Source organism: Chelonia mydas, chromosome 1 (genome assembly GCF_015237465.2).
Source record: "Chelonia mydas isolate rCheMyd1 chromosome 1, rCheMyd1.pri.v2, whole genome shotgun sequence".
Lineage (NCBI taxonomy): Eukaryota > Metazoa > Chordata > Testudines > Cheloniidae > Chelonia > Chelonia mydas.
Genome location: NC_057849.1, coordinates 150,822,175 through 150,966,353, shown reverse-complemented (window position 1 = coordinate 150,966,353; position 144,179 = coordinate 150,822,175). Strand labels below are relative to the sequence as shown.

Sequence of the window (144,179 nt, the reverse complement as noted above, 5' to 3'; positions counted from 1 at the left end):
TTACATAGAAAGAAATCCACCCCTTCCCCCAGTTTCAGAGCCCCAGCCCTAGTGGGAATGTCTACATGGCTATTTTTAGGGCTGTAGCATGAGCCCAAGTCTGTATACCTGGGGTCTGAGTCTCACTACCCTGTGTGGTTTTTTTTGCAGAGTAGACATACCCTTAGGGACTGTAGCCAGCCAACCTAACTTAAAGCAGACATTAGGCTGCTCTAAATTGTGTTGGGACTGACTCAGAAGTGGCCCTGGAATAAGAGAGTTGTACCAGTCTTTGGCTCCGAGTCTTTATCATTCTTTAAGTTGCTTGTGCACTGGGGCTCTTAGCATCAGAGAATTTATTAAGTAAATCTGATCCTTCCAGTATGCGGCATCTTCCATCTGCCTCTTGCCTGTGGAGTTAGAAATTGTAGGATTCTCTATTAAATGTTCTTTTAAAATGTTTCCATTTCCTTCATAAAAAGAGAACCCTTGTTGTTTTATGTTTCAGGGTGATAAGATTATAGAATTGTAACAGTAGCCAGTTAGGAAGTTGTGGCAACTATACACGTACAGCTTTTTAATAGCAGAAGGATGTCTCCTGCTCCCTTCCCTTCTAGATTTAATCCTTGGACATGGGGTGGGTCTTTTGGTCAAGAAAGATGCATTGCCATATTCTCTTAACTTCAGAGACAAGTAGCTACCTTGCACATTTAGCAGTATGTTTTAACCTAGGAGATTTAAAATATTTGCTCCATTTTAATGCTTCTCAGATATGTTTCGTCATTATTAAAAATGAAAGGTGTGTCCTCTAAATTTCACCTTAAATATGGCTACTAAAAATCACAATAGGAAAAATACTTACATATGCAGGCTGTAACTTATTATTTATTTTTCATTCTTTGCTCAATGAAAACTGAAAACCACCTTACTGGAAGCTGAATATTGGGAAAAGTTGCTGAACACAAAGTTGACCTTTCAAAATGTAGATAAAAATATCCAGTCCAAGCACTTTGTGGTCTTGCTCTACTCTACTAAGATTAAGCCTAGGTGCTCTTATTTAAGGCAGTTAAAACCTGGATCTAAGCCGTAACATGTTTGATATACAAGATTTTCTAGAGAACACAGGAAACCTACAAAACCTTTCTAATGAATTCTAGATGAATTAGAAGTAAAATATACTGCAACTCTGCTGCTTACAAAATATTTTCTTAGGTCCAGTCAAGCAGGTATAATGGGTCTGGTATGTGTGCGGTTCTGCAGCGTGGAGTCGGGAGTGGCTTAGCTAATGTGGGACTGCATGTGCGTGAGCCAGGATATGGGGACACATGCAGTGTAGACATACCCTGAGGGCTGCTTCACATAATAGCTCCCGGACACCAGGGTGGTGGGCGCATTAGATTAACTAAGGGAGAACAGTTTTTTTCCCAATATTATATAGAAATATTCCAAGCAGGTTACAAACATAATTCTTGACATTTTTTCTTCTGGCCTTCAATTAAGTACTATTAGTGCACCCGGCAACAATTTTTGCTTTCTGTTCTACTCCAATCCTTTGTAAGAGGGGTTAGAGTGCTGAGACAAGGAAAGAAGCTTTTGACTTCTGATGATCTAGCCTTGGTGTTAAAGGCTTTTCTAGCTCATTTCCCAAGCCTGTACATTACAGAGAATTTTAGTTCTTACTGTGGAAAGATGTTTCATTTAGCAGTAACCTCAGCCAGGCATGCTGGGGAGTTACCAGCATTAATCGCAAATAGCCTTTTTTAGTTTTATGAAATGTAGTTTTCTTAATCCTCTAGTTCTAGAAAGAAATAAGATTTTTTTTTTCCCATGCCATATCGATTACTGGCCACTGATATAGGGAAACCAATGCCATGGCAGTAAGTGTCTGTATTTCAGCAGTGCTGATGTAAGTGCTGGACACACCCCCTGGCTTGAAGTGGTTTCAGTCATATACAGGGTTTGCAGTTTGGTTCAATGGGTCTCAGCCCCCCCACTATACAAATTGTTCTAGGACCCCTGAGTGCTGAGCTGCCCCAATTCCAACTGCAGTCACTGGGAGCTGTGGGTGCTCAGCACCTCTGAATGGCTGGCCCCGAAATGTGATGTCCTCTTTCCTTAAAGTTGTCTGTTTCTTTTGGAGATGACAGAGAGAATGAAGAGATCCACCAGATATGCTAGGTGAGCCCAGAGGGTGTATTCATGTTGAACCAGCGGTTAGTATTGTTCAAGAGAATGATCTAGGTGCATCTTCTCATGGAACATTGTCATAATGGTTTGTGCTTGGTATTAGCAAAGTATGGCAGTTGCAAAGTTAACATGTCCCTGGCAAGTAACCATCACTAATTTTCTCACAAGTGCAGAGGAAATAAGCCAAAGGAAATGAAGGAGCTGGTTTGTGTTTAAGTGTAACTCACCTTTAACTTCAGACTGAAGGAGCCTTCACTTTTACTGCTTTTAATTAAATAGTCCAGGATAGTGAAGTGAGAGTCTCTTAAGCAGGAGGGGAAAACATGGTCTCTGTGCAGCAGGAGCTACGTTGGATATGTCTACACTAGGGGGAAAAAGTGTGTTCTTAAGTGAGCTAAACCATGTTAACTACCTCAGGTTAAAATAGTGGAGACGCGGCAACTCGGCTGTTAACTCTGGTTAGCAGGTACAAGGGAAACTGGGGTTGAACCTGAGCTGTTAAGCCAAGCTAAAAGCTGAGTTGCTGTGTCTTCACTGCTATTTTAATACATTAGCCACCACAGGTTAGCTAACCCAAGTTAAGAACACGCCTTTTTTTTGCAGTGTAGATGCACCCTTAGAGCCAGGGATGCCACCACAGGGAGTGCCCACCTTTTTAAAAAGATACACAATTTGAGGGATTTGTGGTTTAAATTATCTTCTGAAAGGTCACCTGTGACCAGGACAGCTGTGGATTGTTTTTTGGGTGTGGGAGGGAAAGGTTGACATGCTAAAGTAGCACAGTTACCTTGTACTAATACCAGGACATCCTGTTTGTTTAACTGTGGTGTGGAAACATCACAACTGCAAACCTGATTCTAGGATTTGTTTTTCATAAAATGTTCCCATCCCCCCTGTTACTGCCTTTTTATTTAAAAAAAAAAAAAAATCTTTTGGAAATATTGTCTCCATGATAAGAGGGAGACTTGGGGATATTGTAAATTGCACCATATCCAATTTAAGTAGTAGAGCAGTGTATTCATGTACAGTGACACTGGTGTTTGGAGGTTGTCCTTTACCACCAGAACTATGGAGGATTTTAAAAGCTTCACATTCTTCATACACCTCCGGCTTTCTCCTAAATGTGTATCTATGTATGTGCCTTTGGAACACCTGAGCTGGTGGCTGTTCCTCTGCCCGCTTGCCAGAATAAGTATAAAACTGATGTAATGACGAAGTGTCTGAAGCATAAGTAAATGAGTCAATGAAGCACTCTATGAAGTTATCCATTGCATGGAGGGGATTAGAGAAACTCCATATTATTTATAGACTGAACATAGGAGACTGAACATTGGAAACTTTAGAAATGGGCTTTTGTCATTTCAGAGTTGGAGAAAATAATCCATAAATACAATGTATAAAAGGCGGAAAGGACATTTGTCTAAGCAGCTGGCTCAAGATAATTCAGTTATGAGATGATCCCTAAAATAGTATGTAAATAAGTTTTTTGCTCTTTCCACTCCAGATGTAAGCCGGTGTCTAATTCAAGCACACTGGGGGTTTCCTAGGACTCACCTGGAGGAAGAGGGGAGAAATATCTTCCTCATTCTCTCTCCTGCTCCCAAAAAATAGTTCATTGTTGTTCATTAGAACAACACTGCTGTAGAAGAGTGTCTGTCACCCTGTTAGTGCTGAGTTCTGTTTCTGGAGGGTTTTAATATCTCTGCCAAATCATAACCTGATGTGACAATTTGGGGATTCCTCTGTTCTAGAGCAGTTAATTTTATTTTTACAGTATGTAAACTAATGTAGCCTTAATTATGCTGATTTCTGAAGGACAGCAGGAAAATGTTCCAACTCTCCTGTACATGATCGTATGCCACACAGTGAACTCAATGACTCTTTTTTTTTTTTTAATGTTGTTTTTGCAGACACCTAAGGCAGCCTGGTCTTAACCCACTGAAGCCAATGGAAAGATCAATAGGCTTTGGATCAGGCCCTTAATCCTGTGTTTGTACTGGTGCCTATTCACGTTTTTATTTACTTATTTTTCTGATTGCTCAGGCAGTTAGTTTGAAAAATGGCTTCTGCAGAAATGCAGTAATTCACTTTTCATAGTTGTTTGTTCCAGCTGTGCATTCCATTTTTGCCATGGTTTGAGTGCTGTACAAATCTTGACATTGTATGGAATTTGCATACTTCGCTTTACCTCAGTAGGGATCTTTCAGAATTGTCAAGTGGGTCAAATCCTTCTCGCCAGACACACACAAGCTGCAGTGCGACTCCAGATTTGAGTCCAGCCTGAAGGGTTTAGCGAAGGGCATCGCTACTTATTAGAGTTTTGCAGGGCAATAAATGATATTCCATGCATTCTATTCTAGCTGCTGAGAATCCCAGCAAATGAAGCCAAGTGCACCAGTTGTGATTTGTTATATGTCAAAATTGTGCTTAGCTCTGTTCCAGACACAGGAGAATTAAGTTCCTGCCCCAAGGAAATTATAATCTTATGGCCTACTTCTGAAAATCCAGGTTCATGTGAGCAATCCTACTGAAGGAACTAGTTGCATAAGTAAAGACTATTAAGGCAGGTAAGGATTTGCAGGATCTGGCCCTAAATATGTAATAATAGGTAGAATATGGTGTAATGGCCTGGCAAAAATGTGAAGCTCTAACTGCAACAAAAAAAAACTTGGTTAAAATAAAATTAAGCATCTGTCTAGGTAAGGCACAACCTCGGTGACTATAGCTGTGTTCTGTGACTCAGCCCAGAGAGCCAGGCAGTGTTTAGGCTGCAGCTTTAACTCTGAATTTCCTTGCCTTTAATGGTTTGACAGTCCCTGAACCTTACGTAAACAGTCTGCAGCGCGCGGTGGAGATGTCTGACGTTCACTCCCCGCCAGAGCTGGACTGATAGTGTGTCTGCAAAGTAGAGAGGATATACTGGTATTAATCCAACCAACAGAAAAGTGGGCTGCCTGTGGAGAACAGAAAGTATGCAATGGTCCTGCTGACAGGGCACTGGTCAGGAGACCTGGACTCTGTTCTTGGCGCTCCCATTGACCTGGTGTGGTGAACCTGGGTAAGTCACGTCACCCCTCTGTGCCCCTGTTTCCTCTCCCATCTATTGTCTGTCTTGTCTATTTAGATTTAAGCTATTTGGGTCAGGGTCTGTCCCTCACTGTGTGTTTGTGTGCCACCTAGCACAATGGGGCTCTGATCTCAGTTGGGACCATTGAGTGCTACTGGAATACAAATAATATTTCTGCTGCTTAAAATTGCCCACTAGGCTGAATGACCCTGAAAATGGGCCTCTGGGTGAAAGTCTGAAGGATGGGGAGGGTGATTTAGGGTTTATGATGTATTCTTTCTGTAACAGTAACATCTCAAGGCTCTGATCAGGATTGAATTAGGTGCTGCACAAACACAGAGGAAGACATGATCCCTGCCCGGAAGAGCTAAGTCTAAAGGAAGTGTGGAACATTACACCCGTTTGCTTGCAATAATTGGTTTGAAGAGTACCCAGAAGTTACCTACTACAGGACAGGCCCAACAAAGAAAATAACAGAACGCCACTAGCCATCACCTTCAGCCCCCAACTAAAACCTCTCCAACGCATCATCAAGGATCTACAACCTGTCCTGAAGGACGACCATTCACTCTCACAGATCTTGGAAGACAGGCCAGTCCTTGCTTACAGACAGCCCCCCAACCTGAAGCAAATACCAGCAACCACACACCACACAATAGAACCACTAATCCAGGAACCTATTCTTGCAACAAAGCCCGTTGCCACCTGTGTCCACATATCTATTCAGGGGACACCATCATAGGGCCTAATCACATCAGCCACACCATCAGAGGCTCGTTCACCTGCACATCCACCAATGTGATATATGCCATCATGTGCCAGCAATGCCCCTCTGCCATGTACATTGGCCAAACTGGACAGTCTCTACGTAAAAGAATAAATGGACACAAATCAGTTGTCAAGAATTATAACATTCAAAAACCAGTCTGAGAACACTTCAATCTCTTTGGTCACTTGATTACAGTTCTAAAAGTGGCAATTCTTCAACAAAAAAACTTCAGAAACAGACTCCAACGAGAGACTGCTGAATTGGAATTAATTTGCAAACTGGATACAATTAACTTAGGCTTGAATAAAGACTGGGAGTGGATGGGTCATTACACAAAGTAAAACTATTTCCCCATGTTTATTCCCCCCGCCCCCACTGTTCCTCAGACGTTCTGGTCAACTGCTGGAAATGGCCCACCTTGATTATCACTACAAAAGGTTCCCCCCCCCCACCCCACTGGTAATAGCTCACCTTACCTGACCCCTCTCGTTACAGTGTGTATGGTAACACCCATTGTTTCATGTTCTCTGTGTATATAAATCTCCTCACTATCTTTTCCACTGAATGCATCCGATGAAGTGAGCTGTAGCTCACGAAAGCTTATGCTCAAACAAATTTGTTAGTCTCTAAGGTGTCACAAGTCCTCCTTTTCTTTTTGCGAATACAGACTAACACAGTTGCTACTCTGAAACCAGTAATTGGTTTGTGTCTCAATTTGAATTGATGTAAATTTTGAGGTTTTTTAAAACAATTTTGCCTTCCTCATGTTGTAACAACGACTTCGGAGTTTTTCTTTCTAGTATTGCTAGTGTTCTCTTTTCATTCTTGTCTTCGTATTAAGTGCATATCCTCCTTCCAATACATAGGTTACTCAGGAGAGGTTTCTGACAAAGGCAAGGCCCCATTTTAGTGCCTGTGGAAATGATTTTTTCATCACAAAAAAGCAACGCTCTGCACATGCTGTCTTGAAAACAACCCCTTGGCTTTTGTTTGATTTTCACCCATGAATATCAAAATGCTTGCTGCTCTAACGTCACCCCTTGCAACGTTTGTTTTTCAAGCTTAGTGCGCTAGCGTTAGTGTGGCGTAAAAGCGTCTAAAGCCTTGTATCAGCTCCGCTGTTACTGCTGAAAACAGAAAAAATATGCACGGGGGGCATCTACTGAAATCATTTTGGTCACATCGTATCTGAACTGAGCGCTTAATTGCTATTTATTTAATGGTGCCCAGAGGTCACGATCCAGGATCAGGGCTATGTTGACCAGTTCAACCACAATGGTAGATGTGGTCTTTGTCCAAAAAAGTATATACCATGTAAGATTAATACCTAATTTCTGAAAGAGACTTTTTCAAAAGGCCAACCTATTAAACCCCCCAAATTGTGGTTTATATTGAAAATGTCAACTCATCTAGACTATAACATGGCAGTCAGTACCGGGCAGCATACTATTACGTGGACAAGTATCTGTGGTGTCCTACTGCATATTATCAGCAGTCTAGTGATCAATCAGATGTAAGCCAACAGGTCAGACATAATGGAGTGGTCGTTTTTAGGCTATTAAGGAGAAGTAGTAAAGTGTGTAAGGTAAAGCAGAAATGAATGAATAAAATACCAAAAGAAAAGAAACGCTGAGAATGGTAAGCATGGAGAATGCCCGTAAACCTGAAAGGTAAGGTAAAGCCTAGTAAAGAATGGTTTGGTCCTTACCCTGTGGGCTGGGTGTTTGGAGTGAAATTCTTCCCTCTGCCAGAGGACCTGCACAAGACATATGCATTAAGCATTCAAGATAAAGTTTCAGTGGGATTTAAGAGCTACGTGGAGGGAAAATTCAGTCCCCATTGAGAGGGCATGACAACAAATTACAGCCATCACCACGGACTGGTACAAAGCACTTGCTGAATTTTTCCTGAAACAGAATTTTTTAAGCAATTGAAGGGGTTTAAGTAATGCCCTCTGACATCTCCTCCTCTATATGACGTTGGGCTGTAAATACAAGTTTTGTCTCTCCCTCCTTTTAAGGCAAAGAGTTTCTCAAAGTGGGGCTTGGGAATTTGCATGTAAGTCTGATTTCATGATAATTTGTTTAAAACTTTTCTTTCTGTAAATGTTTCTGTTATTTCAGTATGTCTTTACAGCTGGTGTTGGAGCTTCGTGTCAACTCTTTAATAAGAGTCTATTTCATACAGTTACATGCACCAAATAAATATAATTGCTACAGACAAGAAGAAAACCATCGCTAGGAACAGGCATTGGTCTGCTGTGTTGTTTACCTCCTCAGTGAGAATTTGAATGACTTTAGCCATTTAAATTGGATCCAAATACTTCAGTACAGTTAGCTGATTAGATTTAGCTACATATTGCAGCACAGGTCCTCATTTATAAACGAGAGGTTCACCGCACAGCTTAGGAAGTGAAAAGCCAAGGTGGCTTTTGTGCTCCCCTGATCCTGGGGTTGACATGGGCCAAGTTGCTCCTCTAGTGTAAGTCTCCTGAAGGCTTCTGGAAGTTACAATGACATGGGCAGATGCCATAGAAATCTGGGGTCAAAGGTTGGTGTCCATAGTCAACACAGTTCCTCTTTTCTACCCTACTCAGCCCCTGCTCTCGCATAGTTTAATAGCTGTTACTATTAAAGACAAAGAGGAACATCAGCAAAGAAGTATATACTAGTATTTATTCACTTAATAAACTGAATTGCCACTTATGCTGCCAAAAATCTTGCAGGAGCTTGCATACCTCGCTGTGAGAGTCTGATGTTTTTCAGCTGACATCAGTGTAAACACCTCTTCTAGCCTACTTTAAGGACAGCAGTACACCTTGACTATGTGCAACAAGGAAGAGGAACATCTGGGCTCAGTGAAGGCCTTGAAAGGATCCCGTGGAAGAAGTTTTCTCCAGAAATGTGCAGAATAAAGGAGAGCTGGGCTTGATCCCAAGCCCAATATTGACGTTGGACGTATCTGAAATCCAGAGCTAGATTTTGCAAATGGCATCTATCATTATAATGGCCCAAGCCAACATCCCAGATCTCATCAACATCCAACTTTGGGGTCGTTTTCCATCTAGCCAGGGGCGCTGGAACAGCTTTGATAGTGGGGGCGCTGAGAGCCATTGAATTGAACTGCAAACCCTGTATATGATGGAAACCACTTCAAGCCGGGGGTGTGGCAGCCCCTATGCATCAAATTTTGCAGCTTGAGCCCATCCCTAGAACAAAGTCAAACTATTCGAACCAAAGATAAGACTCCATTTTAATTTGCCTCCTACTCAACAGAAGTTATTTAAAAACAGTTTTACTGTTACTAGATGCCTCAGTGTAATACTCTGTAAAGAACATAGGGTCTTAGAAAGAAGCTTGGTGAAAGGTAAACAAATAGACAGGACATGTATAGCCCAACACATGCTTTAAAATTCCCACGGTGCACTGAAATCTCCTTCCAGGCTTTCAGTTGCAACTATTGGTTAATGAAACATAACCCTTTGTTTTCCAGACTTCTTCTTTACTGGGGAGAAGTCACTGTTAGGATATAGATATTCAGGCCTGTCTGTAAAGGCCTGTACTCTAAGAATGTAAGTGTATTCTTATCACTTAGCTAGTTATAGAGGTATAAAAGAAAGAATCAAAATCACTGTCTGCCAGCATAAGGGCCTTCTCTTACTATGACAGTCTGAGGCCCTGTGCTTAGGCTAAGGCCTTTGGCTAAGCAGCAGAGGCAGCCATAAGCTGGGAAGCGACCGGTTACATCCTCACATTCCAAACTAGTCACATTGAAAGAAGGTGCTATTGGGCTGTTAGGAATACACTCCTGTCCTGATGATGCCTATCACCTCCAGAGAAACGGAAGTGCCTAGAAAATGTAAAAGGAAACTTAGTTTGATAGCATCCTGTCTGGCAAGAACTCACTTATCAATAGCTGGGATGTGAAATCCTCACTTCTGTATTGTTTTGTCATTATAGTTCCCACTTTGCTATTGTTTGTCTGTATAATCTCTGTCTGGTTCTGTGATTGTTCCTGTCTGCTGTATAATTAATTTTGCTGGGTGTAAACTAATTAAGGTGGTGGGATATAATTGGTTACATAATCCATGTTACAATATGTTAGGATTGGTTAGTTAAATTTCACGAAAATGATTGGTTAAGGTATAGCTAAGCAGAACTCAAATTTTACTATATAGTCTGCAATCAATCAGGAAGTGTATGGGTGGGGGAAATGGGAACAAGGAATGGGACTGGGAAATTGGAATCATGTTTTGCTAAGGAGGGGAATGGGAAAGGAATGGGAGTGGGGAAATTGGAATCATGTTTTGCTAAGAGGGGAAATGGGAACAGGGAATGGGGGTGGGGAAATTGGAATCATGTTTGGCTAAGGGCAGGAATGGGAACAGGGACACAAGTGTAAGTCTCTGTGGTGTCAGAGCTGGGAATGGGGACACTAAGGAAGGAAACTGGAATCATGCTTGCTGGAAGTTCACCCCAATAAATATTGAATTGTTTGCACCTTTGGACTTCTGGTATTGTTGCTCTCTGTTCATGCGAGAAGGACCAGGGTAGTAAGTGAGTGAAGGAATAAGCCCCCTAACAGTCACCAAGTCAGTCAGCCAGAGTTAAGGAAATGTATTAACAATGTCAGTCAAACTGTTTCATGTTAATGAATTTGCCTGTGTGTGTACATGCACATACTATGGCCTCTTCTCAACAGAAGTAGAACTGCTCAACTGTGTGTCATATGTTCTATACTGATAATAACATGCCGATTGCTTCTTAGCTCAGGTAGGCTTTTCAATTGGGAGAAGATGAGCTCTGGCCCCTGTGGTGCAGTGAAGTTGAGTGGCAACGCTGTATGGCATATTAACAGCTATAAAGTTCCTAGGCAGCCACAGATTTATTACAGAAAAAAGCTTTCTGGGAATGGTAAGACTATTTGGTTACATAATTTGTAAGGAACTAAGACCACTGCCCCAGCACTCTGAATTTCTAACTGTTGTTATCAAGCAGTAAAATGTCGTATGTGGTGGATTGTTTCTCATCCCACATTGTTTCTCAGATGTCACAGCTGAATCATAAACTTTGAGTTGATTCAGATTCAGAGCTTAACCTGCCTCTTCGGAATTAAAAAGAAAGACTTTTGAAGCAAGAGTTAACTTGAAATGTACATTCTGCTTCCCTGTAACAATTGCACAATAAGATGCCCTTCAGTTTTTGTGTATCTTGGAGCAGAAGATAAAAATATTCAGTTCATACAACAAATATCTATCTGTAGGAAATGAAAAATAACCCCTGTGCCCAGTGCACTAGCAACTTGTGTCAAATTTCTATTGATAAACCTTCAGTGACGGGGTGAAATAATGTTCCTCTAAAGAAATCTTCAATTTAGTCTACAGCATTTGGCTGGTACGGTTTTGAAAAACAACCATTTATAATCCACAGATGAATTTAGCATTTAAGAAGATTAATGCATTCATAAATAGCCTGGAAAGCCAAAGTCATTGAATTTAATGCACCAAACAGGTCAAACTGGCATTTATGAAACCATCTGGCATCCTCACTGGGAAAAAAATTGAATATAACTACAGACAGATCAGGAGTTTACCTCCACTAACATGATTTAATTTGGGAATATTTACCACTCCACCAGAAATTGCTGGCTGTTAATTGTCATGCAGTTGTTTTTCTTTGAAAAGGTGGGGTAGATAATACCAGAGCCCAATAGAGGTTATCATTAAGCCCCGAGAGACCCCTGTTTTGGCTGGTACACTTTACTGAGGAGGAGGATACTTCTGCTTTTAGAAACCAACTGGGCTGGAAGTTCATGAGCTGAACAGTCATTTTGCATGAGCTAAATGGCCATGATTTCTCCCATGAAACTTGCAAGAGGACTGGGTTTCCTCATGACCTTCTTGTGGGCATAGAATAGAATCATAGAATATCAGGGTTGGAAGGGACCTCAGGAGGTCATCTAGTCCAACCCCCTGCTCAAAGCAGGACCAATCCCCAATTTTTGCCCCACATCCCTAAATGGCCCCCTCAGGGATTGAACTTACAACCCAGGGTTTAGCAGGCCAATGCTCAAACCACTGAGCTATCCCTCCCCCCCAAATAATGCTAGTCCCGTTTTTTCACTGGGGGCTGGGCAGGAATCTTTCCCTCACTGCCAGTGTGGCCAAGGCAGGGTGGTTTTTTTCACCTTTCTCACAGAAGATCTGGGACCCAGTACAGTGGGGTAGGGGGGTTAAGTCATAATATCACCCTTTAGTAGGTAAAACTTGTGGCAGGTGTCCAGTGCGCATACGCATTATGGAAGGGTCCAGTCACCCACTAAAACAGACAGAAAAAAGATCTGAAAGAAAGCATCCCTTAAGGATTCTGAGGAAGGGGTTGGGGGGTTGGAGTTCCCTTTTCTGGTACAGCAGAGAACTGACTCCCCCCGTCCCCTTCCCCCCCCACACACACACTTTTTTCTAGCTCTCTTTAAGGGAACTGAGGAAGGACAGTACTGGGCTCCTGTGACTGGAACAGCAGGGAACCAACCCCACTTCTTTGAGTCCTCTTTTACCTTATACAAGGAGATGGCGGCAGGGTCCAGCACTGGGACTGGGTGGGAGATTATTTTGAAATGATTAAGGAAAGGATGGTGACCTGCACTGTACAATTTACTGCCAGATATTTTAAGTGAATAAAGTTGTGGCCTAATTACCACATCCATTGCTGCCTCTTTTCAGTTGTGAGGGGCTCGGCAGAAACGAGGAGTGGACCTGTTTAACTCGGAATGGTCACATTCCTTGAGGACACAACCACTAACGAGTTGTTAAATAATGGCCTAGTGGAAACTATTGTGGTTGGCCTGTGTGACTTACATGCAGAATCAGTCATATTTTTAAGCCCTTTTTAAAACTCTCTGTGTCCCCAATTCTTCCCGGCAATAGCCAGTCACAGATTTAAGCACAGGGAAACTGCTAAAATTAGTTTTTGTGTGGTGAAGTTCTGTATTACCCACCATCATTCAGCCATTTATTCCCCAAAGTCTCTTGTCTATTTTCCTTTTAGTTTTTTCCTCCCCAGAGAGTGGGGGGTTGGTTTGTGTTTGTATACCCACGTACAGGCCCCAAAGAAATTACCAGGTCTGGGAAGCCTGCTTTAGAGCCATATTTCTTCAGGTGCCCCCACTGTTGGTCTATCACCAGCACAGCTCCACTGGTATTAGGTGGGAGGGCTAATATAGACAGGCCACTGGTGGTTTTGCCACCGTGTCATCTAAATCTACTCTGAGGAGGGTTAAACGACAAGTTGGAAAAAGCATTGCTGCCCTCTCTACATGAGCGTGCTCACTCTTCCGAGCACCACTGAGGCTGTACAGGTGCTAGAGCAGTGTCTCTCAACCTTTTGGATACCAGGAACCGGCCTGCTGCCTTCCTAAACTGCGTCAGGGCGATCACAGGGACTGGCACCGGTCCACAGACCGGTCATGGAGAAACACTATGTTAGAGCAGCGGTGGGAGAATGAGAAAAATGTAGGCCCAGTCAAAATGGCTTGCTCTTCCCAAATGCAATTTCCAGTGTGACTGATAAGCCACAGACCTTAGCACAGGGCTACCGACCTGCTCACTTTCCCCCCTTCCTCTTGGCATTGTGCACACTGCGTAGTGCAGCAGGTGTGCATGTTGAATAGAATAGATCTGATTCTCCTCCCACCTTGGTGTAAATCAGAAGTAACTCCACTGAAGTCAATGGAGTTATATCAGCATAAAACACCATAAGCAGATGATCAGGTTCATTATGTGTCTCAGGATCTATGGGTGAGGCTCACAGTTTAGAGTTCAATCCCTGCACCCATGAAAATCAATGGGAGTTTTTCCAGAGACTTCCAGGGAATCAGGATTGGCCCTAAATGAATATATGCTGCAGTGCTGTCTTCAGTAAGGTGCCCTTTCAGTTCACATCTAGCGGAGGAAAGCTGCTGTCCTAGAGACAATAGTTAGCTCAAACTCATTATTATTGCTGCTGTCTCATAATGTTCTGTCAAAGTACATGGGGTTTTACAAACACAAAAAAGATAAAATCCCTGCCTCCAGGAGATTAGTTACTTCCAAAGATGGGCCCAAACCAAACTCCTGGACCCAAACACCCGCTGTATTGCTGGGAAATTTGGAGTCAGATCAGCATCTGAACTCTGCAGCATCAGCTCCTCTCTAATGACTACATTCTACAGAAACTCAGTTCTTAAATAGCAACGTGCTTGAGGCAGCCCTTGGGTTATTTACTCTGCAGAACCATCACTGCTTGAGCTGTAATGAGTGCCAGGAGGTGGAAAGAGCAGGAGATAGCATATTCCCCCACCCCTGAAGAAACCTCATCACCTAACCTGTCCAACAGGGTGGTGTTGGTTAATATTTCAGAGGTGTTTGCCATCCCCTCGGGAAGGCCCTCCTGGAGCAGAAGTTTGGAGATAAGGCTGCTGAACTTGCTCTCTGTGGTAGAGTGAGGCTCTTCAGTCGGGGTTGGGCTGTAGGACGTGACGTTTAACTCCACTGGGTCAAGACAGTAACCTTCAGGTGATCTGTCAAATAGCACGTCCGCCAAGTCAATACCAGCTACTGAGGAGGGGGAGACACAAGGAATATCCCTGACAAGTCTGTAATTCTCCATCCACTCCTTCAGCCATTCAAGCCTGCAGTCACACTCCCAGGGGTTCCGGAAAAGATAGAGCCTTCCCAGGAAATAGACTGGCTGGAAGACGGAAAAAGGCAGGGTAGTTAGGTTGTTACTGTTCAAATGCAAAGAGACCAGGCTGGTTAGGTTTTCAAAAGCCCCTTCTTCAATGTAGTTGACCCTATTTCGGTCCAAGTACAGAACCTCCAGTTGAACCAGGTCCCGGAACCAGGTGTTGGACACGTTCCTGAGAAAGTTCCCACCAAGATTGAGCATTTTCAGGTATCTCAGCCCATCAAAGGAGTTTTCTGGGAGATCACTAAGCAAGTTGTCATTCAGATAGAGATACTCCATTTTCTGACAATCTTGAAAGGCTTGGTCATGAATGACATTTATCCTGTTGTCTTGGAGGTTAAGATACTTCAGCCTGGTGAGGCCTTGCAGAGAATTATAGGCTACAGCTTCTATCTTGTTTCGCTCCAAGTAAACATGGGTCAAATTCTCCATGCCTCGTATGGCTCCAGGGATCCTTCGGAAATTGTTCTGGAAACAGAAGAGCTCCTGAAGGGCAGGGAGCTCTATGAAAATCCTGTCTGGGATGTTGAAAAGGTTGCAGTCAGCAAGGTCTAGTCTGACAAGCCTTTTGAGGGCAGTGAAAGTGCGAGTGTGCAGGTAGCGGATGTATTCGTTGTGAGCCATTTTAAGCTCAGTCAACCTGGGTAGCCCTTTGAAAGCCCCGGGAGTGATGAAGGAGATGTTGTTGTGCTGGAGTGAGAGAGATTTGAGGGAAGGCAGGGTCCCAAAGGCCCTCTCTGAGACAAATTTAATACTGTTTTTATCCAGGTTGATAGAGGAGGCTTCACAGGGGAAGTCGCTGGGGATCTGCAGAAGGCCGGCACGATCACACAGGACGGAACAGCTCCGCTCCTGGGTGCACACGCAGTTGGCAGGGCAGGAACGTACGCAGGCCCACGCAGCATGGATGTGAGGGATACACAGAATGACTGGTGGTGGGAGCAGTACAATTGCCACACAGATAACGGGGGGTTGGGGGGGAAGAGGAGAGAGAGAAACAGGAGCAGTTAGTAAATGTTAATTATGACCAAAAGACTAATTTATGCCTCAGATCTAGCCAGACCGCTAATAATGACCCATTAAAATACAGTTTCACTAAAGGAGAACCAGGAACTCTCATGGAAGAATCCTACAGAATTTACTCAAGAAGGGTTATTTTGCCCTAGGGCCTCCTGTGGAATTCTATAATGGATTTAATCTCTCTCAAATTCTGTCGGTTCCTATATAATCCTGTTGAATTTATCTCCTACTAAATTCTTTTAGGAATGTTTCCACCTTCTGTCACGTCTTTCTCGATATCACCATAATTAATGTCTAGGTACTCCCACTGGGACTGAGCCTGGGATGCTTTGGGGGTTGGCAGGTCTTTCAGCTGGGCGGGGGATTGGCTTGTTTGTTTGGGAGAACTGCAAGCAGGTTTGCCAGCTAGCAGGAGGAGTGGTTAGTTGTCTGAGGCATTGCAATGTCCATAGGTTTTGCCTCTTTTTCCTGGGATAAGTCCATTCATTTTGAAATTTATTCCACTAGTGACCTGGGTAGGTGCTTTAATATAAGGAGAACTATCAGCAGTTAAAAGTAAAGTGTAGTATTTAAAAAGCCATTCCTGCAATGGATTTGATGGAAAAACATGAGGGAAAGGCAGGTTCAGGAATATCTTTGAAACACATTTTTCCTCAGACTAGACATTCCATATTAAAGGTGATGCTCTGAGCCTCCGGTATTGTGCTTGCTTTGCTCTACCCATTGGTTACTATTTCCTAGCACCCTGGCTGCCTTGCAAGTGTGTGGCTGCCATGGCGTTCTGGCTGTGTAGTTAGGATCAAGCAAAAGGATGTACAGTGATGAGGAAGGTGAAAACTCCCTGGTTTCACTCAAACAAGAGGAGCAGGAACCGGAGGCAGTGTAAGCAGTGACAGATGAGGCTGTGTGTGAAGGGAAAGCCTACACAGCTGGAAGTCTGAGAAATACAGTCTTTCGGGAGAGAACTGAAAACAGATTTCATTTTGTACTTGCTCTCCCAAGGTGTGTCCCACCTCCTGTTCAACTGGAATGAAAAAGAACATCCGCAAGCTCTTGACATTGTCATTGGCAGGGTGTCACCTGCTGAGTGATTTTTCTGTTGCAGTTTATCAGCTCTCATATCACTGCTACTTTTTAAAAAAAAAAATAACCAGGTGTCCTCCTCATTGCTAGCCAACTCTCTCACAGGACTGCCAGCCTCACGAGTTTCACGCTGGGCCCTTGAGTAGCAGAAGGGGCATTCACTGGTGAGACTGCCCATTCCTCAAAGGCAAGCTGCAAGACTAAATGGTGCCTGGCCAGATTTGCTCTCCGCGGGGACTAATGGTGCAGTGATTGCTGCCTTTGCCTGCTCTTCTTGTGTGGTGGTTTGGAAGATCAACCACTTGTTTGTGGTGATTTTGCTATAAAAGATTAAGTTTCAGCAGCTCTCCATCTTCTATATGACTAGACTATTTGGCTTTCCTATACAAATCAAATTGTTGTTTGAAGCTTTTCTGGGTGTTCTGAGCATTTCTGTCCCTTTTCAAGGTGACCTGTGCAGAAATTTTTTAAAATTGGGTTTGTGCCTTTTTTAAATCCTTCTTCGGGCCCCAATCCTGCAAAGCAAACTGCCTGACAGAACGCTTTAAAGTCAGTGGGATTCCATGAAGGCATTGGGGTCTGACCATATGGGTCTCTGGAGGATTGGAGCCCTTATGTTGTATAAAGAAAGCCTGGACATGGGAGCAGGGTGCATCCCCACCAAAAAAAATTCTGATTGTTTTTTACTTTAGAAATTACCCTGGAGGCTGTGTGGGAATTGGAGAACTAGCAAAACGGTGACACTACAAGAATCAAGTCAATGAACATAGAATAATTGAAAGGGGGGAGGAATTTTATTCAGACTGTTTAAAATTCTTTTTTGTTTTGTTTTTCTTAACACGCATTTAACTGCAATAACTAATTAACATTTTTGATAAAGGAAGTCCTTTCCTAATTCAGCAATCAAATCCCTTCCATTACAGCTCCTCCGGCAAAACAAGAGATGACCTAATTTGACTTTCCTGATAATTCCAAAGTAAAAAATAAGCATAATATTGTTTAAAAAAAACACTTTTCAGACTCTTTGTAAATTATGAAGAGGAAAAAAAGCCCAAACCTAGTGAAAACTTTCCTTTGCAAGTCATCGTAAAGGCTGGTGGAGGATTTACAAATTTCAGTCACGGTTACACAACAGCCATTTTAAATTAATTATTTCCATTACAAAGATGTGTAAACTGAGACCGAGAGAGAATAAGTGACATGCCCAAAATCATGCAATGAGTCAGTGGCCAAGTTCAGTACAGACCCCGGCTCTCCTGACTCCCAGTTTGCTCTCTAATCCCTTGACTTTCTGAAGAAAACATCTGAGTTCAGGTCAAGCCAAGCCACTTCCTAGTCTGATGAGATTCTAGTAATAAGCAGTTTTTTTGTTGGTCTGCTGAATGTGGATCTACCGCTAGCAGATTTTCACAACACAAATAGGTTGTCTATTTACAAATAAATCTCCCTAATCTGCATAAAATATTGAATCCATTATTGGGGACAATCCAGCCTTAGAAGACAATGTCCTCCAAGCAACAACTCCCCCCCCCCCCCAAAAAAAAAAGCGCAGAACACCTCACTATCAGAAGATTTGCAGTATTTTTTCCCTTATTTTTTACAGTTAAGGGTCCTGCTAACATCCTTCATCTGAACACCACCAAATTCTGAGAGGGTGCAAAATCCAAACCTAGTTGCCAATCTGAATTTGCACCTTGATCCCATTTCTAGTCTCTTTTGACAGCAGATCTGTATTCAAAGCACTGACACATTTATGCTGTTATTATGCAAATCATTTTAAAAATGATGAATGTGTTTAAATCTCAGCTGGAAACAGGAAAACTCTGTTTGTTCAAAACTTTTTTTTTCCCCAAAAAAACACATTTGCTCCTTGGGCTACGTCTGGTACAGTTCAAGCAGCTATACTGGCTGGAACTTTTATCTCCTGTCAGCTCAGACAGAGAATCTGTGGTAATATTGGTTGAATTAAATATGTGTAATATAAAAGAATGAAAAAATATTGTCAGTTTCAGAATATCACCAAACTGGTTCTGTGATTGAGATTGAGAAGTGGGGGGTGGAGGAGGGGAGAATTTTTTTTCTCAATTCAATTTAACTGCAACATTATTTTAAATAACTTTAATATTTGCACAAATGAATGAGAAGACCTACAAGTTATCTGCATTGGGTTTTCAGCAGCACAAGCAGACAACGTTTGAAATGATATAGTTAGCCAAAAACATTCAAAGTGATTGGTCTAATCCTAGAAACTACTATTGGCTTTCACAAAATAAAAATACTGCTCACCATTTAAAATGATGACAAACATCACCTTGATTAGTCACTTGTGGCATTTCAGGTCTGGCAAGTAAACTTCTGGGATCTAAAAGTAGATGGAAGAAACGGAGATCATTTCAGTCCATTATCATTTACATATATCATCATCCCATTATAGTGTCTGTGTCTAGAAAGGAAGATTGAAATCCACAGGGAGAGGTTTTTCTAAACCAACTCTCTCCCCTAAGCTTCAGACCATCGTATTGATTTCTTCCTTTTATTTATTTTTGTCACTGACCTTTTCAGTGCACACTTCAGTTTTGTACTATTCTTCACAGGGCTTTTCAGCAAGGGCTTGCCCAAGTCTTTAACATGAGGTGAACCACTGAAATGTGCCTAGATGGATGGGAATAAGGAAAAATCATTAGGCTGCTAGAGACGGATCACGTAATCAGATCTACAGATGCTTTTACACAGCAGCGTTATTGAACCAGCAATGAACTGCCACAATGAACCCTTAATAAAATAACTCATTTATTCATGGTTACATCACTTACCTAACGGAGCAATGGCTGCATCCTCCATCCTTCTCTGGACCTGGCCATTAGTTCTACTGGTCCATCTCTGAAGAGTTGGCATTTTTTCCTCTCCAAAGCTATCATTTAATAGCAGGAAAATCCTCTGTATCAGAGGAGGATTAGCGGAGCTGGAAGAACGTTTCTGTCCTTTAAAACTCCAAAGCAAAACAGGGATTGCTGACAAACCAATCTGCTGCATTCTCTCCCCCCCCCCCCCCCACACTCCACAAAAAAATCAGCCTAGAACTGGCTCTCTGCCATCAACATAGCATTACTAGGAATCTAAAACAAAGCCATTACATAACGGGGGGGGGGGGGGGGGAATGTAATTATATTTTTGGGCAAGTACAGGCTTATGATTTCAGCTAATCGAAATAGCGATGGCTGAACTAACCAGACCAACACAGCACCCTCAGCTTAAAAACCTCCCAAACTCAGGGATATGCTCCAGTCCAAACCACAGGCCCAATTCTGATTTCCCATCACTTGTTCAAAGGTACAACTCTACTGACCTGAATGGAAGTTGCCTTTAAATTACATGGGCATGAATGAGAATCCGATTCAAGCCTCATGTATCTTTTGCACTGATACACAGGCTGCAATGAAACCTGGAGGAGAGGGAAAGAGGACCGGGGGAGATGCACAGTATATATTACTCTTGGGAGAAGACACCCGTTCTGTCTAAGAGTATGTTCTGCTTGCCAGGCTGATGGTTGTGTGTGGGGATTGTCAGGACAGGATCAGTACATGGCAATACTGTCGCATGCAGGACGTGAGGCAATATTTAAAGACTCTTTTGACAGAATAATAATGGTTTCTTTAGGGTGTGTTAGAATGAAATGAGAGAGGCTGGGATCACTCACTAACAATGCCTGGGGGGGGTGGAAAAACCCTTTGCCTTCTTTTCCGGTGAATTAATTTCACTCTTTCAGTAAATGAACTGCAGCTAGAGCCAGTTAATCTGAGTTTGGGAGCAAAGCCAGCATGTCCCCTGGTATCTTCAGTTGGCATCTCCTCAACCCTCCTCACACTGAGATCCTGGCCTACCTTCCCCACCTCTTTCTCCTTTGTGTGCCCACCCCTCCTGCCCCGCCCTATCTCCAATCTGTCTCAGGTCCTTGCACACTGCACTGTACTTCCTTCCTGTCTCTACACCAAGCCCTCCCTTTGTGTTTGCTCTCTCCTCCAGATACTATGACTTCCCTGCACCCGCCTCCTTTCGTAGCAGCCCTAGGCACTGACTTCTGCTGACGCCGGTGGGTGCTCGACCCCCCTCTGTCCCCAGCCCTGCTCTACCCATCCTGCCCCTGCCCCACCCTCATTCCAACCCCTTCCCCAAATCCCCCCCCCAGCCCTGCCTCTTCCCCACCTCCTCCCCTGAGTGTGCCATGTTCCCGCTCCTCCCCCCTCCTCTCCCTTCCTTCTGGAGCTTGTTATGCTGTGAAACAGCTGTTTTGCGGCCTCAAGCCTTGGGAGGTAGGCGGAGAAGCGGGGATGCGGTGCACTCGGGAGGAGGCAGAGGTGAGGTGGGGTGGGGGGGCGGAGAGGGGAGCTTGGCTGCCGGTGGGTGCAGAGCACCCACTAATTTTTCCCCGTGGGCGCTCCAGCCCCGGAGCCCATGGTGGCAGTGCCCACTGCTGTTGCTGGTGGGGCCTGCGGCCTCTCTCACTTGCTGCTGTTCCCTGTGTGCTGCAGGTGCTGCAAGGAGGTACAGGATAAGGGAACAGGGAGAGGGGCAGTGAGAGCTGGGAGGAGGAGGACAGGCAGGTTCTGTGTTCTGCAGAAAAGCTGAAAGAGCGGCTCCGGGTCCCCCAGACAAAGGCAACTCAGTGAGGCCTGTGACTCAGGACTAAAATTTGAGTGAAATAGGGAGTGCTGGTAATACACTTCTAGAGGAGGCACTCAGGTGACAAACAGTTTGGCCCCACTTCCTTTTTCCTCTAGAAGGGATAGGGTAGACAGCCACCAGTTTCTTTCCCCTCCCTGCACTTTCCTAGACAGGGGGGTGAGTAATTCAGTCAGCTCAGGCACTGAGCGTCAGGGGGAGAGAGGCTGGCACAGGAAGTACCAGTACTGACAACAATGGGTTATTCTTTAAACTGATAGGGTATATTCCCAATATCCACCCCAGGGTCCAACCACACTAGATAAGCATTGGAGCTTCATGTGCCTACCAAAATAATCAGCAGTGAAATAGTTAACAGTACTGACCTCTAATGGGGCATTAGGCTTCAGAGTAAACACATTGTTTAGATGGTTTAACTAAGCACAAAGTTGTTAGTTCCCACTGAGAAGCCCGTCTGACTCTATTACAACACATATGGCTTAGTACATTCCTTTGGAGTGCACTGGACTGACCGTAAGTGAGCAATTCCCAAATGACCAGGCCACAGTTCTCTGCCTGGAGCTAGCTGTGATGTTACTGGGTCAGCCTGCCTATTTGTGAGCATCAAGCTCTGTGGACAGACGAATTGCTGTAGTTTTGTGGTTCACATACCACGTTGCCAACTCTTGTGATATCTGGGGGTTTTCTGGTTGTCCCAGCTCCTGGAATCATGTGAATATGTGAGAATCTCAGATGTGTATTTTATATATATAGTGAAAGTGCCTAGCACTCATGGCTGCAAAGAACAGAAAAGCTGGAAAATGTGAACTCTAAAGGTTCAAAACCAGAAGGCAATTAAAAATTGTATTTTTATAAGCTCATGATTTTTAAGGCAATCCTGTGATTTGGCGGGGGAGGGGTCTGACTCATGATGTAGTAATGTTTGGGGTTGGCAATACTGCTAGAGTAGGTGTGGGAACGTCCATTGTGGCTGCTGTTGAGCTGAAACTGTGCTTAGTGTTACACAAATTATTGCTGTGCTGTGAGTGTATTTTTGGCCACCGGGGCCCTTTGCCAGGAATTATCCTACTGCCTTGTTTACCTCCTGAAACTCCACTGAAGTCTGATGCCTGGATGCAGCTGAGGTCAGAATTTGGCCTGGTTTCTCTATTGCACAAAAATCTGTTTACTTCAGTATTTGTGATCCTCCTGGAAAGAGTCTAGAGAATTCAGTAGGTTACTCAATCTGGTGAGGAATCAGTTTAACTCCTTCAGTGCTGCACTGGTGAGGTAACCATTGATATTGCTCAAAAGCTGGCGGAGGGGAAATGATACTTCCAGCAAAACCCCCACCAGTATCCACATCGAGATTGCTTCTAAATATGGCTCTTTCTTGTGTGGGTGTTTTGATTAGCAATGAGTCCCATGACAGTTATGGGTTTCTTTGCATATCATTACGTCTGTCAGTAGAGGCTGAATGGATTTTAAGTTGTCACTTGACAGCACTAATTACTGCAGTTAAAAACCTCTTTCAATTTCTTTTAAACCTACCTTTGAAAATAATGGAATTATTTTAATGGAACTTAATACCCTAAGACACCTCCAGCCAAATTCTGTTCTCTGTTAAAGCAGTGAAAATGCAGAGTAGCTCCACTGACTTGAGTCGGTTTAAATTTTACATTCAGGCTTCCGAGAACAGAATTTGGCCTGCTGCCTTTACAAGCATTGTATGCAGTGTAGCTGTAGCAGTGTAGAAGTTGGTCCAATAAAGCTATTACCTCACCCACCTTGTCTCTTTACAAGTAATAGATTCCTAAGGTTTGTGGTATATAGAGACCATGCAACTGTGCACTAAGATTATTTAACGGTCTGTCTATATTACAGCAGTACAGTTACTGCACTGGAACTGTGCCTATGTAGCACTGTAAGGTTTATGCTTCCTATGTTGACAGAAGGGTTTTTTCCCATAGATGTCGTTAATCTGCCTCTCCAAGAAGCAGTCACTATGTGGAGGGAAGAATTCTTCCATCAGCCTAGCCGCATCCACACCGGGGATAGGTCAACCTAACTACGGCACGCAAGGCTTGGAATTTTTTCACAGCCCTGAGCAACGTAGCTAGGTCGATCTAATTTTTAAGTGTAAATGAGGCCTAAGCCTCTTGCTGCCAACTTGCAACGTGTTTCATTTCATAGCCCTTCCTGTCAGCAGCTGGAGCTGATATATTTTGACTTAGCTCCTATTACACAGAGGTACCCGTAGAGGTATTTTTGTAAACTTCATCTGACTTGTCGCTGTGCAGCATGCATATAACCCCTGCGGTGTGCTGTTCAAAGGAAATATAACACAGCCATCTTGCTAACCCTCACCTGGGCTCCTGGATGTGGTTCAGTGCATCATGGCCTGGGTCCACACCTGAATTTATCTGGATAATAGAGCTGCTGTACAGAGGCTGGTATGCAATTTGGGTTGAGAGACACTTTTTGAGAGCTCTCGCTAGGAGACTGCAAAATTTCAAATGAGCAGAACAGATGGCGGCTGCAGCCTCAGGCAAATGTTTTTACAAACCTGAAGGGGATGTTTCAAAAATGCATGTGTGAAGTTTATTTGGCATGTTGGGCTATTAAACTATTTATTTAAACCTAGGAAATGACCTAGGCAGGGCATTATGTACTGCCACATGCACCACAAATACACTCCAAATTGCTCTGCATTCCAAACCCCAAGTTAGCACCTAACCCGGTCTCCCCCCCGAAAAATCTGGGAAAATAGGTGAGGCCTGCAGCTTTCTTTGAAGGTCACCAATTCTGTCAGATGAAGGGAGGCGGGGAGGAGATATGTCACACCAAGCCCTTCCCATTTAAAAGCCATTGGCTGTTAGCTTGGCATCTCAACTGATTACAGCTGACCTGGTATCACAAGGTTGTCAGGACCTAAATCATTTAGGCCAAACTCACCTTAAACTTCACCTGGAAATCAATTTGTAGCCAATGCAGGGCATGGCGCATAGGGGTAATAGGCTCCCAATTTGAAATGCCCCTTGGTACAAGAAGCAACTGCATTCAGTTGCAATTTCCAAATAGATTTCAGGTGTAGCCCTCTGCGGTGCACACAACTAATCTAACCTCCAGAGGAAAAGGCCTGGGTAGCCCCCAAAAGAAAATCACACGGATCAAACAGACTCTTAGCAGCTGCTGCTAACAGGACATGAAGAAGCAGCTGGAGAACACACCAGGCCTCATGTGAGTAACAAGTTACTCAGCCAACCCCAGTCAAGGAAACTGATCTCATCTCTGGCATTTCTTTGTGTCGTCTCCCCCAGCTTCAAAGCCCCACCTCAGTCTTATTCGGAACGAGTCTCCACGCGCTAGTTCTCACTCAAGCCTCAGCCCCTGCTGGATACTGGGCAAGCTTTAGTCTATTGTTTTTGTATCAATGTAAAATTGAAAGTAACTAGTCAGAGAACATTTCAACTGGCCATATTTCCTGCACTGGCCGTGTCAGATGAGCTAGAAATAGAGGGCCAGACCCTGAGCCCAGTTAAGGCAGCTGCAATGCTCTGGTGATGCAAAGCTGCCTAAAACCTGACTCATCTGGCCAGGGAATAATTCCTTCTATATAAGGAAATCATACAGGAGCACAGAATTACCATAGTGGCGCCCATGACACCCGCAGTGGCCTCAGCAAAGAAGTGTGTGTGGCTGGGGAAAGGGGATGTTGCCAAAGCATCTCTGCTTGAATGAACCTTGACTGCCAGCCTAGCCCTGGGGAACAGCGGGCAGCTGTTTTACTTTACGCCAGAGATCAGGGCTGGTGTAGCTTGGCTCAACATGGTTGAGGGAGGGTGTATAGGTGGCTTAAAGCTGCTATGATGCACTTGAAGATCTGGCCTATAGAGATGGGTTTATCTATATAATGAAAGCACTGCAACCCCCCACCCCAGCAGCTCTGTTATCCACAGTCATAGAAGGGAACCATGGTACACCCTACACATGAGTAATTAGCTGTTGCTGTCTTCTGGGATGTCTGAGAAATAAAGGAATGGGCTCACTCCATAACACCTCCATCTACTTCCCTAGGCTCTCCAAGTTGGCCAAAACCTCTTTATCCTCCATTGTGTCAAAGGCACCCGACAGATCTAAAAGAATCAGCATGGAAAGTCCATCTCTATCCATCCTCAGATCCACTTGATAGCCAGCCAATGTGGTCTTCGGGTTGCCAACTTTCTAATAGCACAAAACCAAACACCCCTGCCCTGCGGTCCTGCCCATGCCCTGCCCCTTCTCTGAGGCCCCACCCACTGCTTGCTCCATCCGCCCTCCCTCCATTGCTCACTCTCACCCACCCTCACGCACTTTCACTGGACTGGAGTTTGGGGTGCAGAAGGGGACTCTGGTCTAGGGCAGGGGGCTGGGGGGTGTGAGGGCTCTTGCTGGGGGTGTGGGCTCTGGGTCGGGCCAGGAATTAGGGGTTCAGAGTGCGGGAGAGGGCTCCAGGCTGGGGCAGGGGTTGGGTGCAGGTGCTCCGGCTGGGAGTGTGGGCTCTGGGGTGGGGGTGGGGATGAGGGGTTTGGGTGCAGGAGGGTGCTCTGGGCTGGGATCGAGGGGTTTGAAGGGCGGGAGGGAGATCAGGGCTGGGGCAAGGGTTTGGGACATGGGAGGGGGTCAGGAGTGCAGGCTCCGGGCCATGCTTACCTCAAGCAGCTCCTGGGAAGCAGCAGCATGTCCTCGCTCCAGTCCCTATGTGGAGGCACGGCCAGGTGGCTCTGCATGCTGCCCCATCCGCTGGAGCCCCCGGCTCCCACTGTCTGTGGTTCCTGGCCAATGGGAGCTGTGGGGGTGGAGCTTGGGGCAGGGGCAGCGTGTGGAGCCCCCTAACTGCCCCTGTGCATAGGAGCTAGATGGGGGGACATGCCGCTGCTTCCCAGGAGCCATGCAGTATGGAGGCTAGCAGGGAGCCTGGCAGCCCCGCTGCGAGGATTCCTTTTCAACCAGGTGTCCTGGTCGAAAACCGGACACCTGGTCACCCTATGTAGGCTCTATATGGCATACTTTTAAAATACCTGTTCCCTGGCTGAAATATTCTCTGTTGTCCTTTTGAGGAAAGCAGAGAGCACTCTGGGAAAGAAGCAACCCAGAATGCTCGCCGCTTGCACCACAGTGCTTCAGCACTACGGCTCCATCTTCAGGAGGGGGAAATGTTGCAGCCTTTCTGAGAAAGAGGCAACACTGGTGGACATGCATCCCTTTGGGATGCAGGCCCTGGCAGATGTACACAAGCTGAGGGCCCCAATTCCTGGAGCATTAAAGAAAGCTTTATTAGAAACAATACTCAACTTGCTGGGTAAAGTTACTCTGTCCAGGCCCCCTTTGGAGTCTTCAGGGACATTCTTAAATTCCTGTGTAATAGGCAGAGCTGCTTTTTGCCTAATTACTCACCATATTGCACATTCTGAGTCCTTCTGTTTGGGACAAAATGTTTGTTTAATTTATTATCTAGCAATATGCATACACATTCAGCAACCCTTCACAACGACTGGTAGTTTCCTAGCTTAGTTGGTACTGAGGCTATTAATCCTCGTAAAGCTGATGTAATAATTGTACACAGGCAATTTACAATGAAATCAGACAAATCACTGAGAAGCTCTTGTTGAAACATCCCTGCTATGTTAAATGTGTATGTTCCAAGGTATGATTCTGCTAGAGGTTGGCCTCAAGGGTGCTGGAACAGGAGGGGTCAGGGGGCCATGGCCTCACCACTTTTAAAAGTGCTGAGAGCCGGGGGGGAGGGGTTTGGGGGACCGGGCGGTGTGAGGGTGGGGGCTTGGGAAGTAGGTGTGGTATGGGGGTGGGGGCTTGGGGGAAAGGGCGGTGTGAGGGCAGGGGCTCAGGGAGAAGGGTTGATGTTGGGGCAGGGCCATGGTTCAAGCACTGGTGGCCCCCACACACTTTTAAGAAGGTTTCACTGCTCCTGGCTGGCCTGCACTGTATGTGTAAGCAGGAGACGTATGCTCTGTTCCCTTCACTGCCATTGTCTTGCTCCTTTGCTGTGGGCAAATACTAAAGGTATGTTTATGCTACAGTGGCACAGCTATGGTACTGTAGTGCCGGAGTATAGATATTTCCTACACAGATGGGGTCAGGGAGGGCGTTCTGTCGATTTAGTTAATCCTCCTCTCTAAAAGGTGGCAGCTAGGCTGATGGAAGAATTCTTATGTCAACCTGGCAGCATCTACATGGGGGTTAGTTCAACCTAACTACAGTGCTCAGGGTGCAAACTTTCACACAGCCCTGAGCAATGGAGCGAGGTAGATCTAAATTTGTAGACTAGACCTTAACCTCGGGGTGTCACCCTTTGTCCAGCCTGAAAATGGGGACCATACCATCCTTATCCCATTGGCCTCTGTGAAGCACTTTGAAAGCCAATTTGGGGCTGTGTGTTCACATATGTCTGTACAATGCCTAGTACATGGGGGCTCCAATCCTGATTGGCGCCTCTGTGTGCTATTGAACATGAAATAAGGAATAGTGTATTGGAAAAATGTCCTGGTATAAAACAGTGATCTTTAAGTAATAGCTGATGAAGAGCCACTTTTGTCATCTACCAGAGGTGCAGGGAGCAACAAAAGAAACCTATTCCCATATCAAATCATACCTAACAAATGCACAATCAACTAAATTAACACTCTAAGCTTAAGATTACAGCATTATGTATTTAAACTTATTTTGGGGATTTACAAAATGAGCTTCTCATGCTTCCTTGAGCACACGTACAAAACTGAAATGCCTTAGCTGACTAACAAAATGGCTATTAACAAATTGACACAAAGGCAGTTACGAGACTTGGCCAAAAACCCAGCAAAAGAACTTAATAAAATCCTCACCCTAAGGTGATATCCACCACACTAGGTACAAAGCTGTGTCTTTAAAATATGTTAACACCCCTGTGTGTAGACAAGGTAATTTGTTTTTTAACATATATTAGCTGTTACAGGTCCAACCTAGGTTCCCCGGTTCCCTTCTCCCCCCAGAGTTGGTCCCCTATCAGCTAAAAAGGTGTTTTAAAAAAAAATTACCTTGTCTACCCACAGGGGTGCTAACACATTTTAGACAAGGTAATTTTTCTTTTTTTAACACCGGTTAGCTGATAGGGGACCAACTCTGGGGGGGAGAGGGGAACCTAGGTTTGACCTGTAACAGCTAATATATGTTAAAAAACAAATGACCTTGTTTACACAGGAGTGTTAACACATTTTAAAAACTCACCTTTTTAACTGCATCACCACCCACGTAAATGCTTTGTACAAATAGCTGCGTCCGTGGCACGCCCTAAAGGTCAACAAACATATTTTTTGGACCAGTCGGAAGCGATTTATTGGTTTCTGTGGACAAATTAACTGGGGGGTGAGGGGAAGCAATGGTAGAGCCCAGCACGAAGCGTAAAAAAATGTGATTAAACTGGAATAGAGTTTTTCTTTGGTCACGCTAAGCTACACTGTGTTCGGCACCCCACACCCATTGCTGACATCAATTGTCAGCAATGGGTATTTTTCCTTACGTAGACAAAGATTGTGTGAGCAATGTGAGGGTATCTGCAGTAGGCCCTGTGCATGTTTACACTGCAGCTGGGACTGAGTCTCCCTGTCTGGATAGACTGACTTACACTAGCAGAGCTTGAGCTAGCGCGCTAAAAATAGCAGTGGGGATGGTCAAGCTCAAGCAGAAGCTTCAACTCCCAAGCTCACCTGACCCCCTAGGCTTCGGAGTCCAAGTTGGAACATCCGCAGCACTATTTTTCACACGCTAGCTCAAGACCTGCTAGTGTGAATCTGTCTATCTGGGCTGGGAGACTCACTCCCCGTTGTAATGCAGACATGCCCACAGAGGCTTCAAACAAAATAACAGGCCTAGGTGGGCATCTTAGGGCTGGTCTACATACGGTTTTTGTACCAGTATAAACAGAGGTTCCAAAAGTGTGAGGTGAGGCCCTATAGGGGGGCATGGTGGGTCTGGGCCAGGCCCCCCTCGGGGGAGGAGAGGAAGCACCACCCAGCCCCACCCCACCCACAGTTCTGCTCCAGCCCCACCCCTGGGTGTGTCCCCAGCCCCACACCTGGCCCCGTCCCAGACTCAGCGCAGCTTCGCACCTGCTGGGGGCCCAGCTGCCGACCCCCACCGCGGCCTGGCCACAGCTCTGTTCCCAGCCCACCCAGCAGTGGGCCTGGCAGCTGTCCCCCACTGTGGACTGGCTGCAGTTCCACTCACGCCCCCAGCCTCAGCCCCTGGGGGAGACACGGACAGGGGTACAGGGCTGGGGCAGGGCGGGGAATGCGCAACCCTGAAAAGTTTGGGGATCACTGCAGCATAACTATATCAGCTAGGGGGTGTGACCGTTTTAACTAAAATAGTTATATTGATACAACCCCCAGTGTGGGTGCAGTTATATTGCTCTAGCTTATTCCCTTCTTTATATGGGTATATAAGCTATACTGCCATAAGCCCATTTATACTGGTTAAACTGCTGCCATACTAAGGGGGGTGTACTGGTTTCATTATGTTAGTCCAGCTGAAGTGGTACAACTTTTGACAAGACCTTACTTTTCCTGCCACACGTGGGAGGCCATATTGGTCCAGGAGCAACAGTTGCTTGTGCCATTTTATTTAACAACCCCCAGAAGAAACAAGACCTCCACCTGATGACAGTTAAGGTGCATCCTCTTGCATAAGAGCTGGACTGGTTCCCAAGCCTAGCAGCAGTAAGGCCAATAAGGCCCTGGCCACCCAGATTAAAACCACATTATCAGCTGCATGGTTCTGGTCTGGTTCCTTGCAAACCATGCTATAACCATATTAATAAACTATGTTTTAGTCTAGGTGGCGGGAGTTGTCCCCTGTGTTCCCCCTCTGTGGTCCACTCCAGGAGTGCCCAGTCAGGTCTATCCTCATATTGACTGGGTGTATGTCACCTCAGGAAGGGATACACAGCTAAAATTTCTAGACACCATTAACTACTGCAGTCTTTATCTACCCCAAGTTCTTCGTCTTTTGGTCTCTGGAAAACCTAGTTTGAAAGAGTAGATGCAAACCACCAGGGGCGATGTATCGCTGGAGTTGTTTACAGTCTTAGTGACTCATCTTAATCACCTCTCCCCTACTGTTTTTAGTTCTTGGAGGAGCTATGGTAACCCTCTCCCATGGGGCAGAACAGTCTTATGTAAAACATTCATAAATTTAATACAATGGTCCCCAAAGATAGTGCATGTGGTTGCAATATCTGTTACAGGGTTTTCTATTGAACAGTTTGGTTAGCACGGTCTGGAGGGAAAAATCTCTCTCTACAGTAGTTAGGAAAACTACTAGCACCAGCTATGCTTTAGCAACAAGCGTGTTTAAACTTGTTTGATTTTAGCCCACTTTAAGCCATTGTGGAAAACTGGGACTGTCCCAGTGTGTGGTAAGTGGGGTGAGCTGACACTGCCCTCACTGGAGATTTCCCAACACACCGGACTAATTGCCCGCCATGCAATAGCAAACTGGAGTTGCAAGCTTTCAGATGGCAGTCACCACGCGTGAGGGCAATTCTCATCATGCTGGTGCCTGTGTGCTGCAGGGCTGGGTGGAGAGCTCAGCACAAGACTTGAGGAACGTGCCCTCCCACTGAGGGCTCTGAAGACACTGCTAGTCATCTCAGCTTTGCATCATGATCCAGCCCTACCACTTGGTGCTTGGTTGGGCACAGGCCCAAAACAACCATGTGCAACCAGTCAGTGAATACCTGCAGTAGCTGTCTGGTCAGTTTTATTCACTGCCCACTCATCCTCAGCAGTGGCAGATAAGCCAGTGGGCCAATGAGGCCTGTGCCCAGGGGCCCCGATCCACTCCACCTACCCAGCACTCCTGGCAGGTAGCGGGTGCGGGGGCTTCCCTGCTCCCTGGCAGGAGTGCCAGGCGGGCAGAGCGGGGCAAGCCCCCGCGCCCCAACCCCATTTCCCTAGCAGGAACAGGGGTGGGAAGAGACTGCAGGCGGAAGGAGTGGGGAGGGGCCCCAGTTGCTCTGGCCCAGGGCCCCACAAATCGGTAATCTGTCTCTGCTCCTCAGTACCCTGTGTCTGAATGCTAGGCTCATCAGTACAAAAGATTCACCTGCCCTGCCCTTCAAATGAACGAGAGCATTGCTGCTCTGTGCTGCTTCCATGTTTCTGGCAGTGAGCTCGAAAATGGCATGAAAAATAGGGAAGGAACCGAGGGATTTATGGGAATTTGACTCCAAACTCCCACCATTCCCTGAAGGGCGTGAGGGTACTGAGGTTACACAGGAAGTCTGTGACAGAACCAGGAACTAAACCCAGCTCTCCTGAATGCCACTCCGTGTCTTCACCACTCTATTCTGATCTTGGTGCATAAAGTGCAGCGTTAAACTCCCTGCTATCCATTCAAAAATAAATCCTCAGTCATGGCTGTATTGTTGGTTATTTTACATTTGTACAAAAGTGAGATAAGCCAATAAAGCTTAACCAGAGACTTAAAATGTGGTTATTGGTTATTACAAAATTGAAAATTGCGAGCAATTAGTCTCTAATGTGCACTAATTGCTTACAGTAATTAGAGGGGATAAATTAAACTGTCAAGAATTTGGAAAAGTGACCGACTCCAATGGGATTTGGTTCAATTAACTATCTGAGAATGATAGGCTTCTGTAGAGGCTGTTACTGAAATGGTGGTGCATGTGTTCTCAGTAAGAAAATCCCAGATATTTTCTTCTGCCTACACTGGCACACTGATTTATTTTCTCCTCCTTTGGAAACAAAAGAGGAAGAGCCAGTTAATGGTAGCTTATCATGGTGGTTTCTCTCCCATGAGGCTGTAGTCTAAGATCTGCATACGTCACTCTTCCCGCATGTTTGATGTTACCCCTGACCAAATAAATAAATAAATAATTAGAGCTGCAATAAAATGTAATTAAAAAAATCTGGGAGAGCAGGAAATATCAAGTTATATAAAGACGTTTCCTAAGCATGAATGGTGTCACAGCCTAATTAACAGGCCCTCCTTCTGTCCTTGTTTAGTAGCAGACAGGCGTTACCATACTTGCTCAGAACCAGGGTCTATTTAGTCCCGTATGCAGCCTCTGATAGTGGCTAGCACCAGATGGCCCCACAGTAGATAGATGTGGGATAATCTGCCCTCCACATTAGGCCTTCGGATTTAGTTTCTGGAACCAGACAACAGTCTTATTCAGCTTTGGATTCCAGTTACATTTAAGCCTGTTTGTCAGTTCCATTTGAGCTGAATGGGAGCCTGAGCTGACCTAATGCAATTCTGACACAGGTTTGTTTTCCTTTGCCATTACAAGTGCAAAGAACACCCAAAACAATATGCTTGAATGGAAAACCACAAACAAAAAGCATTTGCACTGCACGGCAGTGACTAATTTGTGCACCTGTACTGGGTGTGGCTCTGAAAGTGAACTAAAGTGCATCAGATTATAGGTGGGGCTGAATGGTGCGGTCACACCTGTACCCAGTTAATGAGCAAACTGCTTCTATTTAAACTGGGATGGGCGCTAAGGAAGCCAAACTAAAAGAACAGAGCTTTAATTTTTTCATAATTAATTAAACTCTCTGCTGCTCATTTGTAACCTATTTCAGAGCTTATCATTTTTCCTGGCAGGGCTCAGATAAGCTTTGTTATCAAAACCCAGTATCCACAAGGAACTCTGCACCTTATAGCTGAAAGTCAGTTTGACTTGCAGAGTTCCAGTTACAGATCAAGCTCTTCTCCCTTGGAACGCACTGGGTCGTGTGCAGATATAATTCTGCTAGTTGACACACATGCAGTAACAACAATGCTGAATCACAGAGAAAGATCAACTCTTAATTCTCTAAAGTCAAATAAGGCCACAGCTCAGCCCATGATGTTCCCTAATCCCAGTTCTTAACAATAATAATTCAGTTTATCATCCTTTCCAAACTATACCTCCAACCTCGCTGTAATTTTCAACCACTTTATTCCCCATCATTCAGTCCCATAATCTAGAAGGGGTCATTTCTGTAAACAGCCTGAGTCCGGTCCCAGAATGCACTGGGTTCAAAGTAAAAATTGGGATTTTTTTTTTAATTGTATCTTTTCTCTGGTTACTCGGGAAACTGGCAGGGATCTCCCCAGGCCGTACACATGGCTTTCTTTTACATTTGTTTTCACTGAGGTTTCACTGCCACCCCGGTACAGCAGAGATTGGCATCTTATAACTGCAACACATCATAGCCATCTCTGTGTTAAAACTGCCCAGTACACTTTTATTTTTAGTTTCATTGCACAGCCCTGATTCATTCTCTGAGTATCCTCCAGCTTGTGCACTTAACCAGGCAGAGGTTCTGTGGAAACAACAGTGTATGATCCTGTAATTAAAACATCTGCACCAGATCTTTGATGGATGTAAACTGGAGTGGTGCCATTTACATCAACAGCGCTATGGCAATTTATACCAGCTGAGCATCTGGCCCATCATCACAATGCATGCACATAATTTTTGAGTGCTTGACTTTGTAACCTTAATAATGTTCTTTTAATTAGATTGGGGTTTTGTTTTGTTTTTTTGGTATGTACTAAATAAGCTGCATCCACATTCTGCATGCAACAAAAGCATGAGCTTTCTATTGCAGCTACTTTGTTTCTTTTTTCTTTTTCCTGAGTGACAGAAACTAAGGCAGTTAGGAATGCACCAAGGATGAGTGAATATGCTGGAAATGAAGATTGTAGGTGCATGTTAATGTACCATATGCTTGATTTAGCTGCAAAGCAAGTAAGAGCTATTTGTGTCCTTGCTGATTAATAAGCCACGTATCCCTGTGGCCTTGTTTAGAAACTAGGTCCCTGTGAAATAGATCTGGCATTGGAAAGGAAAGCCCTGTCAGGTGAATCAGCAGTATGTACAGTGATTAACATGTTTACTGAACAAACAAACAAAAAGGAAATGTTGAAACTGCCTGATGAGTGTAAGGGTGCTGGAGCCACTAACATAACAAAAGAAAGACTTGTCCTACGCTGTGTTTGTGTGTGTGTGGATGAGAGAGGTGGGCTCTGGCCCATTCTTTTAATTCACACCTCTTTGTATTGCAGCTTCAGCTAACTCATGGATACCTTCAGAATATGCCTGTCAGACACGTTTACTGTTGCGCCTTCCCCTCACCATTTTGAGTCTTTGGGCAGGTCTACACTAGAAGCACTACTTCGGTGCATCTGCACCGCTACAGTACATCTGGTGAAGACTCTTTCTGCCGATGGGAAGGTGCTTGCCCATTGGCATAATTACTCCACTTCCATGAGAGGCAGAAGCTGCGTTGGCAGGAGAGCATCTCCTGATGACAAAGCACCAATGTGGACAGCACTTTCGTCGCAGTAGCTTGCGTTGCTCGTGGTTGGGGGCGGGGGAGTCTGTTTCACATCCCAGAGCAACATAAAGTAGCTCAACTTAAACTGTAGTGCAGACCTGCCCTTTGTTTTTATAAGCTTCCATTGTTGACTTGTACTGAATGTAATGTAAAGGTGATGCATAAAGAAAATAATTGGATGTGTGCTCTTTTCGCTTCTTTATGAAGTGAGACGGTGGCCAGAAAAATTTCTTTTTTCAAAGCATTTTTCCTGTTCATTTTTACCTGAGAAATTCAGGTCATCTTGACCCTGTTTTTCCTGAAATCATCTGTGGAGAACCACGAGGCTGCTGGCATCAAGGATATTGTGAGTGTGCAACCTGCTTAACGGAGAGAAATTATTTTTCTTCAGGCCATTTCAAACACTTTTGTTGTTGTTAAAACCTACTTAACACAAATGTCTAAGAAACACAGGAGAAAATATGTCTTTAAGAATCCAACACTCCTGTCTCTTTGATTAAGGTCAAGAAATTTCACACTCACATCTGCCTCCCATGCTAAATCTATTGTCTCCAAAGGCTACCCCAGCAAAGTCAGGGGAGATCAGATTCGACTTGCCTCATTTGAGGGTGGGGGTTAAAGAAAACTTTTTGAGCCTTCTGTATAAATCATAAACAAAGTAAAAAGGAGAGAACCAATTTTTCCCCCTTCCTTGTCATCTTTAATGTCTCAGCAAGCCTGGAATACTGTGTACTCTCATCTGGTGCACAGTTCCCATCTGATAGAAGAACTGAAAGTTACAACTAAAGATCTCAAAAGGAGAGTAGATGCAGCTTTAGGTCTCAACGGCCCTAGAATGAAGTCTATTTTGCTATAAATATTTAAATAGTTTAGCAAAGCTTTGACCTCAGCATCTCTTTATTTATAACTACCTGGAAGGTCTTAGAAACTGGAATCTGCTTTTTTAGCTTTCATTTCTCTTTTCAACATGAATAACCACTCATAGAATCATAGAATATGAGGGTTGGAAGGGACCTCAGGAGGTCATCTAGACCAACCCGCTGCTCAAAGCAGGACCAATCCCCAATTTTTGCCCCAGACCCTAAATGGCCCCCTCAAGGATTGAATTCACAATCCTGGGTTTAGCAGGCCAATGCTCAAACCACTGAGCTATGCCCCCCCACTCATTAGTTGTTGTAGGATTTATCATAAGTTCAGTTGGTCTGCTGGCACTGATTTTTATTAAGAGGAATGACTAAACATTTGTTTTGAGATACTTAGATGTTTTTTAACAGGTATAAAAAGGAGGTTATATTTGGGGCCTATCCTTGTTTGGCTCTTTTGCCTGAGAATTGAGCGTCCCACCCAATCTAAGATTTACAACCTAGAAATATCCCTGTGCTGTTTTATATAAACCCAGAATATTCCATTTTAGCCCTGCACATAGAGGGTGACATTTTTCAGTCATGCTGTCGTTTTATTTTATGGCCCTTCCTTTTCATCTGCAGAACACAGTTCTCCGAATAATGAAGGGCTGCACTTTCCTTGCTCTGATATAAATGTGCAAAGTGATGTATTTACAGTAGAGGTGACAGGACTTGAGTTTCTGGAGCCGCTTCCAATGTTGACTCCATCACCCTAGAAAGGGCAATCGTTGTGTATTCTTTCACTCAATCCCCAGATCTAAGTGCAATTTCGCAGTTGTCACTTGGAATATTTTAAAGAATTGCTTTCTCCAATTCCAAACACATTCAGAAACTAGAAGATCGGTCCAATGCGAAGTCCCCGTAGTGAACAATCTTGCAGCCTTACCTCTGGGCGCACATTGCAGCTGTAGGTAGGAGGGTAGAGAGCTAAGTCCAGTCCCAGCTGGAGCTCACAGAAATGATTCCATTTATTGGGAAGGATTAAAATGAAGATTTAATTAATCTCTGAATTTCCAGTGTGCAGGCTCCCTTAGGGATCTCAATACTGCAGTGCCAAGGCAAATCATGAAGCAACATTCATTTATTTTTCCCCACCCATGAAATTCAGCAATTGAATACTAGAGTGTCAGACTACAGCTTGTCAGCCAGGGTTATTTAGGGGAAGTTGGCATTGACTAAAAAGAAATAGCAGACTAACATAGCACTTCTTGAGGAGGATGCATAGAAGCCCATATTACAAGGGACGTTCCTCTCTCTGGACCTATATTTACCTGCATCCCACACAAATCTGGCATTATTTCCATTTGAGTGCTGTGAACTGTTTACATCTGAAATGCTGAATCATGAAAGTGAGGAGATAGAAAATGTCATTCGGCATCAGAAAAGGAAGTGGCAGTTGGCTGGCTCCATGGCAAGACAGGCAGCTACAAGGTGATTCGGGAAGGATTTAGAATGGTGGCCCATGGATGGCACAATGAACCAGCGCAGCTGTGAGCCAGATACAGAGCTGCAATGGCAACGTAGGTACAAGTTCTTTAGGGCAGGGACCGGCTTTTTATTTTGTGTCTGTACAGCGCCTAGCACAAAGGTCTATGATTTGTATTACCAAGAAGCTATGTCTCCTTGAAGCGTGAACTCCAGAACAGGACACAGTGTTCCAACAGCAGGCGCACCAGTGCCAAATACAGAGGTAACTTAATTTCCCTATTGCTACTTGAGATTCCCCTTTTCAGACAGCCAAGAATCTCATTAACCCTTTTGGCCACAGCATTGGACTGGGAGTTCATGTTCAGCTGACTGTCCACCATGACCCCCCCCCCTCCACTCCCCCCAAAAATCAGTCACTGCTTCCCAGGACAGAGTCTTCCATCCTGTAAGTATGGCCTACATGCTTTGTTCCTAGATGTATAGGTTTGCATTTAGTTATATTTAAATGCATCTTGTTGCCTTGGATCCGTCTTACCAAGCAGTTCAGATCAATCTGTATCAGCGACTTATCCTCTTCCTTATTTACCACTCCCTCATTATTTATGTCATCTGTAAACATTATGGGTAGTGGTTTTATGGTGTCTTCCAGGTCATTGATAAAAAAGTTAACATGCATAGGGCCAAGAACAGATCTCTGCTGGACTTCACTAGAAAAACACCTGGCTCGATTATGTTTCCTCATTTACAATTACATTTTGGACCCAGTCAGTTAGCCAGTTTTTAATCCATTTAATGTGTGCCATGTTAATTTTGTATCATTCCAGTTTTTTAATCAGAATGTCATGCGGCACCAAGACAAATACCATACAGAACTGCTAAGTATATTACATCAACACTATTACCCTTAGCAACCCAACTAGTAATCTCCAAAAAATATCAAGTTAGTCTGACAGACTCTATTTTCCATAAACCCATGTGGATTGGAATTAATGATATTTAGGCTTGGATGGATCAGATTTTTAGAGGTAAATGTTAGTAAACATTGATTTCACTGTACACACCCAAACAGATGAAAAATATTTCCATTGATGATAATCAAAATGTACAGATAGGCAATGAAGAAAAATGCTGCTTGAGAACATCTTAGAGTTTGATTTAAGGATTTTTACTTTGTATATTTTGACATGTGATGTGGACAATTTATATTTTACTTGTTATTCAGCTTTAACTTGTTGAATCTCAACGTCCACGGTCATTAAATAATTGTCTGGCCTCCCTCACTGTCTGACCCTGCCTCCTCGCATAATTTCCCACAACTGTGAACATTTAAATTGAAGGCTGGTTTTGTGGTTGGTTACGCTGGACTGGGATTCAAGATGTCCTGGATTCTATTCCTGACTCCTTGGGTGACCTTGCCCACTCATTGTATCTTGCTGTGCCTTGGTTTCCCCATGTGTAGGCTATTTGGCCTCTTCAGGGTCCTCCCCAGCCTACAGTGGCTTGCTTAGAATTCAGGAGACAATTCTGGCTGGTTTGGTGCTGAGGATCCTTCCAAGGCTTGAAGGATGGGGATCCCACACTCACAATCACCTCCTGTCTTGGGAGGACCACAGGAGAAAGCATGGGTTGGTGTATGGGGCAGCTGCAGGCCTAGCTGCCAGTGTTATGCTTGGCATAATGTATTTTTAGATCATGCCTGTGACCCTCCAAGGTGTCATGGTGTGGGAGAAAGGGCAGCTCCAGAGTCTTTTCTCATTAGGAACTTCCTGAAGTGAACACACAACACTGAGACCAGAGGGAACTGAGAATAAGACTGGCTTGGTGCATGTCATAGGCACTCAGTGCTGAGAATGGGGCACGTGGTAAATGCTACGGGCATAGAGCACTAGACAGTGTGGGGAACTGAGAACAGGCGAACTTGGGGCATGTCTCCAGGCTTCAGTTTCCCCATCCAAGGTTTTGTGCTGGGCGGATCTCTTCATTTAAGCAAAGGAAAATGCTCTGAAGCTGTGTGAAAGGGGAGCTATTATCCTTCTGTTCTAATCTGATTTGTCTCACCCCAGTCCTTGCCAGTGCTAACTAATCCAGGATATCTTCTCCACCCACAAGGCTGATCAAGCATATCCTCCAACCTCCTGCCAGCATGTGGGTGTCCTCAGCCGGCTACCTGAGGTGCAAAGGCATGCAGCTGCTAGCTCTGCCACCTCCCCATGAATTGTTACTGACTCCCTGCCTTTTCCCTCTACCAATCCCACCTCTTCTCTCTCTCTCTCTCTCTCACACACACACACACACACACACACACACACACACACACACACACACACACAAAGGACAGAGAACTAGCGAGATTTTTGCTTTTCTTCAGTCATGTGGGAAAAAGTAGAGTTAGTCCGTCAATATCCATTCAGAGCTTTGTTTGTGTTCCCATTGAAGTCAACTGAAGTTTTGCTATTGACTTCAACCAGCGCAGGATCAGGCCTCAGTCTGTAGTGACAAGACTGAATTGTCCCTCTTTGCATTAATAGAACTTACCATGCTTAGTGGAAGGGTCTGTCTAATAACCCAATAAATAGTAACCACTAAGAGTAATAATACTTGGCACTTGATGTCTTCAAGGCTTTATACAGACCTGTCTTAATGAAGCTGCATAATAGCCGTGTGAGGTGGGGAAGTATTACTATCCTTGTCTTACAGGTGGGGAAACTGAGGCATTTCTAAAGTCCAGTGTTAATCTAACTCGCCTCTCATTTAAGTCAATATTTAGCTCCCTTTCAGTTAAGTGGGAGCAGAGCTACGCCAGCACTGAGCACGTTGGAAAATCCAAAGAAAACAGATGGTTTTACAACCTCGTGTTAAAACCCTGGTTCAGACCTCAGCACGATCAGCTACAATACACAAAGGCAGACAAAGGTCTTGTTCAGATGGGCCCATAATATATGGAACTACTCCTGTTCCCATGAAGCCAAAGGTAAAACTGCCTTTGACATCACGGGGAGCAGACCATGTAAGCCAGACGATACACCAGCTGGTGAGATGAAGCTCCCTTTTCATCAAATGGTGCCGATTTTACAAAAGGAAAATATCAAATGATACAGAGCAGTATGTGTGAGTAACAAGACAGAAATTCCAACCAGCAGAGATGCACCTTCAGCTCTGTAGAGCGTTTTCCAAAACTGGAGCAAACGGAGCAACCCCGTCGTTTCTGTTGTTAGCGGTGACCCACTCACTAGCACAGAACTTCAAGTGCCCTGAATTGTAAACCAGTGACACAGCTTCACCCAAAGAATTTTCATGTTACAACACAGCGAAGAAAGTATCCGGTTACATTCTGAACGCACCACTTAATTCTAGTCAGAAAAATGAAGCAAGGACTGACGACTAAGTCAAGAACTCAGGAACTAGCTCTTCCTTCTCTTTAGAGATTGTCTGATATTTTTGCACTATTAAGAGTGTATAATGACTTATCTGGGCATGCAGATGATGTCTCCTGCAGAACTGCTTTGATTTGAGAAGTATTGATGGGGTAAATAGCTTATTATGAAGATTTGGGGGTTACTATATGTAAATTTGTCAATCTGCATCAAAAATATGTCCCTGCACAATTAGTGGAAAATAACTTAGCTATCCCACTAATCTACACAATTGAGGTCTGACAGGGCAGTTACATGTTCTTGTTTGTGGGTAATGATTTCTTGGTTGTATACCATCTACTGGCATTTAATTGTTTGGGGGTGTTCAGGTTTTTTGGTGTTCTACTTAAACAAATTCTTACAATTAAAGAAATGTAGGTGCTAGAAGAACACATCATGGGAAATATAAATCCCTAAAAGCCTGGAAAATACAAATGTATCTACACAGAAAAGTTTTAAAGTGAAAAATCTAGCTAGTGTCTATAACTTTTCCCCACCCACAACAGACACAATTTATTTTTCCTGCTCCCAGAATTTTGGCCAGGTTCCTTTAAAGTGGTTTATACCACTTACTACTGATGGTGTACAGGAAATTTGTTTTATTTGTGCCACTTTTTTTTCTTTTTAATTAAGACAAAAACAGCCCAAATCTGCCCTGATCCCAGCATGGACAGGGCTGACTCATTGACGTCCCGTGCTCGCATAGATGTGTTACTGATAAAGACCCCAGTTTAGGACAGCACTTAAGCACATGCTTAAAGTTAACTGTGTGTGTAAATCCTATAGCATATGCTGAAATGCTGTCCTGCTTAGGGACACTTTCCTGAATTGGGGCCTTGAAGATACCTGATGATACCAGGATTAACTCCAAGCTCCAGCAGGTTTGAATTAGTTGCTATCTTAAACAGCTCATTTGCATCAATCTGTTCCTCTCCTTTCAGAGGCTTATCTACCCCATGAGCTTCCCTCTCCACTCCTGCCTTTTGTTTTACTAAAATATGTAGGTCATCAGCAGACTTGCTTAATCTTTCCTCATAACTCAGATTCTCAGAATCCTGGCTCATTTCATTAGGTTTCCTTCTGCTACAGCTTTTCACCTGCCTTAATATCCTTGATTATAATATGGTGAGTGAACAATATACTCTGTGCACCCTAAACCCACACAACTGAATTCCTCTAGCCTATCCCCCCTCCATTCAGGGGTAATCTCACATGCTCAATAATTTTCAAACATCTAACCAGATTTCAGCTTTCTGCTGCTTTTTACTCCCTCGTACCCTGAGATGCTCATGTGAATTCCGTGCTTAGGAAGGCAGTAGATTAAGAGACCTGACACTTTCTGTTTACCCACAGAACGGGCAGTAACAGTGCCAGCTTCTCAACAACACTTTAAGGCAGAGGTCCCCAAACTGTGCGGCACGCCCCCCTCAGAGGAACGTTCGGGGGCGCTTGACGGAGTCCAGGCCAGCCCCCACAGGATGGGGAGGGAGCACCACCCAGCGCTGCTCAGACCCCCCCAGCCTAGCCACGGCCTCAGTTCGGAGCCAAAGGCTGCATGTCTTTCTTCTTATAATGTGCATCTTTTTCTCTAATCTTCCGATCCAGCAGGCTTGGATCCAACGTAATGGGATATGACATATCTAAGCAATGCTTTCTGGTCCCATGGTTGGTTCCTTAGTTTTTCGTTGAGCATACGTATCTGCTGAATGTCTGCCTTATGGATTGACTCTGAATACAGAGGCTGACACCTGTGCTCCTGTGTTTAGGATCTGCTGATTTTGGATCTTCCTTCAGAACTGGTGTTTTCTTGGAGTCCAGAACTATGGTTGACATGATTTTCAGAGATTATGTTGGCTTTTATTGCTAGGTGAATCAGAGGCAGAGGATAGTCTATGCAATCTTTTGGCTCCTCTAAGAGGCTCAGACCTTGCTGTCTTGGCTGCCTATGCTTCCCATAAAAAATATTGCTTGCAACCTATTCTGCCTTTTTTTGGGAGCCTTCGGCATGAAGGTTGAACTAATGAAGCATCTCGATGGACTGTGTCCTTCAACATGTCACCGCCTTGTAGGCCTGTTGGACTCCAAGAAGACCAAAAGGCAGGAGGCACAGTGATTAAAACCTGCTTGGTTTGAGGATGTCCCATCCCAGAACTGAAGATGATCTTATACCTAACTATTTACACTAAGACTTTAAAACCTATAAAGACGTATGTAATTCTATCTTAAAACTATTTAAAAAGGACTGAAAAGAAGGAGCAGGTCCTGAACCATCAGTCAGATGTGGTAAGAAGACTGATTGTCCTTCATGTGGGAACAAATTATACTGCTAGATTCTTGCTGGGATGCACCAAGGAAAACCATGCCAGGCTGGGAAAGATGCTTAATGAAATGGAGGCCCACATGCTCTTCACTGGGTTTCAACCTGTCCCTAGCAGAGGAGAACGAAGGTGAGACAAGAGACAAGATTATGGGGATCAACAGATGGCTCAGGCAGTAATGCTATAAGGAGGGTTTGGGGATGTTCGACCACTGGGAGGCATTCATGGACAGAGGACAGTTCTCATGGGATGGACTCTACCTGAGCAGGGAGGGAAATAAATTTCTGGGATGGAGATTGGCTCAACTGATTAAAAAGAGCTTTACACTAGGAATTTAGGGGAGATAGTTGGCAGATGTTCATGCAATCTCCATGCCTTATTCTAACATTGAGTGGGAGAAAAATCAAGTGAAAGAGGATACAGCAATGGAGAGAGAATCAACAGAGGATAGGAGAATGGACAACAAGAGGAAAGATTGTGCCAGTACCACGGATGGTAACAGCCAGGTAGGTGATACTGGCAGTAAAATGACCTTACCTAGTCTGGCAAGGAATCTGGGTGATGCCAAGCAGGAACAACTATGATGTCTATACATCAATGCAAGGACCTGGGTAACAACCTGGAGAAACTAGAACTACTGGTACAGGAAGTGAACCAGATATTATAGGGGTAACAGAAACATGGTAGAATAGTTGTGATAACTGAAATACAAGTAGTGAAGGGTATGTACTGTTCTGAAAAGAGAGAAATAATAGTGAAGGTGGTGGAGTAGCATTGTATATTAGTGATGAGGTAGATGGTAAAGAAATTTGAATGGATAAAATGGAACCTGTTTTGGGTCAAAATCACTTTGGGGAAGAATGATAGCAGAGGCTCCACTGGGATAATGCTGGGGGTCTGACACAGACCCCCAGGATCCATCGGGATATGGATAAAGATCTCTAATATTTTTCATGAAATAAATACTACTGGGAATTGTGTGATTAGGAGAGACTTTAATTTTCCAGATCTAGATTGGGGGACAAATGCTACTTATAATGGTAGGACCCAGCTATTCCTGGATGTGATAGCCAACAGATTTCTTCACCAAATAGCCACCAAAACAACAAGAGAGGATGCCATTTTAGATTTAGTATTTGTAAGTAGTGAGGACCTCATAGAAAAACTCTTTGTAGAGGACAACTCTTGGTTCAAGTGATCATGCATTAATTCAGTTGAAACTAAATGGAAGGATACACAAAAATAGATCTCAGAGTGGTAGCCGTGTTAGTCAGATCTGTAACTATCGAAATCTGCCTTGATTTCAAAAAGGCAAACTTTGAAAAATTAAGGGAATTAGTTAGAGAAATTGACTGGACTGAAGACCTCAAGGATCTGAATGTGGAGAAGGCTTGGAATTACTTTAAGTCAAAGTGGCAGACACTATCTGAAGCCTGCACCCCAAGCAAAGGGAAAAAAATTCATGGGGAAGGATTGCAGACCACACTGGGTGAACGAGCATTTCAAACAGGCTTTAGATAAAGCAGAAAGTCTATCAGGAATGGAATAAGGGGTGGATCAACAAGGAAAGTTCCCTCCCAGATGTCAGAAATTGTAGGGGAAAAGATAACTGCCAAAAGCCAAGCAGAGCTGGACCTTGCAAAGGGAATTAAAACCAATAGTAAAAGGTTCTTTAGACATATAAGGAACTGGCACATGAAATTGCAAGCCCGTTAGCAAGAATTTTTAATTCATCTGGAAACTCAGGGGTTGTACCGTATGACTGGAGAATTGCTAAAATAGTTCCTATTTTTAAGAATGGTAAAAAAAGCGATCCGGGTAACTACAGGCCTGTTAGTTTGACATCTGTAGTATGCAAGGTCTTGGAAAAAAATTTGAAGGAGAAAGTAGTTAAGGACATTGAGGTCAATGGTAATTGGGACAAAATACAACATGGCTTTACAAAAGGTAGATCGTGTCAAACCAACCTGATCTCCTTCTTTGAGAAGGTAACAGATTTTTTAGACAAAGGGATTAATAACAAGAATTTCTGTTATCAACCGGGGATGCATTACTTGGAAGTAACAGAGGAGGAGAAGAACCTCGGAGTGTTGGTTGATCACAGAATGACTAATGTTGGATCATATTAAAGAAGTTCTGTATTAAAATCACAAATGAGTTTGATTCCCCATAGTTTAAATTCCAGGGTATTACTAATTAAGAGGTCTCTTGGTTTTTGGTACTGTTTCTCTCCCTCTATGTGTGAAACTTGCAAGCTGCTAATTGTGTTAGTACATTCTAAGACAGAGTCTGTTCTCAAAGTAATTCACACAGAGAGACTCAAAGCAATACTCTGTAACAACAGAAACAGCACCCAGAGACTCCCTGCCCTTTTGTTGTATTCATCTCGCTTTGTTAACAATTGTGATTAAAATAGAGATAGAGTATGTATGTGGATGGATGCTTGGTGTGGATAATAACTGAATGATCAGGGAGGTGCCAGCCTAAGAATCCAGTGTCCATCGGCTGAAGAAGGCGTCAAGTGGAAATAACCAGAGGACCTCCGGAGGGCAGACGGGAATCCACCCAACAGCCTCAAGAATGGGAGAACCAAAGAACAAGATAACATCTAGCAGCACGGAGCCGTCAGGAATGTGCTATCTGCTGATTGATTCAGCAACAGCATGATGAAGCAATTCCCATAGACTGGCAAAGAAAGAAATTCCTATAAAAATCGACTCTAGAAAGTGAGAACTTTGGGGTCTGGATTCTACAAACCAACTTCCAGGAGCATCAGATGTGCATCTGACAAGGCCCTGCTCCCTCCTCATGTCTAGGCCACCTGGCCAGTGGCTTGGCATGAGCAACTCTAAGGCTGGTAACTATGATAACAACCTTGCAGAACCTGTGTATGTGTGTGTGTTTGTATGAATGAATGTGTGAATAAATATGAGATTGAATGGAATGTTGTAGCTATAACTAACTTACTATGATTCTTTCTGTATTCACAATAAATGTGGTATTTTGCCTTTTCCTCTTTAATAAGATCCTGCTGGTTTTTATTTTATTGGTATAACACTATGAGCCGCCAATGTGATATGGCCATGCATCAGGCGAGGTATTTCCAGTACAGATAAGGAGGTGTTAGTACCATTATACAAGGCACTGGTGAGACCTCATCTGGAATATTGTGTGCAGTTCTGGTCTCCCATGTTTAAGAAGAATGAATTCAAACTGGAACAGGTACAGAGAAGGGCTACTAGGATGAGCTGAGGAATGGAAAACCTGTCTTATGAAAGGAGACTCAATGAGCTTGGCTTGGTTAGCCTAACCAAAAGAAGGCTGAGAGGAGATATGGTTGCTATCTATAAATATATCAGAGGGATAAATACCATGGAGGGAGAAGAATTATTTAAGCTCAGTACCAATGTGGACACAAGAACAAATGGATATAAACTGGCCATCAGGAAGTTTAGACTTGAAATTAGACAAAGGTTTCTAACCATCAGAGGAGTGAAGTTCTGAAGTTCTGGAACAGCCTTCCAAGGGAAGCAGTGGGGGCAACAGACATATCTGGCTTCAAGACAAAGCTTGATAAGTTTATGGAGGAGATGATATGATGGGATAGCCTAATTTTGGCAATTAATTGATCTTTGTCTATTAGCGGTAGATATGCCCAATGGCCTGTGATGGGATGTTAGATGGGATGCGATCTGAGTTACTACAGAGAATTCTTTCCTGGGTGTCTGGCTGGTGAGTCTTGCCCACACGCCCAGGGTTTAGCTGATGGCCATATTTGGGGTTGGGAAGGAATTTTCCCCCAGGGCAGATTGGCAGAGGCCCTGGGGTTTTTTCACCTTCCTCTGCAGTGTGGGGCACGGGTCACTTGCTGGAGGATTCTCTGCACATTGAAGTCTATAAACCACGATTTGAGGACTTCAATAGCTCAGACATAAGTTAGGGGTCTGTTACAGGAGTTGGTGGGTGAGATTCCGTGGCCTGCGTTGTGCAGGAGGTCAGACTAGATAATCATAATGGTCCCTTCTGACCTTAAAGTCTATGATTCTATGATTCTGAGAAAACAAGGAAAGAAGAAGTGGGATTCCTAAGTACTGAGGACAGAGTGGCAATTAAAGACAATCTAGGTATGGCCCAACACCTAAATGAATACTTTGCCTCAGTTTTTAATAAGGGCACTGAAGAACTTGGGGGCACTGGCAGGGTGACAGAAACTGAGATGTGGAGGGTCATGCCTAGTGGTCAGAGCAGTGGAAGTCTGGCCTAGTGGTCAGTGCAGTGGCAGCCAGGCCAGGAACCAGAGCCAGAGACTAGGTTGGAACAAGGCAAGAGTAGAGTTGGGAGCTCTACTGGAGCAGGGCTGGAGCAGGCTAAGGCCTGTAGAGTTTGTCCACTATAAGTAGGGGAAAGCTCCAAGCCATGAAGTGACATTGAGCCACTATTTCTCCTGTTTCAGAGTAGCAGCCATGTTAGTCTGTATTTGCAAAAAGAACAGGAGGACTTGTGGCACCTTAGAGACTAACAAATTTATTTGAGCATAAGCTTTCGTGAGCTACAGCTCACTTCACTGGATGCATTCAGTGGAAAATACAGTGGGGAGATTTATATACACAGAGGACATGAAACAATGGGTGTTACCATACACACTGTAAGGAGAGTGATCACTTAAGATGAGCTAATACCAGCAGGAGAGCCGGGGGGGAGGAGAGAAAACCTTTTGTAGTGGTAATCAAGGTGGGCCATTTCCAGCAGTTGACCAGAACATCTGACGAACAGTGGGGCGGGGGGAGAAATAAACATGGGGAAATAGTTTACTTTGTGTAATGACCCATCCACTCCCAGTCTCTATTCAAGCCGAAGTTAATTGTATCCAGTTTGCAAATTAATTCCAATTCAGCAGTGTCTTGTTGGAGTCTGTTTTTGAAGTCTTTTTGTTGTAATATTGCAACTTTTAGGTCTGTAATCGAGTGACCAGAGATATTGAAGTGTTCTCTGACTGGTTTATGAATGTTATAATTTTTGACATCTGATTTGTGTCCATGTATTCTTTTACGTAGAGACTGTCCAGTTTGACCAATGTACATGGCAGAGGGGCATTGCTGGCACATGATGGCATATATCACATCGATAGATGTGCAGGTGAACGAGCCTCTGATAGCGTGGCTGATGTGATTAGGCCCTATGATGGTGTCCCCTGAATAGATATATGAACAAAGTTGGCAACGGGATTTGTCGTAAGGATAGATTCCTGGGTTAATGGTTCTGTTGTGTGGTATGTGGTTGCTGGTGAGTATTTGCTTCAGGTTGGGGGGCTGTCTGTAAGCAAGGACTGGCTTGTCTCCCAAGATCTGTGAGAGTGATGGGTTGTCCTTCAGGATAGGTTGTAGATCCTGGATGATACATTGGAGAGGTTTTAGTTGGGAGCTGAAGGTGATGGCTAATTGCGTTCTGTTATTTTCTTTGTTGGGCCTGACCTGTAGTAGGTGACTTCTGGTTACTCTTCTGGCTCTGTCAATCTGTTTCTTCACTTCAGCAGGTGGGTATTGTAGTTGTAAGAATGCTTGATAGAGATCTGGTAGGTGTTTGTCTCTGTCTGAGGGGTTGGAGCAAATGCGGTTGTTTCGTAGAGCTTGGCTGTAGACATTGGATCATGTGGTGTGATCTGGGTGAAAGCTGGAGGCATGTAGGTAGGAATAGCAGTCAGTAGGTTTCTGGTATAGGGTGGTGGTTATGTGACCATCGCTTATTAGCACTGTAGTGTCCAGGAAGTGGATCTCTTGTGTGGACTGGTCCAGGCTGAGGTTGATGGTGGGATGGAAATTGTTGAAATCATGGTGGAATTCCTCAAGGGTTTCTTTTCCATGGGTCCAGATGATGAAGATGTCATCAATATAGTGCAAGTAGAGTAGGGGCATTAGGGGACGAGAGCTGAGGAAGCGTTGTTCTAAGTCAGCCATAAAAATGTTGGCATACTGTGGGGCCATGCAGGTACCCATAGCAGTGCCACTGGTTTGAAGGTATACATTGTCCCCAAATGTGAAATAGTTATGTGTGAGGACAAAGTCACAAAGTTCAGCCACCAGGTTAGCCGTGACATTATCGGGGATACTGTTCCTGACAGCTTGTAGTCCATCTTTGTGTGGAATGTTGGTGTAGGGGGCTTCTACATCCATAGTGGCCAGGATGGTGTTTTCAGGAAGATCACAGATGGATTGTAGTTTCCTCAGGAAGTCAGTGGTGTCTTGAAGATAGCTGGGAGTGCTGGTAGCGTAGGGCCTGAGGAGGGAGTCTACATAGCCAGACAATCCTGCTGTCAGGGTGCCAATGCCTGAGATGATGGGGCATCCAGGATTTCCAGGTTTATGGATCTTGGGTAGCAGATAGAATACCCCAGGTCGGGGTTCCAGAGGTGTGTCTGTGTGGATTTGTTCTTGTGCTTTTTCAGGGAGTTTCTTGAGCAAATGGTGTAGTTTCTTTTGGTAACCCTCAGTGGGATCAGAGGGTAATGGCTTGTAGAAAGTGGTGTTGGAGAGCTGCCTAGCAGCCTCTTGTTCATATTCCGACCTATTCATGATGACGACAGCACCTCCTTTGTCAGCCTTTTTGACTATGATGTCAGAGTTGTTTCTGAGGCTGTGGATGGCATTGTGTTCTGCACGGCTGAGGTTGTTGGATCATATTAAAGAAGTTCTATATTAAAATCACAAATGAGTTTGATTCCCCATAGTTTAAATTCCAGGGTATTACTAATTAAGAGGTCTCTTGGTTTTTGGTACTGTTTCTCTCACTCTATGTGTGAAACTTGCAAGCTGCTAATTGTGTTAGTACATTCTAAGACAGAGTCTGTTCTCAAAGCAATTCTTTGTAACAACAACCACTCACACAGAGAGAGACTCAAAGCGATACTCTGTAACAACAGAAACAGCACCCAGAGACTCCCTACCCTTTTGTTGTATTCATCTCACTTTGTTAACAATTGTGATTAAAATAGAGATAGAGGATGTATGTGGATGGATGCTTGGTGTGGATAATAACTGAATGATCAGGGAGGTGCCAGCCTAAGAATCCAGTGTCCATCGGCTGAAGAAGGCGTCAAGTGGAAATAACCAGAGGACCCCCGGAGGGCAGACTGGAATCCACCCAACAGCCTCAAGAATGGGAGAACCAAAGAACAAGATAGCATCTGGCAGCACAGAACCATCAGGAATGTGCTATCTGCTGATTGATTCAGCAACAGCATGATGAAGCAATTCCCATAGAATGGCATAGGAAGAAACTCCTATAAAAATCGACTCTAGAAAGTGAGAACTTTGGAGTCTGATTCTGCAAACCAACTTCCAGGAGCATCAGATGTGCATCTGATGAGGCCCTGCTCCCTCCTCATGTCCAGGCCACCTGGCCAGTGGCTTGGCATGAGCAACTCTAAGGCTGGTAACTATGATAACAACCTTGCAGAACCTGTGTGTGTGTGTGTTTGTATGAATGAATGTGTGAATAAAGATGAGATTGAATGGAATTTTATAGCTATAACTAACTGCTTACTATGATTCTTTCTGTATCCACAATAAATGTGGTATTTTGCCTTTTCCCCTTTAATAAGATCCTGCTGGTTTTTATTTTATTGGTATAACATTTTGGTGGAGAATTGCGAAAGGGGGAATATTGGTAAAAAACCTCAGTTATTGTAAATATTGGTGTGCACACCGCCAGCTCTATTGAGCTAGGCATTTCTATTAGGTTAACCAGACCTGCTGGCCTCCAAGAAGGTAGCAGGGAAAAACAGGTTAACCAGACCTGCTGGCCTCCGGGAAGGTAGCAGGGAAAAGCAGGTTAACCAGACCTGCTGGCCTCCGAGAAGGTAGCAGGGAAAAACAGGTTAACCAGACCTGCTGGCCTCCGGGAAGGTAGCAGGAAAAAGTGTATAAATTAAGCTAAGGTTACTAAAAACGATGAGGTTTAACCAGACCTGCTCGCCTCCGAGAAGGTAGCAGGGAAGAACAAGTTAACCAGACCTGCTGGCCTCCGAGAAGGTAGCAGGGAAAAACAGGTTAACCAGACCTCCTGGCCTCCGAGAAGGTAGCAGGGGAAAAACGCATAGATTAAGCTATGATTTCAGAATCTAGGCTGTGTCACTTGCTAAGTAATACCAGGAGTGACAAAGAGATTAAAATATCCGTGTTAAAATGTTTAAAAGAAAACAGGGTAAGCTAGTACCAGAGGGAGGAATGGAGTCAGAAGGAACTCCAACCTTACCTTTTGTTTTAAAAAAAAAAAAAAAAATTACACCTTTTAAACAAATCCTTCAAAAATTTGGGCACAGTCCTTGGACTAAACAAGCCCTAGCTGATGTCTGCACTATTTTGGACCTAGAGGATAGATTGGCTCAGTATATCCTCATATACAAACCTTCTAGTGCTGCCAAAAGAGATGCAGCAGCAATTTGGTTGTTGTGGGAGGCATGTAAGGATTCTTACCTCAGCTTGTCTTCATGTAAAGAGGAAAAGGCACAAATGGAAAAGGGAGCAGACAATTGGAAGGTGCTGGCTACAAATACCCAAAGCCAGCTGAAAATAGTGAAAGAAGCACTCCAGGAATACAAAAAGAGTGAAAAAGTTAACTCTGCAGAGGCTGGAGGGACGCAGGTAAAGGGGGAGAAGGTCCTATGAATGGCACCCCCAGGCATAATTACAAAGAGAAAAGAGAGTAAAAAGGTTAACTCTGCAGAGGCTGGCGGGAATTAAGCAGCTAAACTTTGTGAAAATGTTAAAAAGGAAAAGTGTTAGAGAAAGAGCATTCTTGGTTTCTTTTCAGCCATTCTGAAGGAAAAATGGGCCCTTTTCCAAAGGAATGTCTGTAAATTAGCCAGGCAAAAATAAACTATCTGATTAAAATCATTTGACTGGACAATTTAGTCAAATTTGCTAAAAGAACATAAGGGGGTTCTATTGGAACTTAGCTGCCTCAAATGTATAAAGGGAATGTAAGATGTAAAAAAAAAAAAAAAAAAAGCAGCGTGGAAGGGATGTTAAGGAAAAGAAAATGTGTATGTATCTGTGTGTGTGTAAATATGTAAAGTTCTAAGGACCAATTGGTTTTGTTTTTGTTTTAAATAATGCCACTAAAAATCCATTTGACTCTTTAATTCAAAGTTGCAAAACTGACAGACCTTTTTGCTAGATACAGGTAATTAGTGTTGTTTGGCTTTGGGATTTGGTATTTAACCCTTAAAAGGTAACTCAATGCTTTACAAAATTTAAAATGTTTTTAAGTTGTGGCTGCAGCAGAGCAGTCAAAATCAGGAAAATAGAAAAAAAAATTCTGGATTCTTTTTGTTTGTTTGTTTGATTTTTGTTTGTTTGTTTTTGTAACAAAATAGCAGATGAGAGTTGTAGTAAAAAAAAAAAATTAAAAAAAGACAGTGCCCCTCTGAAGCAACAGCAGGGGTGAGGTGCACAAAACAAAAAGAAGCAATGTTAGAAACACTGAGTCTTAAAATGGCTCTGAGTAATCAGACTGTCACTTTGATAAAGGTATATGAAAACTCTGTAAGCAAAAAAAAGAAATAGTGACACCTTATGTAAAAATGGATCTGGATAATGTTATAGAAGTTAAACTATGGAAGGAATGTGCATTTGCCCCAGAACATGTACAGGGTATATTGTAGAAGGGGCAAAAGAAAAGCAAACATACCATGCTACTTAATTAAAGTGCTATTAGGGCTCCAAAGGGAGCCAGAATAGGTTGGGTTTTCTTTTTCAGATTGCTGTGTGTTTTGGAAGCAGAAGTTAAAAGTAATCAAAACTCTGGTGAAAGTTGGTTGTGTCCCTTTTAAGATGGAGTCTCTGGGCTGCTGATGGCTTTAAATCCAAAAGCAGGAAGTTTCAGAGTAACAGCCGTGTTAGTCTGTATTCGCAAAAAGAAAAGGAGTACTTGTGGCACCTTAGAGACTAACCAATTTATCTGAGCATGAGCTTTCGTGAGCTACAGCTCACTTCATACGAAAGCTCATGCTCAAATAAATTGGTTAGTCTCTAAGGTGCCACAAGTCCTCCTTTTCTTTTTGCGAATACAGACAAACACGGCTGTTACTCTGAAAACTGAGCAGGAAGTGTCTGTGAAAATGCAAATGACCTAAATGATAAAGGAAGGAAAGAACTAGCAGCACAAAGGAGCTGCAGATAAAGGACTCACCTGGTCAGCAAACAAATTGTCTAACTAAAAGGCATGGGATAACAAGATAATTTTAATAAATTTAATGATAATAAGTACCCCTGTAACAACGTATAGTGTGTATGATTTTTGGAAATATCCTTTAAGGTTGTATGGTAATGATGCTTCTCAGCTATTACCTGTAAATAAACTTAAAGCTTAACACAGCAGGAAAAACATTATAAACTTGGCCTGCTGTAAAAGAAGGAAAACTGAGGTACCCCACCTCATGGATTTAATGACTAAACAGTGGGATAATTTCCCCATAACCCTTAAAAGATAGAAGCCATTGAAACCTGGCCTGCCTATAGAACAAAAACAGGAAAATATGGGGGTAATTCCTCTGTTTTGCCTGCAATCAGCAAGGGTATTTGTAAAAGAAATATTTTAAGCAATAATCTGCCACCCCAAAAAGGGGTAGAAACATGTTTTTTTGTCTTTCAGATGTCAAAGTTTGACTCAGACTCACAATTTATCAGACCACTCTGTTTTATTAGCAAAGCTGCTCTGCTAATACATTTAGAAGTGAGCCCCCCCGCGAGTGGGGCTTTTGTCTCTTAATTTATACAGCTTGCTGGAGAACAAGTTACAGAGAAGTTACAGACAAAAGAAGAAAAGATTTTAGTCACCACCCTTCGAGATCCCTGAGACCAGTCACGTATCTTCAATTACCTGCCACCCTTAACAATCTCCTTTAACAGCTTCCAGTTAACTTAACGAATTGCCCTTCACACCTTCCATTCTGATGCCTGCTTCTTAGACGTGCTGGCTCTATCTTAATTGCTTCTCCATTCAAAAGCTAACTGTCCCTACGTGTGCTCCCTCAGATACTTTGTAACATGTTTTAGCATGCCCTCTCATATACAATGTATCCAGCATGTCCCCTTATACAACCTTATACTTAGACAATGTTATACTTCCACACAGAAAATCAGGAAAAGTTGATGCCAGCTGAAGAGCAACCCAATACCATGAATCTACTGTCACAATAGAAATTGTGTTTTCAGTTCTGTGTTTTGTCTTGTGTTTTGTCTTGTTGCTAGCGCTGTTGTGTGTTTAAAAAAAAAAAATACTGAAGACCTGCAGGTACTTAAAAATAAATTAAGCTCTCTGTCCCAGCTACAGGACAGCCTGATACAAAAACAAGTACATGCCAATGTAGACTTGGTCCAAATTGGTCTGGGTAACCTAAAAGCCTGATGGAATCTTTGGCAATGGCTTAATACTACCACATGGCTTATGCATTAAAAAAAAATTTAGAAATAGGAAACTACACAGCCATAGCTATGGGATGCACTGAAATGCAGATACTTGCCCTAGCTACTTTGGAACACAAAACGTTCTGGGTCATATTGGGAAATATTAAGGGTTTGATGCATTTGTTAAAAAAGAAAGCGATCATTGTTTGACACTTATCAATATGAATGGATGCAATACGTTTCCAGTATTGTAAAACCAGACTTGTTAATGGGAGAAATTGTTGTCAAAATTGCACACCAACAGTCCCTGGAGGCAAAGGTAATGAAGGTTAGCCCACTCCCCATATTACACATGGGATCCTTCTGGATACCCTGGACCTCGAGCCAGTGGGCTGGGGAAGGAGGGAAGCTATTGGACACTAGAGGTTGTACTGAATGGACTCCTCAAAAGTGGGTGTGCCTCACCTTGCCTGTTGCCCCAGAACTTTGTAGTAAAGATACATCACTAGGATCATGTATGTGGGATGAATTGGAATCACAAACTCAAATTGCCTCACAGTACCTTCTCTTGAATAGACTACATAGAAGGTGACACTGACGATTATAAATCTTAGTGTCAAAAGGGGGATTATGTTGGATCATATTAAAGAAGTTCTGTATTAAAATCACAAATGAGTTTGATTCCCCATAGTTTAAATTCCAGGGTATTACTAATTAAGAGGTCTCTTGGTTTTTGGTACTGTTTCTCTCCCTCTATGTGTGAAACTTGCAAGCTGCTAATTGTGTTAGTACATTCTAAGACAGAGTCTGTTCTCAAAGCAATTCTTTGTAACAACAACCACTCACACAGAGAGAGACTCAAAGCGAAACTCTGTAACAACAGAAACAGCACCCAGAGACTCCCCACCCTTTTGTTGAATTCATCTCGCTTTGTTAACAATTGTGATTAAAATAGAGATAGAGTATGTATGTGGATGGATGCTTGGTGTGGATAATAACTGACTGATCAGGGAGGTGCCAGCCTAAGAATCCAGTGTCCATCGGCTGAAGAAGGCGTCAAGTGGAAATAACCAGAGGACCCCCGGAGGGCAGACTGGAATCCACCCAACAGCCTCAAGAATGAGAGAACCAAAGAACAAAGATAACATCTGGCAGCACGGAGCCGTCAGGAATCTGACATCTGCTGATGGATTCAGCAACAGCATGATGAAGCAATTCCCATAGAATGGCAAAGGAAGAAATTCCTATAAAAATGGACTCTAGAAAGTGAGAACTTTGGAGTCTGATTCTGCAAACCAACTTCCAGGAGCATCAGATGTGCATCTGACAAGGCCCTGCTCCCTCCTCATGTCCAGGCCACCTGGCCAGTGGCTTGGCATGAGCAACTCTAAGGCTGGTAACTATGATAACAACCTTGCAGAACCTGTGTGTGTGTGTGTTTGTATGAATGAATGTGTGAATAAAGATGAGATTGAATGGAATGTTATAGCTATAACTAACTGCTTACTATGAGTCTTTCTGTATCCACAATAAATGTGGTATTTTGCCTTTTCCCCTTTAATAAGTTCCTGCTGGTTTTTATTTTATTGGTATAACAAGGTTATGGGGCAAGTGATGCTGCTTTTCCACAATTTCAGCCCATGCACGTCGGCGGAAGCATTCTATGTAGAAGTCCAGTCTGTTGTTTCGACCTTCAGGAGGAGTCCACCCAGAATCCTTCTTTTTGTAGTGTTGGTAGGAAGGTCTCTGTGGATTAGTATGTTGTTCAGAGGTGTGTTGGAAATATTCCTTGAGTCGGAGACGTCGAAAATAGGATTCTAGGTCACCACAGAACTGTATCATGTTCGTGGGGGTGGAGAGGCAGAAGGAGAGGCCCCGAGATAGGACAGATTCTTCTGCTGGGCTAAGAGTATAGTTGGATAGATTGACAATATTGCTGGGTGGGTTAAGGGAACCATTGCTGTGGCCCCTTGTGGCATGTAGTAGTTTAGATAGTTTAGTGTCCTTTTTCTTTTGTAGAGAAGCAAAGTGTGTGTTGTAAATGGCTTGTCTAGTTTTTGTAAAGTCCAGCCATGAGGAAGTTTGTGTGGAGGGTTGCAGAGTAACAGCCATGTTAGTCTGTATTCGCAAAAAGAAAAGGCGTACTTGTGGCACCTTAGAGACTAACCAACTTATATGAGCATAAGCTTTCGTGAGCTACAGCTCACTTCATCGGATGCATCCTGTGGAAAGTGTAGAAGATCTTTTATACACACAAAGCATGAAAAAATACCTCCCCTCACCCCACTCTCCTGCTGGCAATAGCTTATCTAAAGTGATCACTCTCCTTACAATGTGTATGATAATCAAGTTGGGCCATTTCCAGCACAAATCCAGGTTTTCTCACCCCCACCCCCCCCCCCAAACCCACTCTCCTGCTGGTAATAGCTTATCTAAAGTGACCACTCTCCTTACAATGTGTATGATAATCAAGGTGGGCCATTTCCAGCACAAATCCAGGGTTTAACAAGAACGTCGGGGGGGGGGGGGGGGCGGGTTAGGAAAAAACAAGGGGAAATAGGTTACCTTGCATAATGACTTAGCCACTCCCAGTCTCTATTCAAGCCTAAGTTAATTGTATCCAATTTGCAAATGAATTCCAATTCAACAGTTTCTCGCTGGAGTCTGGATTTGAAGTTTTTTTGTTGAAGAATTGCAACTTTCATGTCTGTAATCGCGTGACCAGAGAGATTGAAGCGTTCTCCAGCTGGTTTATGAATGTTATAATTCTTGACCAGAAGAGTTCCCAGAAGTCACCTACTACAGGACAGGCCTAACAAAGAAAATAACAGAACGCCACTAGCCGTCACCTTCAGCCCCCAACTAAAACCCCTCCAATGCATTATTAAGGATCTACAACCTATCCTGAAGGATGACCCAACACTCTCACAAATCCTGGGAGACAGGCCAGTCCTTGCCTACAGACAGCCCCCCAACCTGAAGCAAATACTCACCAGCAACCACATACCACACAACAGAACCACTAACCCAGGAATCTATCCTTACGACAAATCCCGTTGCCAACTTTGTTCACATATCTATTCAGGGGACACCATCATAGGGCCTAATCACATCAGCCACGCTATCAGAGGCTCGTTCACCTGCACATCTATTGATGTGATATATGCCATCATGTGCCAGCAATGCCCCTCTGCCATGTACATTGGTCAAACTGGACAGTCTCTACGTAAAAGAATAAATGGACACAAATCAGATGTCAAGAATTATAACATTCATAAACCAGTCGGAGAACACTTCAATCTCTCCGGTCACGCGATTACAGACATGAAAGTTGTAATTCTTCAACAAAAAAACTTCAAATCCAGACTCCAGCGAGAAACTGTTGAATTGGAATTCATTTGCAAATTGGATACAATTAACTTAGGTTACCTTGCATAATGACTTAGCCACTCCCAGTCTCTATTCAAGCCTATTTCCCCTTGTTTTTTCCTAACCCTCCCCCCCCCCCCCCGACGTTCTTGTTAAATCCTGGATTTGTGCTGGAAATGGCCCACCTTGATTATCATACACATTGTAAGGAGAGTGGTCACTTTGGATGGGCTATTACCAGCAGGAGAGTGGGTTTGTGTGGGGTGGGGGGGTGGGGGTGAGAAAACCTGGATTTGTGCTGGAAATGGCCCAACCTGATTAGCATACACATTGTAAGGAGAGTGATCACTTTAGATAAGCTATTGCCAGCAGGAGAGTGGGGTGGGGGAAGGTATTTTTTCATGCTTTGTGTGTATAAAAGATCTTCTACACTTTCCACAGTATGCATCCGATGAAGTGAGCTGTAGCTCACGAAAGCTTATGCTCAAATAAATTGGTTAGTCTCTAAGGTGCCACAAGTACTCCTTTTCTTTTTGTGGAGGGTTGGTTTTTTATGAGAGTATGCAGTTTTGAGAGCTCATTCTTAATCTTTCCCTGTTTGCTGTAGAGGATGTTGATCAGGTGGTTCCACAGTTTCTTTGAGAGCGTGTGGCACAAGCTGTCAGCATAGTCTGTGTGGTATGTAGATTGTAATGGATTTTTTACCTTCAGTCCTTTTGGTACGATGTCCATCTGTTTGCATTTGGAAAGGAAGATGATGTCTGTCTGTATCTGCACGAGTTTTTTCATGAAGTTGATAGATTTCCACTCCATACGGCTAAATGCAGTGCCTTGCATAATGACAGGTTTCAGAGTAGCAGCCGTGTTAGTCTGTATTCACAAAAAGAAAAGGAGTACTTTACATATTATTCTATTTCAGGTCACCATAAAACCCCTTTTGGGAAGTCTGTTATCGTCCATCCTGACAACATGACCTGTCCATCTAACCTGAGCTTTGATGATCATTGTCCCAATGCTGATTGATTTTGGTCTTTCAAGGATGTTAATGTCTGAGACTTTGTCTCCTCAGTGAACCTTCAGAATAGAGTGCAGACAGTGCAGATGACTTTTTTCAAGTTGCTTAATGTGTCTGTGGTAAACTGTCCATGTTTCGCACAGTTAGAAAAGGGATGCTCTCACTGCTGCACTGTATATCAGTTTTGTTGACTGTTTGATGGCGTGCTGACTGAGTATCCTATAGTAAACTCTTCCAAAGGCCTGCCTTTCATATTCTATTTACAGTAAAAGCTTTGTTATCCGGCATGTTGGAGCAATGGGAGGTGCCAGTTAGTTAAAAATTCCAGTTAACCAAGAGTTATACTTGCCAATGGAATACCAATTTTCAAAGAATTAGAAAACAATAAAATTAATAAAGTATAAAATAATATACAGGTACTCACTAATCCAGTATTAGTACTGCAATGCAGAGTGGTTGGTTTCTTGAAGCACTTAGGTGTATACAGGTAAAGTTTTCTATACAGTAGAAACAACGAGGAGTCCTTGTGGCATCTTATAGGCTAACAAATTTATTTGGGCATAAGCTTTCATGGGCTAAAACCCACTTCATCAGATGCATGGAATGAAAAATACAGCAGGCAGCTATAAATACACAGCACATGAAAAGATGGGAGTTGCCTTACCACTCGGTAGGCTCACATGGTAAGGCAACTCCCATCTTTTCATGTGCTGTAATATATGTACCTGCCTACTGTATTTTTCACTCCATGCATCTGATGAAGTGGGTTTTAGCCCACGAAAGCTTATGCCCGGATAAATGTATTAGTCTCTAAGGTGCCACAAGGACTCCTTTGTTGTTTTTGATGATACAGACTAACACGGCTACCCCCTCTGAAATCTACACAGTAGGTTATCTTATGACACTACATATCACTGTGGGCAGTGCATGGTGTACACCCAGATCACTAAAAATACACTTAACACTAAAACTATACTGAACATAATTTAAACTTTCTTTAATGATTCAGAAGGCACTTCAGGATCTTGCAGTGCCTGAGGGTCATCATTATCAACATCAATTATCGCTGTAGAAGTAGAAGGTGTAGGAGATTGGGCTGAATCTGTAATGATCCTATGACACACCCTGGAAGCTGCTTTTTTGAATAAATCCCTGATATCAGCTTGCTTACTTGTCTTCTGCTTCTTTTGCATAAAAGTAGAGTGCAGAATGTGCACTTGTATAACTTCCTGGGCAGTACACTCGTCCCAGTTACTAGATTGAAGATTTTATTGAGAGATATCAGAAATGCTGGCTAATAGAACTTTCTGGTTGATAAAGTGCTGGATAACACAGCTTTTACTGTAATATTTCTTGATCCAGGGAATCATTACTTGAGATGGGGCTGCCAAGGTATGAAAAGTGATTGACACTCTTTAGTTCTGTACCGTCAATGGTGATGTTTGGCTCAGTGGTAATGGATGATGGAGTGGGTTGGAAGAGGACTTCAGTTTTTTCCAGGCATCTGATGGTGAGTCCAAACTCTTAGTTGCCTCTTAGAAACTGTCAGGGATAAACTTAGGTCACTTTCATTATGACTAAGTTGAGCACAATCATCTGTAAAAAAGTCTTACAGGTTCCTAAGCCTTCAGAGACTGAAGAGTTTTCTATCAGTTCTGTGCCCCTTATGTAGATGCCATTTTGAAGATTGTCCAACTGCATAACTCAGAACATCTGCAAAGAGATCAAAAAAGTCTGGTGCCAGTACACAGCCTTGTTTCATCCCATTAGATATGGAAATGGTTTAAAAAGGCCACCACCTGAGTGTACTTGACCAGTCATGTATTTATATAATTGACATGGTGTTAATGAATTTGGTAGGACAGCCAGAGTTTTCTAGAATTTTTCAGAGCCACTTCTGCTCACAGTGTCAAACACTTTTTTTAGATTAATGAAGGATACTTGCCTACTTTGTAAAGTGCTTTGAGATCTACTGATGAAAAACACTAGAAAGAGCTAGGTATTACTAGCAACCAACTAATATATTGGCAAAACCACAGGTGCAATCTATTCTCAGTAGGTTTAATGAAAAAAGACTAGCTGAGTGGAAGCCTCAATAGACAGTATATATAGTATCTCTAATGAGTTTGCAAAATGTGTTTTCAGTGATTTTGTACATGAATGCACTCAAATAGCAAATGTTTTACAGGTTTGGCCTGTGTACTAATGAATCAGATCTACTCTGACCAGCCTCACTAAGGTCCATGCAGCTGTGAGGAGAATAGAATGGGAGAGCGTAGGTAAGGATTACTCATTTGGCAAGTGTAGAAACATTAAAGGAGATGTTATTCTACTGATTATTGTCCATGATGCCCAGGATATTCTGCGTTATACACCAATGAATACTAGCAAGGACGAATAACACTTTTTATGGGAGGAGTCACGTACTGTTGGAAGGCTACAGGTGCAACGTAAAGAATTCCCACTGGAAATCATTAGATAACTCTGACGTTTAATTCAGATTGCCAGCATCCCCTTCAGGGTGTAAACTCCTCGAGGCAACAGCTGTCTTTGTTTGTGCAGCACCAAGCACCCTGTCACTGCCCTATATATACTATATGCCCTGTATGCTATCAAGACATTGACCGCTGACTCTGCTCTGCCAACAATGCCATTTGTCAAATTTTCTAAGAGGTACTGTGCAGTGTTTTTTGGTATGCAGTGTTTGTGACTATTAGTCTATATAATTGTTTCCTACTTAAAGATTAACTATGAAAAATAAGTTATTTTTGATAATAAATGTTATAAACAAGTGCAAAAGAACCAATAAGTCTAAATTAGTCCATACCAAAAGGCCTACTAATATAGCTCAAGGACTATGTTAAGATTGGACTTAATAATTAAAAAATATAGGGCAACCACATTACTTATTGCCAAATTTGGCTTTATGGAAATGGATTTAATAAGTAAACAAAATAATGAGGGGATGAACTATGCTGCCCACTTTTCCCCACCTCTTTTTTAAAGGAGACTTTAAAAAAGCATCCTGGCTTCTCAGCTAATCTCATGTTCCTTGACCCCAAGACAGAAGGAGCAGACCAGAGTGAAGGAAGGCCATGACATTGAGTCATCAGACCAGTGGGGATACCTAATTGTCAGAACTGCAGTCTGCAGCGGAACGTAAGACCCTGTTCTGTCTCCCTTCCCTTTTGTGTTACTTTCCCCTGCCCCACTGTTTTTTTTACTTTTATGCTCTCTTAGCTTTTCAGTGGATCCCGACTTCAATTGCACTGGATGCGTTACCACAGTAAAATGAAAAAAAAAAAACATTCAGCCCTGCCCTTTTGAAGGAAAAAACAAACAAACAAACAAAAAACAACCAGACAATATCCCTGACCGAAATGTAAGCCCAAGTTCAAGCAAAAAGTGTCATGGCCGATGTATCTATCTAATGCCTTGCCTCCATCCGTGACTGGCCAGCCATCAGTGTTCCAAGAGCATCCAAAAAAGCCATATTTCCCCCACCCGTTGTAACCTGTCTCTCCTCTAACTTGTCTGGTTATTAAAAACAGAAATAAATACACTTCACACAAGACTGAGTAAAATGAACCCTTTCCTTTTCACAAAAAAAAGATGTGAGTAAAAATTAAAAAACTCTAATAATTTGCCTCCAAAAGGGGAGAAACTTTAATAATACTTTTTAATTGTTTGAAATGGAATAATTATGCCAACCAGTTTCAGTGTAAATGCTTGCTTTGATTTACTGTTTTTCCTTGTGTTTAATCAATACAGTTCCAACTTTAAAATGTGTGCTTTTGGGTGTTTGCCAAAAGAACCAGCATCTCTGTAGAAACCCCCCTCAACTTTTGTATCACTATTTTAATGTTGGACAATTTTAAAAAAGATTAACAGCAATGCAACAGGATTGCTCCTTATGCTCAGAAGTCCCCATAAAAATCCACATGGCAACACATTGTCCCTCAAATACTGCCTTAAAACTTCTCTCTGTCATAAAATCTATGAAGACCCAGCAGCGGTTAAGCAGCGGGTGTGTGGTGACCACAGCTTATCACGTTGGTCTTAATCCTTCCATTGTTACCTTGAACGCCTTCCATCTGTCTGTTATCCACCTGTTGTCACTCATCATATATTTGACTTGTAACCCCTGAGTTACAGGGAACTGTCTCTTTCTTGTATGTCTACATGGTGCCTAGGTCAATGGAGCTGGGACCTCCGAGAGCAGTGGTCCTCAAACTTTTTACCTTGTGCCCCCCACCCCTGGAACCAGGACCAGGAGCATGGCCATGCCTCTGGGAGGGGGAGGAGCGGATGGGGTAAGGGGGCCAAGGCTGGGGCCACACCTGGGGGCGGGGGCAAGACCAGGAGCAGAGCTGAGGCTGGGGGCGGAGGCTGGCAGCCGGGTCCAGGAGCGGAGCCACAGGTGCTGAGTCGGCAGTCAGGGCCTCAGGCGCGGGGCCAGAAGTGGAGCCTGGGGCTAGCAGCTGGCTGGCAGCAGCAAGAGTGAAGGGGGGCCAGGAGTGGAGCTGGGTGGCACTCCCTTCCCGCTTTCCCATGGGGGCTGGCCAGGGCCCCAGCCGCGCCTCCTCTGCGCACCCTGGGGGGGGGCATGCCCCACAGTTTGGGGACCTCTGCTTTAGACATTAGAGTATTACAAATAAGAAATAACACTGATAATTAGGAATCAACCTTTTAAAAAAATAATATACCTGCATGTTAGTGCTTGATTTAATTCAGTAAATGAAACCAGCTTTTCCTTAGCTTCCTTTTTGGGATGATTTCCCCCACACGCAAAAATCCTTTTCCCCGCTGCCATAATGAGGAGAAAAAAACAGTTACCTATCTCTCATAACTGTTGTTCTTTGAGATGTGATGCTCATGTCCACTCTATGTCCATGTCAGGTGTGTGTGCTTGCCACATGCACTGGTGCCAGACGTTTTTCCCCAGTGGTATCTGTAGGGCTGGCTCTAGTGCCTCTGGAGTCATGCGCATATGCGCTGGTATAAGGGACACCATTGCCCCCTCCTTCAGTTCCTTCTTGCCAGAACTCTGACAGAGGGGAAGGAGGATGGGCAATGGAATGGACGTGTGCAACACATCTCCAAGAACAACAGTTATGAGAGGTAGGTAACTGTTTTTTCTTCTTTGAGTGCTTGCTCATGGTCATTCCATGTCAGGTGATGATCCTGCATTTGTCACACACATAGGTCTCCCCAAGGCAATTCAAGCTTCTCTGATGGGGATCACTGACAGGATTGGGCTTCTTGCACAGCTCGCACGGCTTGAAGCCCCGGGATGGGGGCATGCCCCATCCCTGGGCTAAGTCCCTCAGGGGACTATCTAACAACGTATGCTAACTTAACTACACTAATTATATACAACTATATACACTAAAATCACTGCTGAAAACAGATAGGAAAGACCACTGGTATGAACCACTTGCTGAGGCAAGAGGACATTCCCATACCATCACTGGCAGTAAGAAGGAACTGAAGGGAGGCTGGCAGAGCATATGCATGTGACTCCAGAGGGCGCTAGAGCCGGCCCTGCGGATACCACTGGGGGAAAATCTTCTGGCACTGGTGCATGTGATGAGTGCACATACCTGACCTAGAATGGACATGAGCAAGCACTCGAAGAAGAACCAGGCTTATACAGTCCAGTGAGCTCTTGAATTCCTCACCTCTATCTCCATCCTAGATTCTCTGCCTCCAGGTTTCTTCCCACTAATGGCATTTACTTCCCTATGTCTGGCTAACTGGAAGGGCCTGTCCTCAGGGTGGTAGATATCAAAGGGCAGGGGAGGTTAAGCCTCCCCTAACCCAACCCATGGCTCTGCCCTGAGACCCTGCCCTCACTCTCCCTCTCCTGCAAAGCTGGTGCGGGGGCTCACCTCCAGCCAGTGGCCTGGAGCTCGGGGCTTGGGCCGGTAGTCAGGGGCACTGTTCCCTCTAAGCTGATCCTAAACCCCGCGCACATGGCGAAACACCACGTGCACAAAAATTTGCACAGAAGCACAATAATTGGCACAGAAGACATTTTTTTGCGCACTTGGCCAGTCAGAAATTAGAGGGAACATTGGTCAGGGGCGGCGATGGCTTGAGGTGCTGGCCATGGGTGGGGGAATGTTTGGGGCTCTAGCGGATGGGGGGAACGGGTCCTTGGATGGAAGGGCCAGGGGGCTAGCCTCCCCGAAGGAGGGGTTCACCCACCGTCCAGGCCTGTCCTTTTTACTCATCCTGTTTTGGTCTTTCTGCCATTCTCAACACTGCCAGACACTGCACTTTTGAGACACCGTGCTTTCTTGGTTTCACTACTTTGCTTGTTGCTTCTCCAGTAGCTCCATTAGTAACTCCTTTGCCTCCTCTTCTGCCCTGTGCATGTTGCTCAGGATTCTGTCCTCAGGCTGTGTCTAGACACCCACCATGGCTGGCTTACGTCAGCTGGCTCGGATTCACAGGGTTTGGGCTACGGGGCTGTTTCATTGCTGTGTAGACTTTTGAGCTCGGGCTGGGACCCGGGGTCGAGGACCCTGTGAAGTGGGAGTGTCTCAGAGCTCAGGCTCCAGCCCAAGCCCGGAAGTCTGCACAGCAATGAAAAAGTCCCACTGGCAGAGACCCGCAAGCCTGAGTCGACTGGCAGGAGCAAGCCGTGGGTGTCTAGTTGCTATGTTGACATACCCTGTGCCACTTCCCAGGGGATCCAGGGTTCTGCGGCACCTCACCACCACCTGCCCTTCGTGCGTGTTGATGAGAGTCTTGTCTGTGTCAGCTGTGGATCAGCTCCCTAAAAACCACCACCCTGTGGCAACAAAAGCACTGGCTTCCAGGACTCTGCAACCCTGTGCCTCTCTGACCAGGTTAGTTATATTACAGAGAGACAAGATGGGTGAGGTAATATTTTTTATTGGAAGGGCTTACTGTGGGGGGAATCCGGGTGTGGGGTGAGAGGATTCTGTGTGGGACAATCTGGGTACAGGCAGCCCCGGGGGGAGGGGGAATCTAGGTGTGGGGGGATAAGACAATTACCTTTTCCGTAACTAGTGTTCTTTGAGATGTGTTGCTCATGTCTATTCCACAATAGGTGTGCATGCTCGCCACATGCACCGGTGCTGGAAGTTTTTCCCCTAGAAGTACCCGTAGGGGGAAGCGCCCCCCCCACCACGCCCCCTGGAGCGGCGCCTTCCTAGCACGGTATAAGGGGCGCTGTGCTCCCCTCACCCTCATTTCCTTCTTTCCAGACAACTCCGACAGAGGGGAAGGAGGGCGGGATGTGAAATAGACATGAGCAACACATCTCGAAGAACACCAGTTACGGAAAAGGTAACTTTCTTTTCTTCTTTGAGTGATTGCTCCTGTGTATTCCACAATAGGTGAGTCCAAGCTATATCTGTTGGAGGTGGGTAGGAGTTCACAAGTTCTCGGGATGGAGGACAGCCCTGCCGAACTTGGCATCATCCCTGGCCTGGGAGACAATCGCACAGTGCAAGGTGAATGTGTGAACCGAAGACCACGTGGCGGCCCTACAAATGTCCTGGATGGGGACATGGGCCTTGAAGGCAGTCGAGGAGGCCTGCACCCGAGTTGAGTGTGCCCTCACAATGGGCGGCGGGGGAACCCCCACCAGCTCATAACAGGAACAGATGCATGAAGTGATCCACTTAGAAAGCTGCTGAGTTGAAATTGGCTGACCCTTCGTGCGCTCAGCCCAGGCAACGAACAGTTGCAAAGACTTTCTGAACGGCTTGGTCCACTTGAGGTAGAAAACCAGAGCTCGCCTTACGTCAAGTATGTGGAGACGGCGTTCCTCGTCGCATGAGGCTTGGGGTAGAGGACTGGCAGAAAAATGTCCTGACCCACGTGGTAGGCAGAGACAACCTTTGGGAGGAACGCGGGGTGTGGACAGAGATGGACCTTGTCCTTATGAAAAACCATATAGGCGGTTCGGAGATTAGGGCCCTGAGCTCCGAGACCCACCTGGCCGACGTGATAGCTACCAGGAAGGCTACCTTCCACGAAAGGTGAGACCAGGAACACGTGGCCAGTGGTTCAAACGGGGCCCCCGTGAGATGAGCCAGCACCAGGTTTAGGTCCCACTTCGGAACCAGGGGCTTGGAATATGGGTAGAGATGGTCCAAACCCTTAAGGAACCGGCCAGTCATAGCACGGGAAAACACCGAGTGCCCTTGCAATGGGGGATGAAAGGCCAATATGGCCACCAAGTGTACCCTGACTGATGAGGGCGCAAGTCCCTGGGCCCTCAGGTGGAGGAGGTAATCAAGGATAAGCTGGATCGGGGCGGCTGTCAGGGAAACACCCTGGCCTGCTACCCGCCTCGAAAACCGAGACCACTTCACCGCATAGGAGCGGCGAGTGGAGGACCATCTACTTTTGAGGAGGACGCGCTGAACCTGTTAGGAGCATGTCTTTTCCTCGCAACCTAGCCACTGAGCAGCCACACTGTGAGGTGAAGCATTACTAGGTTGGGATGGAGGAGGCAGCCCTGGTCCTGAGAGAGCAGGTCCGGGCGGAGCGGCAACTGCCATGGCGGAGCTACCACCAGCCCCAAGAGGGTCCCGTACCAGTGTTGCCTGGGCCACGCCGGGACAACGACGAGGACCCTGGCTTTGTCCATCTTTATTTTCTCCAGGACCTTGCTGATCAGAAGGAATGGGGGAAAGACGTAGAGGAGCTGGCCTGGCCAGGACAGGGTAAAGGCATCAGAGATAGCGCCCCTCCCTAGGCCCCCCCTGGAGCAGAACTGGGGGCATCGTCGGTTCTGCCTGGTCGCAAATAGGTCCACCTGGGGAGTACCCCACCTTCAAAAGAGCTGGTGAACTACTTCCAGGTGTAGAGACCACTCGTGCTGAGAGGAAAAATTCCTGCTCAAGTGGTCCGCCCTGACATTCCGGGTGCCTGGCAGGTGAAAGGCTTTTAGGTAGATGTCGTGGGCTATACAGAAGTCCCACAGACTGAGGGCTTCATGGCAGAGGGCAGAGGATTGGGCCCCACCTTGCCTGTTGATATAGAACATCAAGGCCGTGTTGTCCGTGAGGACCCTGACTACCTTGGCCTCCAGGTGCGAGCGGAAGGCCATACACGCCAGTTGCACCACCCTGAGTTCCTTGACGTTTATATGAAGGGGTAGGTCTTGCAGAGACCATAGGCCTTGGGTCTGAAAGTTCCCCACATGGGCCCCCCAACCTAGGTCCGACGCGTTGGATACCAGCTCCAACGAGGCCGTGTCCCTGAACGGGACCCGTTGGAGCATATTGTTTGGGGCAGACCACCACCGCAGAGAGCTGGTCACCGAGTTCGGCACGTTGAGGACTTTGTCCATCCTGTCCGTGGCCTTGGAGAACTGCGAGGCCGGCCAGAGCTGGAGGGGCCTCATTCTGAGTCTGGCGTGACGGACCACATATGTGCACGCAGACATGCGACCCAGCAGTTGCAGGCAAGCCCTAGCTGTTGTCACCGGGAACCTTGTGACTGAGTCGATGAGCCCTTTCAGGGTCTCGAACCTGTCTGGTGGGAGAGAGGCCCTGGCCAACATTGCATCCAGTAGCGCCCCGATAAACTCTATGCATTGGACCGGGACTAACGTGGACTTGGTGTTGTTTATCAACAGGCCCTGGGCAGTACATGTGGACAGGAGGAGCGCCACCTGATCCCTCACCTGTGACCGGGAGGTGCCTTTGACTAGCCAATTGTCCAGATATGGGAATATTTGGACCCCCTTGCATCTGAGGTAGGCCGTTACCACCGCCATACACTGGGGGCAGTGGACAGACCAAACGGTAGGACCAAGAATTGGTAGTGATTCTGTCCCACCACGAAATGGAGGAAGCGTCTGTGCCCCTTGAATGTGTGGATGTGGAAGTACGCGTCCTGTAGATTGAGAGCAGTGTACCAGTCCCCAGGATCCAGGGCAGGAATGATGGAGGCCAGGGAAACCATGCGGAACTTGAGTTTCACCTTGTAGTGGTTCAGGCCTCGCAGGTCCATGATGGGCTTGAGCCCCCCTTTGGCCTTTGGGATAAGGAAATACCAGGAGTAATACCCCTTGCCCAGGAACTCCTTGGGCACTGCCTCTATAGCTCCTAGGTCCAGGAGCCGCCCCACCTCCTGCTCGAGCATAGCCTCGTGAGAGGGGTCCCCCAGGAGGGACGGGGGCGGAGGGCGGTTGGGCGGGGAGGAGGTAAACTGAAGAGTGTAACCTCAGGAGATGGTGTTGAGCACCCATTGGTCCAAGGTGAGCCGCGACCATTCCTGGAGGAAAGCACGTAACCTACTGGAGAAAAGGAGCTTTACTGGGGGTAGGTCCCTGCTGAGAACTGGCAGGGTACCCCCGAGTGTCCCGTCAAAAACGCCTTTTGCCCGCCTGCCTGCCCGTAGAAGACCCAGGCTGGGGGGCAGGCTGGGATTGCCATTGCGCATGCTTTCTATAGTCCCGCTGCTTTTTGTGGGTGGCCTCGGCGGGAGCCTGCTGCAGCTTGAACTTGGGTTTTGCCGGAGGAGGGACATAGAGGCCCAAGGTCTGGAGGGTTGTATGGGTGTCTTTCATGCCATGCAGCCTTGTGTCTGTTTCCTCAGCAAACAGAGCCTTCCCATCGAAAGGGAGATCCTGCTTCACTGGAGAGCTCAGAGAGCAGAAGCCATGATGTCCGTCTCATGGACACCGCTGAGGCCATGGACCATGCAGCCGTGTCCGCTGCATTCAAAGCGGCCTGCAGGGATGCCCTTCCTCCACAAGGGCCTTAAACTCCTTCTTATCGCGCTCCCGAAGGGGGTCCTCAAACTTGGGGAGGGATTCCCAGAGGTTAAACTCGTAGCTACCCAGGAGAGCCTGATGGTTTGCTACTCGTAGCTGAAAGCTTGACGACGAATAAACTTTTCTCATGAAAGTATCCAGCCTCCAAGAGTCTTTGTTCTTGGGGGTTGGGGCTGGTTGCCCCTGTTGCTCCCTGTGGTTGACCAACTCAACCAGGCTCAACCAACCAGGAGCTGGGCGCCTGGTGGGTATACAGATACTCGTGTCCCTTGGTGGGTACAAAGTACTTGCGCTCCGCCTTTTTAGAGATGGGAGCCAATGAGGCCGGTGTTTGCCTCAGGGCATTTGAAATTCTTGCCACCCCGCCCGGTGCTGAAGGGAACAGCACATTGAACAGGGAGTCTGAGGGCTCTTCCATCTCCTCAGCCTGGAGGTGGAGGCTTGCGCCACCCTTTTTAGGAGGTCTTGGTGGGCCTGGTAGTCCTCCTGCAGAATGGAGGGGGACGGGGCAGCAATCAGCTCCTCTGGATGGGCCGAGGCCGGTGTGGGACTTTGGGTATTGTCCAGCACCAGAGGATCCACCACCTGGTCAGACTTGGGGCAAGGTACTGAGGACACAGGTCCCCATGACCTTTTTTATGGTGGTTGAAAGATGGACGCTGATGGTGCTTCTGAGGCCCCGGCCATTGAGCGAGCCCCCACTGGGCCACAGTGCCAACTGGGCCGGCCATGACGTTTGGTGCCATTGCGCTTGCTGAGGTACCGGCAGGGCCGGCTGTTCAGGCTGGCTAGATTGGCCTGTAGACGGGCGGCTGTGAGGGGATGCCGGGCTGGCGTAAGATCCATTGCTGCCTCTGGACCAGGAGTATCGGTGGTGCCAGGATCTACATCGGCCACGGGACCATGATCTTGACACGGAGAAGCGGCACCGACGGTAGTAGCTGCTCAGCGAATGGCCTTGATGGGTGGACCCACGTCAGCGACATGCCAGCAATTGACGCCCGGGGCTACAGTGCTTTGGTGGGGACTTGGAACGGGAGTCTGAGCGGGAACGGCGTTGACGATCATGCCACGACCAACTGTGATATCTCCTGCGAGACGAGGACCGTTGGCGATGTCCGCCACAGTCCCGTAGGTATTCGCTTCGCGAAGACGAGCGGTGCCAGGAGTCCCAGTGGGGACGGCACCCATCCAGACAGTCTGGCCAGCGTCGAGGGAAATCCATGTGGACTGAGCCCTGAGCGGTTGCTGGGCAGTGTCAGGAACGTTTGCTCGACCGAGACCGGTACCAGGCCAGTGGCAATTGCGGTGATCCCAGCAGTGGCTTGCCTCTGGAGTGTGGGGCCAACATCAGCATGGACACGATGTCCCTGGCTGCCTGGAGGGCTTCGGGCATAGATGACATCCGGAGAGGCCTGCTCCGAAGGGGCTGGGCTACTCCGCTCAACGTGAGTCAGAGGCCTAAAGCCTGATGGGGATCGAGGACTACCCGACATGGGCCTAGCCTCTGTCCCAGACTTCTCTCGGTGCTGCTGCGAAGAGGGAGTCTTCGCCTCTTGGCATGCCCCGTGGACAGGGAGCGGTGCCAACTGAATGATGGTACCGGAGGGTTTCTGCGTACTGACACTGCGGTGTGCCAGGGTCGGGGCCAGCGCCGACTCCATCAGGATTGCCCAGAGCCTAATGTCCCTTTCTTTTTTGGTCTGGGGCTTGAAAGACTTGCAGATCTTGCACCTTTCGCTGATATGGGTTTCTCCCAAGCAATCTGCATGCGGGTTGCTCCTTGGCATAGAGTGCCTACAAGAGCCACACACCTTAAAGCCTGGGGCATGCCCTGGCCTGGGCTCAATGTCTAACTAAACTGACTGAATTAGCTAACTGACTACAGGTACTACTGAGTTCTGGGGACGAACTGCAGCAAAGCTGGAGCTGAGCAGTTCTGACGCACCTTCACTGGTGGCAAGAAGGAACTGAGGGTGAGAGGAGCGCAACCCCCCTATACTGTGCCAGGCAGGTGCCACCTCAGGGGTTGGGGGGGCACTCCTCCTTAAGGGTACTGCTAGGGGAAAAACTTCCAGCACTGGTGCACATGGGGAGCACGCACACCTATTGTGGAATACACATGAGCAATCACTTGAAGAACTGGATGCACAGAGGTGCGTTTCCCAGGTGAAAGTGGTGAGGGCTCTGGGGGTGGGAGTCTCAGCAGGGGTGTTGAGGCTCAATGGGGTGGTATTTGAGTATGGAGAGCTAGGGGGGTTCTGGGTTCCCCTAGGAGTAACTGCAGCTTACTAGTTATGCCTTGCACCACAGTTTGGCTGAACACCCAGGCACAGTGCTTGTATATATAGTGACAAAGTTTATTAGTGCTTCATATCAGAAATAAGTGGTTATATATAAACTAGTTCTTCTCCTGTCTCAACTCACCCAATGTTGTCTCTGCTTTTTTCAAGCAAGCCTGGCTGAGATTGCTTTTCCATGATGCAAACCTGCTGTCTGTTAGTGGCACCCAAACTTTTCCACTTGCACTTGTCCATCCCACCCCTGCAATGGACTCTTCATGCCCCCCTGGAGCTGAGTCATGGTAAGAGTGGAGCTAGATAGCACTCCCTGGGGAGTTTGAGGACCACTGCCCAAGATTAAGGATGCCAGTCTTTCTTTCTTTGCACTCCTATATATACGAGCATATGCCCCTCAGGATTTACCACTTCATGTTAGGTTTCAGAGTAGCAGCCATGTTAGTCTGTATTTGCAAAAAGAAAAGGCGTACTTGTGGCACCTTAGAGACTAGTGTTCTGTGTCTGCCAGCTTTTCATTCACATTTGACATAGACACCCCCCCAGTTGTAGGACATATGTACACAGTGCTTCCCCTGGCAATAAGTGGCTCTCTCACTGGCAGAGTCTGCCTCAAAAGCAGGTCCCACCTAGGGCATGTGTCTTACCTACATACTTTAGACTATGTGAGGAGGTTGGTGCACACACATTCTTTTCCTATGTACACTGGTATGAAAAGCACTATGACAGAGGCTTTCAGTACAGAACCAGGGGGAAGCCAATGTGCTTTGCCAGTCAGCATCCAGGTTTCTTTGGTCACAGTCTCCTCTGTGCATCCAAATCTCTCTCTCTCCCCCCACTAATCTCTCCTTTCAGTCTTATGGCGTAATGTGTCAGTACTAGTTCCACCCAGATTGTTGGAGGTGGTGTTGCCAGATTTGCTGGGATAAGTGGCATCCTGGGTCTGATGTTTTCTTCCCTGCCTTCTATTTGCTGGTAGACCAGAAGGGGTGGTGTCTGCTCACTCACTGAGCCTCATCCTTTGGGCTCTTTGGAAAAGGGCAGCTCTGGGTCTGAAGTGATATGTTATTATGTCCCTGAATGTATAAATCCTGCAGGCAGAGGATTTATTCACTCAGTGCCTATTGGGAAATTGACCTCCCCCCCACCCTCTCAGCTATGCCTATTGACCAAAGAAATGAGTCTATTAGAGGTCAGCTATAGTTTAAATCCTGAGAGTTTACATAAGGCACCTCACTCCCAGTCCCTAGGGGGTTCTTTTGGGTGTGGAGGGTGGGGGTTAGGACTGTCAAAAATGAACTGTCTCTACAAACTAGGCTAGATTATTAATTTGATGCTTGGAGACAAATTAGACTGCTCACCTGTTCCCTCTCCACTCTGGGCAGGCAGGTTCATGGCTGCTCTGCCCCTTATATGCCTATGTACAGTGCCAAGTCATTACTATGAAAAAAAGAAATCTGATGTTCCAGGCATAAGGATGGAGCCTACTGTCAATGTTGACTAGATCAAGGACAGTTGCAGGTCATTTGAAAGTTACTGCAACTGCTCCAGAATTCATTTTTGCCATGAATCTAACTCAGACGCTATTCACAGTAACTGCCGTGTTAGTCTGTATTCGCAAAAAGAAAAGGAGTACTTGTGGCACCTTAGAGACTAACCAATTTATCTGAGCATGAGCTTTTGTGAGCTACAGCTCACTTCATCACTATGCTATTGTGATGACCATTTTTTAGTAGTGCTTAATTCTTCAACCATATATTTGTGGGATGTCTTCTGAAAGTAACTTCTGCATCACACCACTCTTCCCTTGAGACATTTGCCTCTTACAGTGGAAATTAATCCTCTTTTACCAAGTCTGTCCACTAAAGTTCATGAAGGCATTCTGACTACAAACCTTGGGTGGGCTAATTAGCAGCTCTGATTCCATTCCCATTCAAATCAGAGACAAAAGCCACCTTGACTTTGTGGTAGCAGGGCTAAGAAAGCTGTTACCACAATGCACTGAGACAGAGAGTCCCTTTCCTGAGATACTGTCATCCTAGTTCCTGGTTTCAGAGTAACAGCTGTGTAATCTGTATTCACAAAAAGAAAAGGAGTACTTGTGGCACCAATTTGAGCATAAGCTTTTGTGAGCTACAGCTTGCTTCATTGGATGCATACTGTGGAAAGCATAGAAGATCTTTTTATACACACAAAGCATGAAAAAAAATGGGTGTTTACCCCTACAAAAGGTTCTCTCCCCCCCACACCACTCTCCTGCTGGTAATAGCTTATCTAAAGTGATCACTCTCCTTACAGTGTGTATGATAATCAAGTTGGGCCATTTCCAGCACAAACCAGACTCCAGTGAGAGACTGTTGAATTGGAATTCATTTGCAGATTGGCTGCAATTAAATTTAGGCTTGAATAGAGACTGGGAGTAGCTAAGTCATTATGCAAGGTAACCTATTTCCCCTTGTTTTTTCCTCCCCCCCCCCCCCAATGTTCTTGTTAAACCCTGGATTTGTGCTGGAAATGGTCCACTTTGATTATAATACACATTGTAAGGAGAGTGATCACTTTAGATAAGCTATTACCAGCAGCAGAGCAGGGTGGGGGGAGAGAAAACCTTTTGTACTGGTAAACACCCATTTTTTCGTGCTTTGTGTGTATAAAAAAGATTTCTATACTTTCCACAGTATGCATCTGATGAAGTGAGCTGTAGCTCACGAAAGCTTATGCTCAAATAAATTGGTTAGTCTAAGGTGCCACAAGTCTAAGGTGCCACACTCCTATCCTAGTTCCTGTATCTCTAATACAATTGTAACCAATTTCTCTGCAGTGAAAGGCCAGTTGAATCATTGGGCAGTAGCTGAAGCCCTGCTTTATCATTGAGAGAAAAATGCATTGACCTTGTAATGTATTTTGGCAATAGTTTGTTAAAAACTTTGAGGCTCCTTACATTTTTCTATTTGGTCTGTTTTCAATTAACACAAGAGAATGTAAGGGGAGGCTTTGCCCATGCCACCCTTCAGGCATAGGAGTTCCCCATAAACACTCACGAAGCAGCCTTGTCCTTCAAATGGCTCCTGTCCTGGTGCCTGTGGAACAACTCTCTACCACGGCTAGGCAGCAGATATGCTTTACTAGTTTGTGTAGTATTCAGTGTTCAGTTGCACTCCCATTATCTACCTTTTTTTATATTTAATTCTTCAGTATTATACACAGCACCTTGTACAATGGGGCCCATACATGACTGATGCTGCAATGTGGAATTATTTGAATACTTACCTCCTCTCCCCAGAAAACCAACTTAAAACGATCCCCATCTGACTTCTGAAAGTTAAGTTCTCTTTATAATGTCAAGTAATAATTGCTTGAGCTTCACCTCTTGTCAGATTGGAGAAGATTAGAATGACCATACTTGATCAGACTAACAGTCCCATCTAGCCCCATGTTTTTCAGAAGCAAAGAAAGAACAGGGTGTTTTATCATGTGATCATCCTGTCCTCTAGTCCCAGCTTCTGGCAAGGCCAAATATCCCCACATCTGCCAAATCATATTTTAAAAAGCATGCTAACATTTTCAGAAATGCCACATGTCTTCAGGCTTGGTGCACATTCTACATCTGTCCATTTAGCTCAAGGGCAGTCCAAGGGCCCCATTTCAGTTCTACAGCTTTAGTGCACATATGGCCAGCCAGCCTTTTCATCAGTTGCACATGCCTTGTGCATTGAAGGGAGTCTATTCCAGCATTCCTTTGCTATTTCTAACTTTGAAACATTATAAAACTGATTACACACAATTAGAAGTTTTGTTAAAGACTGCAAAGTTTTTGGAGCCACTAAAAAACAGTTCATAAAACAGAGCCTGGCCTGTTCCATTGCAGAGATGGAAATTTAGTTAGAGGGCCATGTTCATTTTAACAAACCCTTGCTAAAGACAATAGCTCTAGCTAAACAAAAGGTAAGCATTAGGAGGGCTATACCACCATTAGAATTTTACCACATTTCCAAGATCAGTACCTCTCAGCAACATGTTGAAACAGTACAATATTTAGTTCTTGCAATTTTTCTACAGTGGAAGCTCTTTCCATTAGTCAATGCACATTATCCCTGAATGTGTGGTTGTGACCCTTTAGTTTCAATTTGGTAGATTCCACCAAGCCTAGGTGATGCTTGGAGGCATGACTAATTGCCACTCAGCAACAGTGGCTGTGCACTTCAAGATCTCACCCCCTTTCAACCTAACAGCCAGTTTTACCTGTGTAATAGGTCTTTTACACTAGGCAGATCCTGATTTATGAAAAAATGTAATCATTCTGAAAATGAAAATTCAGGCTAACCTGACTAAGCTGTTTCATATGTGTGGTGTAACATTTACGACAGTAAATTTGTAAGTCAATCTGCAGCTGTAACATGTCCAAGACAATGTAGGGTTTCCTGGAGAAGCACACTCAGGTCCTGGACATTTTTTTAACCTCATTAGAGCAGCCTAATTTTTTGCTATGATCTAGTCTCTCCAGGACTGCCTGGAATCCGCAGCCCCAGGGAGGTGAAGCCTAATGTGTCTAACACATTTTTGCACCCTCCCAATTCTAGGCTACTCTAAAAGTTTATAGCTATTACTGACAGTCAGGGGCCAGCAGCTCTGCCCAGAATCTCAGTGCTGCTGTTCCACCCTCTCCTACCCACTGCATACCCTAAACCCCTACCCTATTTGTGATGGGGTCCTCAAAAGACAGCTTGTGGCAATCTGCCCCAGATTCAGTAAGTTGTGACCCCTGGCCAAATCAGACTTTTAGAGCACCTTTACCTGGCATTCAGGGGCTGGAGTAAGGGATTGGGGGGTGGGGGGGGGAGACGACGACACGACATGACAAACAAACCAAAACAAAAAACCCACAAACACACTCACCTTCCCTGTCTTACTGCAGACTACAGCTCCCCCATATACAACTGAGGCAACACTTACCCCTCTCAACTGATAGCTATACAGGACAACTCTGCCACTATATTTTGTACTTGCAACTTTGTAGCACATCAGAGCTGGTTGAGATAATGGAACACAGTCTGGCACCTGACATCTTTATGCAAGATCAGAAATTGCACTAAATTGTTCAGTTTACAGATCTGACATGAAATAGTGATGCTTAGAAATGAGTGGACTCTGTGCAGTTCAACTTTTTATTTTAATAAAATCAAGAGTAATGCACAGCACATGCAGTGCTAGCATCTAAACTAATACAATAAGCAATTACTAAACCTACAGTGACTTGAAGTTGAATTTTTTACATTCAGCAAGTTTAAACCCATTCTTTGCATATGATTTTTAATCCTTATTTCTGAACTGAAAATATTGTTGGCTGATAAAACTTGCTAAAATGCACAAGTCACTGATTATGCCAATACAACAAAGATAACCACATGTTTGAGGATTGCAATGTGCCAGACATTCACTGAAAAATAAACAAAAACAAAAAACCACACACAACTAAACAAAACTCACGCAAACAAACATCTGAGAATCTGGACACTTCACATCAGTGTTTAGAAGTGTTTCATTAATATCTTAAGACAAGTGTATCAAAACCTTGGCATGTTTAATTTTAAGTTGCCAATTTTTGTTTTACTATCAGAAAGTTATGGCTACACCGCCAATGCCGGGTCTGCTTAATTTGACTTAAGAGTTTAATATGACTTAAACATTAAAAGCTCACACTACCCCGAAATATATAATTTCACGCATACGGTGACATTCAACATTCAAGTGCCAGTGTTTTTGTACTGTCTTTTGGTCAAGTTTCTTTAAACTTTCAAAGAATCACTTTTAGGCTTACAAAAATAAATATTTGTCAAAAATGTTCAATAAATATTACACAAAACTAGCAGCAAAAAGTATCTAGAAATCTCGTGTGCAAATAGTTTTCTTCCCAGCTATCATTCCCATGGTCCCAAATAAATTTTAGAATCTAGTTCCTTCTCCTTAGACAAGCTGCGTTCAATCTCCAAGAGACAAAATAAGATTGGAAGTTAAGGACACGCACACAAGACCTATATAAAATTCTCTGAATGTGCAATAAAAGAAGTATTTTGTAAAAAGTTATGGGCAAAATGTACAAGGGCCTAAACCTAGACTAATTGAAATAGCACCATAACAAATGACCTCAATACTGTCAAGTGCACCTACTTAATAAAAGTTTTAGAACAAGGCACAATACACTTGAAAAAATCTATTGCACTTTAGGAGATTTTTGCCATTTTCCTATGCCACTGTAGATTAAGAGTTGATAATGGCTCTGGCCACAAAAGTTAGCACAGAAATTCCAAGTGGCAGAGGCATTTTACTGGTGGACAATACTTATCTTTGGCCAGATTTAGCATAAACAGACTATAAATACAATGGAAACCTATGCAACTAAAACTGACTAAAACTGCACTTTAATAGCAGAATTGAAACCTTGTGCAGTTATGTACATTTCCAACCTCTGTGATCTCAAGATTTGTTTGTTACTCTTCTGGAGCCATTTTACAAAGTCTACAGTAAGCCAGTTTAACATCTCAACGCAGCTTGAACAGAGTAATGTGAATCTGCATTAAAATAAAGCCTGCTGCATAATTCTTCCTGTTCATACCCTCTTGACCAAAAAACATCAACACTAGCATGCGTTATTAGACCAAAATCAGTCAGGCCCTTAAGGAGGACCAGTCACTGTTGTGGTCAGCCATTCTACCATTTCAATTTCATATGGCAGGCATTTTTAAAAAGTCTAAATAGATGAATTCTCCTAAAAACTATTTCAAGTTATCAGACCTTTAAACGTTCCCTGTAATATTCTGCCCACATTTGGCTAGCTCACATTAATGATCTGCCTAAACATTGAAAAAGGAATTGCTGTATTTACTTGCATTAACTTCAAAAACAGTGCTTTTAATGTATGCATGTATCCATACATCATCTCATCATGACTGGAATGGCTTATTAAAGACTATCAGGTTCTAAGTACCTATCCAGGATAGAGTGAGCAAATCAGAACTTTAACTTAGTACAGTTTTGCCACATTAGAAACTAATTCCATTGATATGCTTCAAGATGTTTGTTTGTTGTTTTTTTTTCAAATCTGCAAGTATCAAAAGCCCTAATGCAGGCTACCGCATAAGTTTTTGTAATATTATGGATGAACCGATGATTCCTGTTTAAGTTGTATCACACCTGTGTGCCAAGGTTTGATTTTAGCTCAAGTTCAGTAATTTTGATTTTGTCAACAATTGATATCTTGAGCATTACTGAGCCAACAGGACATCAAAATAAAAGTTGTCTAAAGTTAAAGGCACAGTACATTAACAAACAAATGATCCTCAGTCACAAAATTAGAAATGCAGTTTGGGGTTAGGGTGGCTGGGAGGGGAGTTAATCCTGACTACAGCAATGGAATCTTCACCTTCAAAATAGGGCTGCTTGTTCCTTTTGTTTCTTCTGTGACCTTGAGCTCCCTTAAAAAAAATTTCAGTGGAGAATCACAGCTGGTAATGTACTGCGAGTTCTTGAAGCTACACAAGGTATAGTCTGGCTAAGTTACATGTGGTTTCCATATTAGCTTGTTTGGTGGGATGTCTGCTGCAAGCAGACTCAGTTGCCCCACCAGTCAACCCCCTGGGAGTTATAGTTTCCTCCATATCCATCACTGTTGTAGAAGCCGCCTCCATAGCCACCACCTATTAGAAAAGAACAAAACCATATCAACTTACTAAAACCTTTATGTCCTTACACAGGCTACCCCCTTCTCTTCTTCCCTGGACAGAAGCTTTCTGTGGATCAAGATGGGGGGAGGGCAGGGGGAAGAAGAGAGGCGGCAGCGGATGAGAACACATGGTATTGTAAAGCTAAAAATTAAGAGATTAGGAAAGCTTCAGTGTGTAACCAGTTTACAATAATTTTGGGTAGGACAACAGATATATTGTGCCAGCTAAATCATCCTCTGAATTGTAAAGTTCAGTGTAACAGGCTATAGTAAATTCACAGCCCTTACACAGACAAACATTTAAGAGTTGGCTACTTTATAAAATTTGTTTTAAGACAAGACCTGGTTTTCCTAAAAAAGTTCTAGAGCTTGTTTTGAAGCTGCCATCACCAGCCCCCTCCTTTGTATTGGATTACAAGGACAGACAGACAATTACCTCCAAATCCTCTGCTGCCTCCATGGCCGCTGCTGCTACTGCCACCACCGCTGCGGCTGCTGCTTGGTCGACTACTGCTAAAGCTACTACTGCTGCCACCGCTACTTGTTCGATAGTCTCTGGCACCAAATCCTCCACTGAACCGACTATACAGAAAGAGAAACATTCACAGCTTGTTCTTATTGCGGTCTGGCAGAATGCAATTATTAAGATAGCTGCTTTGAAATCTAGGGCAGAGTTTTGTAAAGCTGTTTGAAATGAATTTTTGTAGAATATAGCAGTGCCCTTATCGCTTAGTTTCAGCACCACTGTTTGTTGCTTGCAAGCCTCTCACTGCGACTGACAGCCTCATGCTGTCCATGTTCCATTTGAAAGAAGCAGAAGAAAAGACGTTACTGTCAATCTATGTAGCTTACTTTTCAGTTGACTAAACCATAACAGATGGCAAGAATGTAGACTCCTAGACTACTGAGAGAGTTGCTTTTTTAGAGTTCAGCTATAGGTCTGATACAGTACAACCCCCCAGTTGTACAGGGGTGAAGAGGAAGCAGCTGAAGAGCAGTACTAGCTATTTAAGGAACTAGTGACAAATACCACTAATTCACTCAAAACTGATAACTACAGATTAATAAGAAAAAAAAAGACTGACATTTCATAGGCACTTTTGTTTACACCCCCCCCCCCCCCATTATGCTGCTCATTTATTCTGCTGCACCATCTAGAGTTGTTTTTCTATATGAAGGAGTTCACTCCCTCTTAATCTATAGCCATCTAAAGATGGCTACAATATCTTCAGCCCCCATGTTCACTGGCTTGGAACCCACAGTATAGTAGTGCAACAAGAAATATTCTTGTCCATATGGCAGCAATTCATTTATTGGTTAATAGCACAGAATGAATCTCTTACAGCAGGAAAGTGTCTCAGCTGATGCAATATGATTGAGACCTTTTTTTACTGCATAATAGTGGAAGCTATTAAAAAAATAAAAAGCACATCTATCTATTCCAAGTGGTAAAGCACACTTGGTTTTCCAATGGTTTCTAATGTGTAAAAAAAAAAACTTGTCTTATTTGTTCCTCTTCCCAAAATGATTATTCAGCTCTTAAAAGAGGAGTTATTCCTATCCAGGATAACTGGATTTTGGAGACTTTCAGAAGAGGAGATTTTAGCATAGAGGGGACTTTAATGACAAGATGTGGCTTCCTACGGGGGGCTCATTTTGAAACAAAAACTGAAGAAAAAACTTCTAACGGAAGAGCAAATTCTCAGAGATCCTTTATAGTAGAGTTGGAAATACAAATGAAGGCAAATGTTAAGACCAACAACTTGGAGCAGTTTAGAGGACTCACACTGCAATCACAGACAGCAATACTAAAATCTCAGCTAAAACTGTCTTCCATGTTATCTGAAGTTTAATTAAAGCAAAGGTTTAGGCAATAGGAACCTGAATCTGCAACCGTGGAACTGGCATAAAATGGATTATGCCCTTAAGTAGTCAGAGTCCTATTCAAGTTACCTCTTCGAACGCCCACGACTGCTACCACCCTTATGAATCTGCTCATAAGCCATGTTTTCCAACCACGATGGTACTTCCTGTTTCGCTTCAACAAGGAGATCCAGCAAGTCCTTGGTGATGTTTATGTTCCTCTCATTGAAGAATGAGGTGGCAAGCCCTTTAAAAAAATAAAACTGATTCTCAACATTAGGTAACTTGGTATGATGCTTCAAGACACTATTTCTGTGTAGCTCAGATGAATGTGTACTTGAACACATTCAGTCAATCGCTAAGACAAAACAAGTCTGATTACATTTACAGGAGATAATGTTGCCCTCTTATTTACAATGGTCACCAGAAAGCAAGAACAGGCATTTGCATGGTACTTTTGTAGCTGGCATTGCAAGGTATTTAGTGCCCGAGATGCTAAACATTCACATGCCCCTTCATGCTTTGGCCACCATTCCAGAGGACATGCTTCTACGCTGATGCTGCTTGTTTTAAAAAAAAAAAAGCATTAAATTTATGACTGAATTCCTTGGGGGAGAATAGTATGTCTCCTCTCCATTTTACCTGCATTCTAACATCTGAGACTGCTATAACTAATAACCCATCACATTGTTCATTTTAAGAACACTTTCTTTGCGTTGTCAAAATCTGCAGTGAAGGTACCAATGTGAGATTTCTAAAGTTTGCTACAGCACCTGACCCACTGTTTAAGAATCTGAAGTGCCTTCCACAATCCAAGAGGGATGAGGTGTGGAGCATGCTTTCAGAAGTCTTAAGAGCAAACACTCCTGATGTGGAAGCTACAGAACCTGAACCACCAAAACAAAAAAACAACCACACCGAACCTTCTGCTGGTGGCATCTGATTCAGATAAAAGTGAACATGCATCAGTCTGCACCACTTTTGATCACTATTGATCAGAACCCCTCATTAACATGGATGCATGTCCTCTAGACTGGCGACTGAATCACAAAGATATATGAATCTTCACTGCATGTGGCACAAATATTTTGCAACACTGGTTATAACAGTGCCATGTGAACACCTGTTCTCACTTTCAGGTGAGAAAATAAAAAGCGGGCAGCTGAACTGTAAAAAACTTGTTTGTCTGACTAATTGGCTGAAGTAGGACCAAGCGGACTTGCAGGCACTAAAATTTTAGCTTGAAGCCAAAAATAAAAACAGGTTTTTGGTACATAATTCTACATTTGTAAGTTCAACTTTCATGATAAAGTCTGCACTACAGTACTCGTATGAGGTGAATTGAAAAATAGTATTTCCTTGTTTATAGCACAGTTTGTAATATATAAAGTGAGCACTTTACACTTGTTGTAATTGAAATCAATATATTTGAAAACTTAGAAAACATCCAAAATTTAAACAGTATTCTATTAACTGCGGTTTACTTTTTAATCACTTGATACCTACTGGTTTCCCATACTGCCTTCCTACCTATTCTACTATGGCTTTAGACATGGGGGAAAGGGGAGAGACTGGAGCAATAAAAGATTTGCACGGAATTTTGCTCAGTTTAATAAAACTGGAATTAAGATTACTGCTACAAAGACTAGACGTGGGTTTGTCTGAAACAGTAGATCAAGTAAGCTTTGTTTTGTAGTTCAAGTTTACTCTATAGCTAATTTATATATAGTGTTACTTATAACCCACTGGAATACTACACTTGAAGAGCATCTTCTAGCAGACAATTCACTTTTAAGAGTCTTACCAAGGTTTCCCACACGGCCTGTACGACCAATGCGATGCACATATTCTTCAATGTCACTTGGCAAGTCAAAGTTTATGACGTGTTTCACATTTGAAATGTCCAATCCTCTTGCTGCAACCTAATGGTGAAGAAGTTCAACTGTCAGCTCTTAGCAAAGCTTCACAAGAATAAAGTGAAATTTAACATACATCTTCAGAAAGAAAAGTTAGGGACTTACTGCTGTGGCAACCAGAATTGGGCTTCTGCCTGAGCGGAACTGGTGCAGAGCTTCTTCTCTGTCTCTCTGAGAGCGATCTCCATGGATGCTTGTACAAGCGTATCCTTCGTGGTAGAGAAAGTCCTCCAGAGAATCAGCTCCCTTTTTAGTCTCCACGAACACCAGAGTCAGTGAATCTTTGCCTAATGCAAGAAGTTAAACTACAGATTTACCACCAGCAATGCTACATCTGCAAATATTTAGCACCCCCAACTGGTAAAAGGTAGTTTCTGTATCTTCTGTTGCAGTTTAATTGTGTATTTATTACATTACTTCATTCAATGAGAGATGAGTACCAAGGCCATTCCCCCTCCCATGATCTTTATATTACCCAAGAAGTTTATTTGCATGCATACTGTTTTAAGTCAGTCAAAGCAAAAACATTCACAACATATGAAAAAACAGGGAGGAAAAGACTAACAGCTTTTCCTCCACCTAACATAGATTCTCATTACCTGAGCCATTAGAGCTGTGTTGAAATTCTCCCAAACAGTCTTTACCTGTGGCATTTAGCAGGTCAAGCAGAAATGACCGTTTGTCTGACTCTTCCACCCACACTACTTTCTGTGTGATGTTCTCAGATGTAGAGCCAACTCTGCCAACAGCCAGGAAGATATATTCATCCAGGAAGTCACGGGCAAGCATCTAGGAGGTAGACAAAAAAAAATTCACCATGTTCCCCCCACAAGGACTGGGGGAGTTCAGAAAGTACTACATTAAGCTTGTAGTTCAAAAAAGCCTCAAGCCAGACAGTACCTGGATTTCCTTGGGAAAAGTAGCACTGAACATCATGGTATGACGAACTCCCTTTGGTGGCATAGTATCTTGTTCAACAATACGGCGAATTTGAGGCTCAAACCCCATATCAAGCATGCGATCAGCTTCATCCAGTACCAGATATCTGGGAGTAGATGAAGAGGATCAAAATTGCTTAAAATGAGGAAAACCGGGGTTTTTTTGTTTTAAAAAAATCCACACACACAAACCAGGCTATTTTTTCCAACTGCCATTAATTATTTAATGTAGTATGCCAGGATTATTCAATGATAGCTTGTACAACCCAATGTGAGTCAGGAAGTATTTGAGCTATATGCAGCTTTAAAAAATGACAGAAATGGTCAATTTAACAGTATTAAGGCATGCTTTTACAAATGTTTGACAGCTAATTTGACAGCTACAAATGTTTGGCAGTAAAATTCTCTGCACGTGCAGTATGATCACTCCCCCTGGAATCTCAGCTTGGAGCAGGGTTTCTCAACAAATTTTGGTTGCCTCAGAGCATGGCCACCAACTCTTGGCTTACTATTTTTCCTAAAATACTAATTAATTTTAGGAAAAAACCTAACATGCATATAAACGTCCCAAACCATTGTAATTTATGAAGAGTCTGGGTTTTGTTGTTAACTCAGTAATAAAAATAAAGTAGTTGTCTCTATTCTTTACCTAACCTAAACAGAACAGAAACAAGAATAAGGTGTTTTGCATGCTCTTATCTTTGGTTTCTTTTTTTAAAGGCCAGCAAAAGGCCACACATTTGCTAGCTAGTAAACCTGCTGCTGTGAAAAGTGGTATTTGTATGTTTGCTCCTATGAAAAATATTAATGAACATACAAATATCACTTTTCACAGCACATTTACTCAGCACTGGCAAGCTAGGGGAAAAATTAAGCTGTGGATGGGGAAGAAGGCAGCAGGGGCCAGCTCAGATTTGGAAGGTGGGGGGTGAGCCTGGAGCCAGCACCTGAAGCCCTGTGACCAGGAGCCCACTGTCATGCAGCTGAAAGATGCAGCAGGGGCCAAGGGTGATAGGTGAGCCTGGGACCAGAGGCCAAAGCCCCGTAGCTGGGGCCTTGGGATGGAGTCCACTGCTACACACCCAGAGCCCAGGGATAGATGAGGCAGTGGGGGCCACAGACTACAGGCAGGTGGTGGTGAGCCTGGGGCCAGCACACACAGGCCACTGCAGGGCTGGGGCCAGAGCCTGCTGCCCTGTGGCTGAAGTCCAGGGCCGAAGGAGGCAGCAGGAACCAAGTGTGGGTTTTTTGGGGGGGGAAGGGGGGAGAGAAAGTGATAAGCCTGGGGCCTGCTGCTCACCACCACGTGGCTGCAACCACAAGCCCAAGCCCCACCGCCCCCAGGAAGGTGGAGAACACACCAGCTGCCTGCTCCTCCAGCATTTCTGGCTCCAGGGGGGCAGGACCCAACTCCTTCTGGCAGGTCCAGGGGACCCCCCCCAATCACCACCCAGGAGGCAGTGGACCCAAGAGAAGGCTCTGGTGGCCATGTTTGAAAAACACTGGCTTAGAGTGTCCCCTAGCTTGCCAGTGCTGAGTAAATGTGCTGTGAAAAGTGATGTTTGTATGTTCATTATTCATACAACAGGTATAAAGGATTTGTATTGTGAAATCTAACCGTTCAACTAGTAAGCCTTTCCTAAATAACTGTCTAGCAAAACATCAGAATAATCCTATGGATTACTATTATTTACATTTAGATGTTTTTTCGGTGTACAAACCAAACAGCTAAGTCCCAGGATCTTGTCAGAAATTCTAGACATTTGTAAGACTGTCAAATTCCGAGACCATTTCACCTACTTGCAAAAGTCCAATCCAATCTTTCCCCTCTCCATCATGTCAACCAGTCGTCCTGGAGTTGCCACAAGCAAGTGACACCCACGTTCCAAGTCACGTATCTGTTGACCAATGTCAGCACCACCATAGACAACACAAGGACGAACTTTGGAACGATATGCAAACTGTAAGAACAGAACTAGTTATTTTCTGTTTTTTTTAAAAAGCTCAGGATATTGTACTGACAAGTTGCCAAAGATACCTTTCTGGCTTCTTCATAGATCTGCACTGCCAGTTCTCTAGTTGGAGCCAGGACTAGAGAGATTGGGTATTGCTTACGGCGTCCATACCTTCCATTTTCCTGAAGGACAGACATTTAGAATAAATACTTGAAACTAGAGCCATTTCAAACCCTGCACACATGCTTCTCTCATAATTCTGAAACTTTGCCACCAGCACAGCACTCTTGGCTGAGCTTGGATCACAGACAAAATGGACCATCAGCAGCTTTCTTTGCTCTAAAGTGGACCACTACCTGCAACTGAGGCTCTCAATGCTATTTATATTTCAAAGGACCTGTTGCTGAGTTGTTAAAAAGGAGGAGTACAGGAAGTCTTCCACTGCAGAACGTCTCAATCACGCTTTAGGCACTGGTTCTAAAGACTTGTGTCCCAGGTACACTATCAGTTATACCAGGTGACAATGCTACAGTGTGTCTTTAGGGGGCAGAACTGCAGAGATTTTAAAAACTCCTGGTGAACATTACTTATTTTTAAGTCTGAAAAAGGGATTCAATACTCTGACTTTTTTTATTGGGGGGGGGAAGAGGGGAGTCTTATTGCTGCACCAGGGAGTAACTTTACTTAGAAATAGCCACATTTCAGGGTGGACGGCTAAGGCTACAAGACATGCTTATTAGTTTTTTTTCCCCCCCAACCTTCATTCTGGAAGCCACACTGCAAGCGATCCTTTCTTCTTGAAGATTATGTGACTAGTCCTAAAGAAGAGTTTAGTCCCTAGACTATCAAGAATGGCTCTGTAGTCCTCTACGGGCATAAACTAAATAGAAATTTGGCCGCAAGCAGTTTTGTTTTAAGGTGTTCCTCTTGTTATAAGAGCCTGATAATTATAGTATGAATGTTTGTCTGAATGAAGACAGGATTTGTTCATTAGATGGTAATACGCTTTTTGTTTGTGAGCCAATACAAAAAAACCAAGAGGACCATGATGCCCATAGGTGAGCAGACAAGCAACAAATGAGCAGCTCTCTGAAACTGCCCTCTAAATTATTGGGGGCAAGAAATTGGGCACAGGCCTCTCTGAAACAGACTGCTTGTTAGTATGAATGCTATAATTGGACATCTCTAGAAAGATGAAACAGAAGAATTGCAGACAAGGAAAGCATCCTTTGGTGGACTGAGCTTGTTTTAACATTCCTGGGATTGTACATCTAAGAACTTGCCTTCATAGCCCTCAGAGCATCACCTGGACCATCTGTATAGATCTGACTCAATATTGGTAGAAGAAATGCAGCAGTTTTCCCAGAACCTATAAGAAATACAAAGGTTAATCTTGACAATAAAAGCATCAATACTTCCGTTGAGTTATCAGCTGCAACACCTTACACAGTATTCTAAACACCTAGCTGAACTAGACTGTGCTCCTGACATTGCTAACAAGGCAAGAGATAAAAACTGGTGTTTGAGATGTTGCTCATGTCCATTCCATTTTCGGTGTGTGCGCTCACCACGTGCACTGGAAGTCCCCCCTGCCAATGGTATCTGCAGGGGACGGCTCTGGTGGGGCACATGTATGCACAGGCATAAGTAGTGCTGCTGGCTCCCCTCCACCCTCAGTTCCTTCTTGCTGGAAACTCCAATAGTGGGGAGGAAGGGGTGGGGTTGGGTCATGGAATAGACCTGACTACTACATCTTGAAGAGCGCCAGTTACAATAAGGTAACAGTCTTTTCTTCGAGGTCCATTCCATTGTAGGAGACTCCCAAGCAGTATCACTGGAAGCAGGTAGGTGTTCATGGACATCTTGATTGCAACAATGCTCTGCCAAAGTCAGTGTCATCTCTGGCCTGCTGAGAGTGATTGTGAACTGCATTGTAAACATGTGCAGTGAAGACTGCATGGCAGCCCTGCAGATGTCCTGGATAGGGACATCTGCTGCCTTCCTGGTGCAAGACACCTGAACCCTAGTCAAGTGAGCCTTTGCTATCAGAGGCACAGCCTCCACTAACTCGTAACAAGTATGGATGCAGGTGGTGATCCAATTTGAAATCCTCTAAGAGGACACCTGGAGGCCCTTCATCCTGCCAGCTGTCATGATAAAGAGTTGGGTTGGTCTGTGGAAAGGCTTGGTGTGCTCCCAGTAGAATGCCAGGGCATGCCAGAAATCCAGAGTGTGAAACTGCCTCTCCCTATTGGTTGAGTGAGGCTATGCACAGAACACCAGGAGGAAGATATCCTGGTTGACATCGAAATGCAACACCGCTGTAGGCAGGAAAGCTGGATGGGGCTGCAACTGGACCTTGTCTTCGTAGAATACCATATACAGTAGCTCTGAAGTGAGGGCTTTAGTTTCTGATACATACCTTGCTGAGATAATTGCTACAAGGAATGCAAACCTTCCATGACAGATGGGAAAGGGAGCAAGAAGCCATGGGCTCAAAGGGAGGGCCCCGTGAGCCTGGAGAGGACTAGCTGAGGTCCCATTGGCAGAAAGCTATTCAAGGCCCTTCAGGAATCTGACTGACATCTCATGCGAAAATACAGATTTACCTTGGATGTGAGGATGGAGAGCCGATATGGCTGCCAAGTGCACCTTGACTGAAGAAAAGGCAAGACCCTTGTCCTTTAAGTGAAGCAAGTAATCCAAGATGAACTGTAAAGATAACTGGGTCAGAGAGATGTTGCGCTCAGATGCCCAGCAAGAGAAATGCTTCCACTTTGCCAGGTAAGTTGCTCTGGCGGAACGCTTTTTGCTTTCTGAGAGAACCTCCAGTACCTGACTAGAGCCGACTTGTTCCTCTGGATTCAGCAATGCAGCATCCAAGCTGTGAGGTGGAGAGGTACAGTTGGCTCCTGCACTCCCAACAATGATCCTGTGACAGGAGGTCTGGGTGGTTGGGCAAAGGCCATGGCCAGTTCCATGAGACAGTTGGAAAACAGGAGAGCAGGATCCAGGACACAGGCTGGAAAGTCACCCTTGACCACACCCTCAAAATGCCTGCTTACCACCCACTTGGTTATGGGTGGAGCTCAAGTGAGCAGAGGATGGTGGGTGGTGGTCTTGCTGGTGCTTCTAGCCCTTTCCCTTCTTACAGAAGGGCTCTGACTGTGGTTGGCTCTCAAACCTATAGGTCTGTTGCAGCTTAAACCACTTCCTTACTGGCACGTACAGGCCCAGTGCGCAAGGTAGCCCTCAAGTCTTTCAGGCTGTGCAATTTACTGTTTGTCTGCTCTGAAAACAATGTCAGACCATTGAATGGAAAGTCTTAGATCGACTGTTGAACCTGTGTTGAAAGGCCTGACAATGGCAACTAGGACACATGCCTCATTGAAATAGCTGAGGCCATGGTTTGGGCTGAACCTCTGCGCCAGTATCCCTGGCTTGCATCTGAGGCCACTTGTAGGGCTGCCCTGGCCACCATCCTGCCCTCATCTAGGATAGCCAGGAAACCCTTCCTGGGCTCCTCTGGCAGGGAGTCAGAACTTGGCCATGGACTGCCAGTTATTAAAATTATAGCAGCTAAGCAAGGCCTGGTGGTTGGCCACTCAGCTGGAGATGTAGAATAAGTTTTTCTACCGAAGAGGTTGAGCTGCTTGGCTGCCTCCTTCAGCGTTGAGCACAACACAAGGCCAACCAGGATCATTAGCTGCTGACACAATCAGTGAGCTTGGGGCTGGGTGGGTATAAAGACACCACATCCCTGTTAACTCTGCCTACTTGGAAATGGGGGCAGCGAGGCAGGTGCCTGCCACAGGGCCTTAGTGATTTTCATCACTCCCTTGTGCACCAGCAATGCCACTGGCAGGGGCTGCTGCACTCAGTACATCAAATGAGAACTCCTTGACTTCCAGCCTCATGTTTGAGGTGACCATCTTCAAGAGCTTGTGGTGAGCCTTTGCATTGTCCTGGGGGAACTGGGTGAAAGGGCTTTGCTATCGCCTCATAAGGGGAGGATGAGGAGGCAGATGTGTCTGCCAACTCTGCCATGGGATCCTTAGCCAAGGCTGGCTAAACCCAGGGAGCCTGCTCTGACTCTACATCTGAGTCAGGGGGTGGGCGAGAGGCTGTTGCTGACAATTTGTTGGACACCTATGATCCTGCGATGGTTGGGGAAATCCCTAGGGGTTCCAGAGTTGGCAGGGGGCAGGCCACTGGCCCTGGGGCCATGCTGGCAGGAATGCTGGTGCCCTTGATGGGTGGTCCTAGGCCACAGGCAGAATCTCCTCCCTGCTGTTGGAGCCTGAGGAGGGGGGGAATACACATCTGGGGGACCAGGATGGTGCCAAGGCTGCCTATCTACCCTGATCATCAGTTCCGGCCCTGAACCTCTGCAGAGGATCTGTACGAGGGTGATGGCTCCCAGTGCCGTGATCCTGGCCCCAGTATCCTGGCAATTGATGCCTTGTGTTTAGTGAGTGATGCTGTTCTGTTGAGCAGGAATGTGAGTAGACTGACATGTCTGAGACTGCTGACATGCTTGTGGTGAATTGTACCAGTGGTCCAGCAATGGGGATCTAAGGACAGGTGTCTCAATCCTCTGGATTGGTGCCATGTGCTGGGAGGGTAGCTCAGGTGCTCAACTGCTCAGCCCTCTCAGATCTTTGCTCTTCTCCAGCCCTCTCCTTCCCTTTACAGGATGTAGGAGAACATCCCCTCCCAGCCTCTTTGCTTTTCAGCCAGTAGCAGCAGATGGGTGCTTGTCTGAGGCCGGCGCCAGCAGCACACTCCGCAACCAGGCAGTGGTGCTAGGAGCAGAATCCAATCTGGTTGGCTCTGAGGCTACAGAGCACCCAGAGACGAATATCCCATTCCTTTGTGTTCTGAAGCTCTTGCAAATGTGACATTTGTAGCTAATGTGAGTTTCCGCTAAGCACTTCAAACAGCTCCTATGGCAGGGATCAGCAACCTTTGGCACATGGCCCACCAGAGTAAGCCCCTGGCAGGTCAGGCCAGTTTGTTTACCTGCAGCATGTGCAGGTTCCCACCTGACCACTGTTCACTGTCCCAGGCCAATGGAGGCTGTGGGAAGTGGTGGCCAGTACATCCCTCAGCCTGTGCCCCTTCTTGCAGCAGTGAACTGTGGCCAGTGGGAGCCACAATCTGCCAAACATGCAAACATGGCAGGTAAACAAACCTGCCTGACCCACCAGGGGCTTACCTTGGCAGGCTGCATGCCAAAGGTTGCTGATCCCTGTTCTGTGGGAACTCACTCACTGGCATGGGTATCTTACAACAGCCAGAAGATTTGAAGCCTGGGGACCAGGGCCTGCCCTGTCCCTAGGCTAAGTCCTGTTTGGGACTAACAAATGCATTAAAACTACACTAAGGGAACTATAAAATAAAATTTCTAACTATATACAGAAAGTTCACAACTAGCCACAGCTGAGAGGAGTAAACTTGCAGAGGCAAGGAGACCTTCCAGCAGTGTCACTGGCAGTAAGAAGGAACTGAGGGTGGGGGAGCCGACAATGCTCCTTATACCAATGCATACGTGTGCCACTCCAGAGGGCGCCAGACCTGGTTCCCTATGGATACCACTGAGAGGAAAAAACTTCTGGCATGAGTACATGTGGTAACCACACACACACACCCCCACCACAGAATGGAAATGAGCAACCACTCTAAGGGCATATCTAAACTTACTGCCAGTGTGATCAATCCCGCAGGGGGTGGGGGGTTGATTTATTGTGTCTAGTGAAAAAACACTTGACTGCTGAGTGCTCTCCTGTTGACACTGGTACTCCACTGGAACGGGAAGCTTAGGCAGAGTCAACAGGGGAGCAGCAGCAGTCAACCTACCGCAGTGAAGACACCACAGTAAGTAGATCTAAATGTGTCTACTTCAGCTATGCTATTTTCATAGTCTAAGTTAGGCAGCTTCAGCTGACTTAGCTAGCCTGCCACCACCCCTGCCCAGTGTAGACCAGGCTTAAGAAGAACCAGGTACTCAAGGCAGATAATTTTACTCCCCCTACCTTTCACTACATTCTGAGTTAATACTGATCCCACTTGGGCCAAAGAAACACTATAAAAACATGGCAGTTGTCTCAATAGGCAGAAGCCACCATCTGCCATTAAATTATGTACTAAGCCTTAAAAATGCTGTATTCTAAGTACTATGAGGCACCTGGCACCCTCAGAAGAGGACATGACAAGTCAGTCACCCTCACCTCTATTATTGGTCAATCCAGATTTTGTGCTAGTGTGTTCTTGCTCAAAGGATAGCAGGCTACAGTTCCCAGTATGAGGGAAACTCAGGAGCACTACGTTTGTCTGTCATGAGCAAGCAGCTGCTTCCTTTTTATTAATTTTTATCATCTGCAGTTTGAAGATTTGATCCAATTCCCACCCATTTCAAGCTCAACTGGAAAGTCAAAACTGTTATAGGTGCAAGGTCAGAAACCTACCTGTCTGGGCACAGGCCATCAAATCTCTCTTGTCCTTGATGATAGGTATAGCATGTTTCTGAACTGGAGTAGGACGGGTGTAGCGAGTGAGCTCAATGTTGCCCATGATAATTTCTCCCATGTCAAGGTCACTGAACTGTAACGGACATTGGGGGGTGGGAGGAGAAGAAAGGAGAGTTAATGGAGAATTGACTTCAGAACCTTCTCACTGAAAATATAAAACTCAGCCCAAGTGACTCATGTATCCATAAGATTAATCTGCTCAGTACATGTACACAAAAGACAAACTTAGCAACATTTTAAAACTTGACATATTCAATGATGTACTTGGTTCCTCTTTGCCTGTGTATAAGCAGCATAAAAGTTTAAGACCAAGTAGAAGTCAGACTTCCAAGCAAATGAGACTTATGCATAACCATAGAACTAGTGGTCTCATCATGTGACATCCCATCTAAACATCTTCTTAGAAACAGCTTTAAAAAGTGATAAACCCCAACCTCATCCCTACAACTAAAGAAACAAGCAGCTCTTGCACCACTTCTATAGACCAAGGCATCTTCCAGTAAAATCTTCCAGGCATTTAAACTGCGCCCCACCTCCCCCAAAAAAACCCCACACACCACACGCAGAAGAGCATCACTAGTTCCTTCTCTGCCCCCTTCCCTTGAAATCTGTCTTTAAACTACTGCAGTGGTCCTTAATTCAGAGTTTAATCTTGCACAAAAGACCAGTGTGGTCAACTGAGAAACCTGCAAGTCATGATTAGTTCATCATAAAGAGATGCTAGAAAGGCAGACACTAATCAGGTATTGCAAAAGTTTATTAGTTGTCCCAAAGCTCTTGTGGACTGACTACATGGCAGGTCTCCTGATCATGGACATACTGGCAGGCCATCACATGTGCTGAGAACCACTAAAGTCATAAAAACCCCAGAAAGCAGTATCCAGAAAGCAGTGTTCACCTGTTGCTGCCCTACTTCACCACAGAGTAGAATTTATCTATCTGTACAGTAACTGAAGTTGAGATGTTTTATCCCTATGGGTGGTCTGTCATAGGATTGATACAGAATTCTGAAAAACACTCAAGCAGGAAACAAGGATGGGGTATAGGGTCACCATGTCATGGTAAAAAGGCAGTATAGAAAAGGTCAGCCATGAGTGCCCCCAGATTCCCTACCCTTCTGGCCAAAGTTATGGTGATTAAGAATCAAGTCTTCAGGAACAGGTAGAGGAGTGAACAGCTACCCCACAGGTTCAAACAGAGGGTTCCTTAAGTGAGGAAACAGATTATACAACATGCTAAGGAACCTGGCTATGGTAGAGTGAGGAAAAAAAATAAGTCCTTTGACTGGTGGATAAGAGGCTATATAATAGCAGCCAAGTAAATTGCACTAGAGCTTAGGTGATTACCTGCTGGATTTATAAAGCACCAGGGTTATCAAGTATATCTGAGGCGAGATTCAGAAAGGAATCCAGATTGATGGATACACCAGACTTGAAAGCACCTCAACTTTTGTAGACAGGTTCTCTCCTTGTTGCTCAGGAGTAGGGATTGAACCTCAGGACAGCAGTGCAACTCTATGCCAGAGAACCAGTTAAGGAACTATGCCTTATAGTATAGAAATGAGATGGGTTATGGTACCAGTGTCCTGCTATCTCCAGACTTTAAAATACCGAGTTGCCAAGTTCCTATTCATGGCCTTGGAAGTGCCTGCTCAGACAATATGCTATGGAGTCCATTAAAAAAGGGACACCCACCCCCCCACACACACACACCCCTCCTTGCTTGCCTCCCCCCTAGGACTTTCACCTCTGGTCCAACCCACACAGCTGGTCATACCCTGGACCTGTGCTTAGGCCTAAGCACAGAGGACATTACAACCCAGCCACAACCTTGGACAATTACCTCATTATGGCAGATGATGACCTTCCAGTGCCTGGGCAACAAATAAAAATGATCCTATTCAACCAGACACTTATGGATTCCAACAAATTCCAACACCTGCTAAAGGACAACAGCTCCCCACCCACAGGACGAGGAGTTAAGGACTGAACTGTTACCATTCTACACTGGCCTCCAAACAGCCCCTTTCATCCCCACTGCCTACACAAAATGGGCATATGTTGCAGGGTATCAAAAAAACCAAGAAGAGGTGTGGAAACAAACACTGACTCAGACATGATGAAACAATGAGCCCAACCAAAAGCCTACCTGCATTCCCAGAGTTCAGTATAGGGACTCATCAAGTAGTTCTGCACACCCCCTAAAGGAGTTCCAGGGAAAGACCCATAATCCAATCCTTGCCCTTCCTGGCTTGTGAATGGGTCATGCACACCAGATTCAGAGGAGAAATCTTCTGTTCCTCCTTCAAACGTACAATAGTCTGACCAACAAAGAAACCCAACCTGGAGATTTCAGCCCTGGCCATCTACTGCCCAGTGGCAAAACTCCCGTTCCCAAGCAAGCTCAGAGAAATGAGCAAGAGACCAACTACAAGCTCATCTAACTTAAGACAGCATTCTAGACCAGCACAATCTGGATTCAGACCAGGACATGGAACTAAAACAGCTTTAGAGAGCATTAGTGCCACTTTCAGTCAATAGATACAGGACAGACATCCATTCTCACTGGCCTCTCTGCAGCATTCAATGCAGCTGTCTTACTAGAGATGTGATGAGTCCAGAGTAATGCACTAAAGTGGCCTGAGTCCTTTCTGGAGGGATGCACCCAAAGAGTAGTGATGGAAACTACACCTGCACCACTAGAACCCTTGCTTGCAGGGTTGTACAAAGATGGTCCTTTTCAATATCAACATGCAACTAACAGGTGAACTGTAAGATCACATGGACTCAAGTACAGCAAGATGCAGATTACAGCTCTACCTATCCTTCAGCACAAACACAAGATAGCCCAGTGCCTGGATGAGGCCAACTCACAGATGAAGCTGAACCTGCGTAAGAGACAGGTGGTGCTAGTGGGCAGAGAAAACTATTGAGTTCACAACCATGGTGTAGATTGCAAGTTCCCATTTACAATGGGTCAGTTCAGTATGTAACCTAGGATTGCATTTGGATTCCTTGGGACATGGTTTCACATCGCAATAGCCACAAGTAATGCTTTTATCATCTCCAGTTGGCCAGGAGTCTGTCCCATGGTGGTGAAGACCTGGCCTCAGTCATTCATGACTGTCATCTCTCAGCTTGACTACAGCAATACACCACCATACTTGGGCATGAAAAAACCTTCAACACTTTGTAAACTCTGGCTAGTATAAGACACTGCAGCTCATCACCTCACAACACAAGCTACTGTGAGCATATCACATCTGTCCTTCACTCTAAGTTGATTCAAAATTTTATGGGAAGCCAAGTTCTAGGTCTCTGTTCCACTCCCACCATACCACCCCCTGCACTGCCCCAATGAGCATCCCACATCTAGATCCCCAAACAGCTGAACCCATACCCCCACCCAACCAAGCCCCAGCACCTTGACATCCCCTGTGCAGCATCCCATTGTCCCTGCACCCAGAACCTCCCCAACAAGCCTGTGCCTCCAGATCCCCACACTGAGCTGCCCACACCCAGAACCCTCTCACCCCACACTAGGATCCTGCTGAGCCGAGCCTGTCCCATACCTGGTGTGGAGGGGCAGGCCCTTGTGCTGCAACATGGTTGGGTGCAGCCTCACTGGTGAGTTGGCAAGGGGGGGGGGGAAGGGAGGAAGGGGAGGCAGGACCAGCTACAGGGTGCTCCCCATTGCCATGCTGAAGCCTCTACATTTTATTTGACAAATAAAATTTGCAGAATTAATATACCGTGTAGAGTTTTTGGTGCAGATTTCCCTCAGGAGTACACAACAGAATTCAAGGGAAAAAAAATCTGCACAGGAGACAAAACCTTCTCCATGGGTGAGGAGACAGTAGAATGAAGTCTCCCAGGAACTGAGGGCCATAAACCTCACCACCTTCTACTCCAAGTGCAAGGTGCATTTATCTACTATAAGCACATTGCAACAGGTTTCACACACAAAAACCCAACAACTTACAAGACACTTCACCACATATGCTTTGAGTGAAATCTTTCCAGCTGCACACCTATGATGGATCTATTAAAACATAATGGAAGCTGTCAAACAAGTGAATCTCACCATTCAGAGCTTGCTTACCAACTGCTCGGTCATGCTTTCTGATTCACCGAAGTATGGTGGATCCGCTATGTATCAGGAGGAAAAAGTTGCTGGACATAGTGTAAGCATTAGAAGAAGAACCAACTCTGATTCATCAAGTTTCACCTGGAAGTTTACTTGGTATATGGTAACTGAGTCTAGATTCAATATTAAAAATTTATAAAAGCTTACACTTTCAATATGTGGAGGACAGTTGCTGCCTGTTGCCTCAACAGGAATGTCATCATATTTCTCAAAGTTAATGCCTGTATTGCCTCCGGAGAAGAGCTCTCTGAAAGCAGAAGATCGAAGAAATCAGTATTCCACTAGTTAACCTAGATTTGATTGGCATGCTGATACCTAAATGGAGTTACATTACTCACTGTTCCAGACGATCACTTGGTGGAAGTGGTTTTGACCAGTCATCTTCATCTGACTTTTCAGACCAGCGACTATTTCCACCACGGTCAAATCTGCCAAAGCCACCCCTATCACCACGACTGCCAATGCCATCATAGTCACCGCCTCTTCCACGGTCCTCATATCTAAACACAGCAAAAAACCTAGTTCGAAATCTAGCTCAACAAGGGTGGTTGTCTGACATGGAAACTGAGGCCCATTATGTTTAACTGCATATTAATTCCACACAGTGGGTAGAATAAGGTAGTGTGATTCCAGATTTGGAATATAAAATTCAACAAAGCAGGGCCCTGCCCATTGAGCTGGTGTATATTACATATACTTTGTTTGGTAAAAGTTAGTGACCGATGTTTTTTGGGGAAACCTTAATAGTGCTGCTTCATACATTAACTGCTAAATTGTTTGTAAACAAGAGCATGGACAGCCTAATCAAAATAGGAAGCTAACCAATTACAGGAGTTAATTTTTTTTAAAATACTGTTACTTAGGAAGCCTTAAGTTGAGAGAAATTGACAGTTTACCTGTAGAATGGCAATTCAGAATTCTCCCTTTTACATGAGTTTGAATTACAGATTTTAGTGGACACCTGTTCTAGAAAGGTGAGAGTTTTGTACAACAGGGAGGCACATTAAGCAATGTTAATTCATTGAATGTACTTTATAGTAAAAAAGATTCACAACCGGCAAGTTTAACTTGCTCCTACATTTTATTCCTCACACAAATGGAAATTTTCCAAACTGAAGTACACTTGGCCCTTTGTCATGTCAATAAGTGCATTATACAGGCAAGCTCCCTCTTTGTAAAATGGGCTTTGGATAAGAGGTAGGAAAAAAAAAAGTCCTTACCTGGGTTGTGTTTAGTTTTAGGTCTGGTAAACCATGTTTGAGAAAATTCAGGATACAGGACTAACGAGTCGAAAAAGGTCATTCTCACCACACTTGTGCATACAAACACGAGGTGTTTAGAACTGACCAAATAAAGGGAGAGAACCTGCAAGAGTCTTGCCCAATTGTTTTATTAAATTCACTCAGATTGTTCTCAGCTACACTTTTAAAGACAAAAATTGAGAACGACAATTTTGTCATTTTACATTAAGCACTTCCTCCCGATAACTAGTAAGTGTTCGGTGATGCAAGCATCCTATTGCCATTTCCACAGAAGTGGCAAATCACTACAACTCAAATGTCATTAGCTAGTCCAAACACTCAAGCCAATTCACTCGGTATTTCTCAACCTTTGTGCTGGCAACCCCCTGCCTTAAGCTTGGGGCTTCAGCTGTCTCACGGGGCTGAAACCATGTACTTTAGTTTTGTGGTGCCCTAGGCAATTGCCCTGCTTCTTACCTGCTAATGCCAGCCCTGCTTACAACCCCTAGGTTGAGAAACACTGCTTTAAGTTATTTACAACCCTGCCTACCCTGAAAGACTAGTTTTCCAAGCAGGGTTCTCATTCTGCTGCCCCAAATTACTAAGTAGCCCTGTTTCCATGTCATATTGAGACCTGAAGCTAGAGTGAGGTAAGATCACAGTTCTACCATAAAACTGGTATTAGTGCAGATGTTAAAAAAAAGTTTTGCACTGCATGGAGCAAGAAGATACTAACCTGCCTCCTCTTGACCCATTCCCACGTTCACTAAAGAAGCTTGATTTTCCACCACGGTCACTCCGAGCACCAAAGCTGCTGTATGCATCCTTGTCTCTACCAGAATTCCACCCACTGTCAAATCCTAGACATGGAAAAGAAAAGGCTTATTTTTCTAGTCATAAAAAGTCAGTACGTCTCTGTTCAGGGTAACAAGCCAATTTTAACACGCAAGAGACTCCATTCAATCTAAAGCCACCATGAAGGTGCACACGGGTTAGGAGCTAGCCAAAAAGAAAACGTCACAGTGCATTCTCCCCACCCCCACACTTTATTATTAGAGTGATTTAGCACAGGAGATAGATTTCAGACACATGGCTCGCTATACTCATGTAGTTAGAGGATATTGGAAAGTTGTACAGTATTAACGAAGTGACAGGTCAAGCAAGAGACTCACATTTTAGAGTCCAACTATGCAGTTATTTAAATCTACACTACACAACATAAAAACAAGGACTTAGTACAGGGATAGTCAAAGTATGGCTTGTGAGCCACATACAGCTCTTAGTGTTGAAGTGTAGCTTGGAGTCCCCCCACAAATTCTCCACCTACCAGATGGAGGGTGGGCAGGGAGAAGGGAAGCTTGGGACCTCTGCCTTACAGCAGGGTGGTGGGGTTGGGACTTCTGTCCAATGGGGAGGGGGTCTTGGAGTTTCAGCCCCATGGAGTGCACCTGCCAGTCTTGGGGCTGTAACAGGAGCAGAGCTTAAGCCCTGAGCCCTGTCAGGTGCACCCCAGCTCTTGAACTTCCGAGACTGTCATATGTGGCTTGGAGTGTCAGTAAATGTGGCTACCCGACTTAGTATAAAATAGTCTCAATATGTTGTACTCATAACATCAGTACCTGAATTGTTGCAGTTTTAAAAAAACCCAATGGAAAGCAAATTGAGCTCTAATTTACTAGTCTAATCATATTCTGGGAAGGAATGTCCACAGGTACTTAATGAAGCCACTCTTCACCACTCCCCAGCCATAGTATCTCATTCCTTAGAGTTCCACTGTACTGCAAATAATAAGACACCCATGACTGGCTCAATCGCTATGTTAGCATACATTGTTAACAAAAATTGGAACTACTAACAAACTGCTACCCTTGAAAAGTCTAGCTTTGGAGCTGGGGAATCAAGCTGTTTCTCCCCCCTTCTTGTGCATAAGTCTGAGTTCCAACCTCCTTTGGCTGCTGAACAAAACAAATTTCTCCAACCCCTACAAGAAAAGCAGGCAAAACTCCCCAGTCCCCATCCAAAAGTGAAGGGGTCAGTATGTCTGTGTAAAATGATATCTTTGCATCCAGAAGTTTTGAAATTGTGACCTGTAGGATCTATTTTGAATGAGCCTTCTGACCTTCAAGAGCAGGAAAATCAGACCATAGACTGTCCCTATCTTTCTTTGACTACCTGTTTTGAGACAAGAAATGAAATACTAAGTCAAACAACTCTCCTTTCCTGTAAGCACACCAGGAGGGTTAAAAGTGAAATATCTAATATGAGACCACAAATGCTAAAGACAGATTTGCAGATGTATGGAGTCATGAAGAACAAAGTTAAAGTTTTGTGACAGTTGTAAGTAATTCAGAGAGACTAAAAGCACTGACATTGGTTTTGATTTGGGAATAGTTCTAGGACCATATTTGCATTTTGGTAAGGCAACCTGCAGTCTAACATCTCAAAAACCTTTATTAGCAAGACAGTTTAATGACTAGAAAAGGCACCCCTTACACACAAGCAACAGTATGCTGTCATTTTGTGGGTGCTTTCCAGGGACAAAGTTAAGAATCTGAGATTTTGATTACTCAACTTGAGCTAGAACACTGGTTTGTAGTTATGGCACTGGACTGGGAACCAGGAAATCAGTTTAATTCCTTGTTTAAGTATAGACTTCCTGCATGACCTTGGGCAAGTCACTTTGGTAGCATTTCTCTCGTTTTAGACTGTAAACTGCAGCAAACTCCCACCTCTTGTATTCTCCATTTACAGTGTAAACTCTTCAAAGCAAACCTTCTATCCATGTATAATATAGCAGCAGCAAACATAATGGCACCCCAATCTCAATTAAGGCCTGTAAGCCCTACTGCTTGTATCCTGGTAGGTGAAGACAAGCAGATCAGCACTAAACCAGAATTTCATAAGCCACAAGCATTCATGTGAGATCTGTCTCACATGCTACAAACTTAAAGGGAACTCAAACTTTCAGGAGTAAAACTTATTCTAAAGTTGTTACGGCAGAGTAGTTCTCATCGTGTCTCCTGCAATTTGGTGTGAAGTGCAGTTGGCTGAAAGGTGACAGTTTAACAATCCCCTCGCCCACCTCTGTCATCATGTCCAGATCCTCCTCTAGATCCAAACCCATTGCGATCACGATCATAGCCATTCATCCGGCTGTCTTGGTCATAGCCATTCATATAGGCATTACCTCCGCGACCAGAGTCCCAGTTGGGGGAATCTTTGGCAGAGAATAAAAAGTGAAACAATTAAAGGAAAAATGTCACTCATGCCAGTGAGCAGTTTGCAAGCTCCATAGCACCAATCCAGAGGTGGTGTGTAATCTTTACTGCCAGAATGCAAAAAGCTGCAGCAATACAGAATCCTTCCAAAGACAGGGGATCCTTTTAGGTCGCTATCCTTAACTGGGGTTACAGGCCACCTATTGGGAAGGATCCATGGCAAGAACACAGTTTCTAGTTTACAAAAACTTGTTCACAAACTTAACTCTTATCGAGGAGATTCCAAACTCAGCCAAAATCAAGTCTGAGTTTGTTCAAAAGGCTTCTTTGAAAGCTAGTTTAGTTAGATAGGTCAGAATGTTAGTGACCTGGAGCAAACATCAAGGACTATCCTGTGCACTATGGTTATTGTCATACTATAAGTTGGAGCCTGCTGCAAGAACTCTGGGTTGTTGAGAATAGCTCCACTACTTCATATGAAGATAATTGAAAAATAGTAATTGAAGGAGATTTAAGATTCTCCCCTCCAACCTTATGTGCTCCTTAGTTAACAGGTTAGAATAAAGGAAGCCTGACAGCTTGGTTTAAGAGTCAGGAAAGCCAGATTTTAGTATGTTACACAGAATGAACTCCTAAGAATTTTGGATTATTATGTAATATACTGTGTCACATAAGCAAAGCTTGTTAGTCAGACAAGCCTTACTAGCAAGGCAGTATTGGAAGACAGCTCATAGTAAGAATGGTTTTAAGAAAGGGGAATAAATGTGGTTAGCAATGAATCAATGACTGGGTCCAGAGAGTTAACAGCTGCATTACTGGAGAGGTCTCAATTGTTAAGATTTCACTGGTGCAGAAAGAAACAGATCCTAGGAGGTGAAGATTTTGATATCCTTATTTCCTATATGGAATGATGCAGCAAGACATGGGCATAGTGAATTAGTTTCAGCAAGGTTTAGACCCAGTCTCACTACACAAAGCTGTGCCAGTTTTAAAAGTCAGTCCAGCTTTCAGTTGAAATAGCACAGCTTTGTTTCAACCAGGCCTTAGTAAAGAGATATGCAGCCACTCAAAGACAAACATCTATACCAAGGCAGTCAATGTCATACTAGCTAGAGAAAGTAGTATTCAGAGCAAGTCTTCAGTCTGAGTGAACTGTAATCTTAAACTTGTGAAGGCAAGCAGAACAGATTACAAGTTTAAGGAATGAGCTGTGCAGTTAATGCGCAAGAACTAGAAGACAGTATTTTAAATGGTGAACTACACTAGTGATGAAAAAAACATGGCAAGCAAGATGCAGGATTTTACCTAGTGTCATTTATACCCATGCAAGTGTCCAAGTTAGACTGCACACACTTTCCTCTGCATGAGGAAGTGCAACTCAAATAAGCCAATGGAAGTCAATTTTAACTTTGAGTCTCATTATGCATGATGGCTTTCATCAGTTTCCAAATACAGAGAAGTCTCAAACCTTGGTGCAAATAGAACTGCAATGTTAGAAATAAAAGTCTGATGGGAGTTGACTTACTCTGCAAGTGTTTGTTGAGACCTTGGCTTTATAACTATTTACTGGCAATCTTTGCCAAAGTCATTTTACAAGGCTTTCCCAGTAATAGAATGGCAACCTTTCATCCCCCAAATTACTACTAGACCCCACTGCCTCAGACACCAGTTCTAGAGAAAGCCATGCTAAATGTTGTACTATGGTATAGTGGACAAAGGCTTGGGGGAAAACAACAATTTAAAAAAACCCCACCAAACATGCTTTTAAACCTACTCTTCATCCATCCGTGGTGATTAAATGCAGAATGGTGCTGACTTAGGGTAGTTGCGCTCTTAGCCAAATTAGCTAAGGATAAAAGTCTACGAGGGTGCCATTTCTTACCAGTGTAGCCCCACTGTACTCATGAAAAGCAAGAACTCATCTATACGCATGTCTTTCTACTGCTTTAGAATTGGTATAAAGGTTACCATTAATTACAGCCCATGAACAATAGCCAGCATCAAAATGCTTTGTTTTGGAAGCTTGCTTGGATACCAGATACATGTATAATCTTAATATGTCACTTTAAGGTCTGTAGAAGCTGTTAAAATGTTTTTATGTAACACTTTAAGCCAGGCAGCAGATAGTATACATGTATCTCCAGAACAGCTGAAATGCAGTCAGCAAGGACGTGGTTGCCAATTTATTTAAAATGAAAAAAAAAAAATGCAAATTCAAAAATCACTTGTTAGTTCATTAAGTCACTGCTGTATGGCCAGTTCCAATTCATGCTATAGAATAGCATAGTTACACATCATTGCACTGATGATATTAACTTACAGCTTCTTGGTAGTGGCCCTGAATTGGAATGGTGGTTTTTCATGTAGCTACAGATATTTCCTGTCGTAAAGAGAGCCATGAAATCTCCAGGGATATAGCAGAGTCAAAACCAAAAGGCTTAAAAAAAGCTTAAGACACAGAATGTATTCTATTATTTCTCCAATCAAGCACAGTTCCATCAACCTGATGATCAAAGAGGCATTACAGAGAAGCTAAACGTACAGAGATAAATTTTAACTGCCTGGTATGGCTACAAAAGAAAGGGGGGAAAAAGGCAGATTTCCCTAGAGGACAGACAAAATACCACAAGTTAAAGGCTTTTGTTTTCTCCCATGCATGCCACAGACAGTGGCTGGCACATTCATGAGTCAGCTGAACAGTATAGCATCTCATTTCATCCAGTAAGATTGAACAGTGATTTAGCCAGTTAGTGATATGTAAACCCTATCAAAGAAAGATTTCTACCATTGCTCTTTAAGTAGTATTATTTTGGGCCAGCAAGCATTTGAATCACTTCCACTTCAGAATTACTTGAACACTCCACCTACTCTACCAGAGAAGGATTTAGTAGCAAGATGGTCTCCATAGGCCGTTCAGAAGAGGATTTTAAGGATGTACCCACATTAGAAATAAGGCAAATGCAGAAGCAGCTCTCTTCTACCCCACAACATGGCCTTGGATCCACAGCACCAGGATTCTCTGATCAGTAACTGCATCCTGAAGATTAGAAGCTATGTATTTTTTGTAACCATCTTGGAAGCAGGCTAGAGCATTTTCTGCCATCTGTAGTAAGGTGAAGTAGTGGCAACCCCATAATCTCAGGGCTATGCCATGGGTAAGTTTGGAAAGTTGTGGGCTAAAGGAAAAAAAAAAATCTAATGTCCATAAGCAATGACAATCGGATTTAGAATGAGTTACCATGCATAGAAGGGGAAGTATCAGCAGTACTTTGGCTCCACCTTCCTGTAGCTGAGCAGTCAGTGAGGTTTGGGACTTCAGCCTACTAGGTCTGGCCCATCCTATTACTTATCAATCCATTATTTATATGCAATATTTTCAATTTAAACATAAATTGACAATTTTCTTTACCAGACCACTCTTCAGCCCCAAAGGCTCTATACATTCCAGCATATTCAACTGATAAACAGGCTGACTTGATGCTGCTTTAGGCAATGCCTACCTAGGGAAAAGGTGTACTTTAGTGTTAAGGTAAAGGTTAGTCATAGTATGGAGGGGTATGCTTCAACAGCCACAAACCTGGAGATAAGCAAGTGCTCTGCTCAACAGTTTTAACCTTGAATTTTAGAAGTGCTTGCAAGCAGAATAAGTCCGTTTATGGTTTGTGCTAAATGGCGCCAGGAGTACAAGGCTGAAAGGTCAAATTAATTTCCATTTCAGTATCTCCAAAAATCAATTGGTGCCATTATCCCAGAAATACTAGTATTTCAGACTACCTAACGTTGAGAAGTGAATTAATACAGGGATCTCCATCAGAGTTCACTAGGTTATCAGAAGTTGCTAAGTTAAGTAGCATTCAAGATGCTTTGTATTTGTTTTAACAATAAAAATCTATTTTAAGTCATACTCTGTATTCTGTTACTCATTAATTACAAGAGTTTATTGGATTACTGTTGTGGTTGTGCTAAATTTAGCACAATACCAGATTCGAGCTAGTCAGTCTTCTTTCCATTAGCAAGTTGCAGGAAGTAATGTGACACAGCTGATTGACACTTCAGTAATACCTATTGCCAGGTGCTGTAGTTTTAGTTGCCCAATTCTAACTATTAGGCCAGCGGTCAGCAACCTTTCAGAAGTGGTGTGCCAAGTCTTCATTTATTCACTCTAATTTAAGGTTTCACATGCCAGTAACACATTTTAATGTTTTAGAAGGTCTTTCTGTAAGTCTATAATATATAACTAAACTATTGTTGTATGTAAAGTAAATAAAATTTTTAAAGTGTTTAAGAAGCTTTATTTGAAATTAAATAAAGATGCAGAGACCCCTGGGCAGCTGAGTGCCACTGAAAATCCCCTCGCGTGCCGCCTTTGGCACACGTGCCGTAGGTTGCCTACCCCTGTATTAATCTGTTGTCAGAAATGATGCCTGTGCCATTTTTGCTCTACCTGTTCAAGTGGATATCATGTCCACACTCTACTGCAGTAGTGTGCAAATACCACTCACTGAGCTGTTTGAAGGACTTACCTCTTTCAGACTCACTAAGAGGGAAAAGAAGGAAATGAAAGAAGGCAGGATTCCCCTCCTATGTATTACATTGACAGGGATACAATTTCTACCTTCCCTCCCAAACTGTGAACTATCCATAGATAGGTAAAGATTAGACAGCTTCATTTTATCTGATGCCTCACAATTTTATTCTACTGTAAGCAGCCCTCTTCATAAGCCATACATAAACCACAGTTTATCATATATTCCATGTTTCCCTATGGCAGCAGGAAACAGGTTTGTGGTTTTGGACCATAGGAAAAACAAGGGTATACCACTGATACTGCACTGCTGCTATTACCCATGAGTTTTTGGTTTTTTTTTTTTTTTAAAAAAGACATTACACAGAATCTTAACTGAAGTGTACCAGAACCATTTTTACTACTCATGCCAGCCAACAACAGTATGAATGTTATCAATCTCAGGTGTAGGGAATCAAGAAGTGCCTCCTATCCACAGGAAAATGGATCCAGACTGTATACTTCCTCAGAAGCGACAGCAGGAGTGAAGTTAAACTAATTTTTTGCAGATATCACAATGCACTCGAGATATCCCCACACTAGCACCAATGAGGGATTAGAACCAATACTGCTGACCCCAGATCACTACAGTGAAACAATCATTTGTAAGACTAAAATTCCATCTTGCTTCAACATGGTCCATTTGTTTATGACCTATGCAACTTGGAAGCTGATGTAGTCTCAGGCTCCCATTTCACAAGTAGCTTGGTAGACATCCTGTGCAGTATAATCAAGTGACCATTCAACTACAGCAAAGATCAAATTTAGTGTTTAAGCTAATGATGCAGCCAATGAAAGCGAAGGACTTGTATGACTATGTAAAGAACAATCTAGCAGTATACATAGTCATTTACACTATGAAGAGTAGTGTAAAAATGTCAAAAAACCTGAAATGTGTATCTTACTACTGAGATGAGCGTTCAATCATGATTGGATACTTGCAGTTGTTCTTTGCTTTATATTAGCATTAATTAATGCCACCACATTAACAAAAACACATACCCTGTTTTGAAGGTTCTCTATTCCGTAAATGAGGAGGAATATATCGACCTTCTAAAAAAAGGAAAAAGAAAAAATAGTTAGTTTTGTTAAAGAACCACATACAAATGTGTAGCAGCAACATCTGTTAAAACTGGTCTTCTCCACCAAAAGGGTCTTTATCCTGAGAAAAATCTGGTTCAACTACCTGCCTTAGTCAGGGGACTCTTCATACAACCACACCATCCCAATTAAAGCCCACAGAACCTGCCTCAATTCTAGAGGCTTCAAAGGCAGCCCAAGACAGCAGTTATGACAGGCACTGTGCCGTACACTGTTTCACAAGAATGTATTTGCCAACCCCTTCTATTCAACACAAATGTAATAGTGCTGTGTGGCCTCAGTCATCTATGTGGCTTTATGGCTTCATAGCAGAGAATTGGCTGGTTCTCCAGTTTTCCTTGGTCAGTGGAGTTTGGCAGCATTTTGGCTAGCTAGATTGACCCAATCCTCTCCTCTGACTTTCGACTTCTGAGACTAAGGGTAGAACTCTGTTTTAGCATGTTGACACTTCAGGAAGCATTGACCTTACATAATACCATTTTAGAGGACTTTCCCTAGTAAGTCCATTGAAATGCTTCTTGCTGGCCTCCCCAATAGGGACCTTTCAGAAAGGACATCTTGTTGCATCTCTCTATAGAATATTGTTTATTTGGTGGGCTTGAGTATAGTATAGTAAGATGTTCTATCTCTATAGTACTCTACTACTTGAGATTATCAGTCACATACAGATGCTGTCAGGAGATGCTGAGGTCTCTAGATATCCACAGACAATCCCACCCCTTTCAGAGCACTACTAGAAGCAAAACGATTGCTCCTTTGCTCCCAATTCACTACCTCAGCAGAAGAGAACACCAAGCTACCCTTGCTTCATAAATGTGAAATCCATACAGTCTAAAGGAAGATTCCCTACTGACACCACCCATATCATGGCCTCAATCCTATGGTGCAGTTAAAAAACCTCCCAGAAATGCAATTAATTCCATGTGCCAGAAGATGCAATTCATGTCTTCATCACTTAACTGACTTAAAGAGGAAGTAGATTGGCATCCCAGAACCACTATGAGAAGATGCCTATGCAAGACAAGTAACAGCCCCAGTAGGCAACTAAATTTGAGAGTTGAAGGGCCCCTCATGCAGCTTAGCTTCTAACTAAATGCCTGCTTCAAAGACTTATCCAGTGGTGAAGACCAGAACAACTAGTCTCCACCTTGGAGACCAGCTTCTGTCAAGTTAAATCCTTAAGGATCTAAATAGGTTTTGCCTTTAAACAGAGAAGTATTAACCCATACTACTCATTGATTCAATGCATCCCCTTTCCCCACCAAAACAGTCAACCCCTTTGATTTCTCTCCTTACATTAAGTCACTTTTAAAATAAAAGCCCAGAAATGGGTTGTTTTTCAAAGCTGTACATAACAAGCAACAGCTATTTTTGGTATAGCCAAAAGAGAATATGTACATTTTTAAGTTATATACTTACTTGCTGTGCTTCCACCACTCTGAGAGTCTGAGGAATTCAGGTCTAGACCAGCAAACTACCAAAAAAAAAAACAAAAAAAACAAAAACCATTCCTGTAGTTTATATTAACACATTGCCATCAATTCATATCATGGCATTAAGAATCAGATTACTAATGAAACTTGGGTTACTGTTTGGAGCACTGGAGAGGTTCGTGAGAACAAGTAAGCTTCTAATATACAGGAAGAGCAATTGTAAAAGAATTATTAAGAATGACCTTTGGTCCTATTCTACTTCCATAGCCCAGGGAAAATTCACTTTTTGAATGCTTTTATGCTCACAAATGAAAGCGCATCACATGCAACGGCTGCTTGGTAACCAGAACTTAGCTCCCAGCACTTGCAATTCAACAATTAAGATTATCAAACCAAAAACTGCTGTCATTTCCCTCTTATGCTACTAAATTTTCTTTAGGACCATGGGAACACTTTAGAAAATGCTGCAAGGATGCTTTCTATAATGAATATCAAGGTTCCCAACACACAATTTTAAAAAACCATGATTGTGCCAGAAGTGGAAAGAGCACAGAACAGTTTTAATGCACAATAAATAAAGTTTGATTTTTGTGTAAGCATATAAGATGGCTGTCTTCCTCTTACTAAACTAAAGAGTATGGGGGTAGGGAGCCACTGCTTTAGTAACACTTGCAAAGTAACTATATGGCATTCAATCTAGGCCTTAAGCACTAGAAAAGGGTTGTTTCAGAATTTTATTTTAAGTTTTCTTTTACGATAGAAAATACTAAATTGAAAGATTAAAATATATTCAGTGGGTATACGAGCTTTTGATACCGATACCTTACTATGCGTTAATGTATTAATCTGCCTGTATTCGTAGCTTTGATTTCATCTATATTAACACAGGCAAAAAAATCTTGCTATTACAAGGCAAGCTGTGATTTGCCAATAGTTGTCACAACTCGAGATTCAACTTGGAGTGGGGTTAGGTAGCCTACTAGTTGCACAAACCAACTACCATTTATAAAAAAAATATTCTGAGTAAATCTAATTCCTGGAAAAGCTGAAGTACATTTAAGGCTGCTTACAAGAATGTCTACAAGTGTTTGCTGAAACCACGATTGTGTAAGACGACAGCTTTTTTTATGTAAGGGGAGATGGCATGCTGCCAAAAGCCAAGTGGAAGAAACCTTCGATGTGCACACTGTTCTTGATGTCACTCTATGTAACTTGCATAAGGGGGGAATGTTTCCATTTAGGTAACAGATGCGCAACTCCCACTTAAAAATAAAATTTGCTAATTTTTTTCAATCCTATGCAAACAGAGTACACAGCATATGGGCTGTTAGTTTCAGAGGCATGGTGTTTACACTTGCTGCCTACTGACACCACTGTTGTGACAAGCAAGCGTCACTCCAATTCTGGGGACGGGATCGGGGGAGAAGCTAACACAGCGCAAAGATTTCTCCGATTTGGAGTTTCAATTGTATCCTTAACACGGCCTGCCATTTTAACCCAATACTTATGGACGGGGCGGAGTCGGGAACCGCTGCAGCCGCTGTCCTGGCTTTTTCTCTCGAAGTAGGTCAGACAGCCGGTCCCGGCTCCGAGGAAACACGTGACCAGCTGCCGGATTAGCCGGGAGGCTGCTCCCTGCAGTGACTGAAATCCCCGCCTGCAGCGCTTGCTGCACCGCCGCACTGAGATGGCTGCCGCAATGGCAAATGCCGGGAGGAGGGGAGCGGGTTCCCCGTCACAGCGCCGCCCAGCGAGGGCCAGACTCGGGAAACGGGCGAGCGCGCAGCGCGAAAAGGCAAGGCCAGTCCAAGCGGCTCCCCGGGCTACTTGCCCCGCTTCCTTTCCGCGCTCCCAAAGCGCTGCTGAGGCACGTGGCCAGAATCACCACCCGACCCCGCGGCACGAGTGCATTAGACGTGCGGGCCCCTGGTGACACAGGGCTCCCCCCCCCCCGTTAGATGCGGCCATCAGAGGCTCCGCCCGCGGGGGGAGGGGAGGAGGCGGCAGCGTGGAGCCGGGTCCGCCCGTGACACTCGCCGGCAGCGTCTCAGATACGTCCTGGCCCAGCTGCGTCATTGGGGCCCAGGCAGGCAGGAGCGGGCGCGAGAACAAAGAACCTCCCCCCCCCCCCCCCCAGTCCCGGAGCGCGCGAGACAAAGGCCCGGCCCAGCCCGCCGCCTGCCTCCGTCACTCGCACAATGGCCGCCATTGTACCCCCCCCCCAGCCGTTCCCCGCAGCCGCCGCCAGGGGTGCCGGGCCTCACACAAAAGCCGGGCTTGGGGCCTGCTCGCCAGGCCGCAGCGACACGCGCAGCCCGGGAGAAACCTCGATCCCTCACCCCGGCCCCGCGATCGAGACCACCGCGGCGATTAATCGCAACAATTAAATGCGCAAGAAGCCGGCCGGGGGGGGGGGGCTAAGCAAGAAAAAAATATCGCGACGTCATCATCGAGGATTGAGGCCGAGTTCGCAGGTTTCAGGATAATCGTGACTCGATGCTGCTGCACCCTCCTCCGCCCCCATCATCGCTTATCTCGCGGCCCCTCACCTGCTGGTCTAGACTGAGGGCATTTTCCACCGCCACATGACTCATAACGAGAGATCGTCTAGGGAGGTCACGCTCCGCGTCCAGAGAGTCAGATTCGCCGGGTCTCGAACTCGCCGCTGCTGCCGCTTGTTCACCTCGAATCGTTTCGCCTCTCTAACTGAAACCCCCCCGGCTCGGCCCGCCCCTTATATACCCCCGCCCCCTCCCTGCCAGCGCGCTGACTTCAGCACGCAAACTACGCCCCCTTTCGGCTCGCTCCCTTCCCCCGCCCCTGCAGCAAGGATCCCGCGAGAGAACCGGCAGCTCTCGATTAAGGGAGGGGAGGAATCCAGAACTATCGCGATATCTCTGCAGGCTCGTCTCCTCGGTTTTCGATGGAGGAGGCTCCGGTGACGTCGCGCGAGATTTCCTACCATGGGCTCCTATGACCCCAAGCGGAGCCGCTCGGCTTTCCTGGAGGATACCGCGAGATCACCTCCTAGTTACCCCCCCACACCCACCCCCGGATTCTAGGAGAAAAGACTCCCGAAGTATCGCGAGATATTTTCGCTCTCCCCGCCCCCCCTCGACTCAGAGCTCGCGACAGCGCGCAGTCAGCCTTTCTCTCGCGAGGCTACGGAACGTTCTCTCCAGAAGGGACCCGAATCTAGGTCACGTGGGCGGCCTGGCGCGGGCCCGGCGCCATGTTAGGAGCTTCGCCGGCGCTGCTGCGCAGGGTCTAATGGAGGCGCGGCCCGGCCCAGGCTCGAGCGCTGCGAGCCGCGGTTGGGTGCGGGGCAGAAACTGCTCGTGTAACCGGGGCGCGGCGTGACCCGCCCGGCCCGAGTGTGACCTAGAGCGGGAGCCCGGGCAACGGGGGGAGATGACCCCCCCGCGCCGGCTAATGCCCCGTGGTAGCTGCCCACGTCGGCTTGTCCCTGCCGCCCCCAGTGTCGCTGTTTCTTCCCGCTCTGAAAGATCTGCCCGGCACATGGCCCTGAACCTGGCAGCTCTTGTTGCCTCCATCTCCCCCTTTAGCGTCCCGCAGCGGCTGCACCTCCAGGCGCCCCTACCCCAGCCAGCCTGTGCCGGCTGGGACCAAGATTGAGGGTCTACACAGAAATGCACCAGCTTGTCTTTTGTGACACCCGCTCTACCCATCAGATCTCTTACTTCGCAGCGATGTCCGCTGCGAGTTTTGGTTTGGCAGTGATGGTAGCCTTGTCTCACCTCTGCTTCTGCCATAAGCACTGTTCTCATGGTTCCCATCAAAATCCATAAAGTCACCCACCGCCTTATTCTCAAGATTCAGCTGCGCTGTAATGTCTGTGGCGTATTGCTAGCCAGCGTTGGCTAGACAGGCAGGCAACTAGCTCTTGTTTATTATGCAAGAGCATGATTGTGTGCAGAAAGTGCAGTAACAGTAAAACAAACTTATGTTTCATCCACCTGCTGTATCCACAGACCTTGAATCTGGTCCTGTAGGTATTAGTAATGTCAGTCACTTGAGTAGTCCCATCAAGGTCAATGAGACTACTCAACTTGTAGGTCAGAGCCCTCAGCTGTAAGTTATCTGGGCCAGTAAAATATATTTACTACATATTTGTATAGGACTTAACACAACTGGGCACTGATCATGGCCTCGAGGGCGCAGATCCACAAAAGGCCATAGGCACTTAAGTCCAAAAGTTTGGCACTACCAAATTCCTCAAAAGCTGCTCAGTTGTTGCTTAACATCCCTTGGCCCGTAGCTTTTTGCCATAGAGAAGAGGTTCTCATACTGGGGGAATGTATGAGGGGGCGACACACATGAGAAGCTTTAGCGGAGGGAAATTGCACACATTCAGAGCTAGGTGGCTGGAGAGCAGTGGCTGCTGGTTGGGCACCTAGCTCTGAAGGTAGCACCACCCCTAGCAGCAGCAGAGAAATAAGGGTGGGATGGGATTGCCACCCTTACTTCTGCACTGTTGCTGGCAGCAGTGGTCACCTGGCCAGCAGCCACCACTCCCTGCTCTGCCTTTAGAGCTGGGTACCAAGAGAGGCAACTGTTGGCTAGGTGCCGCAGCGGGGAAGGCATAATCTAGTACAGACACAAAGAAAGGGGGGGGGCAATCAAATAAGTTTGAGAACCACTTCTTTGAGGTCCCCCGGCACGTACAATACTGCTTCTGGGCATGTGTGAAACACCTGTCTCACACTTAAGCCCCAGCAAGCACCTCAAGCCCAGTGAAGATAGCTATTACCCTACCTATCTTGCCTGCAGGACCTGATCTGGTAAGTGAGCTCTGAGCACATGTACTGGATCATCGGACCATATAAGACTCCAGAGGAGTTGGTGCCTCCCTTGTAACCTTTTGTCTAGTTAGTGGTTATAGCTCTCACCTGAGGTATCAGCGATCTTGGTTCAAATCCCTTCTCTGCCTGATGGGCAAAAAGGATTTGAGCCGGGGTCTCTGACCTCTTGAGAAGTATCCTAACCATCACTGTGGAACAGCTTCAACAGGAGAGACTGAAAAAGACACACTCCCATCAGAATATCTTATAGCCTATGGTTAGGACACTCCCAAGAGGTGGGACTGGAAGTCCCCTCTTCAGATCCTTTCATCCCAATAAGCAGGGGGAAAAATGAAGCTGGGTCTCCTCCATCCCAAGTGAGTGCTCTAACTTGACCTGGGAACTTTCACAATGTAGATACACCCTTAGCTTGGGGGTGGGGGAGGCACATACCGCCACATCACCCATTTCACAGGGGCTCTTCCTCTACAAACACAGGGAAGGAGAGCATTCCCACCTCATCATAAACATAGGTAGACTTACTACTGTTATTTGTACTATCCCTATAACACCTGTGCATCAGAATCCTTTCTCTCCTATTCAAATGTGATTTGCAACCACCTCCTACCCCAAAATTCATACACAGGCTTCCCCCAACTTTCCCTAAAATTGAAACCCTACAATTTGAAGTCCTCTCCTAGGATTAAACTCTAGCAGACTTGGGTACAAGCAAACAACCTTCCAAACGAATTGTACATAGCCCCTTTCACAGACATATAACAACTATTTAAAGAGCATTATCTCTGTTTTTAAGCAACATATTTACCATTCTTCTGCTTTGTTCCTCCATAAAGCTCTCCTAGCTGAATGTGTCTCAACAGAGTTAAAAAAGCATGTCTGTTTTCCCCCCAGATGTGTCTATTTATGTAATTTAAATGTTTGTAGGTGTGTCTCCATCATCGTTGGTGCCTAAGATTAAAGGAAAACTGTTGGGTAGTTTAGAACCCAAATTTAGTGTTTAGAGGGGAAAGGGTTCTAGAAAACGTATTGTTAACAAGCGTTTTAATTCATTTTCTTCTACATTTTGTTTGGATTTAAACTTCCCCCTACAATGTTTGCCACCCTGACACACCCTGCCTCCCTCGGCACCCAGCCCCCTCTGAGCCCCAGCCACCTTCACCTGGACCCCCCCCGCCACAGATTCCGATTCCCACTGCACCCTGAACCCCCCCATGAGCCCCTGTGCACCCAGGTCCCCGACCCCCCTGCATCTGGACCCCACACTGAGCAGCCCACACCAAGACTGCCCCACACAGAACTCTCTCACCTCACATGTGGATCCCCCCACACTAACCCTTCCTCCATACTTGGATCCTGCCAGGCTAGCCCCACACCTGGATTGTGGGGCAGGGCTGGACATGCGTGCAAGATTCTGTTCCTCTTGCTCGCTATCTTGGTGCACCTGGCATGGAGGGGCAGGGGACAGGCTTCAACAATACATTTGTTTGATGTGTGTATTGCATGTGCTGAAGAAAACCATGATTACTGGACAGGGTCTGTTTTGTGCTGAGAAAACATCTTAGACTTATTTTATTGAACAACAACAAAAGCTAGTAGCCCTCCTATCCCAGGAGAACAGGGTGTATTTCTTTCTAAAAATATAGGGAAAGAGAAAATCTGATCTACCAGTCTTTCTGAAAGACATATTTTGACATATGTCATATAAGGATTTCATTTCAGTTTAGTAAGGTTAATAAATAGAAAGTGGTTATTAAAAATGAGATTAACTCTGTGGCAAGTGATGCAAGCAGATCTGCTTCATGCAGGATACGTGTGCCATAAGGAGAACTTATGTGCAAGATAGAGATCTCAGTTTGGAGTGGGCTGTACAAATCTTGTTTTGTTGATGTTGCTTTCCCTTTTCTTCTCCTCCTGCATGTTTGCCTGGAGTTTGGGGAATAAACTGAAAGCTGAATTCAACTGAAGTTCATCTGATTTCAGGTCCTCGTACACAAATGGACCCAGGTTCACTCACTGGACACCCAAGTGGAGCAGTTGTGTGGAACAGGGATGGAACCCACAGGTATCTTTAGAAACATCACGGGGCTCTATAGCGTCTTCTAGTTCCCATAGAAAGAGCTAGAGGTCAAAGGGCAGGTCTACCCAAGAAATTTGCATCAGCGCAGCTGCACTGATGTAGCTGTAGCTCGTCTGGGGAGGATGTTTTAAGCCGATGGAAGAGAGAAGCTCTCCTGCCGACATAGCGCAGTCGACACAGGGTGGGTTAGGGTCAATATTACTATGTCACTAGGGTTGGATTTTTCACATCCTTGAGTGATGTTGTTATACCTCAGTAAGGGTGTAGTGTAGACCTTGCCAAAGATTCCTGTGCCTTCAGTGGGAATTAGATCAAGCACCTTGAGAAATTACTCTAAAAGCCTATATCGAGGATATAATTTTCTATTACATTCCATAGCAGAGATGGGCAAACTACAGCCCACGGGCCACATCCGGCCCTTGAGTTCCCAGTCGGGGAGGCTAGTCTCCATCCCCTCCCCCACTGTCCACACGCCACCAGCACTCTGGCCCACCACTTCTGCTGGGTGGCGTGGCTGCGAGCTCCTGCCGCTCTGAGTGGCATAGTAAGGGAACAGGGAATGGTGGGGGGGTGGGGTTTGGATAAGGGGCAGGGGGTTTTGGGGGGCAGTCAGGGGACAGGGAGCAGTTGGATGGGGCGGGGCAGTCGGGACGGGGAGCAGGGGGGGTTGGGAAGGGGGTGGGGGGGCAGGGGACAAGGAGCAGGGGGGTTGGATGGGTCGGGGGTTGGATGGGTCAGGGGTTCTGAGGGGGGCAGTCAGGGGGCGGGAAGTGGGAGGGGGTGGATAGGGAGCGGGGGCCAGGCTGTTGGGGAGGCACAGATTTCCCTACCCGGCCCTCCATACAGTTTTGCACCCTGATGTGGCCCTCGGGCCAAAAAGTTTGCCCACCCCTGTTCTATAGGATGATGCAAAACATCTATGGAAAAGTGACTCTGTGACCTTTAAAAGTTTTAATTTAATTAAAATATTACTCTGTTTTAAATTAGGTCCATCAAATTATTTTACTATATCTAAAACCAAGAAAAGCTAACAGAAGGGAAAGACAATTGCATCTACATTAAGATAAATACAGTATTTCTATATTAAGACAATATTTATGTAACTCTAAAACCAGGGAGACATGATTCATAGTTACATGAAAGTGCTTGGTTCTGTTTATTTAATAATTTGTTTTTATGTTAATGTTGATTTTTAACTGGTAGCTGGTAAACATGGCAAATAATTAAGTTAAAATTTTAAAAAGGGTGATTACATAATGAACATAAACTGTATTTGTGATTTCAAGTACATTGTAATTTAACTACCACTAACAATTGGTAAATCCAGAAATTAGACTGATTCATATTAAGCCCTTTGCCCCCCCAAATATAGAAGTCAAATTATGCCTATGATGCTCCTTACCCCACACAGCAAAGCAAGCAGAAAGGAGGTACTACTTCCCCTCTAAGGGGAATGAGCATTTGTACTTTCACTATCCCCGACATTTCTTGGTGGTGGTGGCTGCTACGAATGGGAGAGATGACACCAAGCATTGATGCTAAAAGGCAAAAATGTGAAGAGGCTGGACTTGTTTGGACGCAAACTTCATTCTACAGGTAGTCTGCAACTCAGAATTGCAAACCAACAGGCACTTACCAACAGGGACTCGTGAGCACTATGACTTCATCTTCTGGGAGAACATTCTAAAATTTGCAGTAATGGTGGATGAGGGCAAGCCAGTTGCCAGAACTGCTATCCAGGACACTTTGGAGGATGTAAATGCAGCCCAGTCTCAAGATCTGCTGAAAAGAAAGGGCAAGGGTTATAGGAAATAACATCCGCCACCCTCTTTTTCAGCATCAGTGTGCTCATCCCATCCAGCCATCTCGTTCAAACAGACATTTTGTTTCATTGGTCAAGGGCAATGTACCAGTTACTCTAGTTCCATCTGTTTCCCACCTTTTGTTTACAGATCACTTACCCACTTCCTGAGTGCTTAGACCGACATAATATCGGATTGGTGGGTCTTAAGGATGTTGGAACTAGGATATGCCCTGTGACAGGTTCAGTCACAGAGATCCCTTTGGGATTATCTCTGAGCCCGTTTTCCCTGCCAGCTTGGGACTCCAGAACCCTGCCTTATTGATCCAGACATGCTAGCCTGCTGCAACACAGACCTAGGTCTGAACCACGCCCCCAAAGCTGCAGACTTTAACTAAAAACTGCTCAGCAGGTTTCCTATCTCCAGCACCCAGACCCCAATGGGATCCAAACCCCAAATGAATACGGTTTACTCTGTATAAAGCTTATTCAGGGTAAACTCATAAATTGTCCTCCCTCTGTAACACTGATTGAGAGGTATGCACAGCTGTTTGTCCCCCCCACGTATTAATCACTTACTCTGGGTTCATTAATAAACGAAAGTGATTTTATTAAGTATAAAAACTAGGATTTAAGTGGTTTTAAGTAATAGACAGAACAAAGTAAGTCAGCACGCAAAATAAAGCAGAAACGCACAAGTCTAAGCCTAATACATTAAGAAACTGATTACAGGTAAAATCTCACCCTCAGAGATGTTCCAATAAGCTTCTTTCACAGACTAGACTCCTTCCTAGTCTGGGCCCGATCCTTTCCCCTGGTAGAGTCCTTGTTAGTTCCAGCAGACATCTTAGGTGGAAAGCAGGAGTGTTCTCATGACTGGCCACCTCTTTTGTTCTGTTTCACCCCCTTTTATAGCTTTGGCACAAGATGCGAATCTTTTGTCTCTCTGGGTCCCCACCCCTCCTTCTAACTGGAAAAGAACCAGATTTAAGATGGATTCCAGTATCATGTGACACGGTCACATGTCACTGTAAGACCTCATTCTTCATTACCAACGGGCTGGCCCACACGTACACAGAAAGGCTTGCAGGTAAATAAACCATCTATAACCAATTGTCCTAGTCAATGGGAGCTATCAAAATTCTAAACCACCATTAATGGCCCACACTTTGCATAGTTACAATAGGATCTCAGAGTTATACTTCATATTTCTAGCTTCAGAAACAAGGATGATACATGCATACAAATACGATGAACACACTCAGTAAATTATAAGCTTTGTAATGATACCTTACAAAAGACCTTCTGCTTAAAGCATATTCCAGTTACATTATATTCACATTCATAAGCATATTTTCATAAAACACGGAGTGCAACGTCACATGCCCTTCATTCAGTTCATTTCTACCCCTCGTTCCCACCCCCCTTCTCCACCACTCTCATGAGATCGTCCTTCAGCAAAAGGTTCAATTGCATCTTCAGGCAGGATCCATAGAAGAAGTCCCACTGGGCCTTGGGGGAAAGGCTTCTACTCTCACTAACTCCTTATCCCCAAAGCAAAAGGAGGTCTCAGGCCTATTTTAGATCTAAGAGAGTTGAACAAATTCCTGAAGAAAATAAAATTCCGCATGATTACCCTAGCCTTGATTATTCCCTCCCTGGAATAGGGGGACTGGTACATTGCCCTCAATTTAAAGGATGCTTATTTCCAGGTCTCAATACGACACAACCTTCGGAAGTTTCTCAGATTTGTGGCAAATGAATCCCACTGTCAGCTCACAGTGCTCCCATTCGGTCTCTCAGCTGCTCCGCGGGTGTTCACAAAGTGCCTGGCAGCGGTGGCAGCACATCTACAAAAATCAGAAGTTCATGTGTTCCTGTCCTGGGACTACTGGTTGATGAGAGATTGGTCTGAGGCTCAGGTGTTATCCACTGTATCCACCATCCTGTCCACATTCGACGTCCTGGAGCTTCTCGTAAATTGGAGCAAGTCAATTCTAAAACCGGTACAGAGGATAGAGTTTATTGGAGCAATCTTAGACTCCAGAAAGGCCAAGGCTTTGCTACCGCAATCCAGATTCCAAACAGTACAAGGCTTGGTGCTGCAACTTCTCACCATGGCATGCAGCTGTCTCAGTCTCTTGGGTCACATGGCAGCATTGTACCTATGTGGTTCAACACACCAGGCTGCATCTCATTAATCTGCACGCATGGCTAGTATTGGTGTGTGTCCCAAGTTGTCATCATTTGGACAAAGTGGTTTAGATGCCCTTGTCAGTTTTGTCATCTATGGATTGGTGGATGCACCCTCTGAAAGTCTGTGTGGGGATCCCCTTTATCCCCCTGCTACCAACCCTAACTCTAGTCACAGATGCATCAGCCCTGGGCTGGGGGCTCATATGGGGTCCCTGCAGACTCAAGGTCTCTGGTCATCTCAGGATCTAATGGTTTATGACTAGCCCATTCAGCTTTCCTCCCACATATAATAGGAAAGAACTTGTTAATTCTAACAGACAACTCTACAACTATGTTTTACATAGACAGGGAGGAGCACGTCGGCACAGTTATGCCAGAGGCAATTCACCTTGCTGCTTACCTTCCGAGGAAGCAGAACAAGTTGGTGGATCAACTGACCAGGACCTTCTCTGAGCACCACCAGTGGTCTTTACTCCCAGGCATTGCCATATCCATCTTCCAGCTCTGGGGGACTTCCCAAGTGTACCTATTTGCAACAAAATCCAACAGAAAATGCCATCAGTTTTGTTCCCGGGGGGGTCTCAGCCCAGGCTTACTGACAAATGCTTTTCTGCTACCCTGGAGCGACACACTCCTTCCCTCCGGTTCTCTGGCTGCTCAGAGTGTTGTTCAAAGTCAAACAAAACCATGTGCATCTCATCCTTATAGCACCGGCGTGGCCCCAACAACACTGGCACTCAACCCTACTGTCCTTCTCAATCAAGCCTCTGTTGTCTCTCACACTGGAGCCAAACATGATTTCTCAGGATCATAGCTGCCTGCTCCATCCCAACCTGCGAGCCCTCCATCTGACAGTATGGATGTTTCATGGTTAATACCTTTGGAGAAATCCTGTTCTAAGGATGTTCAGAATGTGTTTCTGAATAGTAGAAAACCCTCAACTGGGGCACGTACCTGGCTAAATGGAAGTGCTTCTCCATGTGGTCCTGTCAGAAAGGTATATCCTTACACCATGCACCCTTGAACCTCATATTGGACTATCTCCTGTGTGTAAAACATCAGAGTTTGGCGATTAGCTCTGTAAGAATACATCTGGCAGCTAGTTCAGCCTGCCATACCTCAGTGGATAATAGATCCCTTTTTCTCAAACCTATCATTACCAGATTCCTAAATGGATTGGTTAGATTGTACCCACATGTGCAAGATCCTATACATCCTTGGGATCTGAACTTGGTCCAAGTAAAGTTGATGGGACCACCATTTGAACCGCTTGCAACTTGCTCTCTGCTCCACCTCTCTATGAAGGTAGCATTTTTATTTGCCATTACCTCAGTCAGAAGGGTGGGCGAGTTGAGAGCCCTAGAGTCCCCTTATACAGTTTTCCATAAGGATAAAGTTTATCTTCGCCCTCACACAAAATTTCACATGATGGTAATCTCTAATTTTCATGTTAACTGGGCAGGCTATTCGCTGACTTTCTTCCAAAACCCCCATGCATATGGAGATGAGGAGAGACTTCATTCACTGCATGTGAAAAGGGCTTTAACTTTCTACCTGGCGCATAGTAAGTCATTTAGATCCTCCATGCAGTTATTTGTTGTGCACAGAGCTAAGAACCAACCAGTTTCCACTCAGATAAATCTCATCTTGATTATCTGGATCTCTTCATGCATTCTTTTATCCTACTAATTGGCTAATATAACCCCGCCAGCTAGAGTACTGGCATATTCTACTTGCTTCCAGGCATCTTCAGTAGCTTTCTCGGTGCACGTACTGATCATAGACATTTGTGAAGTAGCAACTTGGTCATTGGTCCACACTTTTGCTTCTCATTATGCCAGTTCCCATCAGTCTAGGGACGATGCCAATTTCAGGCAGGTTGTCCTGTAATCAGTGATGAGCTGCCAAAATCTTAACAACCGGTTCCCTATAAAAAGTTCTGATTTAAGGGATGTGCCCCAGTATGTATTTTTTGTACCAACAGGGTTACCATACGTCTGTATTTTCCCAGGAGGAATTTTTAAATTCCTGGGCGGTGATTTAAGAACCAAAAAGCCTGACCTGTCCAGGAAAATACGGATGTATGTTAACCCTGCCTAAAGTTCTTTTTTAAAAAGATGGGCCTGAACTAGAAATGAGCTCTGTTTCATATGTGTGGGTCCCCGCCACTCCCTGGGGGTGTGCTAGGGTGACCAGATGTCCCGATTTTATAGGCACAGTCCCGATTTTGGGGTCTTTTTCTTATATAGGCTCCTATTACCCCCCACCCCCTCTCCTGATTTTTCACACTTGCCGTCTGGTCACCCTAGGGAGTGCACATGTGTGGGTCCCAGCTGCTCCCTGCCCCCCTCATTGAAGCAGGTGTGCAGGGTTACTGCCCTGGGAACTGCAGGGCAGGGGGTGCAGAGCTGGCTGGAGACAGGGGCATGGGGCAGGGCTAGCTGGAGGCAGGGGATGTGGGGCTGGCTGTGGGCAGGGCAGGGGGTGTGGAGCTGGCTGGAGACAGGAGGGTGCGGGGCTGGCTGCGGGCAGGGCAGGGGGTGCGGAGCTGGCTGGAGGCAGGGGGTGCGGAGCTGGCTGGAGACAGGAGGGTGCAGGGTTGGCTGGAGGCAAGGGGGTGTGGGGCTGGCTGGAGACAGGGCAGGGGCTGACTGGAGGTAGGGGCTGGCTGCAGGCAGGACAAGGGGTGCGGCAGGGGCTGGCTGCAGGCAGGGAGTGCGGGGGTGGCTGGAGGCAGGGGCTGGCTGCGGGCAGGGCAGGGGGTGCAGCAGGGGCTGGCTGCGGGCAGGGCAGGGGGTGCGGGGGTGTCTGGAGGCAGGGCAGGGGGTGGCTGGAGACGGGGGTTGGCTGCAGGCACGGGGGTGCAGGGGGTTGCTGGAGGCAGGGGGTGCAGGGGGTTGCTGGAGACGGAGGCTGGCTGCAGGCAGGGAGTGCGGGGGTGGCTGGAGACAGGGGCTGGCTGCGGGCGGGGGGGGCGGCTAGAGACGGGGTCTGGCTGCAGGCAGGCGGTGGCTGGAGGCAGGGGCTGGCTGCAGGCAGGGAGTGCGGGGGTGGCTGGAGGCAGGGGCTGGCTGCGGGCAGGGTGGTGGGTACTCACGAGGAGAGCAGCAGGACGCAGCCGAGGCCCAGCAGAGCAGCCGGGGACCCACCAGGCAGCATCGGGAGCCCCAGGGCCAGGGGAGCAGCAGCAGCAACAGGGTTTGTGCCCAGGGCCAGGCGGCAGCCCACATGGCTCCCGCAGCGCCCCCGGTGGCCGGAGGAGGAATTACATCACTTCCCGGCCGGAGCCCATCAAAGCCTCAGCGCCCCCTGCAGGGAAGCAGGTTAACAACCGGTTCTAAAACTGCTTCAAAATTTAACTGGTTCACGCGAACCGGTTCGAACCGGCTCCAGCTCACCCCACTGCCTATAATCACTGTTCAGGTAGACGCTGAGCCCACCTCCATGTTTGTCTGCTTGTAATCACCAACAGTAGAATGGACATGTGCAAAGACTCAAGAAAAACTGGTCACCTAGCTTCCTATAACTGTTGTTCTTTGAGATGTGTTGCACATGTCCATTCCATGATCCATCCTCTTTCCTCTCTCTGTTTGAGTCTATCCAATACAAAGGAACTGAGAAGGGTTCTGGTCGACTCTGCCCTTTTATACCAGCACACAGTGATGTGTGGTGACAGAGGGTGCTTGAGCCACCCTGATGGGTACTGTTGAGGAAAAGAGTTGTCTGACAACTGAGCACGAGGCACGCAACTACAGTGGTATGGACATGTGCAACACAACTCAAAGAACAACAGTTACAGAAAGGTAGGTAACCATTTTTTATTTAACACAAAATGGAACATTTCCAACAGGAGAGAGTGAGAGAAGCCCACCCCAGAATACCTAATAGTGTGCTGGTTTGGACACTCACTTGAGCTGCGAGAGACCAGTGCTCAAGTCTCTGCTCCAAATCAAGCAGTGCTGGAATTTCAATCTGTGCTTCCCACATTCCAGGTGAGCACCCTATCCAATGGGCTGTTGTTGGTCTTGCTGTTTTTTTCACAAGAAAGGTTCCCTACTCTAGGAGAGCATTCACAGCTCAGAATCCCAAGCAGAACAAGGCACCTCCCTCCAGTCCATTGGTCAAGAACCTAAATATCTTTGAGGATTTGGTCCTATGCCCTGCCCCTGTTTTCTGCATTTCATTCCTGGTTAACTTAGGTGACACCCTGCTCATGTTGGCTTCTGAGACTTCCTTTCTTGGATGCCTAAGTCTGGCCATACAATGCAAGGAGAACCTGGGTGCCTCACTCAGGGCCAAGAATTCCACCAGGCAGCAAAGCATATAGGGGTTAGATATTGCAACACTTAAGTACCTTTGTGAATCTAGCCCTTTATGTATAGCCAGTCACTCAGGCTGCAATCCTGCAAGCTGCTCTGTACCTAACATGGGGTCTGCCCATATGGAACTGTCCGCAGCATTATTAGCATCAGTTTCCCCTGTTATTTTTATGGGATTTTCACACAGCAACAGGGAAAAAATAAAATAAGAAAATATGATTGTCCAACCACAAAAAGTAGCAAGGGCAGGTCAGGAGAAGGGGTAGTTCATGAAGCTACTTTTGATTTTGGTTTTTAATTGTCTAGATTTAAAGTTGATAGTTTTAAGTGCAATGTAAAAAGTAAATAAATAACGTAAATTATTACCATTATTTTTTAAAGTTCTTCCAGTGTGAATAATTGGTTGAGCTTATGAGGCCTTAAACTAAATTCAAAGGCATTTCTCTGCTCATCTGAATCATGATAACATTTGAATACCATGTCCAATCAACTGCAAAATTTCAGGGAATATTCAAGGCATCATTGGGCAGAATTTTATTGATTTAGGGGAAAATTGGGAAAATGGAAGAACTGGGGTCACACAAAGCCCCGACACCTGGTTAGAGCCACCAGTCTCAACCAGATTGATCACAGAATCCAGTTGAGGCAGCCATTACCACCTTCCACAGTAACAATACCCCCATCTCAAATACTGACGCCCTGAATGACTTATCTCAGAGCCAGAAACAAAAGAAATGACAGTAGGTGTGATGTGGTATACAAACTCCCCACTCGACAACCAGGGGTTAGGGAGCTGCTCTGGGCTTAGCCTGCCAGACCTGCAAGGCATGCACAGGCTGGAGAAGATTAAAAAGGGAGCAGAGCAGCTCACTTGTGGGTATACCTGGGAAGAGGACAGACTGTCAACCCTCAGCCCCTGAGCAAAGGACTGACTGAATGCAGGAGCTTCCCAGACAACCACTGCCTGAAGCCATCCCTGAGGGAAATGAGGGCCAGACTCGACACACCCTGAGTGGGATTCATTCCCCTCCGACGCTTATTAATTCAGTTTATTTACATTAATTCCCCTGGCTTTTTGTTCACAGACAACCCTGGAAGGGGAGAGACTTTTAAGTGACCTGGTCAGAGGGCCAAGTCACAGGAAGAGGCATGTTGCTGCAGAAGTGGAGCAGCCATTAGTGTGAGACCTGCAGTGGAGAGAGAGCTGCTATGTCATGCCTGGCCACACCGAAGCACCAGCAGTGAGTGGACCCCTTCACGGGGGCACACAAAGCCACTGCCGTAGGGGGAGGGAGTATACAGAGTTGATGTGATTTTATGCTTTGTTGTGTCTGGATCATCTGCCATATGAGATCTCACTCTGACACAAATTTAATTAACAATCTCCAGCTTCATTGTGGCTGCTTACAACATGGCTTCTTCAGCCTCATAGCTTCTCAGACAGTTCTCCAGGAGGTGTCGCTTCCAAACAGTTTCCCACAGAAAACAGTATGCTGCCTGAAAGGGGCTGCTAGCTTTCATATTGTTACGTCCGTTCTCTTTAAAAGAAAACTGTCTAGCACCTGACCCCAGCAATAACTGATAATCTAATCTAACATATTCCTTTCTGATGCTGACCATTCTTGCAGTTACTGCATTCATCACCTTACGAGTTTGTTTAGCTATATAACTGTCCAACTGGGAAGTCCATCACACAAAATCCCTCAGATGAGCAGATGTTTTAACAATCTGCCCTCCTCTAGTACAGTGTGATTCACTGGTACCGCCCTGGTGCTGTCTTCCTCCTGTCTGGTCAACTACAGTCTCTAGGCTTGGTGTTCTTGGAGTCTCCACCAAAAGACCCTCTTCTTCTTGTTTTTCCTTTGGTAGGCCTCTGACACTGTCCTCTTCTACAACTCTGGCTTGGGATTCTCCTGCAGTAGAACACTAGCATGTGTTGTCTGTATTGTCCTTAGAGGTTTCTTTTGTTTTCTTGAGGTGCCTACAGTTTCACCTCACTATCTGTCCATTGTTCGTGTTGACTAGATGAAACCTCTCGTTTCCTGCTTGCACCACTGTAGCTTTGTGCCAAAACTTATCCTGTTTTGTTAATGGTTGTATATGCTCTTTGTCATCTGACTCCAGATCTGGCAGATCTGTTATAGTAAAACACTTGTCTTTTTCTGTTGGCTCCTCCATAGTCGCCAAGGGAAGCACCGCAGTACCCAAGCTCTAACAACCTTCTGCTTGTTGGCAAGAGTGTCTTCGTTCTCTGGCTCATCAGCCTTTGGGACGGGTACAATTTAGGTCTTGTGAGGGAGTATTCCTATGATCTAGCAGTGCTAAGTATGGGTCAGCATGTGCAGTTTTTGCTTTTCTCAACAGTTACTTTAGCAGTTTTTACTGCTGAATCTACTTTGCTGTTGCTTTGAGGATACCCTGGTGAAGATGTTATGTGATCAAAATCCCAGTTCTTACTGAACTTCTGGAACTCTTCTGAAACAAACTGTGGTCTGTTATCAGAAAACACGATACCTGGTATGCGATTCCATGCAAAGTGTGCTTTTCTTTTCCATATGACTGTTCTGGGTCCTATGTTTGGTAAATAGTCTATCTCCCAGAAACTGGAAAAATAGTCCACAACGATCATGTATCCTTCATCCCCAAAAGTAAAACAAATCCACTCCCATCTTTGCCCATGGTCTTTCTGGAACTTTTTGTTGCCGCAGGGTCTCTTTTGGTTGACAGTCTTCCCAGGATCTGTATACCTCACACTTTTACATGAATATCCATAAATTGCTCATTCATTTCTGGCCAGTATAAAGTCTCTCTGGCTCACTTTAAGCAACCTTCAATTCCCAGATTGTGATGAATGAACTTTGTGCATAATCTCATTCTTTAGAGCTGCTGAAATAACTACTCTTTTTCCCTGAAATATAACATCATCTGTACGCACAATTTGTCTCTCTACTGAAAGAATGGTGTTACCTTTCTAAGTACTTGGTCTTTTGTCCCTCACCATCCTTGTGGGATCATGAGTTTCAATGTCTGCAGCATTCTCTCTTGCACTGTATCTCTATGTATATTTCTCAGCCTTTCTTCCAAGATAGGTAGGGACTGTACCATATTTATTTTCTCCCTCTCAGTCTCTGCAGATCCTTCCTTACTGGGTTCTGGCAAGTATTCATGGGCCTAAGATGTGCACCAAAACCAAGTCTCTGCCTGAGCAATACTTGATCTGTATGTCGTACATCTGAAGTCCTATCATTATCTGCTGTAAGCACTTTGCTACACTGAGTAATGGCTTTCATCCAAATGCTTTTGAGAGGTGTATGGTCAGATCATATATCCACAGTGCAACTGTAAGTATATTGGTGATTTTTTTCCATTCCAAAGAGTATTGCTAACAACTCTTTTTCAATTTGAGCATAGCCCTTCTCTGTCACAGACAATGCTGTGCTTGTAATCACAACAGTTTGTCCTCCTTGCAACATGGTAGCCTGACACCCCAACTCGGATGCATCACATTGCAGCATCAGGGGTTTCTCTGTGTTGTCATATTTCAGAACGAGAGCCTCCCCAATCATGTTTTACTTTCTGGAATGCTTGCTTGTGTTGGTCTGTCCATTCCCATAAGGTGTTTTCATGTGTCAGCTGTCTCAGGATTTCGCAGCTCTCAGACAGATGGTTGAAAAGCTTTACCATATAATTGGCATTGCCAGGAATTTTTGGACTCCTCTAACATTGCTGGGTCTTGGTATTTCTCTAATTGCCCTCACTTTCTCAGGGTCTACTTTCAGGCCTTTGGAGGTCAACAAATGTCCAATCTGTGACACCTTGGTTATGGTCAACCTGAGCTTGCTAAATTCAATTTAATATTCTTTTTTATGTATCGCTTTAAAAATTGTAGGAATTTGTAGTCATGATCTCGTTGCGTTTGTTCTGGATTGTTACCCTCTCCCACTATCAGCACATCGTCTGCTATTGTCTGGATTCCCATCAAGTCCTCCAGTGCTTGGGTCAGTCTGCTCTGGAATACCTCTGTCTCGGACTGATTCCCACTAGCATCTTTAACCATTGATTGGTATCTCCCAAATGGAGTTGGTTGTAAGTAATGTGATTCTTCATCCAGTTCAATATCCCAGAATCTCTTTTTTATATTGCATACTGTAAAAAGTCTCGCTTAAGACAGATTTGGTAATATCAGTCCTCAATAATGGTCCTCAATTGTCGGCAGAGGGAAATGCTCCCATTTCAAGGCTTCATTTAAAGGCTTTGGGTCTATGCATATTTTTAGTTTTCCAGATGGTTTTCTTGCCACCATGAGACTGCTTATCCAGTCTGTGTTCTTCTCTACAGGCCGTATGATTCCATAGGCTCAGCAGTTCCTCATTTAATGGCTGTAGTAATGCACTGGGTACTTTTTTCTTTTTGGCAATTTAAATGGCTTCACGCCGGTGTCAGTCTCTATTTTACAAAAAGCATCTAACTGTCCATCTCCCTGAAACACACTTGTATGCGCCCTCTATATCATCTTCTGGGCTCAGGTAATACCATCCAAGGTATCTTCATTTACCCTGCTATCTGCTTTCATTATGTTCTGGAACTGTACTTTTGTCAGGTTCATGGCTTGGGAATCCTCGCTGCCCAGAAATAGTACTGCTGTCTCACCATCTATGACCACAAAATCCAGTCTGTATTTCTTTTTGTTCCTTGGATTTCTTAATTAAATTTTACATTTTCCCATGGGCTTTAATGTGGTATGATTGTACATTGTTAACAGCTGGTTAGTCTCTTCCAATCATATGTCTGGGTTCACCAGATTGATTGGGATAATGTTACAATTTGCACCACAATCTAACTGAAATCGTATCACTTTCTTGCCGAGTAACATGACTGCATACAACCGTTTCTTGTGCTTATTAGGGTCGGTCTCCTTTCACTGTGTTTACCCGCTATTCAGTCACCTACATAACGTCCTCATACTCAATATTGTTCTCTTCAGTTACTCTGTGTGCCTTGGATTTGTTTTTCTTTTCTCTGGACATACACATGGCTGCAAAATGATTAAATTTGTCATAGATGTGGCATTTTTTCTCATAAGTCAGACACTTATTTTTGTTCTATCTCACATGTTTTCTCCCACAGTATTTGCATGTGCCTGTACTGTTGTCATCTACTGATGTTGTATCTGTTTTTTATTTCTCTTATATACTGTGTGGGCAGTTTCTTCTGCCTGCCTTTCCAGGCTTCTAATCGTCTTTTGTATAGCTCTGCAGCCCTACATATTTCCAAGTTTCTCCCCCAAATCAAGTCAGCTTCCCTCAGCAACTGCTCTCATACCTACGAGTTTCATCCCACATGCTGTCCAGTCTCTTATTAATGAATCTTTAATAATTCCAAAATTAGAACTGGCTGCTAGCACTTTTAAATCAATGCTGTACTCATCTATACTCTCTGCAACTGCTTCTTGGGGTTTCAGTGAATATCAAAACAGCCTGTTATTCTTTCTAAGGTGCGTTGAGCTTCGGGAATTTCCATGCACAAAGTCTCACTTACCTTTCTCCCTCTTTCTCCAATATGGTAATAAAACAGTTTCATTTTCACAGCATCCTCTATCTGCCAGAGCAATAACTACATAGAGGTTAAAATTCCTCTTTTCAGCTCTTCCATGCCTGAGCTAAATTCTTAGCTTGCAGATTTAATGTCCCTGAAGCGTTCAGACTCTCCATTTTCTGTTATTAGCCTTTTCTCGTAAGACAAACCATGTACTCACAGAAGTATTCTGCCCTCTGCAGTGAAGCTCTGAATGTTCTTTCCTGCCGTTTCAGATTTAATTACCTCTGCCACCATGTTTTATGCTTTGTGTCTGGTTCATTTGCATTTTAAGATCTCACTCTGTCACAAGGTTCATTTACAAACTCCAGCTTTATTGTGGCTGCTTACATCATGGCTTCTTCTGCTTCATGGCTTCTCAGACAGTTTCCTAGGAGGTGTTGCTTTCAAACAGTTTCCCCCAAGAAACAGTATGCTGCCTGAAAGTGTCTGCTGGCACTTGCATATTGTTACAGAGGGAAAGGGTGGCATATAGAGTCCTGGGAATCAGGGGAACACACAGAACCCCTGGCATGGAGGATTCTAGTTGGTGGCAGTTGGGATGGTGTTTTGTGATAAGGACAGGTGACCAATAGCAACAGAACTGAGACAATTAATTTATTTCACATAAGTCACCAGTCTTCAGAAACTCAATTTCAAATCCATTTGTTTTAACAGTTAAGGATAATGAGATCCTGTGGCTCCATGGGTTTCAGCTCACTGAATTTCCATCTTTTGAAAATGTGGCTCTTAATAGTATGAATCTTTTTATCAAGTGGTGCTTAGCCATCTCAAAGGAAATCTGATGTCAACTGATACTTTAAAAAAAATTATTTTGACACCACAGCACATCTATAACTTCTTTAGACCCATTACACTGTGAATGGAAGCATTACCACTTGTCCGTCTGTGTTGATATAATAGTTGGTTTGCCCCTTTGCAGATATGAGATATAATTAAGGTTTCATAATGGAAGATTTGACAGGGCATAACCTATCCCCTGCCTCATAATTTGTAATAGTCTAAAGGTCTCTGATATATTACCTTCATTTGTTACCCTTGTCACCAGGGAGTTATTTATACATAAAACCTTTTTTATACAGAATACTTCATGCTGCCCTGTTAAAGATTCTTCCTGCAGGAAGAGATGTTGCAACTACCAGGTCAAGAGTTTCTTTTGCCACCACCTTACAACTATCAATCTGTGAACCTGTCTACACTACTGCAGAATTACATAGCAAGAAACCCATCTGGTCCTTGTGAGCAGGGACAATAGGTATGTTTATAGCTTCGCTTAGGAGCTGTAGAGGGCTGAAGCCTGAAGCTAAGTTCCTGCAGAGCTCTTAAACTCTACAAGAGTGGAATTCCTCTTCAGTTCCACACTTGGGTTTTGCCAGCACTTGCATTTTTCCAGGATATCTCCCACCAGTGCCCTACCACCAATGCAGCTCTACTAATAAAATCAGTGGTGGGTGCCCTAGTATAGGCAGAGCTCAGGTGCTTTTACCACTGTGCCATCTGGTCCTGCTTCAAGCAGGACTAATTGACATAGTGTTAATGCGTGTGTCAGCCAACAGCCCATCACACTAGTGAAAGCTGGAGATCAGTTTGCAGGCTATTGTGATATCATTGTCCTACTCTATTTCTCAAGTCCTCCAGAGAGTTCTCCATCAAAAATCAGTGACGTCATTGATATTGCTGCTATTTTTAAGCTTAAAAATCAGTAGAATCCCTCAGTCTCTTTTTTAATTACATGGCCTTTATACATAATACAACAATAAAATGTGAAAGCAAAAAAAGTCTAGTGCACCATCAAAGTTGAAATATAGTTTCCATTCTAAACTCTGTTTGTTAATTTGATTTTTATTGCTGTAGACTAGTACAGTATACAGGCTCAGAGATACATTACAAAATACAGGGTGGAAAGCTTCGCTCTTCATTACTATAAAATAAGGGAAAAGGTTTTTGACTTATTTTTTTAAAAACCATTAGGCACAGTAGTCAATACTTTATTCGATACCCCCCCTCAAAATTGGACAGGAGTGAGAGGAGCTGGGAAAAGAGGAGACAGGAGAGGATCAATGTGTCAGATTTAATCTTAGGATATCCTTTCAAGAAACAGTCTCATTTACAAAGTGTGTGTGTCAGGGGAGTGGGAGGTTGTTTCTAAAGTGGTCCGTGGAGAACACCATTTATGTGCAAACTTCGGTCCCAACCCTGGAGTTTACAATACATGGGTAGGGCCTACCCATGTGTTGTGAGCAGCACGGTCAGGGGCTTATGTGTGAAATTCACCCATTTTGCAGAGGCCAGTGTAAGGCCTCCACACTTTGTAAGCCCTGCGTAGAGGATGTGCAGGGGGCCTGCAGCAGAGTGGCTGCACTCCCCCATTTACTGTAGAGAAGACCTCTCTCCTGGTTCAGCTCCAGGAGATACAGAAGGCTGTGAAAGATGACAGCCAGGTGAAGAAGCACAGAGGAAACATATGCATGCAGATCTGGTGTTCAAGACACCCCCTCACTGGTGCTGCTATTCTAACCTGTAGTTTGTCAGAAAGGTGGGAGGGCACTACACATCACTGCAGATCTATGTCCTGGCGCTGGAATCAACTTAATCTCTAGTGCCTTCTACCTGCATAGACACTGATTCCTTGGGCATTATGTGGGTGGATTTCACCTTTTCAGAGAATGCTACTAAATACTCATTATTTACACAGATATACATCACTGTGCACATTTGCTTAGTGACACAAGGTTCCAAGCTAGTTGAACCTATTCCAACAGAAAGGGAAAGTCAGGATTTTTCAACCTCCTTCAAATAACTGTTCAAAAACCCAGCAGCAAGAGTTGAATTAACATCCAGTTATGTCTATTGTACCCCAAGACAAAATTCCAGGATACTGGGAACCAAAAAGCCAGTGATTTTTCTCACTGTCAGTCAGAAGATGAAACTACAGTTGAGATTGTCTTGGTACAGTATAACCATAATACGCAAAGCCACAGTCCCTATGGAGCACCTCCAACAGCTGTGAGAGGAGGGATTTGCCATCTTGCTTAATTCCACTGCTGTCCAGTACCAGTGTGTTACAATCTGGGAATTTGCAATCTGATCTGTAGAGGCTCATGTGGGCTCTGCGCAGGCATAACGGTCCACCCACACAGGTCTGATTGCAGATCTCATGCATCTGAGGGAATTGGCTGATGTGATTGCAGATCCATTAGCCATTATCTTTGAAAACTCATGGAGATTGGGGGAGGTCCCAGACAACTGGAAAAAGGCAAATATAGTGCCCGCCTTTAAAAATGGGAAGGAGAACCCTGGGAACTACAGACTGGTCAGCCTCACCTCAGTCCCTGGAAAAATCATGGAGCAGGTCCTCAAGGAAACCATTTTGAAGCACTTGGAGGAGAGGAAGGTGACCTGGAATAGTCAACATGGATTCACCAAGGGGAAGTCATGCCTGACCAACCTGATTGCCTTCTATGATGAGATAACTGGCTCTGTGGATATGGAGAAAGCAGTGAACGTGATATATCTTGACTTTAGCAAAGCTTTTGATACAGTATCCCACAGTATTCTTGCCAGCAAATATGGATTGGATGAATGGACTATAAGGTGGATAGAAAGCTGCCTAGATTGTCGGGCTTAACGGGTAGTGATCAACGGCTCAATGTCTAGTTGGCAGCCAGTATCAAGTGGACTACCCCAGGGCTCGGTCCTGGGGTCAGTTTTGTTCAACATCTTTATTAATGATCTCGATGATGGGATGGATTGCACCCTCAGCAAGTTAGCAGATGATACTAAGCTTTGGGGAGAGGTAGATACACTGGAGGGTAGGGATAGGATTCAGAGTGTCCTAGACAAATTGGAGGATTGGGCCAAAAGAAATCTGATGAGGTTCAACAAGGACAAGTGCAGAGTCCTGCACTTAGAACAGAAGAATCCCATACACTGCTACAGGCTGGGGACCGATGGGTTAAGTAGCAGTTCTGCAGAAAAGGACCTAGGGATTAAAGTGGATGAGAAGCTGGATATGAGTCAGCAGTGTGCCCTTGTTGCCAAGAAGGCTAATGGCATATTGGGCTGCATTAGTAGGAGCATTGCCAGCAGATCGAGGGAAGAGATTATTCCCCTCTATTCGGCACTGGTGAGGCCACATCTGGAGTACTGCATCCAGTTTTGGGCCCCCCACTACAGAAAGGATGTGGACAAATTGGAGAGAGCCCAGCAGAGGGCAACGAAAATGATCAGGGGGCTGGGGCACATGACTTATGAGGAGAGGCTGAGGGAACTGGGCTTATTTAGTCTGCAGAAGCGTGAGGGGGATTTGATAGCAGCCTTCAACTACCTAAAGGGGGGTTCCAAAGAGGATGGAGCTTGGCTGTTCTCAGTGGTGGCAGGTGACAGAACAAGGAGCAATGGTCTCAAGTTGCAGTGGAGGAGGTCTAGGTTGGATATTAGGAAATACTTTCACTAGGAGGGTGGTGAAGCACTGGAATGGGTTACCTAGGGAGGTGGTGGAATCTCCACCCTTAGAGGTTTTTAAGGTCAGGCTTGACAAAGCCCTGGCTGGGATGATTTAGTTGGGGATTGGTCCTGCTTTGAGCTGAGGAGTGGACTAGATGACCTCCTGAGGTCTCTTCCAACCCTAATCTTCTATGATTCTATGATTCCAAGTTTAGAGCCTTATATTGCAGCCATAGGCGCTGACTCTGTGGGTGCTCTGGGGCTGGAGCACCCACAGGGAAAAATTAGTGGGTGCTCCGCACAACTGGCAGCCAAGCTCTCCTCTCCTTGCCTCTTGATCAATCCACCCCCACCCCAGTGCGCCATGTCCCCGCTCCTACCCCTCCCTCCCAGCACTTCCTGCTGCCTAATAGCTGTTTGGCGGTGCTTAGGACTTTCCGGGAGGGAGGGGGAGGAGCAGGGACGTGGCATGCTCAGGGGAGGACACAGAGAAGAGGCAGGGCAGAGGCGGGGAATTGGGGGAAGGGGGTGGAGGGAAGGCAGTGCAGGGGTGGGAAGAGGTGGGGCAGGGGAGGGGCGGCAGGTGTCAAGCACCCACTGGGCAGAGGGGAACTCGGCACCTATGATTGCAGCTCTAATAAGTGCAGTGAAACAGTATATCACATGTAATATGTATTATATCTCTAGTGTGAAAGGGTGTGAAAACTCCTTTTCTCATTTAGCCCTTATCCAATACCTACTGGAGTCAATGGGACTATCTCCAGAGATTTCAGGGTACTGGGTCAGGCCCTTAATCATGAAAACACAAAGAGGACAGAGATTACATCATGCAGCCCTCTTACAACATGCTAAATCCTGGCTTTGACCTTGCTTTTAACTTTGTAAAAATTCCTTTTTTATTTAAATGTCTTATTCTTAGTTTCAGCTCAGAAGAGATTTATTTTTGTGAGTTATGGAATTTGGTGAAATTAAATACTAATTTACGGGGACATCACCTGCAAAATCATTCCTCAATCTGAATTTTTTAACCTACTTTTGTTAACATATCCTAGGATTACTAGAACTGAATGAATTTAGTGAAAAAATATTTTCTGGATTTTTTAAATTAGTTTATTTTCAGCATTTTTCAAACAGTCAGTTTCAGCATTTCCCAAGTACAGTCAGTTTCCCTATTGTTTATCTGTATCCTTTCACCAGCAACAGGGGAAAGAAAAGAACTGAAAAAAACTGGAAAATGTGATTACAAAACTATATCCATTGGCCAGGGAACTAAGGGGCAGGTGTGTTACCTCCTTCTAACTCATTTTAAAAATTGGACGCGTTTCAAGTTGAGAGTACCCCTTTAAAAATAACTTACCATAAAAGAGTTCCAACTAGTCCTATGGGCTAGTCCTTGCTGAGAACTACAGCATGAACTGATTTGACAAATTTCTGTTTTGGAATGGAAAACATTTTTAAGACAAAATAGCTAATGTTGGACTGTCCAGCAAGTCCTAGACTGGCACAAAATGCTGGCAGGGGTTACCATTTTTGTTAGACACCTTGTTTAGATTTATGATGATTGTTGTCTGTGCCAGCAGAGCTTTTAACTTCGGTAGGCCTCTTTTTAATACGGTACTATAAACATTACAAGTTCCACCAACACAGCTATGAAATATATATATATATATATATATATATATATATATATATATATTAGGGCAGCAGAGATTGTAATTTCTGTGAGATCTCTGACTTTTAAGATGTGTCTCAAAAGTTATAATCTGTTATAATCTTCACTGGCCTAGCTGTGCTGGCATATATTTTTATACTCATTAAGATCTTCATTAAAGAATCCTCACTCCCTTAGGATGTACTTCAATAAGCTGAGGACAAACTACAACTTTTACCCTGTCTACACTAAGATTTAGCTATTTCGTTGTAAAAAAACACCTAATTTTCCTAGAGTAAAGATGGTCCAAAACAGCTTGGCTTTTACTCTACATGTAGGAGGCAAAGACAGCAGCATTAACACTTCTGTAACACTCCCCACAAACCCACTATGGGCTGGAGACCCCACTGTACTCTTTTCACGCTCACAATATGGTCGAGGCACCCAGGTGTAGCTCTTCTATTTCCAGTATGGGTCAGAGGTCCAGCTTCCAGATAAAAACCAGAGAACTTCATGTAACTTGTTCATCCTAAACACATTTGCTGTGGTAACCAGTATTCCATGCAACCTATGTGATCTGAAGACCTGGTCGTACTCCATATAGAGGTTGGCAGGGAGGATGTAAGTTAGCATCATACAACAAAAGACTACAGTGGTGTCATTCATATACTCAAAAAAGCAGAGTTAAATTTAATATAGCAAAAGATAATATTCTCTGGCCAGGTTTCAGAGTAACAGCCGTGTTAGTCTGTATTCGCAAAAAGAAAAGGAGTACTTGTGGCACCTTAGAGAGTAACCAATTTATTTGAGCATGAGCTCACGAAAGCTCATGCTCAAATAAATTGGTTAGTCTCTAAGGTGCCACAAGTACTCATTCTCTGGCCAGTACATGGAGGTTGGGTGAGGATAGGTGGAGAACTAGAAGAACCTCGAATGAGAATTACTTCACTTTTAATCATTTAGTTATTTTTTAACTATGACATTTCAGTAACACAGTTTTCTGTAAATTTATGCCATGTAATCTCAACCTTAACTCTGCCTTAAAGTTTTTTGTCCAGAAATATTTCATATAATGTATTTCCATCTAGTGCCTGTTCCTGTCTGGTGGTATTAATACCTCAGAGCAGGGAATGTTTGTAGAACACTAAGCACTCTGACAGCACTCACTAAATAATAATAAATCAGACTTGCTTACTGTTAACAACTAGTAAAAATAATGTTCATGCTCTCCTTGGATACAAATCCTCTGGACTCTGCTCAACAACCTCATGTGGGTGAAACTGGATATAGCACTGACTTTAATCCAGCAGTTTAGATATTTGGCATGGATAAAGCCAACCCATTAGCTAAAGAAGATCTCCAAATCCACAGTGTAGCTCCACAGCTAGAGACTATTATATATATTATAACAAGGTAGAGAAACAGAGTAGCAAGTGCATCCAGATCAGCATTTACAACATGCAAAAAAATAATAATAATAATAATAAAAAAATTCAAGCCCAGACTCTTTCCCCTGCTGCAGTCTCTTAGCTCAGCTCTGGCAGTGCAAAGGGGCAGGAGAGCTACTGTAGATCAGGATTCCCCTGGCGGAGGAGAGCACTCATCTGACACAGGCCTTGTCTACACTCAGAAAAAAGGTATGATGTTAGATGAACACACTTGAAAAGGCTAGGGTAAACAAGGCAGTGTAGACTTTAGCACATCAGGCTGGTTGAGTTAAATCCCTAGGCTCTCCCCTAAACTCTAAGTAGACCAGTTTAGCATGTATTAAAGGCAGTGTACCTTGTCTACATTAGACTTCTAAAGTGTATTAGCTAGAACATGTTAGCGAACGTGTGTTAACATCACACCTTTTATTCTAATCTAGATAAGGCCATAGAGACTACTCAGCCAATTCCTTTGCCACTCCTTCATCCCCACAATCTCTGGCATAAGGAGCATATTGGGGATGGGAAGGGGCAAGTCTGCATTTCAGGTATTCTCCACTGGTGGATGCTCCTTTGCGTCCAGATGATGTAGTATAGAGCAGCCCGCAGGCTGCTTACGTGAACCACGGTCAGCATAGAACACACCTCAGAATTGGGGAGTTGCAACTCATTTCTCTGATGATACACACACATTCTGGAATGGGAAAAGGCACCACTGGGTAACCTTATCTTTGTGTTAACGATGTTTTTGGTAATTTAATTTCCTTGGTTTAAAAAAAGAATTCTCAGTACCCCCATGTACCACAGTCCAACTCTCCCCTCCGCTGCCTCTGGCTTGTTGGCAATGTTTCCCTGTCCATCATCTCGTCCCCTATCTTTCTGCCTGTCCAGAACAGCCTGGATCTCCCTTCTCAGCCCTCCCTCTCACAGAGAGATAGGTGTAAGCCCAGAGCCCACACGTTGAAGAGCTGGGGAGAGAATGCAGGAATACTTTAGGGACTAGAAGGATTCAATGGGGACAGTTTTGAAGATGAAGGGACAGACATGGGATGACATGGATGTGGGAGTTTTGGGGGAACAGATGAAGCCGCGCCAACATTCCCCACTATACATCTCTGACCCTCTCCTTTCTAGTCCACACTTCCCTGCACTGTTCAGATACCCCCCCACACACATTTCCACCTCACTGCTCAGACTCCCCCACTACTGTTCCAAGTCCTTCATCATTCCAAATGCTCTGACCAACTTTCCTGCTCTTCCTGCTTCATGCACCACACATGCACACCAGCGCCATACTCCTTGCTAGAGGCAGGAAGGGAAAGGAGAATGGAGATGCACAGTCCCTGTCCCAGATCTGGGCCTAGTGTATGGAGAAGGGACTCTACACATCCATCTGCAGCATAGGAGGTTCAGAGAGGTGTGACGTGGCCCATTCATCTCAATGAGATGTTCTCAGCTAAATGAGTACACCCCCTGGAGGTGACTAAACTTTAAATCAAATAGATCCATCCAACTCATTGGTGTTTTCATTTCCTCTTCCTTGGGCATATAGTATCCAGGCTCACACATGAGGGGGAGAGTGGTTCAGAGCCCCCTAGACTAACAGGGAACCCCAGGTCACATGGGAGAGGGGTGGAGAGAAGGGCTAAGAACCCTCCAGAGCAGCAGAGCCCCTCAGATTTCAGCACACACATGGGGCAAGGAGAGGGGCTTAAATGCTCCCATAGTGGGCCCCATATGGGGGGTTAGGACCCATCAGAGGAGCAGTACACCTAGATCCTGGCTCACATGTGGGGGATCCTTGCCCTCTCTGGGACTGGCTGGGGTTCTCTGCTGCCCCATTGTCCCTTCTCTTTTTATGTGCATTCCCCTCCAAATTCTGGTCATAGAATCATAAAAGATTAGTATTGAAAGAGACGTCAGGAGATCATTTAGTCCAACCCCCTGCTCAAAGCAGGACCAACACCACCTAAGTCATCCCAGCCAGGGCTTTGTCAAGCCAGGCCTTAAAAACCTCTAAGGATGGAGATTCCACCACCTCACTAGGTAACCCATTCCAGTGCTTCACCACCCTCCTAGTGAAATAGTTTTTTCCTAATATCCAACCTCGACCTCCCTCACTGCAACTTGAGACTATTGCTCCTTGTTCCGTCATCTGCCACCACTGAGAACAGCCGAGCTCCATCCTCTTTGGAACCCCCCTTTAGGTAGTTGAAGGCTGCTATTAAATCCCCCCTCACTCTTCTTTTCTGCAGATTAAATAAGCCCAGTTCCCTCAGCCTTTCCTCATAAGTCATGTACCCCAGCCCCCAATCATTTTCGTCGCCCTCCACTGAATTATCTCCAATTTGTCCACATCGTTTCTGTAGTGGGGGGCCCAAAACTGGACACAATAGTCCAGATGTGACCTCACCAAAGCTGAATAGAGGGGAATAATCACTTCCTTCGATCTGCTGGCAGTGCTCCTACAAATGCAGATCAATATACCGTTAGTCTTCTTGGCAACAAAGGCACACTGTTGACTCATATCCAACTTCTCGTTCACTGTAATCCCCAGGTCCCTTTCTGCAGAACTGAGTTAGTCCCCAGCCTGTAGCAGTGCATGGGATTCTTCCGTCCTAAGTGCAGGACTCTGCACTTGTCATTGCTGAACCTTATCAGATTTCTTTTGGCCCTGTCATAAAAATAAAGGGAAGGGTAACCACCTTTCTGTATACAGTGCTATAAAATCCCTCCTGGCTAGAGGCAAAACCCTTTCACCTGTAAGGGTTAAGAAGCTAAGATAACCTTGCTGGCACCTGACCAAAATGACCAATGAGGAGACAAGATACTTTCAAATCGGGAGCGGGGGGAAACAAAGGGTTTATCTGTCTGGGTGATACTTTTGCCGGGAACAGATCAGGAATGCAGTCTCAGAACTTCTGTTAGTTAGTAAGTAATCTAGCTAGAAATGCGTTAGATTTCCTTTTGTTTAATGGGGTATAATAAGCTGTGCTGAATGGAATGTATATTCCTGTTTTTGTGTCTTTTTGTAACTTAAGGTTTTGCCTAGAGGGATTCTCTGTGTTTTGAATCTGATTACCCTGTAAGGTATTTACCATCCTGATTTTACAGAGGTGATTCTTTTACCTTTTCTTTAATTAAAATTCTTCTTTTAAGAACCTGATTGATTTTTCATTGTTCTTAAGATTCAAGGGTTTGGGTCTGTGTTCACCTGTACCAATTGGTGAGGATTTTTAATCAAGCCTTCCCCAGGAAAGGGGTGTAGGGCTTGGGGGGATATTTTGGGGGAAGACGTCTTCAAGTTGGCTCTTTCCCTGTTCTTTGTTTAACATGCTTGGTGGTGGCAGCATACGGTTCAAGGACAAGGCAAATTTTGTACCTTGGGGAAGTTGTTAACCTAAGCTGGTAAGAATAAGCTTAGGGGGTCTTTCATGCAGGTCCCACATCTGTACCCTAGAGTTCAGAGTGGGGAACCCTGCTCCCCTCCACTAATCCCTCCCCTACCACCCATTCCCATTTATCCCCCTCCCCCGAAACCTCCCTTCCTTTGCCACAGCCCCAAATGCCTCTTCCCATATTCTCCCCATTCATCCACCCCTTCATCTCCCCTTCTTTACCTGCACCATTCCCTCACACTCATGCACTGATCCAACTTCCCTCCCCACACACTCCTCATTGCTCTGACACCCTGCCCCCCATATTCCCTATGTTTGTACCAAAAATGTTATAGGAATCTGAAAATGTTATGAACAGCTCACATTAGGGGTGCTGTGTATTAGGAACACCTGGACCAAATGACCCAGAAACTTGTTTCCTTTGATCACAGTCAGTCCCATTGTTCAGGAAACATGATTACATTAGCCTAACTGCTTCCTCAAATCTTCCTCATTCCCCCTATTTAATTAATGCCAATTTCCTTGTCAGTACTTCTAAATTAAATTGGAGTCTGCATATGAATTTTAGAGAACTTTAAAATATTGCTCTTTATCAGAAATTTTGGTCTCAGGGCAAAACTTCCAAGGGGAAGTTCATTCTATTAGGAGCATCAGTTTGACATACACCACCCTGGAATTACAAACTTTACCCTTAATAACTTTTTCAATATTGCTTCCCCAAAGGGCCAGTGGGTGACATGCACTAGCTGAGATAAATCCCAAGTGACTGAGGTCAGTTTGGAGATCACAATCACAGTTTGACCCCTAGGTATGTGCACAAAAGGAGATGATTTTTTAAAATGCTGTTTTTGTGGGGCTGTAACTTGGTAACCCTTTGCTCAAATGACTCCAAACTTGGATCACTAGCACTAGCCAGTATCCCTATGAGGCACAGCCAATTTCATGACAATCCAAGTCAGCATGTAGATTTTAGAACACTTAGAAAAGTCCACCTTTAGACAGAAAGTGGCACTCGACCTTAACTGCAGCAGACCTGCTGCTTTATTATAATATTTAAAGAAATAAAAACAGAAGAAAGAGTAAACCTCCTCCTCCTGTCATATTTGCAAAGTAGAATTACAATTAATTCTATTTCAGGATGTCAGCTGCATAATAATAAACAAAAAAACAAAATATTGAAATACTGAAACTGTATGTCTATAGCACATAAATAAATGCCCTGCTTAGAACAGTCCAGAGAGTGAGGTAATAGAAAGTCTTCATATATTTAACCAATGGTCAAAACAAGATAGGATAGTTTTCATGTAGAAGATTAAATCATATTACACAGTTAGTCAATTTTTTAATCTACCGGAGCTGAGATGTAGTGTATTTAGATCTCAATACACACAGGTAATGAATTAAAAAAAATGCAATGTACATTAAGAGCTATTCATCAAAGGTCTTACATTTTTTATGAAATGTGTTCCTGACTGCCTCCTTAGCAGGCAGCCCTGGGGGTCCCTTCTGGTTTATGTCTGATGTTCCTAAGCTCTCATGATTCAGGGCCTCAGTCAGTCACCTGCGGGGGTTAGGAAGGGCTTCCTTCTCTCCCCCAACGTATTCTGGTGCTACGTTGTTTTGGGGGGGTTTTTTGGTCTACTTCTTCTGAAGCATCAGAAATGGCCATGGCTGGAGATGGAACACTGTACTGGGCCTTTGCTCTGAGATGATACTAAGAATTCTCTCTCTCAGGGGACTTGGCTTGGCTGGTTCTTGTTGACATGCTCAGGGTCTAACTGATCACCGTATGTGGGGTCGGGAAGGAATTTCCCCCCAGGTCACATTGGCAGTGCCGGGAGAGGGGTGGGGTTCGCCTTCCTCTGCAACATGTGGTGCGGGTCACTTACCAGGATCATCTGGGTATGTCTTACTTAATCAGTTCCCTGACATTGCAGGGGCCTCAGGCATTGGTGCACCTCAATCCCTCCTATTCTCTGTCTCTGGCACACAATATTGTAGATTCTGACACATTGTAACAGTGCGGTCTAATTTCAATTGTTGGGGGTGGTATACGGATGGCTGGGTAGTGTTTCGTGGTCTGAGATATGCAGGAGGTCAGACTGGATGATGTGGTGGTTCCTTCTGGCTCTAAATTCTATGTCCTCCCTATCAAGAAGATGGCGATTGAACTGGTTTAAACAGGAAACTATTAGGCCAGATCATCCCTGTCATGGTACAACTCATAGGAGGGGTGCTGGGGGAGGAAATCTCTACAAACATTCCACCATGTGTCTCTCCTTGCGTTGCCCTGTTAGGGGTGTGAATTTGCCCCACTGCAAACCAGGCCAAGGGGCCCAACCAGAAATCATGCAGATTCCAGGGGATCTACTCCAGGTTGTATTATTCTTAACTTGGAAAGGCCTCAGGACCAGTGGGGGAATGAAGTATGTCCCTCAACCATGCCCCCATTCAACATAGCCTATTCCCAGCCCCGCATGGATCCCAGCCTCAAAGATGGATCTCTGTGGACTCTTGGAGATGGATTGTAGAACAGAGATGACTGACTTTCCTTCTGACCAAGAAGGGAGAGATTCATATGGAGGTCTCAAGGGGACAATCCTCCCTATTTGTTTTAGGTGCTAGGCATGAAGCTGATCCAGAAAAAAAAAAAAAAAGAAAAAAACCCCCACATCTTCAAGCAGCACAAACCCTGCGGTTGCTAGTTCCACTGCAGTCTGATTCATGCAGGAGATAAGTTTGCCTATTGCAGAGGGCCCCAAAGGGAAAAATGCAACCTCGTGTGCCAACCTTGTGTGCCACCACCACCACTGGAACTGACTCCCCCCAAACAAGGAGCCTCTGCATCACCTCCACAGGAGTCCTCGGTGCAGGGTGTGTTTCAGGACAGGACTGGGGGAAGACCTGCTCTCTGGCAATTATACACCCTACAACTTTAGGGCATCTGTCAGAGCTTTGACTCTGACACAAAGACGGCAGCAATTTTGGGCTGCTGTGTAAGACTGCCAACGGGAAAGCACACTGTGTGTGTAGAGATTGGTATGCAGAACTTCTTATTGGCCAGCACCCACAAAGGCTGCTTCTTGCTGGATAGAGCCCTGAACTTTAATTGCATCTTCTGCTTTGATGCTCTTAGATGTTTTGATCCTGCAGCTAGTTACAGAACACACATTCTGAAGTAGGATTGGTGGAATTAAATTGAACTTCACATCAGAATCTCTCTCTCTTGTGTAATCATAGAGCAGCCCTGTGGGTGGTTTTTTTGTGCAGCTGTGTTTATTTTATGCAGTATGTAGAACAAGAAAATAAGATAATTTATGTTCTAATCACTATCTGTTTCCCAAATACTAATTTTTCTGCTAGGTTTATTGCTCCTTTTAGACCTACCATCCTCAAGCAGGGATTTTTATGGTTCTTGTACTTAGAGCTGGTCACATTTTTTTGTTCAAAACTTGTTTTAATTTAACTTTTAATTTTTCTACAATTTATGTTTTTTTAAATTTCAAAACAAAAACTGTTTGGGGGTCATTTCCCCGCTTTTCTCTCCCTCCTTTTCCTTTTCCTCTTCCTCCTCCTACTCCTCTTCTCCCCAGAATTTGGTTAGCAGGCACTCCTCAACAATGTGTGTCATTGTTTGATCTGTGCCGCAGCTGCAGCTTGGATTGTCTCAAAGACCCCAGTGGTGTTGGTTGGCTGCACAGAGGCCTTGCCCCGTTCAGAATCAGTTAAGAATGGCCCATGGATGTGGCATGTCGAAGCTGGTGGGCAAGTAGTAGGGTCTATGACAAGGAACTGATTGGTGGTTGATGATAAGCACCAGTCTTCCTGCCACAGGGACTCCGCTGTCATGTCGTAGTGTGGCAGCCTCGACCACAGTGGGTGTCGTGATGAAAGACATGCAGCTAGTGGGCTAAAAAGGTCACTGAACAAGGGAAAGCTTGGGTTGGCACCTACCTACTCAAGCAGCTTGCCAGCTGCAATCTCCCTCCTGATGTAAGGGGGAGTAATGTGGCTCAAAACTGGAAGCC

The 144,179-nt window shown here is 44.8% G+C and overlaps 2 protein-coding genes and 1 long non-coding RNA gene across 8 annotated transcripts; all 3 read right to left on the bottom strand.

Annotated features, from left to right (window-relative positions):
• Window positions 1-12,493: 12,493 nt before the first annotated feature.
• NYX (nyctalopin) lies at window positions 12,494-18,532 on the bottom strand. The gene is made up of 2 exons (XM_043546375.1): window positions 18,430-18,532; window positions 12,494-15,654 (listed from the first exon to the last, which is right to left on the bottom strand). Exons 1-2 carry the CDS (start codon window positions 18,530-18,532, stop codon window positions 14,255-14,257), a joined length of 1,503 nt encoding a protein of 500 aa, XP_043402310.1. The 3' UTR covers window positions 12,494-14,254.
• A 51,251-nt stretch (window positions 18,533-69,783) lies between these two features.
• DDX3X (DEAD-box helicase 3 X-linked) lies at window positions 69,784-111,688 on the bottom strand. Of its 5 annotated transcripts, none has more exons than XM_043538101.1 (18): window positions 110,968-111,153; window positions 108,405-108,459; window positions 106,887-106,937; window positions 101,185-101,319; window positions 98,839-98,962; window positions 97,200-97,361; window positions 97,009-97,108; window positions 92,653-92,788; window positions 87,469-87,554; window positions 86,269-86,367; window positions 86,031-86,191; window positions 84,193-84,337; window positions 83,892-84,081; window positions 83,398-83,579; window positions 83,181-83,298; window positions 81,467-81,623; window positions 80,076-80,095; window positions 69,784-69,917 (listed from the first exon to the last, which is right to left on the bottom strand). In XM_043538101.1, the coding sequence occupies exons 1-18, from the start codon at window positions 111,010-111,012 to the stop codon at window positions 69,799-69,801; spliced, it is 2,085 nt and encodes a 694-aa protein (XP_043394036.1). In that variant the 5' UTR covers window positions 111,013-111,153; the 3' UTR covers window positions 69,784-69,798. The 5 variants fall into 5 exon arrangements, with proteins under 5 accessions (XP_043394036.1, XP_037758550.1, XP_027682649.2 ...); XM_037902622.2 differs by lacking the exon at window positions 69,784-69,917 and adding an exon at window positions 76,945-79,487 and having other exon boundaries at window positions 79,950-80,095; window positions 83,937-84,081; window positions 110,968-111,206; XM_027826848.3 differs by lacking the exon at window positions 69,784-69,917 and adding an exon at window positions 76,945-79,487 and having other exon boundaries at window positions 79,950-80,095.
• Window positions 111,689-118,382: 6,694 nt separating this feature from the next.
• On the bottom strand, window positions 118,383-129,621 carry LOC122464065. 2 transcript variants are annotated; one of them, XR_006287918.1, is made up of 4 exons: window positions 129,173-129,621; window positions 120,270-120,359; window positions 119,716-119,841; window positions 118,383-119,116 (listed from the first exon to the last, which is right to left on the bottom strand). It is a non-coding gene; the product is annotated as an uncharacterized LOC122464065 (long non-coding RNA). The 2 variants fall into 2 exon arrangements; XR_006287919.1 differs by having other exon boundaries at window positions 129,390-129,620.
• Between the last annotated feature and the right edge of the window lie 14,558 nt (window positions 129,622-144,179).

Excerpts from the sequence above, each read along its gene's own strand:
- NYX (XM_043546375.1), bottom strand. The coding sequence starts at position 18,532 with ATGGGATCAAGGTGCAAATTCAGATTGGCAACTAGGTTTGGATTTTGC. Across the intron at positions 15,655-18,429 it reads TGTTAGCAGGACCCTTAACT|TCATTCTGTGTATCCCTCAC; the intron begins GTAAAAAATAAG and ends TCCCACCACCAG.
- DDX3X (XM_027826848.3), bottom strand. The coding sequence starts at position 111,012 with ATGAGTCATGTGGCGGTGGAAAATGCCCTCAGTCTAGACCAGCAG. Across the intron at positions 83,580-83,891 it reads ACACAGCTCTAATGGCTCAG|GCAAAGATTCACTGACTCTG; the intron begins GTAATGAGAATC and ends TTCTTGCATTAG. Across the intron at positions 81,624-83,180 it reads AGGCCGTGTGGGAAACCTTG|GGCTTGCCACCTCATTCTTC; the intron begins GTAAGACTCTTA and ends ATTTTTTTAAAG.